General features: G+C 40.7%; 1 protein-coding gene and 3 long non-coding RNA genes across 7 annotated transcripts; 2 read left to right on the forward strand and 2 right to left on the reverse strand.

Moving 5' to 3' along the window:
• Positions 1-11,280: 11,280 nt before the first annotated feature.
• LOC142361642 (uncharacterized) lies at positions 11,281-15,709 on the reverse strand. The gene is made up of 3 exons (XR_012764282.1): positions 14,402-15,709; positions 12,669-12,727; positions 11,281-11,331 (listed from the first exon to the last, which is right to left on the reverse strand). It is a non-coding gene; the product is annotated as an uncharacterized LOC142361642 (long non-coding RNA).
• A 464-nt stretch (positions 15,710-16,173) lies between these two features.
• RBM26 (RNA binding motif protein 26) lies at positions 16,174-73,746 on the reverse strand. Of its 3 annotated transcripts, none has more exons than XM_075423474.1 (22): positions 73,588-73,746; positions 60,348-60,466; positions 59,685-59,821; positions 58,701-58,789; positions 57,901-58,112; positions 55,771-56,031; positions 52,945-53,184; positions 51,343-51,483; positions 50,825-50,965; positions 49,693-49,804; positions 48,729-48,888; positions 47,179-47,343; positions 42,930-43,061; positions 41,838-41,909; positions 38,543-38,671; positions 36,274-36,348; positions 35,466-35,636; positions 29,118-29,222; positions 26,289-26,498; positions 24,085-24,171; positions 20,709-20,822; positions 16,174-17,593 (listed from the first exon to the last, which is right to left on the reverse strand). In XM_075423474.1, exons 1-22 carry the CDS (start codon positions 73,656-73,658, stop codon positions 17,504-17,506), a joined length of 3,033 nt encoding a protein of 1,010 aa, XP_075279589.1. In that variant the 5' UTR covers positions 73,659-73,746; the 3' UTR covers positions 16,174-17,503. The 3 variants fall into 3 exon arrangements, with proteins under 3 accessions (XP_075279589.1, XP_075279580.1, XP_075279599.1); XM_075423465.1 differs by having other exon boundaries at positions 51,316-51,483; XM_075423484.1 differs by lacking the exon at positions 38,543-38,671 and having other exon boundaries at positions 51,316-51,483.
• Positions 73,747-95,318: 21,572 nt separating this feature from the next.
• On the forward strand, positions 95,319-98,926 carry LOC142362934 (uncharacterized). The gene is made up of 3 exons (XR_012765392.1): positions 95,319-95,474; positions 95,942-96,119; positions 98,680-98,926. It is a non-coding gene; the product is annotated as an uncharacterized LOC142362934 (long non-coding RNA).
• Positions 98,927-99,138: 212 nt separating this feature from the next.
• On the forward strand, positions 99,139-99,778 carry LOC142362959 (uncharacterized). 2 transcript variants are annotated; one of them, XR_012765404.1, is made up of 3 exons: positions 99,139-99,256; positions 99,382-99,448; positions 99,721-99,778. It is a non-coding gene; the product is annotated as an uncharacterized LOC142362959 (long non-coding RNA). The 2 variants fall into 2 exon arrangements; XR_012765409.1 differs by having other exon boundaries at positions 99,718-99,772.
• Positions 99,779-136,599: the final 36,821 nt, after the last annotated feature.

The raw sequence follows: 136,599 nt of genomic DNA on the forward strand, positions 1-136,599 counted from the left end.
TAAAACATTTGAATATTTTTTATTATTAATATTACCAGCTAAGAATGCTGTAGGTGCCACTACGGTAGTAAAATTATCTAGCAGAATTTCAGAGCAATGAATATTCTGCCATTTCAATACAGTATATATCCTATAAATAGCACTCTAATGCATATGAAATTACAAATACTGTTCTGTTGTCGAAACCCTATGGCTTGTGCTATAGAGGAGGTCAGGCAAGATGATCATAATGGTCCCATTTGGCCTTACGATCTATGAATTTCCAAGAGTTATAGATATAGTTTAAGTGCACCCTCAGCATGAGTTACCTTATTATTTAGCAGAAAGGGGGAAAAAGTAACCTTGTTCATGCTTATGCTGTAATACAGTAGGTCAACACACATTTTACCCATAGGGTAAATAAGTTTTCTTTTTTGTATAAGAAGAGCAGGCAGTTTAACATATCTCTTCCTTTGCATATACCCACGGACGATGGAGATGTGTACATGTAACCTGCTAATCTTTCTGTGAGTCCTTATTCTTTCGTGTTTAGCTACAGTCAAGAGCAAAGCTCATGGGAAGGGGGTCAGCTTTGTATAATAGAATATATAGGGAGAGATGGAGCGGTTGTCTCTCTTACATGCTGATGAAGTTACTTGCAATCTAAAGCAAAACAAAAAGCAAGTTAATGGAAGTTTGTTTATTCTAACATCCAACCTAAAAGACTGAGCTAAGGAGAAACCTTTATTTACCCAAGCAGACCTGGGAAAATGAGAAAATCCCCATGAATCACACAAAGGTACTTACAGAAGCAGGGGAGATTGTTTTTAATCAAACATCAATAGATATCTAGTTGAAGGATAAATGGAAAGTGTACGTTTTATTAGAGCTGAGGGAATATGGCAAAACATTTTCCATTAATACTTGTTCAAAATTTTAAACACTTTTCTTGCCCTCACTCTGTTGTGTTTCCCTGACTTGCCTGGCAAAACATTTTATGGATAAGGATATTGTAGAATACAGAACTCGAAGGAATTTTGCAATGTAGTTTCTGAAATTACAAGTCAGGTGTTCACATTTACTTTGGAGACAGATAAATTACTGAAGAAAGTTTAAAACCTGATTTCCCTTTTCAGTAACTGCCATTGAAGTTCTACTACCACAAATATTTTGACTGCAAAACTTACACCAAGAGATGATATTTTGTTTTGTGGCTGTTTCAGTTGTTCTCTTCCATCCTCCTTTTCTTTCACCACTTCAAATAAATCAATTAAAACACATAACTAAGCTCATAGAGAGGCAAAGGAAGTAAAACAAGGGATGAGGATTTGTTTTTAATCAATGAAAATGTTCCAAGATTGAACATTGAAATTTCCACATTCCAGTATCATTACATTAGAATCTAAGCAAGAAATCCATGTCTTGTTTTCTTGCTAAAACCTAAGAAAAAGCAGAGGACAGAATCTTATCCATAAACATAGATCTTCCGAAGACCAGTATGGTGCATGAGCCTAAACATTTAATTCTGTTATACCAGCCTTAACATATCTATAAGATTTCCAGATCAAATCATTGCATGGTAAGAAGAGATAACAGTTTATCAATAGATATTAAGCCCACTGTTGAAGAACATTATAACTAAGCAAATTTTTATTGCTCTCTTTATACGAAGAAAATGGGTTTTGAAAAAGGTAACTGTTCTCACGAATAGAAAAATCTTCATCTGCCTCCTTGATCACAAAGACGTCTCAGCTATCGGGATGTATTCTGCAAGTGGGAGAAGCTGGGAGTGAATATTACATTCATTATGGAACATCGTGTTGAAGGTTACTCAGAGTATTCTAAAAGATGCAACAATATTCTGGAAATCCGCAAGCCACCTTTTTGATCTGGACCAAAAGCTGCTGTTTCAGATTTTCACAATCAAACCTGTTGGCGATGTAGTTGCAGTTTGTCAAGTATAGAATTGGGTTTTTTTAGCTAACTCGTTTCTTGAGTTTCCATTGCTTGCCCATTTGATGCTGTGGTTCTGACATGCTAATGAATAGTCTCTTCCAAACACATCTGTATCCCTCTTGTCCAAATACTTTATTTTGCAAATATGATTTTGCGGTTTTAATGTAATGCATTGGTAAACTTGAGAAAGAGGGAAGGGAAGGACAGGAGGACAACTTTGGAAAGCTATTAATGAGAAAGGAGATAAAGTAGTATGATGTGAAGGAAGGATGTGAAAAAGGAAACTGATAGTATTCTAGTGATCACAAGCAAAAAAAATATAGAGGGTATAGAGTACAGCATGAGTTATTTCTCCAGCTGCATTTTTAATGACAGCAGAATTCAGTAGTAAAAATGCAGAAAAGAGCAAAATTTAACAGAAAAATAAAGGACAGTGATCTCCAACATGGTAGTATCTTAAATAGCTGCGGTTAAATAAATCAGACTTTGTCTGTCAAAGCCCTTGAACAGTTCAGTCTGTTAAGCCTAGTAAAATGAAGGTGGCGACGACGCAACAGCTCTTCATGAACGTATGAAGGAAGTAAGCATCATGAACAGACAAAAGCTGTTTAAAACAAAGGATAGCTAACCATAGTTAACCTGGATGTAAATCAGTTTAGGCTACAAATTATATAGTTCTTAATAAAAAAAAATACACTTTAAAAAGAAAAACAACCTTACCAGAGAAACCGATTAAAATATCCTGCGGTTTTACAATAGGTCTTGATCAGTTTATGAAAGGGGTTAAGCAACATTACTACTACTGTTATGGGTGAACTGCACTTGACATGAAGGTTACTTCAGGGCCTCTTCCCCCTTCACCTAACAGTATGAAATAAAATTAAAAAGCATTTTAAGCAAAATGTTTTCAGTTTTATTTTTAAACAATATTTCAGTCATATCTGCTGACAAATGATTTTCTTCATTTGAAAACAATTATTTTGATATTTTATTACTGCCAGAAAAATACCAATTATTTGTATATGTCTAAATACCAGTTTTTCTTATCAGGTTGTTTTTCGAAGCTTTCAATGGTCTTCATAGATTTGTATCAACTCTGTCCATGTTATCATTCACCTTCTTAAATGATCATAGTTATGGGCATTCAGAGTATAACCAACTTCGATAACAAAGGTATGGATGATTTGGATATGTAGATGATTTTTTTTTTTTGCATTTTTATATAGATAACTGTTTGGCTGAACCTCCTCTCCCCTCACAAAACAGCAACATGACATTCAACTATTTTAATTGGTGACCTTTCAGTATACGTTATAAGAAGTGATGTGTAAATTATACAGATAAGAGAAGGTGATCTGAAACAAAAGTATGGCATCAGTTGTAAGCACATTTGGAAAGCTAAGGAAAAACCCTGAATTTCTAAAAAATCACACTAATTTGAACAATACAATCCAAGGGCTTTCAGTGGCAGTTCAAAAATGGGTCTTAATTTCAAACGAATACAGCACCTCCATAATAGGCTGCCACAAAGTACCCAGAAATAAGAATGTGTTTTTATTTACTGTTCCCTTTCGAGAAGAAAATCTTAGTCTTCGTTTTGAAGTAATATATCTTCCTCCTATATATAATCAAAAGCAAAGACATTTTCCGGGTTTATAGGAGGACAAGATAAAATTGCAAAATGCAAAGGGATATACCAGTAATAGACTGCAAAATCAATTTAAGAAGTGCAACTGCTGTTGTCTTTCCCAGGTTTTTAATTATGTGTTTGTTTGCCATGGTGGCCTAATTTAGTCAAGTAGATGAGCCAACATTAAAAGCTGGTAGGAGAGGTAAGTAATCCCCAGGGTGGGCTGCTTGTGTAGAGAGTTTAAAAGCTACACGTACAGAAGCAGAAGCCAAGGCAAATTTGAGAAGGGGGTCCACATGATAAACCGTGAAAAGCCAGCAAATCAAATTTTTCACAATTAGTTGAACAACAACTGTGACAGGTTCAGCGCTTAGCATTTTCATTTGTGTGCTCAAATTTGGTTATCCGTCCTCTTTTATGCAAATGTGATGTGACAGGAGAAGCTGGGAGCACTCAAGCAGGCCGATCACTCACAACAGGAGCTAGGTCTGTACAGCTGAGAGGCCTGGATTAAATGGACTGAGTGCTGATGGATAAATGGCATAAGCCAGGCTGAAAGCCTCATGAAGTGATTTAGAACTTCCCCAAGACGATGCCCAGAACATAAATTGTACTTTATCCTCAAATGTAAAAATAGAGTGGAGAAAAACATCAGCTTCTGCTAGTAAATAACCATGTTTATAATCTCACTAAATCCAACACGCTTGTTGCCTACTGGAATACGAAAGTTGGGAAAACTACCTCTAATAATTGCTTATGCACCACCATGTACCTATACAAACTCGCTGTGGTGGTTTTGTGCCTGCGTGGGAGACGCAGAAAGCTGATGAGGCAATTAAAGCATTCATTCTACTTCGACAGATTTCGAGTGTGGCTGATGAAATACATGTACAGACACAGAAAAAACATCCACAATGTATATGCAAGTAACTTAGCAACAAAAATTACCTGGTCAGAGAATCTTCTCCTGCTGCAGAAAGTATAATACTTAAGGTGATGTATTGTGCTAGAAAGCATGCTTACACACAAAGGGTTAAAGGAGGAGTTATCTGCGTACAGCTCCCCCTTGGCCAGTTTATAGGAAACTGCAAATCTATAGGTAGGCTTGCCAGAAAAGTATCATAGCTTGCCCCTTTGATTACACCATCGCTTTATTGCTAGGTTAATTTTTAAGACTGCTAAATAATACTTAGTGGATATTTCAAGAGACCTCCAAACCTTTCTAGTGATGGCAAAGTCTGAATATAGTGGCCTATGTGTATTTCAACATTAAGATTTTTATTCACTTTCTTTAATAAAGTTTTTTCTAACTCTATACCTCACAAGACCACCACGCATTTTACACTACTCAATTAAATCCTAGTGACATTTATCGCTAGAGAGGATGAATTCCTTGCAGAACAGCGTTGTCAATTGTCACTGCCTTTCCAAATAACAGATCTTCCCTAAGGCCCCTCCGTCTACCAGTGGAACCAGATCCCATAATCTGCTGCTGTTGGACAAAGCTTGGCATTTAAAGATACTGCACAACTCAGACAACGTCTGAATTAGTAAAACAAACAGGTCCAGCATATATCATAGGCACTGGAACTTTATAGTCAGTGCTATTAAATTGCTAGGCTGCAGAGACCTGGATCAGCTATCCCAAGCCAGAGACCATTCCCACCAGAGAATGTGGATGTGGTTGTCCTGTTTTGAAGCCCAACAGCATGCATCAGAGTTGTTCCATGCCAGCTGGCCTCAGCATCAAAGAACAGTCCCAGCCATGTTTACTAGCTTTTGATGTAGACGAAGAGGCTGAGTACCAACATTCAGATAGAGAGCAAGACACTGAAATAACCTAGGTCTCCCGTGAGTTCTGCTAAAAGCAAAAGTTACAAAGACGTGCTGAAATGTGATAGTGCCAGAGAGTAAACCACAGCATGACTGCACGACATCATGGCATTCCATGGCATTTGGAAGACACTGCAGTTTACCACCTCGCAAAACCTGCAGGTGAGGCACCACAGGGAGGAACAGCTGGTGTTGCAAGAACATCGATGGGCTTTTCTCACCATTCATTGGATTGCTGGGGTAGAAGTGCAAGTTGCAAGCAACGACTGGTCCTTTGTCCCATAAACATTTGGTATAAAATTCAGAAGGGCCTGAGATATCCACATCATTTAAAATTTCTCTTTGAAAACAAAATTACAGAATTCATGCTGAGGGTTCATAACACATTATTCCTACAACCATTAAATGATACTAAACAGTGGCTGGGGAGAAGACTGCTCACGTTTTGTTTGGACATTTGGAAGGAAACAAACTGTTGATTTCTTCAAAAGGCAATGCATATTTTTGCAAGTAATAGTATATATGGTATTTGGGAACCTTTTAGAGAACTGCATATGCACTACTGTCACCTTTGAGAACTCTTTATACTGAGCAGTGGATCCACAGAGATAAAAGCAGAAAATTACTTTTCATTGTGATTTTGGGAGTCCAACAAAGATGTAAGACTACAGTCTACCTTTCCTTTCATATTAATGTTTTCACTTTTTGATTACCTGATTTTAAAAGAGCAGTCATCAAAGCATACACAACATTTCTCAGATTAGACTCTACCTTGTATGGCTCCTAACACTTAAAATGATCAGATCAGTTCCCAGTCTGTTCAGAGAAAGCAGAAGACAGGACCGTTGATTCTTTGGAGAGCTGGAGAGATATCTGAAAGGAGTCGGGCACTGAAATGCTTTGCACTGCAAAACATCCACTTCTAAACATTCAGTTGACACAAGCTCCTGTTAATGTAACCATAAGAGTTCAGACCCATACCTTCCAGCTTATTCTGCAGTCATGATGACCAAGAAGATCTCCTGTCTCTCCTATACCACAACCATAGCTCATCATCATTCATTTTCCCATCTGAAATTACGATCTGCCCATTAAGTTGCTCACGTAACTGCTTCCTGACTTGTTCACTAAGGCAACAGAGTTAATCAGTTTAAGTAACAGGAAAGATCTATTACTTGACTTAAGCTAACCTACCTAACTTGGATAAACAGGTTTGAACACACCAACACTGTTTGACTGGAAAAGGACAGTAGTCTTTCAAAACAGCAACTGACTGATGACACAACATACTCCATAGGGATTCAGAATACTAAACACTGAATGCTGTGATCCCTAAGCCATCCAGAAGGAATCATTAAAGTGAGAATTCTCTAAATGGTTAGGTGCCTTGGCTGCTACTTCAAAGTTCCAGATGGAAGCCTCTGTGAAACCACAAGGCAGAGAACTGGTATTTCCTTGCCCTATTCTTTGGATCTAGCAGTATTTCCCAAATTTTTTATAGCAAGTCTGCTCCTGCAACAAAGCAAGCTACCCACAAGTGTGGCAGACAGGGGATGGACTGCAGGAAAGGAAACATGTACATAACCAATTGTTTGGCCAAGAACTTCAAACCTCAGCTTCCTCCTGCCTCAGTACCCCCTTCTATCAATTTAATATTGGTAGTTTATTTCACAAACACCCAACAAACTTCAACAAAACCAGCCTTGATGCTGTTTAACCTAAAAACAAGTTCCATAGTGTGTGGTACATCCCCATACTTACTCGGCTTTCTTCCCACCTGCTTGGTTTCCTGCCTGGCTCAGGTCCCTCAGTGCCGTCAGAATTGTCTGTGTTCCCTTCCAGTGGTTTAGCTTGTCTACACAGATCCATTAGAGGCAACTATCTCCTCCTGCTGCAGCCCAGCCTCAGGGTTGCTTCACCCAGCTGGCAAACCTGAGTTTTCATAGGAAGTGAAAGTGCAGGGTCTGCGGCCCCGCTGCACGGTGGTGACCTGGAGGAGGAAGCATCTCTGAAGTAGCTTGCTGCTACTGCGTTAGCACTGCGCTGACACAAGTCACACAGCCTTCGACACAAAACTGCTATACTCACAATAAGCTAAACTAAGATCCAAAAAGTCTGGCAAAGTTCTTCCAGGGCTTCTCACACCTCCTGTGGAGGTGATCTTTGACTCGGCTGAGACTGCTTTCCCTCCTACCCCATTAGAACCACCAAGGGATACGCCAAAAGGAGCTCCCACAACAAAGTCCTTGTTTGTAATGCTATTAAGACTACCTTTTTACTGACTTCCAAACGGGTACAGAGGGTCAGCTCAAATGCAGGTCCGTGCCACTTTCAGCTTAGCAGGTCACTGCTGAACCACAGCATGCCTTGTGTGTCTGAGGAGTGTGTGCAAGTGCCATGCTTCTGTTCTCAGTTGCTCTTCTGATCTTGTGGGATATGGAAATGCTTCAGCTTCCACATTCTGCTAAATGCTTTGTTAAATGTTTTGTCTTGGCTCCAGTAAATCAGAGGAAAAGAAAGACCAAGAGTTGAAGCCAAACACACATAACTGGGAACAGCACAGTGGTGCTGGTGATTCCACTGGAAGAAGCTTGTGTTGAACCAGAAAAGTGGGATGAAGAGCTCTACTGATCCAAGCTCCTCACTCCTGCCCAGCATCGCCCACCACTAACATCTTTTCAGCCACCTGGTGAAGTAGATTAGGACGGTAATTCAGTTGGACTACTCCATTTTTAAAAGCATAACCCAGCTCCTCAATTACTACTTTATCACACAGATACCTGCTGTGTCAAGCACAACGGATGGGCAGGAGTGACCAGCCAGGGTCGTCCTGAATGCTGATGTGGAACAAGACTATCCACGAGAACATTTCCCACACCTTCATCCTCGCCAGGAAAGAGTTACTGCTGCTTTATCTCGAAAATGAGTTCTCGAAAAACACTATAAAGTTCAGTGGTGGGTAGAAATTATTTCACAAAAAGATTTAAAAGCTAAAAGATAGCTCAGCATTTGTTAATTCAGGGTGACTCCAGAGAGTAATTCATAAGCTTCTAAATTAATATTTTTAAGAAGGTCATAAAATGTGAACTTTAGTAACTGCTACAGCCAATCAAGCTGCCATCAATCCTGCCTTGGATTACTAAAACAGTAGTAATTACCTACTCAAATTACTGTAAAAGTTTAACGAAAGCTTATCTACAGATAGTATCGCAGCATGATATACTGCCATTTAAAAATTGCAGTGTAGTGAGTGTTACTTGTTAATCTTTTTATCATTTCAGGTTCCAGTTTCTATAAATTATTTTCCTAACACAAAGCTATTTCTTCAGTGTTTTCCTGGCAAGCTGTCTTAAAAAAATTCAACATACAGTAAATTTGCAGAGAAGGGCCAGTACAAGAGCAAACACATCAGTATTTTCAGTACAGGAAGCACTACAGTAAATGAGGATGGATAAGAAAGAGCACTTACTTTAAACTCACTTGAAAAGGATGTTTACAGATAGTTCAACACAGAAACAGAAGACACTAATATATTTTAAATTATTTTTAATATTAAAGTTATAAAAACATTAATTTAGTGAAGACATACAAATAATACTGTGGGAAGTTCACCAATAAAAAATTGCAAATACAGACAAAGATAACAAGGTCTAATGGTGACTTGCGTTCCTCAATTTTTCACTATGTATCAACAGAAAAAAAGTGCTTAGTTTCATGCTGTTATCCTGCCGATATCTTTACATACATTCTTGTAGAAAAAATATTCTGTGACTCAGGTCTGGCAGTAAGCCTGCTGACCAGCACTTCGCGCGTTAACCATCTCTCAGCTTCTTCCACCAGAAAGGCTACTGATACTGCTCTTTGCTCTTTAATCTCACATTTTTCAGTAACAGAATAGTCCCACACATAAATCTGGCTACATAACAAGAACACTTACACAATGTACAGGATGTTGCTTCTGGGAGCAAAGAAATCCAGACCCTCAAACCAGAAAATGCCTTTTTCTGATCCCAATAGGAAGTTTTGCAAACTAACTGACCAAATTTTACCACAGACAAAATACCCAACAGCAGTAGCTTGTAGGACTCCCAGTATTCAGATCCCTGAATACTGGAAACAAATATTCACCAATTATTGACTTTGTATTTTAAAAGTAGACAGTTGGTTTTTTTTTTGTTTTTGTTTTTAAAGATACTGAATGAGTACTCCTGGATAGAGCAGCAACAGAAGTTTTCTATTCTCTCAGTAGAAAGATTAACCCATTTCAAAAGTTTCTAAGCAGTTATGGTTCCATATCCAGGCCCATTCAGTCACTGAAATAAGGCATGGAAGCAAAATTTTCAGGTATGAGCAGATAACATTTCCCTTCACTGCAAGAATTTCTTTGAAAGCCAGTCAAGATTTTAATTACTCAGCTATAGGAAGTCCACCTTTGTGAACATCTGTACTGCACAATTCTACACTGCAGCAAAGTTTTCTAAACCTGCTCACTTGCTGCTTACTAGGTATTTCTCTTTTTGTGTTCTTGATAAAACTTGCAGTTCTACTTAACCTTACACAACTTTGTCTTATACATGAAGGATGGTACAGACAATGGGGGAGTTTTGAAAACAGCAGCAATGAGAAAGGTTAAGATTGTAGAACCTTGCAAATAAATAAATAGTACCCTATCACTCTTCTCTGTTTTCTAAGATAAAACATTAGCATGGAAAACGTAGATGGAAAAATGGCATTAAAAATTGTATCAAAATACATATGAAGATAATATGTCAATTTTATTTGCTACCAAACTGGTAGAAATAGAACATGGGGGATATATCACCTTACAAATAAGGGGAATATATCATCTTAAACATTACATAATATCTCTCTGAGGGCACCAGTGGGTAAATATTAATCATCTATCAGATCTGAATGCAAGCAGATAACTGTGATTATAAAAAAACAAGAATTTTTTCAACGTTAATTTCTCTTCTCACAATCACTTCTGGTAAGCAAGGTTTCCATCTTTAAGTAAACTCAAAGATACTGGCTTCTTGGAAGCTTTCCAGCACTTTACAATGTGTATCCACAGGTGACAATCCAGCTGCCATCTTGCAAGAAAACAGAAGAGCGTATAATAATCTCCACACAGCCAACTTTGTGAGTTAGAGGGAGCGGAACAGAATTTGTGATGACTCAGCACTTTCTGATATTGCGCTAATGACCGAGAGGAAAAAGAAGATAACACAGAACGAGTCACGTGTGCCTCCTGTGCGTTGTTGCGTGCACGGATGTTGCACATTCAGAGCTCCAAGTGTAGAGACTCACAGGCTACCAGCAGCTTCCCGATGCACTGGGGCAAGAGAGTGACACGCAGTACATTGGACCTAGGAGGATTAGCAAGTGTTCCACACCCAGGCTGAAAACTTGTTTTGTGTAGTTACACTGCACCAGTTGGTGAAGATGCAGTAGTAATTCTTTGACATATTTAATGTAAGCCTGCCATGAAGCAAAGATGGCTACAGTGGAGAAATTTCTTCGCACCATGTAGGCTGGCAATTTCTTTTGTTGTTTATACAAAAATGTAGTATCATCTGCCTTTTCTGCGCCCCCCCCTTTCCATCAGCTTTCCATTCACTGCGTATCTCCTATTCCAGAGCATAAACACATGCTTAAAAGATTAATTTTTATAAAAAGCTTTGACAATGCAATGTAGTTACCTGAAGTTCTCTGTAACTTCAACTGTAACCTATCAAAAACTAATCCAACTCCCAGAGCAGAAAAGGAGATGGATATATGCCTCTTGAAACACAGAAATGTTCTCCTGTTTTATTCAGATTACACATCCGGAGTCACGTTTTATCATTGGTACCTAAATCCAAAGAGACATACTTTCTTTCAGTTCACACAAACAAAATTTCTGCTGACATGGTAGAGATGTATACAGGTTCCTGTAAGAAATGCAAATATTAGTATGAGAACTGAAACAGGAAAAATATCACAGAAGTGTTGAAATGGAAGCAAACTGCTTCCAGTCACTGTGGTTCACTTGTGTAGCCATAGTGCCCTCTAGCATTCGAAAGAGAAAATACAGGGCTCTACCTCAAAGGAAAAAAAAATCCACAAAATCAGAAATGCTTTTTTTTTTTTTTTTTTTTTTTTTTTTTTTTAAGTGAAGGAAAGTTTGCAAATGTGAGGAAGAATATCTTCATGTTAAAAACAAGGCACTTTAATGGAAAGGACAATTCTCTCAGCTTTGATGCAGCAGAGTCCTGCAGAGTTGGGAAGCTCTGTAAAATGAGAGTTCTTGTACCCTAAAGGCATTTCTGTGCTTCTGTGGATCTCACCTACACTGTACACGCATTAGCAACATGCCCATGATTTTGGCAAAAGGATATAGGTTTTTACATGCATAGAACAACACACTTTTTTGTGAAGTCTTTGTTTTCTCTAGAAGGACGAAACATTTTGGCTCAAACTTCTTTATTGCATAAAATTCCACGCAACTTGAAGAATAAATTATGACCTTTAAAAACAAAGAAATTTTCCTCATTCCCTAGAGAGCAAATTATTGTATAGAGAGAAGAGTTAGTATGCCTTAGAGCTGAGAAATTTTTCTGTCTAGCTGCAGATCATTAGGAAAACATTTTTGAGAAGTTAGTGTTTCTTTTTTCCTTTGCACTTAAAAGAACACTAAGCCTAAGAAGCAGCACTCATTCTTTAGCAACTGGGAAATGGTCACCTACACTGTTCAAATTCTGAGGCCTGTAAATAGTATTTCTGATTTTAAATAATCTCCATAGCTTGTCAGGAGGAACTGTAACCACCAGTTTGCTCCCCCTCCCCCATCCCCTCTTAAAGAAGAGTATATGCTAGACGATACAAAAAGATCTGATTTTTTAAAGAAAATATTTAACCATCAAATTACTATCAAAAAAATCCATGTGAAACTGCAACACAAGAGGTTAAAATAGCGTAAAAAAGAAAAAGACAATTTTACCCTCTCTGCATCCAAAAGGTCCAAATGAAAAAAAAAAGTCTACTGCAGATGTTTACCAGAAAAATGAATTCTGAAGAGCACATGCCTCAGAATTTTTTTCTCCCAGTGGCTGACGGGGAAATACTAAAATCGAGCTTCTCAACTAGCACAGACAGATTTGCTGAATATGGTATTCCAGTCTTTGCCAGAGAAAGGTGAGAAACTGAGTTAGTCTGTGGTGCTAACAAAGCAGGAAGGATCTTGGAATTCAAGAATTCAAATTGCAACATGAAAATTATTATAAAATACCACAGGGTCAGATGAGATGATTTTCAAAGACATCAACTGGTCCCAGGATTACAACCTTACTGTAAGAAAAAAAGAAAAATTAATCTCCACTCTCAAGGACAAAGTACCAACATTCAGATAAACTTTATCACTAACAAATATCGAAGGTTTCTACAAATCAGAAATTTCTCTTATTTTCCTAATGGGTCATTATGTAGTATGTTCTTGAAATCCCTCTCATCAGTGTCGCAATTAGATCTAAAGAGAATTCAAATAAAAGGCTGAAATCACTGAAGTCTGTTTTTGTTGCAAATATTTTTGATGTCTACAGAATTAAAACACAGTTCAGAATACAACATGCAGAGACATATTAAAAAATGAAAATAATTATTCTACAAAACTACTGTATTTTTGCAACTGTGGTACAAGCACACTAGTGCATTTATACAGGTCTACATGAGTCCACGAAAACTAAGAGTTCATTTTCACCAAGGATCAGTTTACAGCTGTATTGGCTCAACTAAAAAGGATTTATTTTTTTTTTAATCTTGATCAAGAACTTCTACTTTGACTTAACAGGTTCATTTGAAAGATATCAAGTGCTATAACATTAGTACAGTAAAAACCAGCTCCACTCGGAATAGGATGACAAAGAACAATAAAAATTGTTCACATTTTCACACTTTATTACTTTTTTTCCCCACAAACCCCTCAAATTTCTGCTATTTATTCTAATCTTGTAAATTGTAACTTAATTTGCTAATTGTAATAAAAGGTAAGTGACATAGGATTAAATCTAATTATATTTTCTTTAGTTGGAACATTAAAACAATGTTGAACTAGAGTAAATGAGGCATTTCATTGAAGGTCTATGCCTCTACACTATTTTGTGTATTGGTACAATAGAAGTGTATGACTGGTGGAAGACAAAAAAAAAAAAAAATATCCCATCCCCACCTATTTTTGGTGAGACCTACTAGTTCAGGGATTAGTTAACAAAATAGGGGGGGATATCTAAAATCATCTCCTTGAGTCAAAACCAAATCCTTGTGCATATTTTTGTGCTCTTTTATGTTAATGAAATAATTGACAATTACAAATTATCCATCCCACTTAAAAAAATCCTCAAATAAATGTACAGTTATTAAAAGTTACCCAAGGGCCGTCAAGAATAGTAAGCTTAGATGGCTTGGGGACCTCTTCAGAGTAGATGGTCAACAACAAAATCAGATGTTTTAAATTAGGTACAATCATGCTACACTGTTCTCAGATACCGAAGTTACCTGGATAATATTTTTTTTACTCCTTTTCTAGTCAAGGAACAGAGACTGCTTTTTAGAGTATGGTTTAGAACAGAAACCTATTTTAAGTGTCTGAAGTTATACGAATACTTTTCAACGGGTGCTTTTTCTAAGAAACAGACCTGCTTAGACTTAGTTGTAAAATAAGTCCTGTATGTTTGTGTTTCACTAATAAATAACTTGTATTTTTCCTATGGGTTTTCTGTTTAAGTAAATTTTAAGAGAAGAAAAAATACAATTAGCACTGGCCTTAAGTAAGGCTTTGAAGAGGTATTCTTGTTACTTCACAGTTTTGTAGACTGTAATAATAGTCTGAATTACCGACTCCCATTACTTATAATTTTTTGTAGTTCAACCAAATGTCATTTACTACAATGTTGTCATTGAACTGCATGTCAGATCGTGTCTTATTCAAGCCCCTTAGCATCTAGCCGGAAGAAAATAAATGTTTACCTTTTTTGACATAAACTTTGACAAGCTGTCTGGGGAAAACCAAGGCAATCCCGCTCTCGGTGTTTCAGACTAGGAAAATCCATTTGCAGAACTGTTAAAAAAAATACAATGATTTAGCTAATCACAGTGGAGGCACACTTGGGAATGAGTTCAGAAGGATGAACTAAGTAAAGAAGGGAACGAAAGTCAGCAGGATGCTTGGTTTGTTGATTCAGACAAGGAAGGATGCTGCTCCAGGTGACAACAGATTTCATCGAAGGTGATCCTAATAAGGATCTGACTGAACTGACAAGAGTTGGCTAAGGTAGTAGCAAAAAACGGGAGAACAGAGCTAGACAAGGAATACAAGGACAGGGCAAGACAAAAAGAAATGAAATAGAGAAAGTCATTTGACAATGACAGAACTAAGTGTAGAATCCATTTTGACTGCAACCGGGGGGCTGTTCTCTTACACTAAATGGCACACAATCATAGATTAGTTTCAACTGAAACAAACATTTGGGTTTGCTTCTTAAAGCGAGAGTGAACCAAGCCATTCTGACCCAGGTGGTTTTCAATAGTTCAGAGTGTCACAAGGTAACAGCAGGGGACAAACCAGATGCCAGTAAGAATTTTCCCCAACACCTTTCATTGACAGAAGTTTGGGGGAGAAAGGTGGTAAAAAGAATTTTAAAAGATTTCTTCCCCCTACAGGTAGACCATGGTGCAAACAATTACCAAGAAGTGAAACTTGCATGGATGCATTACCAGGCTGAATTCAAAACAAGCAGGCAAACTCGCAATAGCAATTTCGAAACTACATGATACAGCAATTTCAGATGATTCCTAACAATCATCCACGTAAAGAACACACTAGTAGTTGTCATCATCTTGTGTTGGTTGACTGCAGTGAAGAGGCAGGACTGAGCACCAGACAAAATATGTCACACAACCACCTCAAGGCAGCATCCACAGTCCTTCCTTGTGCTGTACCTGTTCTGTAAGACAACACACAAAAAAATTCCACCTCCTAGACTGCCAATCCATGACGCTTCAGATGTACTGAATTATTAAAATAGAAAAGTAGGAAAGCTTGTATTTAATTAAGTGAACTAGAAACAGCTCATTCAGAGCACTGGATAAAAAGGTTTTTAAAATATTTTATTTTGCCTGAAATTCAGTGTAAAAGGAAATCAATTTCCCAAATAGAATTCCTTAGGGCAAGATTTAAACTTACTGTAACAAGCATGGCAGTCAATTGTGAAATTTCAATGTGAAACTAAGACTACACAAAAAATTTAAGTGCGTATTTTTGCAACAAGATATGCATACACGCAGGGACATAGAAAAAAAAAAAAAAATGAAGACAAACAACAAAAAACCCCAAAACAGGATCCAGGTCAAAAAACCCTCAAATAGCTGAGAAACACAGAACAAAAATACTACAGCTGGAGCTCCTCTCTCTGGGATACAACTACTTTCCCCCATTCCTATTTTGGAATTTAAAAAGAAAGGCAAGGACATGACTTATAGCAGTTCTCCCCCACCTCCTGTCGTCATCGTCCCCCTGACAAAAGCACAGACTAAAGAAAATATACTAAGTAATATCCCCTGCATCTATCTGATATAGGAGATAGTGGTTTTATGCTGCACTTATTAATGAGTTGATGGAGTAAAAAAGAAAAGCCAGAAAAACTTCACAACTCTAATACTTAATAAATTGATTTTCTTTTGAAAACAGACCAGCAGAGTGCCACTAAATAGAAATAAAAACAAGTCTTTCTGGTCAGAGAGGTCCTTTACTGCAAAAGACTAGGCAGCTCCCCTTCCTAAGAAGGGGAACAACTTTAGACCTTACATAACAGAATGCTCCATTAGAAAGAGCCAATTAAGTAATTCTGTGGAGTGGAAATTCTACTAACGTTTCATTTATGTACCTTTTTAAACGATGAATATACACTATAGTGTGAACTTGGTATCTGCTGAGTATTACTTCTGAAATGCAAAAATGTAATCATAGAAACACAGGAATAAAAAAGATCCATTAGTGTGCATAGTCAAAAGTTTTTACAATAATACCTACCAAATATTCCACTTCACCTCATGTATTTTTCTAAATTACATTTCACTACTCATATATTTCTGTGGGATCAAATTTTCTTCTACAGTTGCACAGTGAAGGGATACAGAATAAATTCCTTATTGTTGGAATATTTTCTAGGTACCGTTTGACTTAAACTAGTTTAACATTCAGAAGACATTCAAAAGGTTTTATGCAACAGATTACACCTGTGTGTTCACGTAAATGCAACTTCATTAAGATTTTTTAAATATTCAATACTATTGTAGTATAAGTGGTAGTGATTACAGCTCCTTTTGTGAATATGGGGGTGGGGTTGCCATTTGGAATGGTCTTTTTTCTTTTCTCTTTTTTTTCTTTTTTTTTTTTTTTTCACTGTGAAGGACCATTGCCTCAGCTTTTTTGGTTATTGCTTTTTTTTTCTTTTCTTTTTTTTTTTTTTTGAAGACCATTCCATTTCTTTATTTTTTAACATCTTAAAGTCGTAAGGACTTATATGCAAAGCAGTCATACACTTTATCATTAAAACCCATAGGTAAAATACGTACACAAATCCAACAAAAGGCTAGTACATAGTAAAGCCTAAGCATACTACTATGCAATATTATGAATACATAACTTTAGAGACTTCGGTTTAGTACTGTTATCTATTCATTTCTGAAAACATTCACAAAGATTTTAAATGCAAATTTTCATTCCGTATCTGGAATAGAACAAAAATCATCTATGTTATAACAACTTTTGGTCGTTTGTGTTTGACCAATTCAGTAAATTACAAAGAACCCAAAGAATTCTGTAACTTTCTGTAGAACTATGTAATAAAAACATTGCATATGTTCCTAGTATGATGTCTTTAGCAATCATTTACTGAAATGTAACTCAAACATCAATCTCTCAAAACGTGTAACTGACCAGCTGCTTTTTAGTCTATATCTGAATCCAACTTCATCACAAAACCCCTTTCAATACAAAGATGCAGAAGTACATTAGGTAATACTAATGCAACACAGGTGCAGTTCTAGCATTGTCATTGATCAGTTGAATCATCTTCTCCACGAACGAGATTCATTTTCTTCCTCCTCTTCATCATCATCTTGAAGCAGCGAGTCATCCACCAAAGATTCTTCCTGAAACTTCAAGAGAAAAATGCGATACTGTTAAGTCTGAAAATGCTCAAAGATCGAAAAGCAAAATACAAATCTCTGATACCTGTGATTTAATAAAGAACAAATATATTTTTTAACAGGTAGACGGTTATACTTTCAAAAAGTATACTGTATGTATACGTATTATATACATATATCAATAAATAGCAAATGAAACATGTTTTTTTTCTTTTTTTGTGGACTTCAAAATGACCAGGACTTATGCACCTCATACTTCAATAGCTCCTCTGATTCTTCAGCGTATCATTCATGCCCACACTGCAATTTCCCATGAAACTTAAGATGCTACAACTGACAACTAACGCTAGCTTAATCGAGATTAAAACCGATACAAAGATTTAAAAGATTGGGGCGGGAAGGCAGGTATTTACAGAAATTTAGACAAAATATATTAATGCATTTTCAATCGCTTTCAGTAACCACATAGTAACTCGACAGACTTCACAAAACCCTGAACATTTCAGGTCCACAGTTACAGGCTTCAGAGAGGCAAAGTTCAAAAAAGAAAGACAAACAGAGAGTTGTTTAAATTTTTGTCTACATATACACACAGAGTTGTATATATAAACTATCCCGTCTCAGAACTTTTTTGACGATTGTACCTATCACAGCAATTTCTGCACTAGCTAAAGAAAGGGCTAAAACACAAGGATGTCCTTCCCCCACTATGTCTCCCAGCTGTTAGATAACAGTTACAGTCTTCCTTGCTTATTCTTCTTGTCCCAGTAACTGCAGTTTTTGTTACAGAATTGCCAAATTCAACAGGAGGCATCAAGGTTGATTTATGAAGTTAAGGAGCCTCCTGGAGAGATGTGAGGCTCCAGACTGAAGAAAGCCTAGAACTAAGACTTCTCTCTGTCCAGTAAGCTGTTTTACAAGAGGGAGAAACTACTATCTTCATTACTTTTGCCTACAGAAAGTTCATTTTAAAAAGCAGATCTGTCAACAGCTGCCCTGTCTGTCAGTGCGTACTTGGGTACGCTAAGCCAGACTAAAACACAGAAGCTTTCTGAGGACTTAGCCTCTTCCCCTGATGTCTACATACCCGGCAGGCTAAAACACAACAGTGCTGTCAAAAAGCAGCAGTCCTCAGCAGTGCACAATGCAGAACTCTTAAGGTGCGCAGGGCTAGGTGGCAATAGGGATGATCAAAAAGCCTGGAACAACTTCCGTATAGTGCAACAACTATAGGGACTCTCTGGCCTGGACAGAAAGTAACTGAGGAGAAGTACAACAGGAGTCCATATATATTGAGTGTCTCAGAGAAAGCGAACAGAGAATGATGGTTTTCTTTTTGATGTAAGAGCAGGAGAACATGAACGTTAAACATGCAGGTGGCAGGTCCCGTATAAAGATACTTATTCTTGGTAGACGTAGTGGAATAGTAGTAGCATTCCCTCTTGCAGGACATTATGGACGCTATACAGATTCCAAAGAAACAAGACAAATTCATAAAATAAACACCTATCAAGGGCTTCCAACTACAAAGACACCACATGTCTGACTCAACAGGTCCCTAAACTGCAAACCACTGATGATTAAATGCTTATCTTTTCTTACACGTCTTAAGACTCTTCCTAGGCATCTGTTGTTGACTCAGAGCCAACTCTTTTGTTAGGCACCCAGGTGTAAAATGTAAGGTATCTAGGAAGATTAGGTGCTTTTGTAATGAAGTGGCTACTCACCAGAGATTTTCTATAGCATCCAAGTCCAAAAGACCTACCTCATATTTTCAAAAATGGACTAGGAGCCCTGTTTCATTATGAAGAATGCCACTCTGCTGAAAAGATCTAGCTGCCTTTTTTCTTTTTTTCTAAAAACTTCAAGGTACTTAGTTTCACTCAAGTTTTCAGCCAGCCATCCCTTTGTAGCACAGTATTCCTTGGCTGAACTAAAATCATAGTTTATACATGGCAAAAGGAAGGAAAACTTTTTCACGTGTTTACAATAGCTGCTATACAATGAAGTAAAATAAGCAGCATGATGAACTGGAGGCATGGAGAAACTCCAGATATTTTGCATGTATAAAGAACGTATGACTGAAATTCAGACCACTGAATGTTACTATGTACAGTATCTTTTATGCAATTGGTTGAACTTCAGTGCTTGAACATGAAGTTCTTGAACTCATCCACCTGGGACCTGGGGATCATAATCTTACACTTCAAATACTAACTTAACCAAATGCTAGAAGCAATACAAAGCTCAGAAAAGGAATGAAAGGCATTTGAATGCAAAGTTTCCCAAGGATTATTGAATAGAAACCCCTCATGCAAAGAAACCTGGAGAAGGCTAGGAATACTAATTCACTGGTATCATAGGAAAAAGATACAGACAAAATCCTGTCACCAAATAAGTCAAGGTGTACTTCTACTTCAGCTATTCTGTGGCAATTATGTATATACAGGTTAACTGACAGTGAATGAATTAGAAAAAAGATTGCGTGACTTCCTCCCCAAATGGCTTTTATTTTTCAGCATGCACAAACATCAGTATTTTCAGTGTAATGAGTTAAACGCATCCAGAAATGTTGCCCCACTATTCCTACATTAACCAGTTCAGGTTATTTGGACAAGGCTTTAGTATCTTTCATGCATCATGATGATGACTAACACTCAGCAGGGGTACTTCAGATGTCTAAATGAAGTTAGTAAATGCTCTCAATGATTCCTTCATCTGTATCCTCCAAGCCACCTCTTTCTATGAAGGAAAAATAGATTCTGAAATTTGATCCTCCAAGAAATTAGTGGCTAAAGTAGATGGTAGAAAACCCCATGGTTTGGACAAAATCCTCAATCTCTCTTACGCAAGCTCAAACCCATCCCTTCCATTTTCTAGATAAATCCTCCAAGTTTTCTGTTGTATAAGAAATGAAACATTTCTGCAAGGAAAAGGATCTGGACTTTCAACAGCTCAGAACACAAGAAATGTATTTATAGATAAATCCACTTTCTGATATCAAAACATGAGGTAGATTCAAAAATAGAAGTATGAATCAGAATATCATTTTCTTCTGAAAAAGCTACACTATTTCAACTTAAAAATCAAAAATGAAAGAAAAAAAAAGAAAAAGCAAGCTTACTTCTTCTTCATCAGGTTCAGCTTCTTCTGTTTCAACAGCTGACATACTAGCAACAGGCTTGTTCCATGCCAACTTCAACTCCTGTCCTTTAAAACGAGATCCATGAATTGCAGCCTACAACAAGTTTAAATGTTTTAGTTATATATTTCTTTGTCAGGAAAAACTAACTTCAGTAATACTTAAATGCCAGAAAGAAACCAACAGTCTGCTTTTTTAAAAGAAAATCTAAGTTGTAATATGTTCATACTGAACTACTGTTAACAGGTTAAAACACAACAACATCATTCACTGCACATGGAATTCACACATCCTTTCAGGAAAGTGATCAAAATATATTCAGAACAAAATAAGCTTTGAAAACCATAAAGCATTTGGTGATGTGGGTAACATGCTGAACCAACACCTTCCTGGTTTTCAGCATTATCTTCATGGGTTCTTCACCTTTCAAAGATGGACACAAAACTGTTAACGTATAGCTTACTGGAAGAAGCAAGACATTCCACATACAAATAATTCAATATATTTTAAAAAAAAAACCCTCAAACAACTAAAAAAGTCCCTTTGTGATTACAACTTAATCTACTGGAAAACGTTCCACTTCCTGTAAAGCTGTTGTAATTGAAATGTAAAATTTTTTAACTTATGGGATATTCATGCCTTTCTAAGTACCAGCTGCATTAAGTGGCTGCTTTGGAAATAGTATGTTCAAATTAAAGTAACATGAATGAGCATAAATCAGCGTTAGCAACATTCCGAAATAACCGTCATGGTCACAAAAGATTTATAGTACAATCTGAAAGCACAGCATAATGTGAAATGTAGAAACAATTACATGTTCAATGACATCTGAACATGAATTGTGTGATATTAAAGTCCCCAGGTATAAATTTTAAATCTGTACATATAAATTTATGATAAATTTAAAAGATTCTATGCTTATTAAAATGCAGCTCAGGAGCTTTTGGTTCATGGTCTCATCACAATGTCACACAACTAGAATTTTTAAAAGTACTTATCCGTGACATTTAGGTCCAGAAACAACTTGTAATCTTTGGAAGAAATTACTACTACATAAAAATGCAACATTTTACAATAGGGAATCCTCCTCTTCCTTCCAGGCTAGAACACATACGGTCATAAAGCTTAGGCCTATTTTCATTTCAGAAGGTAAAATATTAGCTGCATTTACATCGCAATTGGCCTCAACAGAGGTTTTTACTGATTACCTTCTACAGCTTTTCCAATTGCCAGTCTTAAAGTCTGCTTTGGTGGCAAACAGAAATACCAGTGGAAATATATAAAAATATCTTAAGGAAAATACACATTTTACTATATTTGATCAAACACAGTTTTAATAAACTTTTAATTTAAAAATCAAGGCTCAATTAGACACAAAGTCATTTGACAATTAAAAGTTTTAACACTAACTAGAATGTGGACATCTCACACATTGATCATGAATTCTGACTCAACTAAAATATCCTCACTTTCCAAAGCGTATTCCAAACCTCACGTTGAAAACTCCATCTATTCTATTCAAGAGTGATTGAGGAAAAACATCCTGCTCTTCAAATGCAGTGAAATAAATCATAAATAGAACAAAAAAAAAAAAGGGGGGGGGGGCCGGGGGGAGTACATAATGTCGACTTCAACCTTTCCACCAAACATACCTTCCTTCTGCCCCTGCCCACATTTTTCTCCATTCTCTGCACTGCCTTTTTTTCCAGGTGCTTCCTATCTCTACACTTCTGTGTTTGGTCCCAAAATACTACCACTACCTGCTTTTTGGGTACAGAAATTTAGCCAAGGCTGAAATGATTCTCCATGCCAATTTTTAGGCAAAACAAGCTGTAACAGTAAAAACTTTATTTTGCTGATAAACAAGTATCTGTAGTAAGATACTGTCAAGATCCTTGTGACTCATACTCCACCTGGGAGAAGTAAAGACTTTATCTGGACAGTCCATAAAAAACAGATTATTGTTCTAGGTGACCCATTTTTATTTTCAGGGAAGCAGAAGTTCCTCTCAATACTCAGAATATTTCTCACATAAATGACAACGGCAAAGAATATGAAGCCGCAAAAACTACCCAATGTCAGGAAGCACCAAACCTAAAATTCCAATCTTAATTCAGCCCACTTGTGAGTATACTAATTATGACAGGTTTTATCTGCAAGTAGGTATTTCTAATTCTCCACAGAACTTTTGTTCGTTGGTGAACTGTGTTCCTTCAATATGGTACTGTTTTTCCCCATCAGTCAGTACACACTATGTACCATTAATTACACTTCCTTTTTTACAGAATAATTACAATCTCTGCACAGTTAGTGCTCCTCATTGCTATATTTAAGAGTTTCACAAACAAAATTTATGTTTCTCTAAAACATCTCTGGCACATGCATCAAATCGTTTCGCAGAATATGTAACCATAATGACACTGTAAGTGTTCAAAACTATTGTCATTGGCTTAATTTGCACTGTAAATATCATTATTTTGTCACTCATGTCTTTGGTGTCTCAAGATAAAGCACACAAAATGAGAAGAGTCTGGCCAGGTATGAAAACTGTGTTGAAGTAAGCTCCACAAGATTAACCACGTGCAAAAATAGCAACTTTGTGCAAAATACAAATAAAAAATTTACATCTTTCCATACAACCATACCGTCAATATGAAACCATTCTTTCTGGAGTCCCTATTATTTTCAGGATATTCATTTCCAACAGTGATGCAAGGATTTTAAAGAAAACAAAATCATTTGCAGAACAACTATGGTCATTACTTTGTGCAGGTTCACATACCGCCTACACCACTGACTGAATGAGGCAGGAGTCCCGCTAAGCTAAACATATAAAGTCCCAACGATCCATATGTAAGGATGCTGAATCACAACATAACTCAACTCCAGATTTTAGTCTCTAAAAGTTACTTCTGTAATTCTCTAAATTTCTAAGAAATATGCTAAAAAAAAAAAAAAAACCACCCACAAACAAACAAGGACCCCACCACATCAGAGGCTCACTCTGTGGAATGTCAGTGAAATTTCAGGTGGACTGTAAGGGTAGGAAGTCTTCATGTGAAAACAACTGGCAACTAAATAAACATAAATCAAGACATCCAACTATCAATTCCCAGGTGTTTATCTCAATTTCTCTTTTATATCCTGTATCTGAGTTTGCTATAAACATCTTCATTTCCTAAGGATTTCAGTAATATGCTGTTCTGACAGATTTGTTTAATCTAGAATTAAACTTTCGTGTCACACTTCTTTTAAAATGCTTTTAAATAATTAGCAGTATTAAATTTAACCAAATATAGAAATATAATGTAACTAGAAAGCAGCTGAATGTTGCAGAGTGTTTTCAACAAATACTCACAGCTTCAGCTTCTGCTCTTGTCTTAAAGGTAATCACTGCATGGAGAGAAGAGTCATCTATCTGGCAATCTTCAATTTCACCATATTGCTTTTAATAAATAATAGAAAAAAAGCTTAGTGAAATAGTTCTCCACCTCTAAAAATGCTGTCCTAAATCAAATGCACTCAAAAATCTTGCAAAATTAGAACAGTGTACCTTTCACAGCCTTAACGGCAATCAGAGTACTTGTCTTTGAAAGGAATACAGTTACTTTTACTTGCATTTCTAAAGCACAAAAGGGCTGTAATTTCTGGATTTCTTGACTGTAAACATACAGATATGAAGTAAAATTATGACAGAAAAAGAGCTTCTTCTGCTTCAATATTTCTCTCTTGATCAGAAAGAAGGGATCTTGAGATGATTCCATTAGTCTATTACGAAACTCTTCCACAAAAAGATTTATTAGACACAGGGACAGTAGAAAAAATTTCGGAACTAAATTTCATTTCAGCATCTTAAGAACCTGACCCATCTATTCCTGTAATGGTCTTTATGGTATTGCTACCGTTAATGCTACCATCACTGTAAGCTGCAATGCCCAACATATCTGCACAGGTGTAGTGCACTGCTGATGTGCACAGAGTTGTGATGTTGTATCACAGAAACACAGCTCAGTGCACTTCCACGGAATTTGGAGCAAGTTTAAAAACAGCAAATGCACAACCCACAAAATGAAATAATTAACTTTTTTCCTCAGTGTTATACTACTAACACTACAAATAGAATTATACTTGTTGATGCTACTAAGTTTTTTTGTTAGTATTTTAGTTTGTTAAAGATAGTAAGTTTAATTCCCCCTGCAATAAAACCAAATTATAAGAAAATATTAAGTTCTGAGCAAATTCATGACCATAAACTGACACCACACAGCAAGTTTTTAACAGTGGCAGATTCTGTCTTCATTTTGACATTCTTTGCAGTCAGTAAGAGAAGTACATAATAAAACAAAAAAATATGAAAGGTGATCAGCAAAATTTACTTTAGCAATATTCCTAAGGTAGACTAAATCACAATATCATTCTGTAGATTAAGACTTTTCTTATACTCATCGTTGCAACTGGACTCAGAAATGTCCTATGGTTGACCAAATGGATTGTACTGCTTCATTTTGAAGTTTTTTGTTCTTAATTTTACACCAAAAATTTGTGAAGTCATTGCTCAAATGTTCAGTCGATCATCTGTCTCTGTAGAAAATCCTTTTGTTCTGCTTAAATGCACACACACACATATATATATACAGGTATGTATAAATGTTCAGTCTGTCATTCATCTCTATAGAAAGTAGTTTTGTTCCCTTAATGGGTTACATTGGTTCCCTTTTTGTTCCCCCATATTGGTACAATGCGGTGTACTTAAGGGGAACAAAATATATCCATACATTTATGTATGTGTATATATACAGCTCCTGGAAACATAACACCTTAAAAACCCTAGTATAATAGTGGCACTTTTTTTTGGTGTGGTTTTTTTTTTAATATATATATATTTCTGCTGGTTTTTTACTTTATTCTATTTGCACATAAAAATTTGCATAAAATTATGTCAATTTATCATATTTTAGACTAAAACCAGAGAAACAACTACTATAGAAAAAGCTCTGACTTCAAGCTTACAGAGATGAACAGTCAAAAACCTCTGGCTGCCCTGCCAAGATCTGCATATAATCGCACCATTCTCATCTTGATTCTTAAATTCAGAAAATTGGGCAAAAGCACTGAAAATTTTCAGTTAAAGTTTACATTAAGTGCTTGTTAAGACAATTCAATAAACAGACTGCAAGTATTGGAAGTTTTGCACTGCATCAGTCTTTGCTCTCACCATACCTTCAGTTATTTTACCTTTCTATGCCTAAAAATTTGTAACAATTTTACACGTAACCTGAACAAATAAACATTATAAGGCATTACTTTATATTCCCAATTTCTTTTCAAGAAAAAAAAAGCCTTGTAAATGCTATGGGGTTACAGTCATAACTAGTTGAATCAATGGTCTAATTTCTCTTTGTTTCACCTTTTTCTGATACATCCTCTTTTTCCATTAACAAGTATATCATGTTAAAGATTCATTCCTAAATGGTATTTCCAGATGAACTGAACCAAGAGAAAACAAGTCATTCAACAGAAGAATGTCATCCAAAGAACAGAAGAAGGGAAATTGCCACATACCGCAAAATGAGGAAGAAGATCTTCTCTATCACTTTCTGTAAATGCAGAGATTTCTAATGCCCTAGGTCGATGATCCACAACTGCATGCACAGGAACTCCTCTGCCTCTACCCCGGCCTCGTATTCCTCTACCTCTGCTACGTGATGCACCCCGACCTCTTGCATGAACCCCTCTACCACGAACTGAAGAAAGAATCCCTCGTTTGGCAGCCTAAGATGTTTATACATAACATATGGTTGTATTAAAAATCATAATCTAAATATTTAGACAAAATTAACAAACATATTCTCATGTTACCTAAAAACACATCCCCAGACAAGCCGCAGAAAGAGTAGCTTACAGGTCTTAAAATGACAAAAGGTGAACATGTTAAGAACATTAAAAAACGAATACTGTTAATTATTAACAGATCGAAAATAGGATGGAAACAGGAAAAAAGAACCAAGTATTAAGAACAGACATCAAAAGAGCCTGTAGCTGTGAGGATAATTCCTCATAGGACAAAGTAACTGGAGTACAATATTTGAAATTCCATCAACAGATTTTCTTGACATGGTGACTAACTACTTAATTTCTCTCTTTGTCTCCTAATTTGTCTCTGAAAGTCCACTAGGACTTTCATTCTGACCAGAATTAATCACAGAATCATAGAATCGTTCAGGTTGGAGGAGACCTTCAAGATCACTGAGTCCAACCATAACCAACCATTAATCCAGCACAATAGCTTTTGGCCACAGCTGTGAGGTATGAAACAGAGGCTCGAAGGAGCACCGCCAAGGACAAAGTATTTGCTAAAAATATGGCTCTAAGTACTCACTAATTTCCATTCCCACTATACCTATGTATCCCTTCTAAAGAACTGGCATGTGCTCTCGAAGAAAAGTCAGAAGGTCAATGCCGAAGGCCAATGCCAGTGTCTCTGACAGCCATTCAAAAAATAATTCACGAAAGTTGTTTTAAGTTTCATGAAAGCACTTTCAAGGATGTAATTTCAACATTTATAACAAGAAAAAAAAAAATCTTTTCAAACCCATATAGATCTGATGTAGGAATCAAATGTTAAATCACCTTAACAATGTTTATAACATATCCTACAGTGTTTACAACTCAAGCACTGATAGCAATATTTTAATGCATACCAGTGATATCAGCCATAAGATCAATGTTATGGCTTTATTCATAACATTATTCAGATAAGTTTGTAATATTATACAGTTCACTTTTTTATATTTTGTAAAGAGAATCCTGCGGGGGGTGGGGTGTATTTATAGATTGTTTTTTTGTAAAAAAAAATAAAATTTAAATAGTAAAATGAGTAATACAGGAATTTAAAGATTATGCTGACTCAAAAATCAGGCTGTATACTGTCTGGGTTTTCTACAGTAAAATGAGGGCCACTTGAAACAGAAGAGCAGATTATGAGCCACAGAAGCAACACGAATATTGTGGGAGTTAAAGTCACAAAGTCAATGTGTGAATAAAAGTTTTTCTAACGAATTTGTAAGAACACTGAAGAATCAAACAAACACTAAGGGGAAAAAAAACCATATCGCTCTTGCAGGTTATACAAGGGATACATTTCTGGTTGTTCCTTGAAATATACAGATGTGTTTTACTAATAACCCTGTTGTTCTCCATCTACTTTGAGCAGTATTTGCTAAAGGCCTCAGAATATTCATTTTACTAGCAGAAATTATTTTCCTGAAAGAGCTACAATTTTTTTTCCAACTCGAAATACAGACTCAACGAGAGATGGAGAAGGATTAACAGACTCAACTACAGTGTAACTTCATCTTGAATGAGCACCTACTTTTTAATTGCGATTTTACACATCATTCAATTCACCTATTTTCGAAAACGTATGATTTATAAATAAGCTTTCAGTACACCTATGAAATATTTTTCACCATCAGAATATACATTAACATAAGCTTTTAATGTCATCTCCATTCAACTGGCTCAGCTTATTAATAAACCTATTTCCACAATTACCAAAGCTGCATAACAACTGAGTTGTAAAGGTTTTAATGCAACTTAGCCATACGTATATGCATTGTGTTCATATGTAATTATAAATAAGACATGATCAAACTTCATTAAGACAAGAGGGATTTAAGCGACACAGCAGCCTGCTTAACAGTAAAGAGAGATAAGATTATCATGCAATTAAGTAGATATTATACAGTCATATAGGCAAGACAGTGCAATATAACAGAGTAATACCCACAGCATTCAGAATTCCTAAAAGACGACACAGATATGAAGAAGCTTGCAGAGTTTTCTGATTTTTTTTAAAAGCAAGTACTTTAAGAAAAAGCATGTTTCTATACATTGAACAATTCTTGAAACATTGTATTTGCTTTTGGCAAGTCCGCCTTCTCTTGAAACCAATGCTGTAATAATATTACTTTTGGCACTTCAACCTTTTGGTTAATCTCATTAAGAGGATGCTAACACTTAAGAACAAAAGATCAGTGATTTTTAACTCTTCTGTATCAAACACACCACCACCTACAGGCAACAACTTAAAACCACTCCACGCTCTTAAGGAAGTGCTACTACCACGAATCTATAAAATATCATGTCATCTAAATAGTTACAGAATTTAAACAGATTAGCAATCAAAATTAAAGACAATGCTATTTCTCTACCTCAGTGGAATTCAGAAACTGATTTTTTTAAATATTATTGTTACATGTCTCTATCTACATGAAACTTAATATTATATTCTGGAAAAAAATATCTTACGATACAATACTCAAGCTAATAAAACATATACGAAACTATATGATTAAAAGTTAATTGCTACGAAAGAAGAGACAAACATACTTCCAGCTGTAGCTCTGTATATTTTCGTCTTAATTCAGTAACTTCCTCCCCAGCTTGCATCTTCTTGTATAAATCCAGTTCAGTATCTAGTAACTCTTTCTGCATCTAAGAAATTGTTATGGTAAATTATTAGTTCCACAGTTCACATTCTCGACTGAGGAAACAACTTTCTGACAAAACTCACAAATCTATTTCTACGTTTCCATCAGCAGGCTATTTCAAAAATACACAGTGACTTAAGAATTGGCCAGCACGGGCCTCCAGGTAAGGCAGAAGTCTGCCACAGCACCTCTATCTGGAAAACAAGTTCCTAGAAACTCTAAGGGAATGTGAATACTAGAAGCTGTAGTGAAATTTTAAACATAACCAAATTGTGGCTTATTCAGATCACAGCTGTAACTTTGTAGGTATACTGCTTACTACTTTAGATTTCCACCTTCAAAATCAAACCAAGCACAAGCTTAGGAGCCTTCCTGGAAAGATAAAACTTCAATGTGTGGTAGTATGTTTCTGAGCTTTTAGATTACCACATAAAGTCAAAGCCAATAGATTTTTTTCTAAACTAGAAATACATAAAATAGAAAATGCAAAACTATATGGTAGTGATGATGAGATAAAAAGGGATTCTACGAAAAAAATGCTGTACAATTACAAATGAATACAAAAATCTATAACCAGTAATGAGAAAAAGCATCTAAGTTTATCACAATTCCATAATGCAAAAAGCACAAACGGTAGTTCTGTTAAGACTACAGTAGAAAAAGCAAAGGTTGGGCTCTGATGCACCCAGAGTTGCCTTGAAGCACACAGTACCTTAAAAAAGTTATTAGAAAGTTCAAAAATATATATGAAACTGAAAGATGTCTCTGAACCCACGTTTAGGTATGTTCACTGCAACCACTCAGGTGCAGGTGCGGGTACAGATGCAGGAAAGGGCTTGAAGTGACCATGAAAATTTTATTTGAAGTTCTGTTCAAAACTGCAAGTCTTCTTTTCTTTTTTAAAAAAAAAAAAAATGGAAAAAGCAGCAGCCAAATGTTCCAGTGACATCACAGATGAAGGATAAAATTATAGATGACTGTGAAACAGTTCTACATTTACACCCGTTGATTCAAAACCACAGCATGTAATGTATTCAAAGGCTGGTTGTCAAGAGATGAAGGTTTTGCAGTTGTGACAGTTGGAAACCAAGTATTACCACTGAACGATAAGGAAGGGGTTTTTTTGTTTCTTTGTTTTTTCCTGGAAGCTTTAAAAGAAAAAAAGCTGGATTATTCAATCGGCAACTTCAACCTGAACCCCTTTCAGCCCCATTTTCTGAATATCTACAGCAACCACAGAAAAAAATTCATTATCTCCTATATAATGGCTTATAAAGTTTTCAAAATTTGAAACAGTATTTTTTCCTCAAATCCCACTGTGATGCAACACATCAATGACATGGCAAAACAACCACTTCCGAAGTTTAATAATGACCAGCAGTTACGACTCACGAAGTAGCCAGTGACATGGGTGTCGTAAAGAAAGTCTCTACACTTTCAAGGTTTATTTCTAGCACTCTTAACGAAGACATCCCTTTTATAGAGCTGTGCCAGGTCTCAAGAAGAAAGTACCTCCTTCAAGACATACCAAGAAGCAGCAAGGGTTTCTACACTTGGGGGAAGACTATTTTGTAATCTCCATGAACTGGAACAAGAAAAAAACAGGTAAAGGTAACGGCACAGCCACATGGGCCTCATCCACCTGATGCTTCAAGCTTGCAGGGTCTTCCGAACTGTCCAGGTTTTAAATGCTAAGAAAATGCAAGAGAACGTAACGCAAAGTCTTTCAGAAAATTGACAAAGTTGTACATTTTCACTGAAGGCTCTGTTAATTCCTCACTTTCACAAAGGTCAGATGGCACTGGATTGTTTTGTCTCTTTCAAATGTTAACAAAACAATGCTCACAGATGAAGCACAATCTCCTTGAGAAGAAAACTATCAATAAATCAACTTCTTTACAGTTTGGATATTTTGTCCATTATGAAATGGGGTAGCTTAAAATGTTTCTTCACTCTCCATAACACAAAACAAATGGAAAACTTGCTCAAAAATTTCATTAAAACTGTAATTCTAATTAGTGTATTGCCTCATTTTACTAAGTAAAAACAACAATCACACAATAAAGTCGTGGACCAGGTTGCCAAGCAAAGGGTGATGTGGGCAGAAGAGATCTCGAGATCACCAAACTGGGTTGAAGCAGGTGACCACCTCAAATATGAACACACCAATCCACACAAATGAGGGCGGGCCTACAGAACAGGATCGGGGGGAAGATCTCACTTCTTTTCTGAGAAACCAGTGCCTCTGAAGAGCCTGTATACGAATACACACAACGTGAAACAAAGAGGAGGAATTAGATGCCTGTGCGCAGTTACAGGGCTACAATCTCACCAAGACTATGCGAACATCGTAGGAAAATTCACACGGCTGGAGTGCTGCAGTGGACGGAATAGTCTGTTACGGAATGACAAGCCAGGACGGTGAGAAGTGGTGGTTGCCCTCTATGTGACTGTGCAGTATGACTGTATGGAGCTCTACCTGGGTATGGGTGACAAGCTGATGAGCCAGGATTAAGATGGCAGACAAATGTGAGTGACACTGCAGAGGGTGTGTACTACACACTGCCTGAGCAGGTAAAAGAAGTAGATGAGGCCTTCTTCCGACAATTGGAAGAAGCCTCCTGTTTGAAGACCCTGGGCCTGGATACCTGCAGGAAAGGCAGGATGATTTTCAAGAATCACATCCTCCACGTCCCAGAGCATGCACAAAATAAAGCAAAAGTGGCAGGAGGCCTACTTGGATGAACAAGGAGCTCCTAACAAAACTTAAATGCAAAACCAAAGTGTATGAGAGATGGAAGCAGTATCAGATCACAGAAGGAATGCAGAGAACCGGCCTGAACGTGCAGGCACTGGTTCAGAAAGTCAAAGCCCACCTGGAGCTGAATCTGGCAAGGGTGGGGGGAGCTGTGAGGAACAAGAAGAAACACTTCTGCAGGCCTATGAGCAGCAAAAGGAACACTATGCTGTGAAAAAGATGGGATGACTGCTGAATGTGAAAAGGGACCTGGGAACAAATGACACAGAAACAGCTGAGGTAATCAATCAATACCTCCTACTCCTCTGTCTTTACTGGAAAGACTTGCCTTCAGCAATCCCAGATCCTGAGACCAGAGGAAAAGCCTGGAAGAAAGACGACTTACCTTTGTTGGAAGAGAATCAAGTTAGGAAACATTTAAACGAACTAAACATACACAAACACCTGTGACCCAATAGGATGCAACAATAAGTACTGAGGGAGCTCACTGATGTCATTGCAAAGCTAATTTCAACTGTCTTTGAAAGGTCATGGCATTTGGGGGTGGTTCCTTGGGACTGAGAAAAAAGCCAGTGTCACTACAATCTTCAAGATGGGCAAGGACATCTGGGGAGCAACATGCTGGTCAGCCTCACCACAATCCCTGGGAGAATGAAGGATCAAATAATCTTGGAAACCATTTCCAACCATATCAAGAAAAAGTAGGTGACTGGGAAAAAGGAATGAGAAATCATGCTTGACCTCAATAGCTGTCTACAATGAGATGACTCGCTTGGTGGACAAGAGCAGAGTAGAAGCTGTTTATCTTGACTTCAGTAAGGCTTTCAATACTGTTGTCCACAACATTCTCACAGCCAAAAGGATAACGTGCTAACAGATAGGTAGACAGTGAGATTGACTGAAAACTGGCTGAACTGCTGGGTTCAAAGGGTTCTGATCAGTGGCAAAAAGTCCAGCTGGAGACCAGTCACTAGTGGTGTACCCCAGCAATCAATACTGTTAAACACCTTCATTAATGACCTGGATGGTAAGACAAGAGTGCACCCTTGGCAAGTTCATGGACAATACAAAATTCGGTGGCATGGCTGCTACAACAGCTGGTTGCGTCTCCATTCAGCTACACCAGCTGTTGTGTTTCCACTCAGAAGGATCTTGACACTCTGGAGAAATGGGGCAGGAGGAACCTCCTGCATTTCAACAAAGGGAAACGCCAAGTCTTGCAACTGGGGAAGAACAACCTCATCCACCAGTACAGACTGGGGGCTGCCCAGACGAAGACAAACTGGTAGCAGAGAAGTTGAACATGAGCCAACCATGTGTCCTTGTGGCAAAGCAGGCCAACAGCCTCCTGGGCTGCATTAGGAAGAGCACCAGCAGCAGGTCAAGGGAGGTGATCCTTCTCTACTCTGCAGTGGTGATCCTTCTCTACTCTGCACTCTACGGAGTGCTGTGTCCAGTTCCAGCCTCTCCAGCATAAGGGAGACATACTGGAGAGAGTCAAGCGAAAGGCCACGAAGATAATTAAGGGACTGGAGCATCTACTACTCTGAGCAGAGGAGCTGGGATTGCTTGAGTTCATGACGAGGTGGCGGCGGGGGGGACAAAGCTTATCCATGTGTATAAATACCCAGTGTGGATGAGTCAGGAAGACATCTAGACTCTTCTTAGTGGTGCCTGGTGATGAAACAAGACGATCCCCAGAGATTCCTTCCAATCTCAAGCATTTTGAGCAATTTTGTGTTACTGGACTATTTTCTTGTCTGCTCTAAACTCTCTGGACCAGTCTCACAGTAAAATAACTGTCATGGGTTAAAATGCTGCATTCACATTTCCTAGTCAAGAATATACCGGGTTTTCACGATACAACTTGTGTCTTCATTTCTATGGGTCTGGATTCTTTTCCTTGCATGTGACGAAATCCACAACCAACCGTTATTCTTGGATCAAAACTATTACAAATTATTCTGCCTGTTCAAATTTATGAAGCGTTCTACACCACCAGCAGAAAAGTATTTCTCAAAAACCTCAGGCTTTAACAATCAAATGCAGCTTTGACAGTATTTGTAGTTCAAATGGGTAGGTAACTTCCTTCAGACCTCTCAGAAACATTTTCTAACCAAACAACATCCACTCTCTTTCAAAAATATTTAAAAAATCTCATCTCTCATCTACAAAAAAAAAAAAGGATTTTAATCGTATTATAGCAGTGTCTGAATTCCGGGATTATCCCCTCTAAAACACAATGAAGTATTCCACTGCAACTGAAGTTGTTTTAAGAGGTATAAACTGACTTCCAGAAACTATAATCTATATCCATTTTCAGGATAAAAATATGCTCGACTTCTTCCTGACTGACAAACGACATAAGAAGTTACAGTGAGTACATACAGGTCATTTCAGTATTTCTTTTTGGTATTTCTTTTCAAAACTGTACACTTTAAATTTACATTGCAGTTACTTTTAATGCCTGTATTTCTATGTAAAATAAAGCAGTAGAAATGCTGTTTCAAACTGAAAACTAATGACCCACTTAAAATAAATCTGGGTTGTAATGTTACACCAGCTTTTTAAAACAGAATCCCAAACATTAAAAGAGAAGACTAAGCATTCCGAAGATTTAAGAACTGAATGAAAAGACCAGGGCTTTTTGTCTTCTACTGCAAAATATACTGTAGAAAAATCTGCTCTTTTATTAGTATGCACTTCTCACTTGATAAAGCAAAAATGTTTATAATGTATTTAAAAGAACACATTCATTTCTCAAAATGTTATTTCTCACAGTCTTAATTCTTGTGACCTGTTTAAGAGAAAATACTTCTATAAAAAGCAAAACACTGCATTTTAAAAAAGGTAATATAACTGCATGTTGAAGCAGTTGGGAAATTGGTTATAGCCATACACTAACAAGAATGATAGCAGAGAAGGGAAACTCCTCTCACAGGTACAACCCAAACACGGGTAGCTAGATCAAAGGAAAACTGACCAGTATAATCTTCAATCTAAAAAGCCTGATGTTTTGAAAAATTTCAGTGACATAAAAAACCCAGAAAATTATGTACCAGTACAGTAGTCAACCAGTTTCATGAAGGAGTTTGTTTCGTGTATTAAACCTGACCAGAAGATACGTTTTGCATAATTATAATCCTTTTGCATAAGAAATACTATTTTCATAATGTCTGTTGAAAATTTAAGAAAGGAATAGACCATACACAAAAGATCAAATAAGACAAAAGAAACAATCATAAGATTTATGGGGTTTTTTTTTGATTTTCCAGATGATAACAGTGAATAAACCCTTTCAACAACAGTATGGTTTTAAAATCAACTATGTTCATTGCAAAAGGGGGGCAAACCCAATATCACTTCAAAGACTACTTTAAAATTAAACCAGCATGGTTCTAAATTGTGCTGATGTGGCTGCAGATTTTTATTCTGCTGACATAAGTATGTGAATGCATCTTATTAAAAAGCTGACCAAAACTTGAGTACCTGAGTTTTAGTTTTCATGCTCTTTAAAGGAGTCCCTCCTCCTGGTGATACACCTTTTAATTCATCCTTTAACTTGGTAATGCTATTAGTCAAAATTTCCAGTGTTTTCATGATTTCTGCTTTATCTTCTGACTTCATGGCTTTGTTCTTCTCCAGCTTTGAAATCAGCATCTGTGCAGTTAAAAAAAAAAAAAATTTTTTTTACTTAGCAACTACTATTACAGATCTGTTTTCCAGTACTCTTACAACTACTGGAAAAACAGAATATTGCATTTCTTTTGCTGTGATTTTCACACTCAATACATACGGCTTTTAACAGCTTCTATTAAATTGAAGTCTTTGAATCTCCAATTAATTCATTTGCTAATGAACTTCAGATATCTCCATTTCGTTTGGACAGATTTTCTCTACACACTTAAAGTATTTCAAAATTTTTATTCAACTTAAATGACATTTTCGTCTTTTTCTGCTCCTAAGCCTGAGTGCAGTCATGCATACTTTTCTTCATCAATCTCTCCTGCCCTTGTCAAGTAGAACTCTCAAGGTTTGGCTTCTCTCAAAAAACATACGTACGTTGCATCCAAATTAGACAATTTTAACTAAAAGCTCGTAGTTTTTTCAGTGAACTAACAAGACCAGTTAGATTAAAACCCTAGACTTAAAATAATACGATACTACCATTCTAAGAGAATAGCTTATTTTATAGCTCAGTTTTGTGGCTCATGCTTACAAATTCTGAAATATTTTAGAGAAGTGAACTGAGATTTTAAAACTGAACTGCTGACTTTCTTTAATGCTAACAGTTTACCTTTTGTGTTTCAATGTGCTTCTCTAAGATTTCTTGCTTCTTCTTTCTTACATCTTGTTGAAGTCGTAATGCTTCCTAGAAGCATAAAAAAAAAAATCACAGAAAGATTCTAGATTTTGAAAAGTAATGCAAGCACATACTATACCTGACAACTATACAGTAGTAACTTACGATAACAGGGAAAAAATTAGTAACAGACACTCCAGGTACTACTAGGCAATATTTCAATTTATGTTTTGGAAAACAATGCATTTCAAAACTAGTGAAGGATCTAATGATCCTTCTTAATTAGATCTGTGCTGGGAAGACTTCATTATTACTTACGTACAAAGCAACCCCTTACACAACTCCACTGAAAGCTGAAAGGCAATATAACACACTACCGCAAGAGGTACAACATACAAGAGTTTAAATGTGCAAGGACCGTATCTTGAAAGCAACTGTAAATCAAGTCCCTCAATTAAAACACATTCTCCAGTATAATTACAAGCAAAAAGAAAATACATTCTATTTTCTAAAATTAAAATGTTACCCAAAGAAAACCATCTCTTTTGCATCTGACTACCATAATTTGGAATTGACAAGTACTACCACTCAATCTGCTAAAAACAGAATCATGACATTGCAATGGTCAAATCATAATGAACTGAAAGCGATAAATTTGTGACACACTGCACTCGGAAGGAGAAGCAGGAGATGCCACAGCTGCTGTGATCGGCTCCTACTAAAACTGCTTGCGAGAAAGCAATTACCTCTTGCTCTCAGATAAAGAATGCAGAAGTCTTAGATAGTAAGATACTTGCAGAATACAATTAAGAGCTTTGATACTATCATATTTAATGATATAAAAGAGGAGAGGCAGAAGATGATTTTGCACCTCTAGAACACCAATCAACTGGGATCAGACTGCGACTGGACTACCTCATATAAAGAGTGTAAATGTAGAACAGCCATAAAAAAGAAATAGCAATAAGGCTTCTGTATGTCTTCCCAAATACCGACAAATTCTGCTGCTTGAAATGTTAGTTTTGCACTATAGTGTGCAATCATTTTTCTGATGGGAAAGGGAAGATAAGACAAATGGATGAATGCTAAGAAAAACTAGGGAGAGAGAGGGAAAGAAGGGAGTGAGTCCCCCAAAATCATGTTCTTCCACAAGTACTAGTATATTTTAATAGAAATCTCTGAAGAGAGGAAAGAGCACAAGAGCACATGAAAACAGAGTCAATCACTTTGCACATCTTCAGTGTCTTCTCTCAAAAAAGCTCCTACAGCTGTTGGGGTAAGTCAATAATTACGAGCTTTTTGCCATTTCACAGGCACTTAGCGCCTTAACTTGAAAGGTTAAGGATCTAATTCTGAAAAACATGTTTTAGGGGACAAATCTGAAATGAAATCCCAAAATTAGAAGTCTGGACCAATGCTGCAACTGATGTGCAGCTACAAACCGCTATTTCAAATTATATCACGCTTTGGTTACAGAAGATTACCAATGGCCTAAAATCTTTGTTTAATGATTATACTGCTTTCAATATTTATGTTTGAATCTAACTTAGTATTGAACTCTTGATTTGTGATTTGAAACACTGTCCTACATTTTGTGTTTCTAAATGATAAGAATAAACCTGAAAGGCGAGCTTTACTGGGCTCTTTTGAATATTCTAAGCAAGCTAAACTATAACTAAGTGACCTATTCACAGCCAAATGCATTTTTGTTGCATTTCCTCTCTAAAATAAAAAAATAAAAAAAAAAGAGAGAAAAGCTAGTACTATGCAAAAAATAAAAATGTATGCAGTAGAACTATAATTTAGAAACAATAAAATGCAGAGTCATGCAGTTCTCAGTTCTCTCCAGTGAAGAAACAATTCTGGTCAAAAATACAAAACACACTGAGAATAAAGGCAAATTTAATGAGAATAAAGGCCAGTCCAAACAGATTTAAGAGAGAAGAATAGAGACTACACTCTACTCCCTTCTCTCTCACAGTAGACAATTCATGCCTCAACATGGAGGTTCTGCTTCCAGGAAAAGGTGTTTCACATTTTGAACCACTAGAGAGTTTTAAACCTGCTTACACAGCCTGAACATACACTGAAAAAAATAACAAAACAATGTTGAACTTTCTTGTTCTTTGAAAAGAAACCATTGTAGTGAATTTAGTCTTATAATGAGTTTCATCTATGCTGTTGAGATGAACATACATAGTGCGCTATCTCTAGTGGTCACAAGTTCCCAGGTTCATTTTATAAAGAAGCATATTTAATTTACCTGTTTTTTCTTCTGTGCTTCATTAGAGTCTAGCACGGAAGTGGAAACAACAGGCAAAGATTTCTGTGCTGCCTTCAAAGCAGCAGGGTTGTACACAGTTTTTGTCAAGCCAGTAGAAGTAGATAAAACCTATAGAAGGAAATCATTTTATTTTTTTGCCAGTGAATTTCATTTTTAAAAAATAAACCCACATGAGTGCTTAAAAATATATAAGCATCTTTTCTTTTGTCTGTTTTGATGATATGGAATATAAAAATTTGGTGTAACAGTTCCATTTGGAGTTGCTGAAGTTAAACAATTTTTGAAGAGGTAGCATCACATCAGATATTTAAGAAATATAAACATCAGACTATAAATCCTTTCCATTGAGATTTCACATGTACTTCCAAGTTTCAAATACAAAATTTTATGTATTTGAGCATAATTACGGAAATAGAAGACTGAGATTTCCCCAAGAATAACTAATATTTTTCTTTTTTGAAGTTTAAAATCTAATTTTTCATGGCTGCATGAATTTTCCAAGCAAAAATTCAACATAATTTTAGAGATTAAGGCCCAAAGTTCCTCTTCATATGAAGTTTGTGCCAAGTAGAGCTTGCACAATCAACAAGAACTAACTCAAGTGCAGGGAAGTCTTCAACATCATACAGCAGAGACTCCTATGTCTCTCTGTTCTCTTTCTCACATTTTGAATGAGGTATGAAAATTTCTCTGACTTACTGATAACACAGTTGTCTGCTTTACGACCTCTCTAAAGTATACTATGTACATCTCCACAATAACTGAAGATTTGGACTATTCTATTTTCTTATCATGTTCCTTGAAGGACATTTTGGCCATGCTAGTATTGAAAAATCCATGTCTAAGTGCTGGAGATAATATAGGTATGACCTTGTCTGCCTTGTTAGCAAATCACAGCAATTATGCAATTGGTATCATTTCCAGGAGTTTAAAAATACTTTTTGTATATATGGAAAACTAAAAGATGCATGCAGAGACTACTGGTCACCATGCATTCCACAAAATAAGACACAATGTCCAGCAGCGGGAGAAAAAGAAAAAAAAAAAAAGACAGCCAAGAACATTAGAAAGACAGAAAAGATCAAGAGATCAGAAGAATTTACAACAGGAACGCTTCATATAAAAGCTTTTTGCTTCATTGTGCTATTTGCACTACTTCTTCCCACAGTCAAGTATTTTCTAGAGTAGGCAGTGCAGAGAGGAAAACAAACAAAAAAACCAACACAACAAACCCTACGACAAAAAATAATCAAGTCATGTTACAGGGTATTAAAAAAGGTGACATAAAATGCTCTAAGCAGGCCATTAAAAAGGAGATGAAGGACATTTTGTAAAACTTATTAAGGCACACTAATGTATGCACATCCCAATCATCTAGTTCCTATTACAAAGTAGCTTTAGGGCAGGCTATGACACAAATAGAGGACCAAGTCAAGACAAAAATATTGACACACTCCTTTGCCATGAAGTCAATTTGGGGCAAGAGCAAACCATGCTTTCTCATCTCTCTTAATATAAGGAGAGATGCCACAGTAGATGCACTGGCATTAACTAATACAGAAGAGCAAGAAGCAACACATTAATGTCTTCTAAATCTCTTAATATTACTCAAGAGAAGGAATGGTGTGAATCTCTTCACAAGTTCATAAACTGCAAGTCCCTCTACAGATCTGAAAAGGCCTCGTGATGACTGTTTCATCTCCTTTTCCTCCTGCTCTTCAGGAAGCATAGCTACCTACTTTCTTACTGGAAAGTTCTTCTCAAACCCTGCACTGTCTTAAGCAAAAAAAATCTACGACATGACATCTATGCTTTTCGACAGCTGTCAATCATTCAATTTCTAATAGTTACAGAGCGTTATCACTGCAAAGTACGCAAGGTATTTCCTTGTAAAGGGAGAGTAGTAGGTAAAAATAGGTCAAACCAAGTTCAGAACCCTACTAAACAATGCCAAAGGAAGCTGCTGCTTCACAACCAGTCCATTGAACAGCCCAGCAGCTAATCAAAATCAGTCTGTACTATAAGACAACACAGTGAAAAACCATTTTAGCATGAATTTACTCTTGGTAGAAAAGTGTTTCAGGATAACTCAACTCCTATGAAATGAGAAAAAAAAAAAAGTATTTCCACTCAAACTTACACAGACTTCCCATTTCAAAAGTATATAGTATGTATGCAAAATGTAGTTCAGGAATACACAGTAAGATACTTATCTGCAATGAATTTAGGGCAACAAAAATGCAACTGATCAAAGCAACAACAAAATATAGGCAAGAAGTCAACATCAGTGCATTTAGGTGGACTGCTCGACGTGGAACGAGTCAGAGAGACACTCTCTACAATTAAAACTCAACATTAAGTATTGTTACCTTTGTGTGCTAAGTCTGGTATAGTATCATTGGAGTGAATTTTACTCGTTAGATTCCACCATGTGCATTACTAGACATATTGTCAGGGTGGGGGGGGTGAAATGCAGTGGATGCTTCATTCATTTCAGGTCAAGCCAATTCCCAATAGAAGAGATGCACACCCAGGCAGCGGAAACTTGTTACCAGCCAAAACTTGTCATCTTTCTACCAAAAGTCTTCTCAAATGAACGTCATAAACACCAGGGAAACCCGTCCCCTAAGATGCTAAACAGATCTGGAAACATGCATCACAAACTTTGCTACTAAACGCATCAACAACTCTGTATTCTGAAAATTGCAACCACTGGGCAAAATACGTAACTCATAACCACCATGTAGACGCACCTTTCCCACCTTACCTCTCCTTGTCCCTTCTACACTGATTAACTTCCACTTTTATCTTTCCACAAGTACTGCGAATTGTAAGACCAAATAAGAGGGTAAATGTCTACACCATCACCTCTGAAGGGACACAAAAGCCCAAAAGCGTTCTTATAGAAAGTCTTTCTATACATTCATATGTAGCATCAAAAATTGTTCAGTTTTAAAATTTATTTCTGTATTCTTATAACAGCTCAGGATCCTGAAACTTACCTACTTATTTTCATGACTGAATAAATGGAACCTACTACATTAAAACAAAAACCACAGAATAGCGGCTTCTGTCCTAGCATGTTTTAGTCTTTGTATAATCATTTAGACATCTGCTGAGTTTTGATATATTATACTTCATAAAACCAACCTTTAACAAATAACTTTATTCATAGTTAAGAAACAAACTTAATATTGACACAAGGGGTATTAAAATAAAATTAATTCTACTGAGATTGAATGTGACAGGAAGAGACTATGAGACATTGTCTTACCTTTTCAGTTGTTGGAGTAGCTGGCTTTGACACAAACCCCAGTCTATCCTTCACAGATAATTTAGTCACATTCTAAGAAAACAAAACAATATCATAGTTGAAACATACATTCTTGTATCAATATTTTACCGTTTCTTGTGTAATTCCAAATGTTAGGAATTTAGGAAAAACATATAGAACTAATAAAACCACAGACTTCTGACCAATAATACAAGAAAAATCATATTAAATCAGCTGATAGAATGAATTTTAGATATTTGATTTTACAGCTAATCTATGTCTATAAATAGACTGCATAAGGCAAAGATAAAGCCAAATTTGGAATCAAAGATTATACACTACATTTTTTTTGCAAGAAGTCCATGACATGCTAGCTGGCACAGGATTATCTACACAGGTCCTTTTAAATTCACTTCAGTTTTTGTGTTTTATAATTTGGCATTTGCAGGCATCAATTGCAGAAAGTTGTTGTTTCAACTGAAACTACAAATGTTTTGTGAAGTGTGGTGGTCTTCCTTTCCAGAAATGAAAATAAGTAGTGGCACAATGCTAATAATGACATACTTCTAACAATAAAAATTTAAAGGCTATTTCTAATGGGAGTAACATGCCAGATTCTGTCATTATTCATATTTGTACTGTGGTTACATTCTTCCTTGTACTAAGGGTGACATACAAATACTGGAAACACTTTCAGATGCTGACCATTCTGTCTCTAATTGTTTTAGCTGTTTAACAGATTAATATTAAAAAAATGACAGCTTTTAGTTCTTTGGATAGAAATCAACTTTATTTTGAAATTTGGAAACTGCAATTTAACACAACATTACTGAAATATTTTCAAAGTATTTTGTTTTTTTCTAAACTAAGTAAAAAGCTATGATACTAAAAGTTAAGTACCACACTTGGGTAAGAAAGCCAAATATCACTGTACTGAAGAAAACTTCAATACCAAAACACCACTCACAATCAAATAGAATGCACTTACAAGCAGTGAAAGTGTATCTGCACTATACAAATATATTCATCCACTATGGAACCTGTTATTGAAAGAAAAACATGCAAACTGATTTTTTGGACTGTTATACATACCGGAGTGACTTCTGTATTGGCACTCTGTGCTTCTGCAGGTTCAATATTACTTGCAGGTACCGGACCTAATCGCTCCTTGACTGATTGCTTCACTACCGGTAAACTAGGTTGCTGAACCAGGGGTTGTATTACCTGCAACACCGCCCCACCCCCAGAAAAGCACATCATAATATTAACAACAAAAGGCTGCTACATATGTAGTTCAATAAATACACATTGAAACTGCTGCAATGGTGTTTAGATTTACGCTTCTTCCTTTCTATCATTCAATAGCTTTTACACCCAATGACAAAAATAAACACTTCATGAGATTTAGGATATTATAGTCACTATTTGTGTAGTGCATACAGCAATAACACTTATTTCACACTTGCAACTCACAGCAGTGATCAAATAACTCTGGTGTGTTTCCATTAATCAAGCCTACTCAGACTATCTTAATTTCCACACGTTAGAATCGAACAAAAAGTAATACACAGTCTTCTGATTCCTTTCACAAATCTTTCATTATCAACTGCTTAGTTACAGAAAGGCAGAACATAAACTTCTATCATAAAGACTCTCGCTTTTTACCGCGATATGTCACTTTTCACCTCCTATGTGTTTAACTTGGACAAAATAGAAAGAAGGACATAGAGACACGCAGTCCCGGGACTGAGCAAAAAGAAAACAAAGAAGCTAATCTTTGAACCTATTACAGATATGCCCTGGCAGCTAACACCTTCCTCCTTTGATGAAAACATTAAACACTTCAGACCAAAAAAATATGTTTCCAAGCAAGCATCCTGTCATATTTACGACCCTCAGGAGGCCACCTAACCCATTCCTCCACTCCAGGGCAAAGTCAGCTATGCCTTAAGCCATTACTGACAGTGTCTATCCATCTAGTTCTCACAGATTTCCAATGAAAGAGGCCCTATCACCTCTCTAGGCAAAATTGTTTCACTACCCTTTAGCATTAGAAAAAGGTTTCTTAATATCCAACCTAAGTCTCCTGTGTTGCCTTTTAAGCCCAGTACTTCATGTTTTCTCCACCACAGATGTGGAGAGTACATTATTTCTGCTTCCTGGCAGAAACCTTTTATTTGATGACTTATTATGGTTGACTCCCACTGTATTTACTAAGTACTTCCACTCACTTCAGAATTGCCACAGTAAGAATCTTCCAAAGTAATCTTGCTGAGGAAACAACAATGGTCAAGAAATTGTGCAAAACCAGACACTACTGAAGGGACAACTTCAAGGACAATTGATTTTACACTGAAAAAAATTCAAAAGCCTGTCTTTAGTGCCTGACAGAGAAAAAAAATCTGTCCAGAAATATTATAAATACAGGTGTACTAATACAACAGAAATCTTGACAAAAATTCAATACTTGTACTATGTGAAGTCCCGTAAGAAAAGAGTTTCTGTACTGCTTGTAGATATGATACCAAATATTAATTTTAATGAAAAGGGAAGCAAATATTCACGCTCCTGAAAGGCTTATGAATTAAAAATACCCGTTTACTGACTCAACAGTTTTATAATTGTTATACTTTAGGGTAGACGAAGATGAAAGCACTGCACTTGAAATTTTAATTTCCTGCTTAACTTTTTCTTGCCACTGTGTGCCCTCTGTCACCCATAACAGACTTCAAATTGTAGTTTCTTGACATATGATGAAAGGCTGTCCTTAGTGAAGCGAGAACCCTTCACACCATTACCTGATACCAAGGGGAATTCATTCCCAGTCCGTCAAGGCTAACTTCCCAAAGCTGGTGTGCTGGAAAGCCAGTAACATCACTAAAAACCATACGACTATGTAAAATTGATGTTTTGCAAAATAACAGCTATACATATCAGATATTTGTCTGGAAATACACAGTTAATACTCCAAGCTGGATAGCATAATCAGCAAACAAGCTGATGTCAGTAACTATTCAAGCAATCCTTCTCAAGAGAGGAAACAATTGTATGAATGGAAATTACATACTCCACTGCCCTCTTCTGGCTGATCAGGTGTAAATCAAGTTTAGAAAATAAAAACCATTTTGAGTAGCACTAGTTCAGATCAAGCATCAAGAAGATTCATAAATTTGAATCCAAACTCAAATCTACAGGATGGTAACTGGGGATATAGTGAGATAGGTGTCATTAAAACTGCATTTTTGTAGACAAAAAGTGGGGCATTTGTTACAAAGGAAAGAGAGAAAGGAAACTGCTACCTAAAATGTCCTACAGCAGGATTGCTACAGAAAACTGGGTCATTGATTCTGAACAATGATGAAATACGTAGAATCATAGAATGGTTTGGGTTGGAAGGGACCTTAAAGATCATCTGGTTCCAACTCCCCTGCCATGAGCAAGGACATCTTCCACTAGACCAGGTTGCTCAGAGCTCCATCCAGCCTGGCCTTGAACACTTCCAGGGAGGGGGCATTCACAGCTTCTCTGGGCAACCTGTTCCAGTGTTTCATCACCCTCACAGTGAAGAATTTCTTCCTAATATCTAATCTAAATCTGCCCTCTTTTAGCTTAGAGCCATTCCCCCTTGTCCTATCCCTACACACCCTTGCGAAAAGTCCCTCTCCATCCTTCCTGTAGGCCCCCTTCAGGTACTGGAAAGGCTGCTATAAGGTCACCCTGAAGCCTTCTCTTCTCCAGGCTGAACAGCCTCAACTCTCTTAGCCTGTGCTTGTAGGAGAGGTACTTCAGCCCTCTGATCATCTTCGTGGCCCTCCTCTGGACCTGCTCCAACACATCCATGTCCTTCTTATGTTGGGGGCTCCAGAGCTGGACGCAGTACTCCAGGTGGGGCCTCAGGAGAGCAAAGTAAAGGGGCAGAATCACCTCCCTCGACCTGCTGGCCACGCTTCTCTTGATGCAGCCCAAGATACACAATCCAGATAGTGAAGGAATTCAAAACTTAGAGCAGCAAATGAAAGAATCCTCTCATTTGTTCATTATATAAGTGTGTACAAACACACAAACATTTCCTCTACAGAGTCTGCCTCCTATTTTCTCCGTGTAGAATGTGTCATTCCACACTGACAGCAAATCCAATAAAGCAGGATATGCAAGTGTTTAGACAGACTTGCTACACCAGGAGCTAACTGACAAGACTCTCTATCCAATAACCTACATAACTTGCGAGAATCCAAACTTCTCCTTAAGTCTGAGTAGAACCACTACGCCTGCTACCAGATCTGACTTGGCTTGCCACAGATTACAAATTTAAGGTCCTCAACAGTAATTGCTCTTACACGTTCTTAAAATGTTGCCAATACTACTATGCACATGATGACTACCAATTGGTGCTCCACTGTCCAATTCAATCAAAAAATGTAGAAGCATTCAGTTGGAAGGGACCTACAGTGGTCTAGTCCAACTGCCTGATCCCTTCAGGACTAACCAGAAGTTGAAACATGCTACTAAGGGCATTGTCCAAATATCTCTTAAACAAGCCATGGGGCATCGACCACCTCTCTAGGAAGCCTGTTCCAGTGTCTGACCACCCTCTCAGTAAAGAAATACGTCCTAATGTCCAGTCCAAGCCTCCTCTGACACAGCTTTGAACCGTTCCCACACGTCCTGTCACTGGATACCAGGGAGAAGAGATCAGCACCTCCCTCTCCACTTAAAAACTGTCAAACGTCCCTGACTCATCTCCACAAAAATAGTCTCTCTAATGCAGCTCTCACACTGTTTTTCGCATGTCCTCTCTCTCTCTACATACATATGTGTGTATATCTGTATATACATATAGGTACCTTAGTGTAAAATAAATTCTACTACTACTTTCTATAGCAGTATGCACGTTCAACAGGAAAGGAAAGAGATGGGAAAAACAGCACCTTTTGGAAGAAAACTGAGAGTATACTCCAAGAAAATAAATATAACTCTGCTCTTTCTTATACTCAGCAAAAGAAAAAAAAAAAAGCCTATACTAGTTAAAGCAAAATAGATGTTATTCAGCAGAGACCAGCGTCAAATCTTGCTTCACATGAGATGACAACACAGTGGAATTCTCTGAAAGTAACAGAAGGGCTTTCTTTAAATACCTTCCATCTTATCTTGCTAATCCACTCTTGAACCTTGTATCTGAGGTCAAAGAATGTACAATTAAAGAGTAACTTTTGGAAAAGAAATACATGAAGTATACGTTATTTCAACAGTAATTAGCTTACTCTATATAAACTTTGAAAAAAATGTTTAAAAGATTATATTTTACATAACATCCTAGATAGAACAGACTTAGATCCTCTACCTTCTGTGTGGTAGTTGGGATTTGCGGTGCACTGCCTTCTCGATGCCAATAAACTTTAATAAAGCGATTATTTAATACTGCTTCTGTACTCGATATCGCTTTCTTTGCTTCCTCATGTGTGGCAAACTGAATAAGGGCACCTTCTGGATCACCTTGATATGCCACCTAAGAGTTAAAACAGAAGAAAAAAAACTTACTGCATGTAGGATTTTAATGTGTAACTATTATCACAAAATCACTGGTTTCAAGGCTCAGCAGCTTACAATTTAAACCCAATACGGGTCAGCAGATAAATACTTCCTGTTCATGATTCTGTTTGAAAAGCCTGGTGTCAAGAAGCAACCTTGAGATTAAGCTGATATACTTCAAGAATAGTTAAAAAACCCCAAACAAACTGAAGTAAAATACCTAAACAGTCAAACAGTACTTCTAACTGCAAATACAAAGAGCTGTTTGAAAGACAAGAGGAAGCATCACTGAAGTAACGAAAAATGCTACAAAAAATACAGAGGGTAGTTAATAAATGTCCTGTCTAGTGTCAGAGATAGACAACGAAGTCCATTCTGGTTTTCTTCCTTTGAGCATTAACGTATTATTTTAGACACCTTCAAACGACCAAATTACACCTTTTGGAAGAAGAGCATGGCTTGCAGTACCCTATCTGCATATGTGTGTCTCTGTCTATACATATTCACAATTTTACTTGCCTTACTGAATCATACTGCCTGCTAATACATCCATGTTCTTAGGTAAACTATGGCAAGGTTGTAGAAAGCGAGATTTAAATTCCCTCAGTGTTCAGACAGGCCCAGGAGGTTTATTCTGTACCGTACCAGCACACACAAAAACATTCCATTACACCTCTTCGTTCAAACTCTCAGTGCAAACAAGAAAGCGTACATAAAAACACTAGCTAGCACCTGAAACCTGTTGTTGATAATGAAACATGATGAAAGATCAGACTGAGTAGCTTCGAGACTGGATGCAGACATTACACATAGAGCCTCCCATACATAACATCAACCTAAGTGAAGCCTTAGTTCTTTGCATCTCTTTTGTATCTTTCTCTAATTGTTTGCTTATTTCTGTGTATAAATGTGGGTCACTCAGATACACTATGAAGTAATTACAAGGGATAAACCACCACTACTGTGGGACTATAAAGCAACTATATCACAGGGACTGCTTTCTGTATGAGAAACACAGGTTTTTTGTATTTACAATTTATTTCACAAAATAAAGAGGATTTATGACAACAGATCCAAACTCAAGAAAAGCGGTGAAGGAAAACCACTTCCAGTCAATTTTCAGTGTTTTAAACCATGTATCTTGTCTTACCTGTGAAGAAAACATTTGTTCAAAATCTAAAATAAGACTAGAACATCTCATTTCTGCTTCCATTAAAAACGATGAGATCATGTTTAAGAAACAAGTCAGGAAAATAATGAGAACAGTTTCAGGGAAGCAGTTAAAAAAAAATTGACATTCTCCTTTTAGTAACTACCTCTATCGTTAAGACAAAGCACACTGCCTTCTCTTTGTTGACTTACCTGCAAGTTGACTAAGTTTCCAAACTTACTGAAGTGCTCATTAAGTTTGCTGATATTGTTAAGTTCTGGGGGAACTTTCCTCAATTCAAGTTTTGTATTTTCGTTTCCGAACTGCACCTTCTTCGGGAAACCTGGACTATTTGTTCTGTTAAAATTTTGCCTGCAATGAATAAAAATCAAGGCAGAAATCCATAGCAAGCTAGCAAACACAATGTTAAATTGTATATGCTTGTATAGGAGCATGTATTAACAAGATACAGAGAGACCTGCAGACTTAAAAAAAAAAAGTAATTTTAGAAAAGCATGGACGAGTACGGCACACAGGACCATATATCTGCAGTTTTCCCCACCAATACTCTCAGCATACCACAGCGCATAGATCTCCAAGATAATTCACAATAATTTGCTTGTGTCATTAAGTCCTGACTTCCACATTGCTCCTCTCCAAAAATTATTTCTCAGCTATTCCACAGAATCTCCCCACTAACATTTCAAATAACTATTCCTTCAAGGTTCTCCTCAGTCCCAGCAGTCTCTCAAAATCTCTTCCAACCTTTCGTCACCCCAGGTATATCTGGACATTAAGCACTGCACCGTGTATTATCTGTCAGTAACACACCTGGCAATTCAATCCAAAATAGCAGTAATACAATTGACACTTTAAAACTGAAACCAGTCATCCCTAACAACCATCACATTGTAGCTTCTCTGATTCTTAGATCATTCCAGCTCTCAGGGAGTTGATTTTGGTATCATCCAAAGCAACTTCAGCTATCTCCATACTGCCTTTGAGAGAAGACAGTCAAATACAGATCACACTATAGTGTGATTTATTTTAGTATAGTCACCTTATCCACAGTTTAATTTCTTGCAATTTACATAAATTTATTTATGTTTCAGATTACAGAAAAGTCATCCGTGGAATTCCAACTACTAAGTCAACCTTGTGTTGATGATCACTCACTTGTCAAACCAAGTCTTCTTTGCAGGAACTCCACCATCCCCTGCACCAATTGTTCTTTTCCTGGATTCAGCATCTACCACTATTCTCATACTGCTTTTATTAGGAGGTTTTTCTGTAAACAGACAAAAAGATTTTACAGTATTTTTTGTATTTTCTGTGTATTTGATTGTAAAAAGGTATTCTGCTCACACTGAATTTGCACTGAAAAGCACAACTGTTTATTTTAAATGACTATGAACCTTGTTCAAATTGGACGAAATCTCGGCCACAGACTTTCCTTAACTATCAACAGATGCTGTGACAGATCAAAATAGCTAATAGCTTTCATTTTGTCACAGTAACATCCTATCTAAGCAAAACAAGAGGTGTGACAGAAGGCATATGCCTGAAGATGACTGCACTCACTGATTCACAATGTCCCATACAATACTCCGAGCCTCACATCATTTCTGCTAACCACTCCATTCTACTATTAAGTGGCACACACAAAAATGCTCATGATAGGAAATGTACAGTAGTCCAGACCACTAACACCTAAGAGCAAGATTTAGGGATGGGGTGGGAAAGCAGTGGCTCTTGCCGAAGAACAGAAATCATACTGGGGGACTCCTCACTGAATATACACTAACAGAAACATATCAAGATTAAATATAAATACATCCAAATATAAACAAACCCACATTAGAAAAAAAACTGAGTTTATCCCTCTTCCTTTCTCATTCTGTATGTTGCTGCTTCTTCTCAGAGACATCGAACTATGAGGTTAAGATTACTCATGCATAACTGTCTGCTACCAGATAAAAACGACTCCCTCCTCTCCACAGCAAAAATCATCCTAAGAGTCTGTCACAGATACATCAACATTTTTCTCTATAAAAGATGTGCAAAGTGACCAGTTATTACAGCCAAGTGTAAACTGTGCAATACTCTAGCAAGAGATTTCAATTTACCTGTAAAAATGCGCACACAAAGCAACTGTGAGTATAATTCCCTATTCAATCAAACGTCTCTTAATTCCAGAAGATTTTAAAAAATACAATGTTTTCCAGTATTACATTATCTGAAAACTGCCTCAACCTGCACTAATGTAAGAAAACCAGCTAAACTAAGTAAGTATAACTTGAGAGCATACCTCTGGGTGGTAGATCCATATCACCTGATGTGAGTCCTATCAAATTTGGTCTTTGGGCATGTACTCTATGTCTATACATAGGTCTTGAAGTATTTGTTATACTTGGAGCTTCTGGATTATAGCCATCTGTGTCGTACGTTTCTGGTAACAAAGAAATTGTCTAATTAAAATAAATTGCAGTTAAAATCCCTAAGGTTTCAAATACACTATTTCATTTAATTACAAGACACAGTTACAATGGAAGAACTGTAAAACAACTATGCTAAAAAACTCCCATGCCAAGTTTTCTGCTGAAACAGAGTCAAAATATTATTCCATAGTCAAAATTCACATTTTACATGAAAATTTTACTTCTGCCCTGACGTTAAAAAAAAAAAGTGTTAAGTTACTGTCACAGTCTAAAGGATGCAAACTTACTCTTCTGAACTATGAAATTACAATCTTTAAAAAGCACATTATAATATGAATCAATGTTATTCTATTTAGCAAACCTTGTGGGCAAAGCCTCAGTACTACACCTGCTGTAAAAAGAGAGGGTGGAGCAGGAGGCGGCTGGTGATGAATACCCGTTGTTACAACAGTAGGAACTGAGCTAGTTGCTGAGTTTGGGGGAGCATCCATGCCAGCAGGCTGCAATGGGGGAAGTGGAGGGGGTGGTCCTGTCAAAAACAAAATAAACGCTGTGTTCACTTATTATCCACTAGACTTATCTTACACTCAACTCATAAGCAAATTGATTTGAAATGTTTTTGACGCTACTTAAAAAAAGGGAGTGAGAGGGCATGCATACAGACATGATGCTGTACCATTCATTCATATGAAACCATCCCCACCAGCAAATGACTCAGAACTTAGAATACAGAGAAAAGCATTTGCATAGTTTAATATCTCTCCAAACACCTTCTTTCTATAAGCAAAATTTGTTAACCCAGTATTTATCTTCACCAACAGAAGATCTTTAAGGCTCTATAAAACCCCCTCAAAGAAAGAAATATTAATTTTTAGTAGTGTATAACAAAATTATTCTATGATGACAATAACTAACTTGATTAAAATTACTTTTCCAAACACCCAAGAAGAAACCTTACAAATGGTGGAAAGTCAAAGGGATTTCTCTTGAAATTGAGGGGATTTTTTGGCTGGTTGGTTGGTTTGACTTTTTTCACAACAGGTAACGTGTCACTTTCACAGCTGAGCAGTCAAGCCTGACCTACTTAACCATTAGCAAAAACAGGTTTTGGAAAAATATACCAAGTCACATATTTGGACTTTCCACACAGATCTGAAAATAGCATGTGAGGTAGAACGGATCTCACCCCAACAATACAGTTAGACTCTATACTAAGTCAAATAAATAAAATCACTTCTTACTTAAATATACTATCAGCCAGAAAACAGTTTAAGAAACTTTCAAGCAATATCAAATATCAATTATTCTCAAATAATTTTACTAAGTGACATCTAAGTTAATTAAAAGAGAGAGAAAGGAAAAATCGTAACAAAACTAACATAACAGTTTTTAAACCACACAAGGGAATGGAACACTAAACTGCTATTTTATAAATGAGAGCCAGGCACACAAGTCTTCATGTAATTTTTAGTGCTTGAGCCAAAGTACTTTCCAAAGAAAGAGTAAACAAGCTGGCGAATTTTCTTGCGAAGTTATTTTACAAGTTTAGTTTCAAAATTAATCGCAAATTACATTTTCAGGTGTAAAAGTGATGTGGTCATGAATTCTCTTTAATTTTAGTATTACAACTGAAATGCCAAATATCTGTTGTTTCCAGGATTTTCCCTTCTTCTCTAACAGCAGCGAGTTCCTGACAACTTCTATAAAATTAAGGAACTGAGTTTTGCCATGTCATACTTTTGCTTAAGCACAGTTAAAGTATTTTTCCACCTTCAGGATTCACATTTAAGGTGGTAATTCTACAACACTCAACTTTGCAACAATTACCACAAAACCCAACCATTCTGGGGTAAGCTAGGCATAGTAGAGCATAGTACAACTTTCTAAAACATAGTTGGCATTCTTACAGCAGCGTTCTTTGAACTGCACACAACCCAAGCAATATCCAGGCTTTTCTAATAAGAAATGGGTTTTCATCTTTTTTAATTACCTGTTACAGGTGGAAGGCTAGGTGGTAAGGGGCCTGGTGGTGGTACTGGAGGTCTAAGGTTAACAGGAGGAGGACTCAGAATTGGTGGAGGGGGAGGAAGTCCAGGAGGAGGTGGTCCTTCGACAACAGGGGGTTGTGCTGGAAAAGGCAGAATGCCAGGAAGATTCACATCTTCTACCACTACAGGATCGCTTCCATGATCAAAAGGGCACATATCTCCTCTCATACAGAAACCCTTTTCTGAAACACACGTTAGAAAAAAAAAAAGAATTGTTGTTAGTACTCAACAGCTGCAGTGTGGTTCAGAGTAGATAGGAGACAAGTGTTGAATGCAGCAGTTTGTAAATTAAGAGCTTCACATATCAGCAGAAATTTATACTAGAAAATGAAATTGGCTGTTTATTTTAACAGTCAGAACACAGGAAGATTGCAGCAACATTCTAGCAGAATAAATATACGAGTTAGGTTTTTCTTTAAGAATTAATCTGCACTGAACTGTAACAAACTGTGAAAGCAAAGAACGAAACCTAGGTGTTATCACATTAACAAACCCACATTGCTTCCAGGTAAAAAGTGCAGATACCAGGACTGAGAAACCCCTATTAAAGTTGGAAGTTAATATTATAAAATTCCAATATGAGAAAATTCACTCCAATACTTTTTTCTCTTTTACAATTATTTCAGGAAGAATTAGAATATTTTGCCACAGTTGAATGTGATTATGTAAGAGAAAAAAAAAATTTTATTTACATGTATGTATGTATACATATATACATACATATGTAAATATAAATATACACATATAAAAATGAATATGCATTCATTTCTTTTCTTTCACACGGAAGTAAAACAGTGGAGTGGGTACACAGGAGGGCCACGAACGTGCTCAGAGGGCTGGAGCACCTCTCCTCTGAGGACAGGCTGAGTGAGTTGGGACTGTTCAGCCTGCAGAAGAGAAGGCTGCAGGAAGACCTTATAGCAGCCGTCCAGTAACTGATGGGGACTTAAAACAAAGATGGGAACAACCTTTTTAGTAGCACCTGAAGCAATAGGAGAAGGGGTAATGGTTTTAAACTAAAAGAGGGTAGATTCAGACTAGAAATAAGGAAGAAATTTTTTATGATGAGGTTGGTGAAACATTGGCACGGCTTGCCCAGAGAGGTGGTAGGTGCCCCATCCCTGGAAACATTCAAGGTCAGGTTGGATGGGGCTCTGAGCAGCCTGATGTAGTTGAAGATGTCCCTGCTCATTGCAGTGGGGTTGGACTACATAACGTTTCAAGGTCCCTTCCAACCCAAACCATCCTATCATTTTATGATTATCTGTTTAGCAACACAAAAAACCAAACACAATACAATACAATATGTGGTAAAAGTTCAAAACATCTTCTGGTAAATAAGAAGAAAGCAGAATGTCCACGTCCTCAAAACATGATGCTAGAAAGCAGTCTGTGTCATGTCATCTTCAGGAAGAGTTATAGAACACATAAATTGAAATGTTAAGGGAAAAAAAAAGTTCTGCAGAGGGTCAAGTAGAAAATGTGACAGTGCAGATATGAAGAGCAGTATGTTGGAACACCAGCTAGCTACTGAAAAGAGAGATGAGCTTATAAATTTAGAAGACACCGACAGCCATGAGAAAAGCAAATGGAGGAGACATTTACTGAGAGATTTTAGTAGTAGTCAGAAACATAGGGAAAACAAAAAAACCAGTAAAGATTTGAGGACAACTATATCCTAGTTTTCCACCACATTACCATTCACTTCATACTCAGAAACTGGAAATAATAAGCCACTATAGAAGACAGACTGTTGAAGGTACAAAATCCCAGAGTCATGCCTGGAGACGGTATTTCAAAAGTATACTGGCCTGTTGTTCCTTTCTAAAAGACCTGTAGAGCCGGGAGACCATGACACAACATTCTCCAGCTCAGCTTGCATTAGAGGAAAACTTCAAAACAAAACTACACTTTCACAACTCTACTTGCTCCACAGTATTGCTGTGACGTACACTGGCCATGCTATCCTTTACAAGTACAACTCTGCCAACACTTGAAAGCTCAGCCTCCCATTTTCTTTACTTCAAAAAAAAAAAAAAAAAAAAAAAAAAAAAAAAAAAAAAAAAAAAATCTATTCCAATCAAAAGTTCTAAATGTAAACTGGCCTAGATCTTAAACTTCTCATTGTGGTAAAAAACAACTAAAAAAACCTCAGAAATAACTTTACGGGGAAATTTAAACTCTTCTCAGCTAACAGGCTGACTGGCTGAATTTAGCTAAGTCAGCCTCTCGTGTGTATTTTGGCACAAGACATGCAAAAATGCTAGCTTAAGACACAGATAAGCACAAAAAAACCACCAAATTTTAAGAAACACATGGGAAAAATGGGTTAACATGAGCCTGAGAAGTTGCAGCTCTACACCTTTCTAGTTAAAAATTATGTCTTTGGCAAGACAGAACAAAAAATTATGAGGTCAGTAAGGTGCTAATCATGGTCAATACTGTCAGATACAGTACTTGGCTTGAACATGACATAAGACAGGAAGTCTATGTGAGACTGTACTTCTTTCCATAATTTTAAAAACAAAGTACACTATGTTTCACCTATATAAAATAATCCTATAGCAAGTAAAATACTATACAAACACTAACAGAGCTGTCTAAAAGCTAAGCGATTAAAAAGTAGGATCAAATTCACATTCAAGAGTTGTGTAACACAAAAAGCACAGTATTAAGGGAGATCACGAAAAGAACGGAAAATTACCTTAGTCTTTTCAGAAAGGGGCCAATCATACCTGCAGGAAGCAACTAAAAAAATACAGACTTACCATCATAATCTCTACAGCGTTTCTTCGGCAGCGGAGGTCTTCCATAGGAGTTGTGGTCCAGCTGCTCTTCATGGAACTCCGACCAGCTTTCAGTAGTGTTATTTCCATGATGAGCAGGAGCAATAACAGTAATAGTGCTGCTCAGTGTAGGGACAGGGTAGTGGCCGGATGAAATATTTGTCACAGAAGAAACTGGAGTATAATTGTTTTCTAATGGATCTGTTCTATCCATATCATATTTTGGCTTTCCCAAATCCCTTTCTGTAAAAACAAACAAATCAAACCAAAAAAAATACAGTTATATTGTACGATTCCTTCTGCACGTTTTCACCAGCAACAGCCACTAACCTATGTAAGTATCTTTATTCCACAACTATTCAAATCAAAATATAAAAATGATAATTGAAATGTTCTGCAGGTTGCCCAGAGTGCCTGCAGAGTCACCACCCTTGCAGTTATTTATAACCGAGCTGGACAGGGTCCTGAGTAACTTGCTCCAGTTTATCTGCTCTCAGAAAGGGTGTTGGACTAGATGACCTTCAGAGGTGTCTTCCAATCTCAACTGTTCTGTGACTCTACATTCCAAATGTTTTATCAGAAAAACAGTAATCTTAAAAGTACATAGTTAGCTACTGGGCTATTTTAATAATGGCTGTACCGTCAATAAAGCACAAACTCTATTTAACTTCAAGCAGAGTACATCTTCTGTAGTGATGTGTTTATTCTCAGAACTTCAAATGAAAGATTATTCTGAATAAAAGGAAGCAATGGGCAAGAAACAGGTAGCCAACACCTGAAAATACTGGAAAAATTACACATCTTTAATGTTTCAAGACACTATTCTCGTTGCATCTTCATGTTGTTTATCCTAATTTTATCTGCATTCAAATGCATATATTTAACCACATGCGGAGCTTTGTCATGACTGGAGAAATAACAGTACCTGACAGGTGTGGAACACTCTTGGCCAGACACAGCAGTAACATGACCTTTTATTCTGCATACATACAAACTATTCTCTTAATTTTCTAGTATTACTATCAAATAAATGGTACGCATCCAGATTAAGACAGAAGAGTTCTGTCATGAGACAAATTGACAGACTCAAACAATCCCACGTTAAAGGAACATTAATAAAATGTCTTAAAGATGGCAGGTAAGCGTGGGTAAAACAGGCTTTTCTTAATGTGTTTTGAAAAGGAAAACAAAGCTTTCACTCTAGGACACCGTCTGTAAGATATTACCATTCCAGTCTACATAAAACAATCCTTAAGATTTAATCACATTGTAATCTTTTTGTTAAACTGCTGCATGCTATTTAACTCGCTTGTTCGTAAGTTGTTCAGAAAATATCTGCTCGCACATTTTCAGGAACTCTGCACTCCTACTTTTAAGGCTGAGTTAGCAAGGCCCATGCTATAGAAAGAAAAATAATACACAGGAGACTTAAGTCAGACTATTTTTACCTCTACATTGTTTAAGACAGAATAAAGAAATTATAAAACTACTCTCAATGCTCTTTTTCAATTTATCAGTAACAACTTTTGAGGGAAAAAGCACTGTTTTCAGCTGAATAAACAGCTTTGTTTTTAAAGTTTAATTCAAAGAACTGCTGTACTGAAGCCTTAAGTCCTACAGATACGTGTGCGAATGCAAATATTTACTGTAATAATTTCAGCCCCTCCCTATGACACCAAGGAGAGTAACAAGACAAAAACAACAGAGCTGTACTGTTCAGCCTGACAAGTCATTTGCTGCCAAAGAGGTAATTTCTGCCAGTTCTACCTCTATAGATGGATATTAATTTCTGTATCTTCCCAAACCAGACTCAGCGTTTCCTAAAACTTAATGAAACGCAATTAACTCATATTTTTCTGCCTCTCTCACAACATTGTTTAGAAGTGGCCAACACAATCAAAGGCATTAAAGAAGAACAGGGGAAAGAGGGGAAAAATAAGCACTGAAAACAAAAACATACAAGCCTCATTTCCATAGAAAAAACAGCTAAATTTGAACAAAGAAGCTAGAACAATAGAGGAAATTTTGGTACATCTTGAACGTAGTGTTTAAGTTTAGTGTCTAAATTTTGTAGGCAACATTCACCGTATTTTAGAGACCAACTGTTGGTACCTCTGCTTCGTGTTCTGCTCCGGCTTCTGCTCCGGTCTCGATCCCGGTCCCGCAATCTCTCTTTGCTCCAACTTCTGCTTCGACTCCTGCTGTAGCTCCGACTCCTCCCTCTTCTTCTGTTGTATCGATCTCTATAGGAGTCTCTTCTGGGAGGATTTCGGTCATAATCTCTCTTCCGAGAACGTTCATCTTTTTTCCTTTCATCACGGCTTCTAAATATGTAGTTTTGTACGTTAATTACAAGAACTACGAATCCATCATTTAAAACCTTAACTACCATTAAAAATCCAAGAAATGGCAATGGAAAATTAGAGAAAAGTTACAAATGGAATGGCCCTTCCTTTCTTCTTAAAAGACTTCTAAAATTCTTTTATTTGGTTTATGCATTTTAATTTTACCATCCACCACATTTTAAAATGTGTGTAAAATACTGTTTCTGCCCAACAGTGCACCTTCCACTGGCTGGAAACACCAAAAGGGTAACAGGTACTGAAGAGAAAACTTCTAAATTAAAATTACCACAATTCATTCTCAATAATAAACAAAGTAATTGCAATACAAACCACAACTATAACATAAAAATGAATTATAATACTCCAAAGTGATAACTGTGCACAACTTACTAGATAGTTTACACTGTCACTTACATACTCACAATTCAACAACACATACATAAAAGTCCTATTTTTAGGCTTATTAGGTGACCATACAGAAAGGAAATATTTAATTTAATAACACTATAAAAATCCAAAACCATCCGATTACTGATATAATACAAGAGGTTAAGCAATATTTATTACCTGGTATCTCTGTAGCGAGAACTTGACTGAGGAGGGCTGTGGTTTAATCTTCTAGAGAACTTTTTCTCTCGCTCTTCCTCTTTAACTATCTGAATTTAAAGTATATACATTAGATCCAAACGTGAGTACACTATAAATAGAGACTTTTGCACAACCAAATAAAAACAAAAAAATCAAAATGCTGAGCAAAGTCAGCAGTAACATTGAAATTAAACAACATTTTTGCATCTAATGCAATTAAGACAATCTTCGTAACATAGTAGATTTCTATTTCTAGGAACACTCCAAGCACAGGGTGGGATAAAATAAAGCAGAACAAGCAATCCTTCTTGTGCTGCACCGAAAATACAACTGCTTTTGCTACAGGTGGACAAAAATCCATACCGAGGTGGACTGACAGATCTGGGAAGACATGAATATTCAACAACTGACACAATAAGGTCTTTTCTTCATCAGCAGGTTAGCTGGTTCAGATCGCAGTTAAACACTTTCATGCAGCTAAACCTAGGCTGCTGTTGAAAAGGACAAACCTACTCCTCTCTTCCAGCTCAAAGAAGAACATAAACACTTGTGTGGGAACGAGGATGTTATCTGCATCAAGCAGCTGGAGGAATGAGGACTGCCATTTGGAATGGCAGCCTGGATTTATGCTGAAATAAAGAGCAGCATAACTACAATAGCAACCCCGAGCAAAGAACTAATGTAGGTGGCACTGCAACTCCTACACTATTCAGTAACTTTATTTACATTTGCCTAGTCAGAACCATTTTGGTTTACCATTGAAGCGCCCACTTACGTTTTGAAAAACTGTGCAGCAGTACTCAACCTACTAGGCACAAATCTTCTGACATATTTTAATGCTGTACTATAAGTTTGGGGACTATTATTAACAAACAAACAAGCACAATGAAGTTGAACTACAGAAGCAAACTACAGGAATAATGAGGAAAAAAGACATAAATTTAAAATAACATCAATGCCTACCTCTTCTTTTTTTGTCTCCTTTTCTTGATGCTGAAAAAATTCTACTTTCAGGCTTCCTGATGATGGCTGTTCTGGTGGAGGTAGATAGCTTTTTGTATTCACAGCATCAAAGAGTTTTTCCACAAATATCTGAGTTTCTAAAAGTAAAGAGTGTACAAAATATCCATTATTCAAAACTTCAGTTAACATTTGCTTTAAAAATACTTAAAAAAAAAACATTCACCAAGAAGTTAAAACAATGAAGAGTATTATTTTTAAATACTCGGCTGCTAATTTTGTATCTAAAAAGGAAATTTACAGAGTCAAGAAACATGTTAATAATGACAATGTTTTACAAAGGTTTTCAATCATTGAATTATTTAATGTATCTTAATAAAACATCTGGAAGAATATATACAGAGCTCCGATACTTCTAATTCTGGCAATAACTCTTAACATCTGTAATTCTCCTCCAGTAATATCAACAGACACAAAACATATACCTAATATATGCATAGTGCTATGTATCTGTTTTTTAAAACAAATTACTTCATGAAAACTGAATTACACTCTTCAAAGTAACAAAGCTAGTAAAGACATAAACACACAATTATATGGTCATGTGAATAAATTAAACACAACAGACTTTTCACTCAAGCTTAATTGTTATGACAAAGAGCATACCTTTCTGAAGAAATACATCCAACTGATCAACACACAATGCCTTCAGTTCCTTTTCACTTTTATCCTTCTTTACCAAAGCCAGAACATACTTAGCTAGGGCAGATGGATCTGCATCACATCTGCAAACAGATTAATAAAAAAAACAAAACCAGAAGCAATTAAATTACAGAAGTTAATGTCTGAAAATGGTATGACCAATACATATAAAGGACCAAAACCTTTCCTACCACAGTAACTGAAAAACACTCAGGGGTATTTTTTAAGACAGAGTTCAGATATGTAAGATCGCTAAGCATCACCTTTCTTTTCCAGAGAAGGAATTGTCTAGAATATTCCAAACAATATTCCACAAGAGCACCTCATAGCAAACTAGAAAGAACTATTTAGAATGAAACAGCTTCAACTGCCTACTAGTCTTAAACTCAATTACAAATACAACAAATATTTCCATAATTCCCCAATGATAAAATCAGTAATTCTGAGTCTAATGCTAAGTGACTGTTAATGGGGAAAGTCAGTCTACCTAATTACAAAAGAATACAGTGATACAACAGAAGTGATCTGTGCTATAAAAAAATTCAGACTCTCACAGAGTCTCTTTCTCTTAAATATGTTTTTAAAGAATCTTAATGCTACGTACATATGAACACCATAAAAAGCAGATTAATTGAAAAATCTTAATTTCAAAAGCCTAAGAAAAAGTGTTCATACAGTACTCTCACAGAAATATCCCTAAAAGGTACGCAGACAATGAAGTGAAACTTAGGGGATCACTACGAGCTTTAGACATCTAAATTCAATCCAAATTTAAGTATGGAGCACTTCAGTGTAGAAGCTGATGGTCTTGCGCACATCAAAAAAGAACTTAGAACAGAGTACGTTGTACATCCACATTAAGCAGAAAATTATTTAATGTAACTAATGTAATTTTATTATAAAGTTCTACGAATAGTAATCCTTAATGAACTTTGTAGTGGTATTAGAGTAAAACCTGCCAAAGCAAGCGAGAATACTGCAGAAAAACATTTCACACTTCATAATTCAAAACCAGTAACTAATGAAATGGTTAGACACTGGTTTATGAGACAGAACAGCAGCATTTTCTTAAACTATTTAATCCTATTAGTTAGCACAAACCAAAGGAAGATATCAGACTCCACAAAACCAGGCCGGATTTAACACACACACACACATTGGTTATGTGACACAGACAGCTAGCTTGTTTGGGTGGTGATCAAAGTTACTACTTGTGTTTTAAAGAACAGAGGGAAAAAAATTGCACTGACGCATCCTAACCACACATTCTCTCTAGCGAAAACAACTGAGAAGTAAAATTAAACTGCGGTCAGGGAGTCACACTCAATATGAAATGTTGATTTGCACTCATTTGCACTCAAATATGCACTCAACACACAAATACTGTTCCAGCACAGAAGTCCACTAGTCACAATGGTAGAATAAAACTGCAGTTCCCAATCTCTTTCACGTTAAAACAAGTAACATTTCAATGTTGAAGGTTAATTATAAATCTGAATGCTGATAACTCAAATTACAGGTATTTTAGACACCCGACAGAAGAAACCAAATCCGTCACCATATCACTCTACCCAATTCCTCCCTCCAAAGATGATATCTCCTGCGCAGCAAGCAACACCTTCTGTGCAAACATATCCACTAAATAAAGGGAGCAGATCTGTCCGCATCCATCCTAAGGAGATCCTCTGGATAGCCTGGGCCCAGCAGAGTGCTCTGAAGTTAAAGGTCAAAGCTTCAAACACAACTCGGCATCCTCGGGAAAGCAGGCAATAGCAGAAATTCATGCTGTAAAAGCAACTCGAGCTGCTAGGGGACATACTACAGTATTCTGTATGTCTGCATTATTCATAGATACAGGAGATGTGAGTTCACAATCAGCCTACACTCCAGAAGCTCCCACACACACTAAACCAACAAAATGCAAATATATGCTTTTAATCAAAAAACGTACTGTAGACCAATTGAAAAATCTTCAGAAATTATTTCCTTCAACTATCACATCTGGTTTGCCCCCATGCAGATTTCATAATTCTTTGTCCAGAAGAAAATGCTGTCCAAGCACCAATTCATCTCGGAAGCAGGCACGTAAATAACCTCCGACAGCAAGCGCGGTAGGACTGCACAGTCTGTCCAACGCTGGTAGCACCTGAGCACATCACCCCAATGGCCAGTGCTGAACAGAGTGTTCGACACAGGCTGCAGTGAGGGTTCTCGCCCAGCACAGCCCCCAGAGGGCCCTAACGCCAGCGTTTCATAACTTCTCAATGCTTGAATTTGCAAATTTTACTGTTCCTTAATGCAACTTCAATGTCACTACAGAAGATTTTCAGTCCTCTCCCAGTTTCAAGCCGAATCATGCCTTGCAAAACTGGTGTGCTATTTTCACATTACCTAGCCACAGTCATAACAGAAAAACAACTGGGGGGGGGGCACATTTTTCACATTATAATTCTCAATTATTTTCTTCTCCTTTCCATTCTCCACAAAACTCAGATGAAACATTTCAAGCTGAACTGTTTTACTTCAATTTCCACAAATTTGCTTCTCATCTGATAATACGAACAGACAGCTGTCACTGTTCAAAATCTGCTACAACTGATTTAAATGATGACACACGCATTCAAAATTATTCAGTGAAAAAAGCAAAAAAAGTCAGTCTACAAGGTAAAAACCCACGGCTGTTAGCTACTGCAACATACTTCAAATCTCCAGCTCCTACAGTAGTGACTACACAACAACCTCATATTCAGTTTCAAATAATTCCTCTATCAGGAGCATGGAAAATCTTGTCTAGAAAGCCACCTAGATTCCAAAAGGTGCAACCAGCCAACCAAACAAACCCCAAAGCCAAACAAACAAACAAACTTGTATAAAAATAACAAACAATTAGGGTGTGTCCCCGACTATTTCGGGCATCTTAGCAATACTGTCTACCCCAGAATGACTTCAAAATTTCTATCCATCAACCCAACTCCCAGATACTCCCAAGAAAATATCCTCAGTAAAAATGTATATAAATGTACTTTTAATCTCCAAACCACAGAATCACCTTCTCCTGTGGCACTGTCTTAGCATTTATCACTCTGTATGCAATACAATGCAAAACAATCACACTGAACTCTATCATTATTATTATTCAGTCAGTGTAGAAATTCCCCAGTAGACAACAGGAAGAATTTACATGCTTTCAGGTTAAAACTCTGTATTTATTTTGGCTATTCAAAAATACAATTTTTTAAGAAATACTACCAGACAAATTACTCCAAATTGATGCTAATTAAGCAATAATAAATACAACTCATTTTGTGGTAGTGAGATGGAGAAAATGTTATTTTGTAAATTGACAATATGATTTTATGTGATTTCTTTTCTCTTTTTAAAATTAAACCGCAAATGATCTTTACACAGCTGAAGGCTGACTTCCTTTTTAAAGTACTGACTTGAAACAGAAGTCTCCTCTTCTATCTCTGTTGTTCAAAGTTTGAAAAAAACCCACAACTGATCTGCTTTCTCCACATTACTGTAAAGACGATACTTGTTTCTGTAGCTAATATTTTAGAGAGATTTAACAAGGTTACAGTCTGATCCTTTGCTGCTTTTCAGACTATTACAAAATGCTTTGCCTTTTTTTCTTCTCCCCCCTCCTCCCCCCCCCAAGATGATGCTAAAATAGAATTGCTAGCAACCTGAAGTGGTGGAAGAGAGAAATAACTGGCCTCATGAAGTAAAAACGAAATTTAAACTTTACAAAACCATAAATACAGGAGGCCTGCCTGAAAATTTCTGTTCTTTATAGCTATTAGAGTTCTGGATATTATCGTTCATGGTTTTGTCTGGAGGAGAGCTGCTTTTTATAAAGCAATTCCTTTCTACTTTTTCATTCAGATTGAATTCCGAAATGTTGTGTAGAATACTCCCCACCCTTCCATTTGGTCAAAATCTGCTGGTTTTGATTGCAGAGGCCTCGAGTTTTTCTGATAAACAAGTCCTTATGTTCTCTAGTCTGACAGTATTTTCTTATCAGAAATAAGGGTCCTCTCTTATAGGAGCCTTTCTGTGTGAATAATCTGCAACCTGCTTGCTGTATCTTTGCTGTGCATATATGGATTTTTCACCCATTTTCAGCTAGCTTTACCAGTTTTTATAAACCTCTGCCTCATATTTTATGCTCTTGCAGTTGACAACGTTTTATTAAATGATGTCACTGTAAAGAAAACATGAAAGACACCTATGCTGACAGCAGCAAAATATACTGTATATACAAGGACTTATACAGTATATATCATGCTATATTCTTGCAGATTATAAGACTAATAGAGCAAGATCCTTAACTGACAAGTCAGAAAAAGCAGAACAAAAACAGAAAATCATCATTTCAAACAGTCTAAGTCGCATTCAAAACAAATTTATATTTAAATTCTAGTGTTCACGGAATTATACGCATTTTCAATTGTTAGATACAGGTTTGAATCCTCAGCTTAACTTGAATAAGGTGTGGCACATCACAGAATTGAGCATAAAGTGAATTTGTGCATTAAAAGCGTATCAGAAATTTAGACATAACTTCGTTCTTACACTAAAATTTCGTTACCACGAAAATGTTCACATGCATTTAAACATGTAAACCAGCATTTCTCAACTTTGAATCCCGTATCTACATCCCCTTAACTTTTGTAGGTGTGTGTTGCAAGCAGTAATAAGTATCAGTAATCACATAAATCCTCCTGTTTTCTCTTTCATGTTTTCTTTAACAAACAAAAAACAATTGGCACAAGTAATCTGAATTCACTTCCACTGCAGCAAGTACTTCCCAGTTCCTGCTACAACTAAACACCACGGCATGTTGTCTTACAGCCGCTTTCTGAATATATGACCCTAACTAGTAATGCCAAATGTTTTTACCTCTAGTAATGCTTTTTTCAGAGTCTGTACTCTATCAGTCACAAAATATGCAGTGTCTACTGCTCTATATTAAACAAGGGAGACTGCTCTCATAATCCTGCTTTAATAAACAGTATTTAATACACAGGAACAGATGGAAGAACTCTCTTGCTAGAGCTCTACATGTTCTTCAGGGACTGATATGGATACCTCCAACTGCTAACCACTAGAGAAAAGCTTCAAAAACCAAAGTAACACCCAATCAAATATTCTGTTCAACTGCAGAAGCAAAAGTTCACAACTGCAACAGACCTCATAGAAAAGCTCAAAATCCCTCTTTCTGATCTCATCTGGTTTGGCAGTTATTATTCGAAAGTACCATTTCATATAAAGAAAATAAAGCAGAAGAGGAAAGCTGAAGTTGTTACTGTAAATTTAAGCCATAAATGTTTTGTGGTTTGTTTTTTTTAAATAATGAATAATTGAGAAGGGGAAAATAATTTGGCTGCAGAGGACCCACTTCTCTGTAAAGTCTTTTTTTTTTTTTTTAATTGAATACTTTGTAATTCATCAAACATCACTCAATCTATCTGTTTCCAATACTCAATTTACATATTTTAAAATATAAAATACTAACTGTTCTGAGAACCCACTTTGATTTTTATAATCACCATACAACTACAGGCATCAGCCTTAACTTACTAATTCATTGGACATGGAATACATAATAAAGTTGTCGGCAAAAAAATGTTATCAGTGTAGCTGTACATACAAAATCCCGTATTAACAAGAGAGCTTATACTGACTTAGAAATACTCTGCCAAAATAGCTAGAAGTAATTCAACAAGGCAGATAAGCCACACCAGCAAAATACCTTTGTACGTAAATATTGCATAAGAACCATTTTAAAAGATACTGAATCAAAGAATACAGTAAATATCTCTCAAGCCTTAAGAAAGAATAGACACAAACTTTTAATACAGTATGCTGTGGACATATTTGGCCAGGTTAGTGCCTATGAATGTGTTTAAGCATCAGTACAGAAATACTTAAAATGAAAGACAATGCTGTTTATTTGAGTATATTTAATATAAAAGGTATCAAAAGCGAAGGCAGATCTGAAAGTCTCTGTTCGACTAAGTATTCCACTATCACCTAAGAACACTGGGCATGTCTCCCCAGCAGGGCCGTGAACTCTCTACCACACAAATATCAGATCTAAGGCCACTAGGACTTCTGTTACAATACTCATACCAACAGCAAAAAAACCCAACCAACCACCTGATGGTTAAACCAAGGAGGAAAAAATCCAAGGAACTGAAAAATGGCAAGCAGACTCAAGAACAATAGTTGTGAAGTTGATAAGAATATATCTGAAAAATTCACATAAAGAACTTGTTAATATTGCCTATCCTACTCCAGTCTGATCTCCTTGAATAATGTTTTCCAACACAACAGAGCACAGAATGAGTAAAGATACATATTCTAGGTATACTACATATATAATAAGCTGAAGCCTTTTACAGTATTAATTAATTAGCTTGAGGAAAGGTCTGAAATACCTAAATCTAGATATTTTCCTCTCAGAAAAACCCACAACTCCAGTGCTATGAAGTTCTTCATGCTGCAATTCATCATTTAAGGCAGTCACCAATACGTGAAGTAGCCACTTTGAAATGGAGACTTAAAAAAGTAATAATTGCTGGTTACTTTTTAAAAAAGTAGTACCTACAGTATTAATGCAGATCTGGTACTATGGTGCTGCAGTAAACACTACAGAAACCAATTTAACAAGAGGATAATCCTTTATTTTGCTAAAAATCTCACTGGCATGGCAAAACAAACCGCTGCTTAAATATTACACTTATTAGACAACCATCCAACCATTACATAGAAAATAAATTCGATTTTTTAAGCTTTTTGGCAATACAACTTAATTCACTTTTCTACATGCCTTTTCCATCAAAAGAAACCTAGTATTCCAAAGTCTACCACCTGGTGAAAGTGTTTGGCAAATGTATGCAAATTCCTAAAGGGAGATGTACATAACTAGTGTTTAACGATAGGGTATGTAACCTTCTCACTGTCTGGGGCGGGGAGGGGGGAAAATTCCCATGCTGAAGCTGTCAAACTGTAATCTGACAGTTTTCACAAACTGAACTGGGTTACTCACTTTGGGGAAAACGTGTACTTGGGGGAGGGAGAGAAGTGAGGACAGAAAAGCAACTGCCATTAAGTTTTTTTGTAACCAAAACACTGCTTGTTCATTTCAGATACATTTCATTGCCTTTATTTCAAGCTAATGCCAAGACCTTCAATCTAGACTCTATTTCGGACAGAACTAGTGCAGATACACTACTTCTTTAAAATGGTAAAAGAAACTACATGAGGGGGCTTTTTTTCTTCATTTTTTACAATGAATGTACAGACCAAAAAGATGCTGCAAGTCCTGAAACTAGTTCCTTGACAAACGTAAACTACCATAACGTAGTGAAACCGCAAATGCATGTCTGAAGTCCCCCAGGCAGTGAATGGTCTCTCTGTAAAGGAAATAACATGCAGGTGCATGCTATTTGTCATACTCTGGTCCTGAGAATTTACAACTTAAACTTCAGAGTCCTCATTTTGTTGCCTAAAGACTAATATTTATACTTCTCTAGAACACCGCTCAGTTCTTGACATTAACCAAGGTGGACACAGTTACGTCTAAAGGCTGAGAGACATGCTTCGTATTTGCAGGGCTGAGTGTGTGCAGAAAAATGTACGCTGCATATCAGGCAGAGCAGCTAGTATAATTTAGGCAGCTGTACCTTTCTGTTGTGTCGCTACTAAAAAAGATCTATAAAAAGCTACAGTGTTCAGTAAGATCCAACTTTCACCTTGAGACACTACTGTGTATGAGAAGGATCACTCTCGTAATGTTCACTTTAACAGTAGCTGAAATAAGAGAAATAAATTGAGGAATGCAACAGCCTCCAATGCTGTTACATAAGTTACAAATGCCATTACAATAGTACAGTACCCAGATCCGACAAGTTCATACAGCTGCAACCAGTAACTGGCAGCTTAAAATGCCACCTCTAGATTCAAGAGAGCTCTCAAGGGGCAGAACAGCTGTCAGCTTGCTGGCTGTCCAACACACATTCAAAGCAGAAAGCAGAAATCGTTACAGTGCCCGTATGACTTGCGCTGCAGCCAAGGGGTTCCATTTCACTGCTGACTGTCAGTTCAAGAACAAGAAAGGTTTCCTGTAACAGGAATAATTTTCTCCTCTTTATTTTCTGCTTTCATCTACACCTTAAAATACAAATATCTTAATTCCATCACAGTATTTTGACACAGAAGCTTAGCAGTATCAGCACTCTAAGTTCGGAACCTCCATTTCTCAAATACAGCAGCTCTCCGTGAGTCAGGTGAACAAATATCAAGTTTCATAACAGATGTAGAAGAGTAACTTTACTAGTTTTAAGAGAGGAGCATACCAATGACATGTATTTGTGCTTAATGTAAAGTGTTAACAGAGTAAGTGACATGAAGAGAACTATCTATTGCTTTTGAACTTCTTAGGAAGTTTCACGGGAAACGAGAGTGAAACCTCCTGGTGGGCCGATGAGCGTTACTGGTAGGATAGTGTGCCACATAGATGTGGAAAGGAATGCCGAAATTTTCAGTTTAATTTATTTACATTCTTTCAGTATCTCAGCTTATTAGCATAATCCTTCCACCACTGTTAAACCTTTTTTATTCTCTACCTTTAAGTAACTGGGTGAAGATAACTAACCATTAACTCAGTAACAATTAAGCAAAGCTCCCAACAGCTAAAAATTATGATGCAATTTAACAAAGAAAGCTTGGAAATCACGACAAACAAAAACAGAACAGTGAAGGCATAACTGAACCCCAAAACACACTGTTTGCCCTAAAATATTCCAATGACAAATATATTCAAAATATTCTTTAAACAATTTGGATTTTATTCCCTCTGACATAAGCAGTTACAATACCATGATCACTTACAGAATTAGCAGATGCATAAAACCCTTCCATGTTAATGTTGTATGCCTAAATACCGCATAAATATTGTTTTAGTATTTTTTGTCTTCCTTGCAAGTCTGATATAGTACATGAACAAACAAACCTTCATAAAAACATAAATACAGCAGACTGGAAAAAATTAGATATGGGAGCCTTAATCAAGCTGTAAGTAAAATTCAGCAGGCCAGTGGAAGATTTTAATTAAATTTAATTGACACAAAGTAATTAAAATAAAGAAAATTTTCCACTGTAAAGAATTAGGGCAAGGGGGAGAACATTACAATGTCTTAAAGGCAAAATAGTGAGTGCAGTATTAGTACAAAAGAGCTATTTATTTCACAGGTAGAGATTTAAACAAATTCAAGAAAAAAAAAAATAGAAAAAGACATCCCTGCCTGGAACTTTGCCAAGCCAGATCCTGATTTTCCAGCAAGGATTATATGCACAATTTATATAGGATCTAGAACGGACTTGCAGAAAAGAAACCCATCATACTAGATATGGCTCAGTGAAGACCTTCTTAGCACAGAAATCAGAAGTGACAGATGTAAGGTTATATTCAAAGTTTAACTCCATTTTCAAACACTTGATAGAAGCCATGCCATGGACAAGAAGTGTAAAACACCAGAAACCAAGCATAATGCTGTCTGCAAGCAATGAAGATGACTGTTGGCAAATGTCTTTTTCACAGAGCTGGCTGGAGTTGAACATACAAGATAGTTGCAGTCAAATACAGAGCAGCCACAGCACAAAAAAAAAAATTGTCTTGCCATTTTGTTTACACTAGTATTACACTCACATAGATGTATTTGTAATCGTTCTGTATGCATACCTGGTAACTCTGTACACCAAACCGAGCTACTCAAAGAGTTATTTCCAGCACCACGAAAGTAGCCTCTATTTGAGGAACTGTAAAAAGTTACTGGAGAACTACCACCCCTCAAGCAGAGCTGGACTGTGCAAATGCTCCAGCACGGCACCATTTGCAGTTTCTGCCTCACTGCAACGTGACCAAACTCATATAAGGAGTGTTTGTATGAAGGATCACCAAGGCTTTGCCAAAGGCATTCAAGCAGTCCAAACCAAACAAACAAAAAGACCCAGCAACCCACCACAAACAAACAAAAAATTCCAAAACTTAAATCCTGTATCATCCCTTTCCTCCAAATGTTCTTGTCTATGAACAATATTTCCCAGAGGCACCACGTGAAAGCAAGCCAACCACCAAATCATGTCCAGTCCATACAACAATATAACATGCTCGTTTCATTCCTCTAAGAAGTTAGCATTCTTGCTAATGCTTTAAAACAGTTTAAAAATAAAACTTGATGATAAAATGAAACAACCTTTATGGATACTGCTATCTTCCAGTTGTGCTTCTGAAACATCATGTTTCACATGTGTTATGGCCTTTGGAACAAGCTATACATCCTGATTAAAAACTGCTAGCTACTTGGAAATGGGCAACTTGGAAAGTAAAGCATGTTCTAACTACTCAGCTCTAGATACCTAGCATAAATATAGACCTATGCACATGTGTATAAAATTTATTTACTTATCTTCTTAAACACACTTCTCCCCTTAAAACTACTGAGACAACACCTCCCTAACAGTTTAATACAGTGATGTCTTCCTTAGTCTAGCTTCCCATCTTGCAGCTAAAGTTTTCTGAAAGAGCCACAAGATAAAAAGTTGGCACATTATTTTATTAAAAGGAAAAGCCAAGTAAAAAATTATCTTCAGGTTATGGTAACACCTCCAGACGACCAGCACATAGGGCCTCATTGTACCAGTACTGCACCAACAGCAGGTACTTCTTTAGAAGTAACTGCACGCTAAAATTTTCATACAGCCATAAGCTGTGTCTGTAGGCACACATTTCGGATAGCTGACATCAGAAGCAGCTCCAAGAGTATTTGACTGCTAGGAAATGAAAATACTTCTACAATAATTCCAATATTTATTGGAATAATGCAGTTACATATGACTCTGCACAAAACTGAATGACAGTTGAATTTAACGGTTCCTGCTGGTTTGTTTTCTCCCAATGCTGGAAATTCAGAGAACTCAACATCCTCCAGGTCACCAACCCACAACATAGTTTTCCAGCACGAGAACCACACTCAAACAGCTCATACACTACATTTAACTTAAGAGAAACATGTTGGTCCTTTTAGTGCTAAAAAGAAGAAAATTGCACTGATCCCAAAAGCTGAAAACCCCAATTTTACCCTTTAACTGCTGACTACACTAGCAGACATCACTGCAACCCGAGTTTGTCACCAGGATAAGAAGTTACTACTACACATCACTAATGAATGGAGCTTGAGGGGGGGAGACAGAGAAACTATACCGACCTCCAGTTAAACAGTATCTGGCAAACTTTCGATACTTTTTATCTCGTGAATAGGAAACTTACAGTATTCTCTAGTGAAGTTAAACTTCAGCTCCTGACCCGTAATACCCAAGAGCAGAAAAACAGTATAAATGAAATTTGGATGCAGATCTGCAAAAGAGCCTAATGTATTTACTCAATAAAGGGATTCTGAAGTCAACTGAAGCCCTCCTGTAAATGCCACTAGCAGACTTCAAGTTTCAGATTTCACAGAATTTAAAAATGCTCCTTGTAAACTGTTTGAAGCTAACGCACCAATCTCCAGCTGCTGACTGAGGGGTGTGCATGATTTATCATTTCGAATTACCAACATATATTTCAGAAATAACAAGATATCCCAAAACTAAGTATCCCCTGTTCCAAGCCTCTTGACGAGCACACTTTAAATACACCTGTCAAGCTGCTGATTGCCATTAACAGAGTATTCACGCAACAAAGTATCCAGAGACTAAGAAGCAGCATTCTGCACCAGAGGACTAGCTGGATCTATTACCACAGAACACAATGTGCTCTGTTATTCTAGTATTACCTTACATAGACCCAAAACGAAGATTAGTTCACCTTTCCAAAACTACACCTTTACAAGAAGATGCATGTTTTGAAAAAAACAAACAAACAAAAAATATATATATATATTCTACCACAGTCTTGAGGTTCAAATTTCTCATTTGCTGCAGGCCTAAACCAAAGTCCACTGAAATTAAGTTCAAGACCCATCCTATTTCAGTGACTTGGATAAGCGCCCATGGAAAAAAACACCACACCAGACACCACCCCCACCCCCCCAAAACACAAGTGAAGCTCTCTTTAAAATGTCCCAGCGTTTTATAACTTGTTCAAGTTATTTCAGCATAAGCCATACAAACTACACACATGCACACATATACTTAACTAATGGCTATGGAAGCCGTAACGCTGACTTCCCCCCTCCCCCCCCATTCGATAGCATCAGAGTAAAACCAACAGCGGCCAAACACCTCAGAAAAGTTGATAGCAGAATGAATTTACAAGTTCTGGTTTTATTGATTCAAATCAAGCTCCAGCAATTTAATTCAGACATGTTAAAATGGTGTTTCAGAATGACAAGTCAAGTGCATGCCTTGATCTAAAATGTCTACAGACACCGTAGTCCAGAAGACGAAACCTTTAAAACCAAGTTCGCGCCTCAGTTCTACTAAAATATCATTCAGAGAAGGAAGACATGGACTATTTACAGAAAAGCCCCAATTAGTCACACGAATGCTACGCTTAAGAGACCAAGCAGGTATTCGCAAATAGGCAAATTATTCTCTGGGGCTCCTACTCCCAAGTGCTCTACTGATGCAATTTTTATTCGGGGGGAGGGGTGGGCATGGAAACAAGAGAGCATCAAATATTCAGAACGACTGAGGAAGAGGAGGAGTGCGACAAGCCTACGGAGAAACGCTACCGGGAAGATCCCAGGATCCCGGAGAACGTCCCGCCGGGGCACCTGAGCTCTCCCGGGGAAGGTCACCGGGCAGGGTGGCCGGCTGTGGTTCTCAACCTGGGGCCGGAGCGGGGACCGGCGGGCCGCACAGGCGGGCTCCTTCCCTCCCGCTCACCCGGCTCTACAAAGGGAGAGGCGAACGCGGTAGCCGGGGCGGGGGAAGCTGCCGCATCCCACGGAGAGAGACACGGTCCTCGGCCGGTCCTGCCCCCCAGCACGGCCGGGGGAACGGGGAGGGGGGACGCAGCCCCGCAGACGAGGGCCGGGGGGGAGGAGGAGGAGGAGGGCGCTGGGAGGGCCCCTCCGGGGTGCCCGCCCGGGCCTCTCCTGCAGCGCGCTTCGCGCCCCGGAGGCTCCCCGTCTCTTCCAAGGGAGGGTTTATTTCGGAGGAGGGGGCGTGGGGGGAAGGGTTAGCGGCTACTCACATGGGCTCCAAGGTTTTGCTGAGCCAGGATTTCAGCGCCTCGAAGTTTTCTATGATCATTTTCACCACCATCCAGAGCGGCCCGGGCCCCCCGCCTCCCCGCCGGCAGCGGCACCAACGACGGCGGCGGGGTCCGCGCCGCCCCGCCGGCCCGCACCCCGGCTCCCGCCGCGCCTCTCCCCGCCCGCCGAGCCCGCCGCCGCCTCCCGGTTCGGCAGAGGCCGCCTGGCAGGGGCCGGAGGCCCAGCGCCGCGGAGGGGGCGGAACCAGCCGAGCGGCGGCTGCTCCCCGCGGGCCCCGCTCTCACCGCTCCTCGGCCGGGGGAGCGCGGTCCGGCCGCTACGCAGTTCCCCCTCCCGCCTCGGCGCGGCCGACAGGACGGGCCCGGCAAGCGGCGGACACCGAGCGCGGCTCCGAAGCGCGGCGGCCCCTACCCCCCTCCCTCCACCGTAGCCGCAGAGACGGACGAAGAGAGCGAGCGAGCAGGTAAGATGGCGGCGCCCCGCGGCCGCGAGAACAAGGAGTCTCGCGAGGGCGGGCGGCGCGCGGGGGCTGCCGGGAGGCGGGGTCGGGCCCGGTGTGGTGCGGCCTCGGCGGCCGTGGGACGGGGCACGGCGCTTCCCGCCCGCTCCCTGGCGGGCCCGGCCTCCCGGGGAGGGGACAGCCGTCCGCCGGCCTCCCGGGGAGCCGGGGCAGCGCTGTGATAAGGAGACGCGCAGAAAGGGAGGTGCAGCGAGTGCTTCCCTCCTCCCCTCCCCCCGCGCCCCCCCGGCGCGAACTCCCGCCAACGTTTGCGGCTGACAGGAAAAAATAAAAAAATAAAAAATAAGTGTTTGGGGTTTTCTTTTTGTTAAAAAGTGGAGTGAAAACTTTCACTGAAAACGCGCGAGCTGGCAGCGGAGTCCCGCGTCTTCCTTGCGTGGGGCGGGCCTGGGCGCTGCGGTGGGCCCGCGGGTGCCGAGCCCGGCCTGCCCGTTGCGGTTCCACGGTCGGTTTAGGCCCCGCGAGGTGAACCCGATAGAGGAGCCGAGCCCGCGCGGCTCCTGGGTCACCCACAGAGGGAACGGTGGCCGGGGTGCGTGGGCTGGGCCCCCCGAAAACCAGTGCCTACCAGTGCGGGGCCTTCCCCTGAAAAGTTAACGCGCGTCGTTGCTTTCGCCGGTGCCCTGGATTGACTGAGCGCTGAAAGAAAACGTCCGTGGTGAATCTACCTCAGTCAGCTCTGTGGGCTTCCAAAAGACCAGTGTCTCGCCTGAGATCCAGCGTGAGGCGTGTTGCACAGTCGATGAACAAGGGCAAGTATTTCAAAGAAATCGTTCTCTCTGCCTTTCTCGAGGCAGGGTGGATAACTCTTGAGCTCCCTGCCCGATTTTCTCGGATAGAGAGGAACTCAAGTTGCGTCAGGGGAGGTTTAGACTGGATATCAGGAAAAATGTCTTTACTGAAAGAGTGGTCAGGCATTAGAACAGGCTGCCCAGGGAAGGGGTGGAGTCACCACCCCTGGAGGTGTTCAAAAAACGTGTAGATGTGGCACTTCAGGACGTGGTTTAGCAGGCATGGTGGTGTTGGGTTGGTGGTTGGACCTGATGATCTTAGAGGTCTTTTCCAACCTTAATGATTCTATGATTCAGGTAATCAGGTTAGATTAGAGAGTTGGGATAACAGCAGAAGAAGCCCTAGAGAGCTGGGGTGAAGGCAAAAAGACATGTTTGGATATAAGATGGGATGCTTGCTTGTTCTTCCGGCATGGGAACGCCTTCAAGATCCATCCCCAGTTTCATCCTCCCATGGGAACCCACTGCAGACTGCTAGTACTTCACTTCTGTTTGAGAAAGCTCAACTTTACTTTGCTGCGTCTGTAACAGAGCAAGGGTCATTGGCATTTATTACCCTCATTTATGATTTTCCATGCCACTGAGAAGCACTTGACCTCAGCAGAGAGACTGCCAAGAAATCCTGTCTCTGAGACAGCTAAATAAGAGCTGGAGGAGGCTAAGGCTGCCTGCACATGTCTATTTGTGGCTTGATTATCATCCTTGAAAGTCTATGGAAAACTGGAGAGTGTAGCAAGCCAACCAAATAAACTGCCAGCTTTAGGTGACCCTGCTTCGGCAGGAGGGTTGGACTAGATGACCCACAGAGGTCCCTTCCAACCCCTACTATTCTGTGATTCTGTGATTCAGTGAGGACTTCCCAATTACGAGATCTACTTTGGTTCCCTTGCATAGTGGAGAGTGAACAGCACGTCCAGTCAGCAGACAGAAAATCACCAGAGCCTGAAATTCTGTGGAGACTGTTCTGTAGACGTCTAAAAAGCCATTGCCTCACAGTCACCAGCTTGCAAGTTAACTCCCCCTGAACACGTAAAAAGGGTCACTAAGCTTGGGATTCTGATGGGTCTTTGAAGGGACAGGCACATAGAAATTAGGCATTGTGATAAGAATCTAAATTTGGTTTTGGATCTGACCCTTAATCCTTTGCAAAAGCCAGTGCCTAGTGGAAATAATTCAGGCAAGCGCTGTGTCGGTCCACTTCGCTCTCATCTTTGTAACTACCTTTGATCCTTGAATATACAACGGCCAGCAAGAAAACACAGCCTCTTAGGCTTCCCCACGTAAGATGTGTGGATATAATCATGGTAGCCACTTCTCTGTGTTTGACATTTCATTTTCTAAACTGCTTTCCAGCCATTCAGAAGCACAGTGCTGTAAGTAAATGAAATTTGTGATCGGCAAAAGGATTTCATAAGTACATTTTGTGCACTGGATAAGACTTGTCTGCATATGGTAATTTTTGAACATTACTGTGTTGATAAAAAGTACGCTGTTATGACCCTTCTGTGGCAATATTCAGAGTAACTATAATTAATAAATAAATAAAGAAATAAAAGCTGCTGCCATTCCCAGTTCTAGGGTTTGCAGACTTGAAATCTTAAGGCCTTATGAAGATTTGGATCCGTGCCTTCAATGTTCTGTAGCGTCTTTCAGGCAATTTTCAACTACTTATTAGATCTGAGGAAAGAATTTCCTCTGAAATATAAAGTGGCTTCTATACATTAGCTAGTTTCTATTTATGACACAGTATCTTTAGGTTCTTAATAACAATTTTAAAAACACAAAATAAGGAATAGTCTTTACTTAAATCAAATTTTACTCACATGTGAAATCAGTATTTTAACTGAAAGCAATCCCGAAGATCACGTTTCATTTAATGCAGCATAATAGAGAATATGTGCAAAGGGTCAAAAGTAATTATTAACTTCTACAATGTCATATTTCCGTGAGAGAAATAAGTTTCTATTTCTCCTGTAGCTGTTCAATGTAAAATTCATGAACTGTCCAAGGGAAAATAAAACATACCCTAAATTTCACCCCACCTGTATAATTAAAGGTCTGAAGAATATAACAAGGAAAAGAATAAATCTATGAAAAGATAGAAAAGAAGCAAAACAAGAATTTAACACGCTTTCCTTAGGTTTCAAAAATTTAACACCTTCATTTAAAAAATCAGTTCCTGTTCTGCATCATGTATATGGATACCATTCTATGGATACCAAAAAGATTTAACAGGAACTAAGTGATAGAAACTAAAAAATACAAAAATTGACATATATATTCTGTGGATTAATATAAAAAGTGCATTTTAACATCCAAAGTAGTACAACTCTAATTCCCTTATGCATCAGAATTACAGATTCCTAAAGCCCTTTTGGCTTATAAAAACTTTGTTAAGTTCTTCAGACTAGTATAGATGTTTTCATACATAATAAGTCCTGAAGTTCATAGGTTTGGTGTGCACTTAGTTTGCAGTAGTCTTATCTAACTCAATTTAGTGACCTTTGACGGCTAAAAATAATGGGCTGTATTTATTCACATTTTTATTGTTTTACCTTGCTGCCAGCCAAGACAGAGATATCAATCCTTCGTGAGATTTCTGAGATTTTATTTCTGCTGACTCCTCTACAAAGCCATTGGACTTGTGCTCATAAACAATCTTTGTCAATGTGTAAAGCTGCAATTTTTAAGTGTTCTATATTTTTATTTGAAAGCTGACATTTTCTTAAATGCCCATAGATCTCTTTTTAACTCAGATTTGTCCCTTTAATATTTTAATACAAGAAGTAGTTGTACAAGAGAATGACTTTTGGGTACATCCATCTTTTTTGGCAAACCTATCCTACCTTCATCAGTCAGTGTTTATGTCATACAGAAAAAAGGTGAATTATTCTCTTTTACTTGTTTGTGTGTTTGGGTTTTTTTGTTGTTCTTTTAAGTTAGTTTAATTTTTTTCAATCTGCCAGACTGGTCTATGGCATTATGAACTTCTTCAATCTATCCTTCTAACGCTTCATCTTTTCATTTAGGAAGATGCGATTGCATTTGCAATCGGACTTAAGCATTCATCTCTGGCTGTAGGTTTCCCACTGGTGTTACATGTGATTCTGGTTTTGCACAACGGATGTAATCCACCAGTGCCAGACTTGGGGCCCCTCGTGTCTCCCAGAAAAAGCATTACAGGCCTCAGATGTATCTAAGCGGATGATCTGAAGATCAAGGGGTTCCACATCCTTGCAGCGTACCACGGCTCCTGCATCAGAGCACAGGCTAAAACAGCAGAGCTGATGAAACTGTATAGCATCAGGATGGCTTGATGGAACAAAACCATTTTTGTATGTTTTTCAGACTTTTAGTTTGCACTTTCATTGAGTTTTGGGTTTTGCTATTAGTTGCTGTTTAGAAATGTATAGATGTACATCTGTAGATGTGCGACCTTTGCTCTGTGTGAAGAGACAAATGATATTCCTCCTGATACTGTTTGTCTGCTTTGTACTGAGTTTCATCTCAGGAGGCATCTATATGAGTTTTGAGGATAATGTCACAGAATGGATCCAGACCTAAAGACTTGTCCTGCCGACCTTCACAAATAGCAAAAGTCTATCAATTCCTGAGCACATGAAAGCTGAGGCACTTCTGCATTTCCACAGAAATACACCTACTAGGGTTTTAACAGAGCAGCAGGTCAGCTTCTTGTTACTGTCACTTGACTGTACCTCAAAAAGATCAATGTTTATGTGATATTGAGTTCTTTAACGACCGGCTGTGCCACCTGGACACTTACAAGTCTGTAGGGTCAGATTGGATCCACCCAGAGTGCTGAGGGAGCTGGCAGAGGAGCTCGCCAAGCCACTCTCCATCATCTATCAGCAGTCCTGGCTAACCGAGGAGGTCCCAGATGACTGGAGGATTGCCAGTATAACACCCAGCTACAAGAAGGTCCGGAAGGAGGATCCCAGGAACTACAGGTCTGTCAGCCTGACCTCAGTGCCAGGCAAGATTATGGAGTGATTCATGTGAAGGACAACAAGGAGATCAGGCCCAGCCAGCATGGGTGCTGCTTGACCAACCTGATCTCCTTCTATGACCAGATGACCTGCCTAGTGGATGGGGGAAAGGCTGTGGATGTTGTCTACCTGGACTTTAGGAAGGCCTTTGACACTGTTCCCCACAGCATCCTCCTGGAGAAACTAGCTGCCCATGGTTTGGATGGGTGTACTCATTGCTGGATAAAGAACTGGCCGAATGGCCGAGTGCAGAGAGTGGTGGTGAATGGAGTTAAAGCCAGCTGGTGGCCAGTCATGAGCAGTGTTCCCCAGGGCTCAGTTTTGGGGCCAGTCTTTTTTAATGTCTTTATCAATGATCTGGATGAAGGGATTGAGTGCTCCCTCAGTAAGTTTGCAGACGACACCAAGTTGGGTGGGAGTGTCAATCTACTCGAGGGTAGGAAGGCTCTGCAGAGGAATCTGGACAGGCTGGATCAATGGGACAAGGCCAATTGTGTAAGTTTGAATAAGGCTAAGTGCTGGTTCCTGCACTTTGGTCACAACAACCCCATGCAATGCTACAGGCTTGGGGAGGAGTGGCTGGAAAGCTGCCTGGTGGAAAAGGACCTTGGGGTGTTGGTCGACAGTCAGCTGAACATGAGCCAGCAGTGTGCCCAGGTGGCCAAGAAGGCCAGCGGCATCCTGGCTTGTATCAGGAATAGTGTGGCCAGCAGGAGCAGGGAGGTGATTGTGCCCCTGTACTCGGCACTGGTGAGGCCGCACCTCAAGTACTGTGTTCAGTTTTGGGCCCCTCACTACAAGAAGGACATTGAGTTGCTGGACCATGTCCAGAGAAGAGCAACGAGGCTGGTGAATGGTCTAGAGAACAAGTCTTATGAGGACTGGCTGATGAAGCTGGGATTGTTTAGTCTAGAGAGGCAGGTGTTGGTCTCTTCTCCCAAGCAACTAGCGATAGGACGAGAGGAAATGTCCTTAAGTTGCGTCAGGGTAGGTTTAGATTGGATATTAGCACAAATTTCTTTACTGAAAGAGTGGTCAGGCATTGGAACAGGCTGCCCAGGCAAGTGGTGGAGTCACCGTCCCTGGAGGTGTTTAAAAAACATGTAGGTATAGCACTTCGGGACATGGTTTAGCAGGCATGGTGGTGTTGGGTTGACAGTTGGACTTGATGATCTTAGAGGTCTTTTCCAACTGTAATGATTCTATGATTTGTTTTGTTTACTGTTGACTCCTACATAATGAATTGAATCAAACTGAGCCATTGACAGTTAAAAACGGGGGCCTGTAAAAGCTTTCAGAGCAGATGCTCTTTAAAATGAATGCCTTCCTCTAATCTTGAAACCACAAAAATTTAATCATGAAATATGCTGTGGACATTAAGCAGCTTTCCATGACCGTGGTCTTTCTGTGTAACAGACCTAGGCTATTGCATTGTGTCTCTTTTCCTGCTTTCTGTTGCTGCAGGAAGAAGATCGATGATAGAGCTGGAGAAAAAGGCTTTACGTGGCCGTGCTTGAGCAGGTGGTTTGGACCGGTGACCTCCTGAGGTCCCTTTCAACCTCAACCATGCCACGATTCTATGAAAGGTTTTTGGCAGAGTATCTCAAAGCCACAGGTGTTTGAAGTATTTGTAACTGGTGAATGTAGCATTTAGCCTGAGATTGCACGCCATAGAATTGAGCATTGCTCTTTTTGAACTGACGTAACAGTTGTTTAACAGGTTTTCTTGAAAGTCAAGGTCAGAAGTAGTTGTTACAATCAAACCAGAAACACTGTGGGTTTTATTATTGCTTAAATACATAGACATTACCAGTAGTGGATATTAACAACATATATCACATTTCTGAACTCACACTGTGCTAAGTCTATATCATGTCTCTCTAAATGGCCTTGTGTTTTAAAAAATAAAATGGGTCAGTTTTGTAATACAGGATGCTCATGTTGTGGAACCTCATTAGCTTGTGCTAATGCGGGGACAGCTTGTTGTGTCCTTGCTCATTAGCTTGTACTAACGCTGTGACAGGATTGCTCCACTTTGCCAATGGCAGCAAAATTAAGCTTAGCCCCTGCTTGTGCCTGTGGGAAGGATGACTGGGAAAGGGCCCAGGGTGTAATTAATGCCTCCTCTTCTCCCCAAAATGTGGTGGAGCAGGAAAGGAAAGACATAGCTCACGACTCTGCCCCTATGACACCAACCAGCAGAGCTTCATGTTCCAGAAGTCTTCTTAGTGTGGTCAGGAAGTACCGGCTGTCGTTCTGGTCTGCGCGAGCGAACGATTACGGGGCAGAGCCACACCTGGGTTTGTGCCTGTGCTTAGATGAGCAGCTGCCCACGTTCCCCAGCTCCCTCAGGCAAACTGCTGTGACGGAGCCAGCGGCAAGGGCCCCGTGCCTTGCAGGAATGTGGTGGCTCCATGAGCCTGGTCGAGGCTGGAGGCAGCGGTGACGCTGCAGTCTGAGCTTTCATGTCATGAAGCACATGCTCTGTGCGTGGGATTTACTGCTAGTGAAGAGAGGCTGGCTTCCTAGTAATTAAGTAGGTCCATCCCAAATGTTAATTCCAAACTCCTGCCGCTTGCTCACCCCTCACCTTCCCCTCCAGCGGGATGGGGAGGAGAAAATGGACAAAAGGGGAAACTCGTGGGTTGAGATAAAGACAATTTAATAAGACAAGAAAGTTAATACTACTACTACTACTAATGATAATAACAAATATGCAAAATAAACTATACAATACAATTTTATAAAAATTATGATGCAATTTAACAAAGAAAGCTTGGAAATCACGACAAACAAAAACAGAACAGTGAAGGCATAACTGAACCCCAAAACACACTGTTTGCCCTAAAATATTCCAATGACAAATATATTCAAAATATTCTTTAAACAATTTGGATTTTATTCCCTCTGACATAAGCAGTTACAATACCATGATCACTTACAGAATTAGCAGATGCATAAAACCCTTCCATGTTAATGTTGTATGCCTAAATACCGCATAAATATTGTTTTAGTATTTTTTGTCTTCCTTGCAAGTCTGATATAGTACATGAACAAACAAACCTTCATAAAAACATAAATACAGCAGACTGGAAAAAATTAGATATGGGAGCCTTAATCAAGCTGTAAGTAAAATTCAGCAGGCCAGTGGAAGATTTTAATTAAATTTAATTGACACAAAGTAATTAAAATAAAGAAAATTTTCCACTGTAAAGAATTAGGGCAAGGGGGAGAACATTACAATGTCTTAAAGGCAAAATAGTGAGTGCAGTATTAGTACAAAAGAGCTATTTATTTCACAGGTAGAGATTTAAACAAATTCAAGAAAAAAAAAAATAGAAAAAGACATCCCTGCCTGGAACTTTGCCAAGCCAGATCCTGATTTTCCAGCAAGGATTATATGCACAATTTATATAGGATCTAGAACGGACTTGCAGAAAAGAAACCCATCATACTAGATATGGCTCAGTGAAGACCTTCTTAGCACAGAAATCAGAAGTGACAGATGTAAGGTTATATTCAAAGTTTAACTCCATTTTCAAACACTTGATAGAAGCCATGCCATGGACAAGAAGTGTAAAACACCAGAAACCAAGCATAATGCTGTCTGCAAGCAATGAAGATGACTGTTGGCAAATGTCTTTTTCACAGAGCTGGCTGGAGTTGAACATACAAGATAGTTGCAGTCAAATACAGAGCAGCCACAGCACAAAAAAAAAAATTGTCTTGCCATTTTGTTTACACTAGTATTACACTCACATAGATGTATTTGTAATCGTTCTGTATGCATACCTGGTAACTCTGTACACCAAACCGAGCTACTCAAAGAGTTATTTCCAGCACCACGAAAGTAGCCTCTATTTGAGGAACTGTAAAAAGTTACTGGAGAACTACCACCCCTCAAGCAGAGCTGGACTGTGCAAATGCTCCAGCACGGCACCATTTGCAGTTTCTGCCTCACTGCAACGTGACCAAACTCATATAAGGAGTGTTTGTATGAAGGATCACCAAGGCTTTGCCAAAGGCATTCAAGCAGTCCAAACCAAACAAACAAAAAGACCCAGCAACCCACCACAAACAAACAAAAAATTCCAAAACTTAAATCCTGTATCATCCCTTTCCTCCAAATGTTCTTGTCTATGAACAATATTTCCCAGAGGCACCACGTGAAAGCAAGCCAACCACCAAATCATGTCCAGTCCATACAACAATATAACATGCTCGTTTCATTCCTCTAAGAAGTTAGCATTCTTGCTAATGCTTTAAAACAGTTTAAAAATAAAACTTGATGATAAAATGAAACAACCTTTATGGATACTGCTATCTTCCAGTTGTGCTTCTGAAACATCATGTTTCACATGTGTTATGGCCTTTGGAACAAGCTATACATCCTGATTAAAAACTGCTAGCTACTTGGAAATGGGCAACTTGGAAAGTAAAGCATGTTCTAACTACTCAGCTCTAGATACCTAGCATAAATATAGACCTATGCACATGTGTATAAAATTTATTTACTTATCTTCTTAAACACACTTCTCCCCTTAAAACTACTGAGACAACACCTCCCTAACAGTTTAATACAGTGATGTCTTCCTTAGTCTAGCTTCCCATCTTGCAGCTAAAGTTTTCTGAAAGAGCCACAAGATAAAAAGTTGGCACATTATTTTATTAAAAGGAAAAGCCAAGTAAAAAATTATCTTCAGGTTATGGTAACACCTCCAGACGACCAGCACATAGGGCCTCATTGTACCAGTACTGCACCAACAGCAGGTACTTCTTTAGAAGTAACTGCACGCTAAAATTTTCATACAGCCATAAGCTGTGTCTGTAGGCACACATTTCGGATAGCTGACATCAGAAGCAGCTCCAAGAGTATTTGACTGCTAGGAAATGAAAATACTTCTACAATAATTCCAATATTTATTGGAATAATGCAGTTACATATGACTCTGCACAAAACTGAATGACAGTTGAATTTAACGGTTCCTGCTGGTTTGTTTTCTCCCAATGCTGGAAATTCAGAGAACTCAACATCCTCCAGGTCACCAACCCACAACATAGTTTTCCAGCACGAGAACCACACTCAAACAGCTCATACACTACATTTAACTTAAGAGAAACATGTTGGTCCTTTTAGTGCTAAAAAGAAGAAAATTGCACTGATCCCAAAAGCTGAAAACCCCAATTTTACCCTTTAACTGCTGACTACACTAGCAGACATCACTGCAACCCGAGTTTGTCACCAGGATAAGAAGTTACTACTACACATCACTAATGAATGGAGCTTGAGGGGGGGAGACAGAGAAACTATACCGACCTCCAGTTAAACAGTATCTGGCAAACTTTCGATACTTTTTATCTCGTGAATAGGAAACTTACAGTATTCTCTAGTGAAGTTAAACTTCAGCTCCTGACCCGTAATACCCAAGAGCAGAAAAACAGTATAAATGAAATTTGGATGCAGATCTGCAAAAGAGCCTAATGTATTTACTCAATAAAGGGATTCTGAAGTCAACTGAAGCCCTCCTGTAAATGCCACTAGCAGACTTCAAGTTTCAGATTTCACAGAATTTAAAAATGCTCCTTGTAAACTGTTTGAAGCTAACGCACCAATCTCCAGCTGCTGACTGAGGGGTGTGCATGATTTATCATTTCGAATTACCAACATATATTTCAGAAATAACAAGATATCCCAAAACTAAGTATCCCCTGTTCCAAGCCTCTTGACGAGCACACTTTAAATACACCTGTCAAGCTGCTGATTGCCATTAACAGAGTATTCACGCAACAAAGTATCCAGAGACTAAGAAGCAGCATTCTGCACCAGAGGACTAGCTGGATCTATTACCACAGAACACAATGTGCTCTGTTATTCTAGTATTACCTTACATAGACCCAAAACGAAGATTAGTTCACCTTTCCAAAACTACACCTTTACAAGAAGATGCATGTTTTGAAAAAAACAAACAAACAAAAAATATATATATATATTCTACCACAGTCTTGAGGTTCAAATTTCTCATTTGCTGCAGGCCTAAACCAAAGTCCACTGAAATTAAGTTCAAGACCCATCCTATTTCAGTGACTTGGATAAGCGCCCATGGAAAAAAACACCACACCAGACACCACCCCCACCCCCCCAAAACACAAGTGAAGCTCTCTTTAAAATGTCCCAGCGTTTTATAACTTGTTCAAGTTATTTCAGCATAAGCCATACAAACTACACACATGCACACATATACTTAACTAATGGCTATGGAAGCCGTAACGCTGACTTCCCCCCTCCCCCCCCCATTCGATAGCATCAGAGTAAAACCAACAGCGGCCAAACACCTCAGAAAAGTTGATAGCAGAATGAATTTACAAGTTCTGGTTTTATTGATTCAAATCAAGCTCCAGCAATTTAATTCAGACATGTTAAAATGGTGTTTCAGAATGACAAGTCAAGTGCATGCCTTGATCTAAAATGTCTACAGACACCGTAGTCCAGAAGACGAAACCTTTAAAACCAAGTTCGCGCCTCAGTTCTACTAAAATATCATTCAGAGAAGGAAGACATGGACTATTTACAGAAAAGCCCCAATTAGTCACACGAATGCTACGCTTAAGAGACCAAGCAGGTATTCGCAAATAGGCAAATTATTCTCTGGGGCTCCTACTCCCAAGTGCTCTACTGATGCAATTTTTATTCGGGGGGAGGGGTGGGCATGGAAACAAGAGAGCATCAAATATTCAGAACGACTGAGGAAGAGGAGGAGTGCGACAAGCCTACGGAGAAACGCTACCGGGAAGATCCCAGGATCCCGGAGAACGTCCCGCCGGGGCACCTGAGCTCTCCCGGGGAAGGTCACCGGGCAGGGTGGCCGGCTGTGGTTCTCAACCTGGGGCCGGAGCGGGGACCGGCGGGCCGCACAGGCGGGCTCCTTCCCTCCCGCTCACCCGGCTCTACAAAGGGAGAGGCGAACGCGGTAGCCGGGGCGGGGGAAGCTGCCGCATCCCACGGAGAGAGACACGGTCCTCGGCCGGTCCTGCCCCCCAGCACGGCCGGGGGAACGGGGAGGGGGGACGCAGCCCCGCAGACGAGGGCCGGGGGGGAGGAGGAGGAGGAGGGCGCTGGGAGGGCCCCTCCGGGGTGCCCGCCCGGGCCTCTCCTGCAGCGCGCTTCGCGCCCCGGAGGCTCCCCGTCTCTTCCAAGGGAGGGTTTATTTCGGAGGAGGGGGCGTGGGGGGAAGGGTTAGCGGCTACTCACATGGGCTCCAAGGTTTTGCTGAGCCAGGATTTCAGCGCCTCGAAGTTTTCTATGATCATTTTCACCACCATCCAGAGCGGCCCGGGCCCCCCGCCTCCCCGCCGGCAGCGGCACCAACGACGGCGGCGGGGTCCGCGCCGCCCCGCCGGCCCGCACCCCGGCTCCCGCCGCGCCTCTCCCCGCCCGCCGAGCCCGCCGCCGCCTCCCGGTTCGGCAGAGGCCGCCTGGCAGGGGCCGGAGGCCCAGCGCCGCGGAGGGGGCGGAACCAGCCGAGCGGCGGCTGCTCCCCGCGGGCCCCGCTCTCACCGCTCCTCGGCCGGGGGAGCGCGGTCCGGCCGCTACGCAGTTCCCCCTCCCGCCTCGGCGCGGCCGACAGGACGGGCCCGGCAAGCGGCGGACACCGAGCGCGGCTCCGAAGCGCGGCGGCCCCTACCCCCCTCCCTCCACCGTAGCCGCAGAGACGGACGAAGAGAGCGAGCGAGCAGGTAAGATGGCGGCGCCCCGCGGCCGCGAGAACAAGGAGTCTCGCGAGGGCGGGCGGCGCGCGGGGGCTGCCGGGAGGCGGGGTCGGGCCCGGTGTGGTGCGGCCTCGGCGGCCGTGGGACGGGGCACGGCGCTTCCCGCCCGCTCCCTGGCGGGCCCGGCCTCCCGGGGAGGGGACAGCCGTCCGCCGGCCTCCCGGGGAGCCGGGGCAGCGCTGTGATAAGGAGACGCGCAGAAAGGGAGGTGCAGCGAGTGCTTCCCTCCTCCCCTCCCCCCGCGCCCCCCCGGCGCGAACTCCCGCCAACGTTTGCGGCTGACAGGAAAAAATAAAAAAATAAAAAATAAGTGTTTGGGGTTTTCTTTTTGTTAAAAAGTGGAGTGAAAACTTTCACTGAAAACGCGCGAGCTGGCAGCGGAGTCCCGCGTCTTCCTTGCGTGGGGCGGGCCTGGGCGCTGCGGTGGGCCCGCGGGTGCCGAGCCCGGCCTGCCCGTTGCGGTTCCACGGTCGGTTTAGGCCCCGCGAGGTGAACCCGATAGAGGAGCCGAGCCCGCGCGGCTCCTGGGTCACCCACAGAGGGAACGGTGGCCGGGGTGCGTGGGCTGGGCCCCCCGAAAACCAGTGCCTACCAGTGCGGGGCCTTCCCCTGAAAAGTTAACGCGCGTCGTTGCTTTCGCCGGTGCCCTGGATTGACTGAGCGCTGAAAGAAAACGTCCGTGGTGAATCTACCTCAGTCAGCTCTGTGGGCTTCCAAAAGACCAGTGTCTCGCCTGAGATCCAGCGTGAGGCGTGTTGCACAGTCGATGAACAAGGGCAAGTATTTCAAAGAAATCGTTCTCTCTGCCTTTCTCGAGGCAGGGTGGATAACTCTTGAGCTCCCTGCCCGATTTTCTCGGATAGAGAGGAACTCAAGTTGCGTCAGGGGAGGTTTAGACTGGATATCAGGAAAAATGTCTTTACTGAAAGAGTGGTCAGGCATTAGAACAGGCTGCCCAGGGAAGGGGTGGAGTCACCACCCCTGGAGGTGTTCAAAAAACGTGTAGATGTGGCACTTCAGGACGTGGTTTAGCAGGCATGGTGGTGTTGGGTTGGTGGTTGGACCTGATGATCTTAGAGGTCTTTTCCAACCTTAATGATTCTATGATTCAGGTAATCAGGTTAGATTAGAGAGTTGGGATAACAGCAGAAGAAGCCCTAGAGAGCTGGGGTGAAGGCAAAAAGACATGTTTGGATATAAGATGGGATGCTTGCTTGTTCTTCCGGCATGGGAACGCCTTCAAGATCCATCCCCAGTTTCATCCTCCCATGGGAACCCACTGCAGACTGCTAGTACTTCACTTCTGTTTGAGAAAGCTCAACTTTACTTTGCTGCGTCTGTAACAGAGCAAGGGTCATTGGCATTTATTACCCTCATTTATGATTTTCCATGCCACTGAGAAGCACTTGACCTCAGCAGAGAGACTGCCAAGAAATCCTGTCTCTGAGACAGCTAAATAAGAGCTGGAGGAGGCTAAGGCTGCCTGCACATGTCTATTTGTGGCTTGATTATCATCCTTGAAAGTCTATGGAAAACTGGAGAGTGTAGCAAGCCAACCAAATAAACTGCCAGCTTTAGGTGACCCTGCTTCGGCAGGAGGGTTGGACTAGATGACCCACAGAGGTCCCTTCCAACCCCTACTATTCTGTGATTCTGTGATTCAGTGAGGACTTCCCAATTACGAGATCTACTTTGGTTCCCTTGCATAGTGGAGAGTGAACAGCACGTCCAGTCAGCAGACAGAAAATCACCAGAGCCTGAAATTCTGTGGAGACTGTTCTGTAGACGTCTAAAAAGCCATTGCCTCACAGTCACCAGCTTGCAAGTTAACTCCCCCTGAACACGTAAAAAGGGTCACTAAGCTTGGGATTCTGATGGGTCTTTGAAGGGACAGGCACATAGAAATTAGGCATTGTGATAAGAATCTAAATTTGGTTTTGGATCTGACCCTTAATCCTTTGCAAAAGCCAGTGCCTAGTGGAAATAATTCAGGCAAGCGCTGTGTCGGTCCACTTCGCTCTCATCTTTGTAACTACCTTTGATCCTTGAATATACAACGGCCAGCAAGAAAACACAGCCTCTTAGGCTTCCCCACGTAAGATGTGTGGATATAATCATGGTAGCCACTTCTCTGTGTTTGACATTTCATTTTCTAAACTGCTTTCCAGCCATTCAGAAGCACAGTGCTGTAAGTAAATGAAATTTGTGATCGGCAAAAGGATTTCATAAGTACATTTTGTGCACTGGATAAGACTTGTCTGCATATGGTAATTTTTGAACATTACTGTGTTGATAAAAAGTACGCTGTTATGACCCTTCTGTGGCAATATTCAGAGTAACTATAATTAATAAATAAATAAAGAAATAAAAGCTGCTGCCATTCCCAGTTCTAGGGTTTGCAGACTTGAAATCTTAAGGCCTTATGAAGATTTGGATCCGTGCCTTCAATGTTCTGTAGCGTCTTTCAGGCAATTTTCAACTACTTATTAGATCTGAGGAAAGAATTTCCTCTGAAATATAAAGTGGCTTCTATACATTAGCTAGTTTCTATTTATGACACAGTATCTTTAGGTTCTTAATAACAATTTTAAAAACACAAAATAAGGAATAGTCTTTACTTAAATCAAATTTTACTCACATGTGAAATCAGTATTTTAACTGAAAGCAATCCCGAAGATCACGTTTCATTTAATGCAGCATAATAGAGAATATGTGCAAAGGGTCAAAAGTAATTATTAACTTCTACAATGTCATATTTCCGTGAGAGAAATAAGTTTCTATTTCTCCTGTAGCTGTTCAATGTAAAATTCATGAACTGTCCAAGGGAAAATAAAACATACCCTAAATTTCACCCCACCTGTATAATTAAAGGTCTGAAGAATATAACAAGGAAAAGAATAAATCTATGAAAAGATAGAAAAGAAGCAAAACAAGAATTTAACACGCTTTCCTTAGGTTTCAAAAATTTAACACCTTCATTTAAAAAATCAGTTCCTGTTCTGCATCATGTATATGGATACCATTCTATGGATACCAAAAAGATTTAACAGGAACTAAGTGATAGAAACTAAAAAATACAAAAATTGACATATATATTCTGTGGATTAATATAAAAAGTGCATTTTAACATCCAAAGTAGTACAACTCTAATTCCCTTATGCATCAGAATTACAGATTCCTAAAGCCCTTTTGGCTTATAAAAACTTTGTTAAGTTCTTCAGACTAGTATAGATGTTTTCATACATAATAAGTCCTGAAGTTCATAGGTTTGGTGTGCACTTAGTTTGCAGTAGTCTTATCTAACTCAATTTAGTGACCTTTGACGGCTAAAAATAATGGGCTGTATTTATTCACATTTTTATTGTTTTACCTTGCTGCCAGCCAAGACAGAGATATCAATCCTTCGTGAGATTTCTGAGATTTTATTTCTGCTGACTCCTCTACAAAGCCATTGGACTTGTGCTCATAAACAATCTTTGTCAATGTGTAAAGCTGCAATTTTTAAGTGTTCTATATTTTTATTTGAAAGCTGACATTTTCTTAAATGCCCATAGATCTCTTTTTAACTCAGATTTGTCCCTTTAATATTTTAATACAAGAAGTAGTTGTACAAGAGAATGACTTTTGGGTACATCCATCTTTTTTGGCAAACCTATCCTACCTTCATCAGTCAGTGTTTATGTCATACAGAAAAAAGGTGAATTATTCTCTTTTACTTGTTTGTGTGTTTGGGTTTTTTTGTTGTTCTTTTAAGTTAGTTTAATTTTTTTCAATCTGCCAGACTGGTCTATGGCATTATGAACTTCTTCAATCTATCCTTCTAACGCTTCATCTTTTCATTTAGGAAGATGCGATTGCATTTGCAATCGGACTTAAGCATTCATCTCTGGCTGTAGGTTTCCCACTGGTGTTACATGTGATTCTGGTTTTGCACAACGGATGTAATCCACCAGTGCCAGACTTGGGGCCCCTCGTGTCTCCCAGAAAAAGCATTACAGGCCTCAGATGTATCTAAGCGGATGATCTGAAGATCAAGGGGTTCCACATCCTTGCAGCGTACCACGGCTCCTGCATCAGAGCACAGGCTAAAACAGCAGAGCTGATGAAACTGTATAGCATCAGGATGGCTTGATGGAACAAAACCATTTTTGTATGTTTTTCAGACTTTTAGTTTGCACTTTCATTGAGTTTTGGGTTTTGCTATTAGTTGCTGTTTAGAAATGTATAGATGTACATCTGTAGATGTGCGACCTTTGCTCTGTGTGAAGAGACAAATGATATTCCTCCTGATACTGTTTGTCTGCTTTGTACTGAGTTTCATCTCAGGAGGCATCTATATGAGTTTTGAGGATAATGTCACAGAATGGATCCAGACCTAAAGACTTGTCCTGCCGACCTTCACAAATAGCAAAAGTCTATCAATTCCTGAGCACATGAAAGCTGAGGCACTTCTGCATTTCCACAGAAATACACCTACTAGGGTTTTAACAGAGCAGCAGGTCAGCTTCTTGTTACTGTCACTTGACTGTACCTCAAAAAGATCAATGTTTATGTGATATTGAGTTCTTTAACGACCGGCTGTGCCACCTGGACACTTACAAGTCTGTAGGGTCAGATTGGATCCACCCAGAGTGCTGAGGGAGCTGGCAGAGGAGCTCGCCAAGCCACTCTCCATCATCTATCAGCAGTCCTGGCTAACCGAGGAGGTCCCAGATGACTGGAGGATTGCCAGTATAACACCCAGCTACAAGAAGGTCCGGAAGGAGGATCCCAGGAACTACAGGTCTGTCAGCCTGACCTCAGTGCCAGGCAAGATTATGGAGTGATTCATGTGAAGGACAACAAGGAGATCAGGCCCAGCCAGCATGGGTGCTGCTTGACCAACCTGATCTCCTTCTATGACCAGATGACCTGCCTAGTGGATGGGGGAAAGGCTGTGGATGTTGTCTACCTGGACTTTAGGAAGGCCTTTGACACTGTTCCCCACAGCATCCTCCTGGAGAAACTAGCTGCCCATGGTTTGGATGGGTGTACTCATTGCTGGATAAAGAACTGGCCGAATGGCCGAGTGCAGAGAGTGGTGGTGAATGGAGTTAAAGCCAGCTGGTGGCCAGTCATGAGCAGTGTTCCCCAGGGCTCAGTTTTGGGGCCAGTCTTTTTTAATGTCTTTATCAATGATCTGGATGAAGGGATTGAGTGCTCCCTCAGTAAGTTTGCAGACGACACCAAGTTGGGTGGGAGTGTCAATCTACTCGAGGGTAGGAAGGCTCTGCAGAGGAATCTGGACAGGCTGGATCAATGGGACAAGGCCAATTGTGTAAGTTTGAATAAGGCTAAGTGCTGGTTCCTGCACTTTGGTCACAACAACCCCATGCAATGCTACAGGCTTGGGGAGGAGTGGCTGGAAAGCTGCCTGGTGGAAAAGGACCTTGGGGTGTTGGTCGACAGTCAGCTGAACATGAGCCAGCAGTGTGCCCAGGTGGCCAAGAAGGCCAGCGGCATCCTGGCTTGTATCAGGAATAGTGTGGCCAGCAGGAGCAGGGAGGTGATTGTGCCCCTGTACTCGGCACTGGTGAGGCCGCACCTCAAGTACTGTGTTCAGTTTTGGGCCCCTCACTACAAGAAGGACATTGAGTTGCTGGACCATGTCCAGAGAAGAGCAACGAGGCTGGTGAATGGTCTAGAGAACAAGTCTTATGAGGACTGGCTGATGAAGCTGGGATTGTTTAGTCTAGAGAGGCAGGTGTTGGTCTCTTCTCCCAAGCAACTAGCGATAGGACGAGAGGAAATGTCCTTAAGTTGCGTCAGGGTAGGTTTAGATTGGATATTAGCACAAATTTCTTTACTGAAAGAGTGGTCAGGCATTGGAACAGGCTGCCCAGGCAAGTGGTGGAGTCACCGTCCCTGGAGGTGTTTAAAAAACATGTAGGTATAGCACTTCGGGACATGGTTTAGCAGGCATGGTGGTGTTGGGTTGACAGTTGGACTTGATGATCTTAGAGGTCTTTTCCAACTGTAATGATTCTATGATTTGTTTTGTTTACTGTTGACTCCTACATAATGAATTGAATCAAACTGAGCCATTGACAGTTAAAAACGGGGGCCTGTAAAAGCTTTCAGAGCAGATGCTCTTTAAAATGAATGCCTTCCTCTAATCTTGAAACCACAAAAATTTAATCATGAAATATGCTGTGGACATTAAGCAGCTTTCCATGACCGTGGTCTTTCTGTGTAACAGACCTAGGCTATTGCATTGTGTCTCTTTTCCTGCTTTCTGTTGCTGCAGGAAGAAGATCGATGATAGAGCTGGAGAAAAAGGCTTTACGTGGCCGTGCTTGAGCAGGTGGTTTGGACCGGTGACCTCCTGAGGTCCCTTTCAACCTCAACCATGCCACGATTCTATGAAAGGTTTTTGGCAGAGTATCTCAAAGCCACAGGTGTTTGAAGTATTTGTAACTGGTGAATGTAGCATTTAGCCTGAGATTGCACGCCATAGAATTGAGCATTGCTCTTTTTGAACTGACGTAACAGTTGTTTAACAGGTTTTCTTGAAAGTCAAGGTCAGAAGTAGTTGTTACAATCAAACCAGAAACACTGTGGGTTTTATTATTGCTTAAATACATAGACATTACCAGTAGTGGATATTAACAACATATATCACATTTCTGAACTCACACTGTGCTAAGTCTATATCATGTCTCTCTAAATGGCCTTGTGTTTTAAAAAATAAAATGGGTCAGTTTTGTAATACAGGATGCTCATGTTGTGGAACCTCATTAGCTTGTGCTAATGCGGGGACAGCTTGTTGTGTCCTTGCTCATTAGCTTGTACTAACGCTGTGACAGGATTGCTCCACTTTGCCAATGGCAGCAAAATTAAGCTTAGCCCCTGCTTGTGCCTGTGGGAAGGATGACTGGGAAAGGGCCCAGGGTGTAATTAATGCCTCCTCTTCTCCCCAAAATGTGGTGGAGCAGGAAAGGAAAGACATAGCTCACGACTCTGCCCCTATGACACCAACCAGCAGAGCTTCATGTTCCAGAAGTCTTCTTAGTGTGGTCAGGAAGTACCGGCTGTCGTTCTGGTCTGCGCGAGCGAACGATTACGGGGCAGAGCCACACCTGGGTTTGTGCCTGTGCTTAGATGAGCAGCTGCCCACGTTCCCCAGCTCCCTCAGGCAAACTGCTGTGACGGAGCCAGCGGCAAGGGCCCCGTGCCTTGCAGGAATGTGGTGGCTCCATGAGCCTGGTCGAGGCTGGAGGCAGCGGTGACGCTGCAGTCTGAGCTTTCATGTCATGAAGCACATGCTCTGTGCGTGGGATTTACTGCTAGTGAAGAGAGGCTGGCTTCCTAGTAATTAAGTAGGTCCATCCCAAATGTTAATTCCAAACTCCTGCCGCTTGCTCACCCCTCACCTTCCCCTCCAGCGGGATGGGGAGGAGAAAATGGACAAAAGGGGAAACTCGTGGGTTGAGATAAAGACAATTTAATAAGACAAGAAAGTTAATACTACTACTACTACTAATGATAATAACAAATATGCAAAATAAACTATACAATACAATTTTTCTTACCACCCAACGACAGATCCAAAGCCAGTCACCAAGCAGAGATCATGGACCCCCCCTGGATTTTCTCAAACTTCACGAAGTTCCTGAAAAAGGCCGAACTCCCGGAAAAGTTCAAACTCCCAGCAAACCGAGAAGCTGGATGCTCCCTGCCCCCTGGCCAACCTCATTCATAAACTGAGCATGACATTTATGTTACAGAACATTTCCACTGGCCAGCTTGGCTGTCTGTCTGACTGTGCTCTCTGCCAGCTCCTGCACACCTGCTCTTTAGCTGAATGTGAGAAACTGGAAAAAATCCTTGATTTACAGCAACAACTGAAAGCATCAGTGTTATCAGCATTCTTCTCCTACTAAATCCAAAACATAGAAGGTACTGGGAAGAAAATTAACTCTACCCTAGCCGAAACCAGGACACCCAGCAAAGATGGCTTCATACTACAGATGTAAGAGCTCCGTGTTGAACAAATTATAAACACTGTCAAAGAAATTTATAGGATATCTTCTGTCATATTTGAGGTGAAAGTTGTATTGTTTACACTATCTATTCTTCACAATACAGTATACAGAATCACGTAAGGTGAAGGTGCGAAGCCTTAGTCGCATGAGTTCCTCCTACAGAAATATACAAATAAATCTCTCCTGAGAGGATGAGGTTATCTGTTTTTTATTTGTTATTGTTCGGTTTTGGGGGAGTTATTTGGTTTACAGTTAGATAATTAAAAAGGATCTGATTTTAGCATTAAAAAGGTTATTTAAATCTTCTTTGTGCACAATGTATTAGATAAACTATTATTTTAAAGTTTTCTGGTTGCCCACTACAGAGATCAGGATTTCTATAACTGATTTGGTGATTAAAAATGACTGTGCCGTTGTCCATTGTGCGAGGCATTTTTATATTTTTCAACTGTCAGATCTTGAAAAAAACTTACAGGAAGTTTGAAAATAAAATTTTTTTTTAACCATTTTAATTTCCATTTGAAGAAACTTTTACTTTTTCAGGAAGCTGAAACAGTACGTACGGTGCTTCACGGTTTGGTTCTCTCTGTTGTGCACAGGCCTCAGCGCTGCTGTCGGCACGGTCAGGATTTGCTTGGGTCAATGCTGCTGCAGGGCCAGGAGAGGGAGCACAGACATTGTTTCTCCTTGGTCATGCTGTAGAGTCATCTTGGATTATTTCACAGAGCAGTAGCACTAAATCAGTTTTTCGAGAAGGTATTGTAGAATACTTTTTTCCTGCTTCTGTTTTTAACGAGATTTTTTAATAAGATTTAATTAAGAGAAAATTAAGAACTGGATATTTTCATCAATTCTTATCAAGCAAAAAAAATCTGTAATTTTATGAATGGCTGATACAGTATTTTAACATTTTTAACACCTTTTAAAGAGTATGTTTACATTTTCTTCTGCAGCCACTGAGGAGGGTGAAGTTTATCAGAATCCAAATATACTAGAAAAGCTTGATTCACTTCAGTCTAATACTAGAAAGTATCTTTAGGCATGTTATTATATTTGTATTCTAACTTCAGATCATATATTTACCCAGTAGTTTTCAGATATATTTGTATTAAAAACATTATTTTAAAGACACAAAGGATACATAAATTCTCTGCAAGTTTTTTAATAGCAATTGTTAGAACTTCTCATATCTTACCTCTCTCATAATTTCTTATATTTCTCAGTTGTTATAATTTCTGGTGGATGAAAAGTTGGACATGAGCCAACAATGCGCGCTTGCAGCCCCGAAGGCCAACCATATCCTGGGCTGCATCAAGAGGAGCATGGCCAGCAGGTCGAGGGAGGTGATGCTGCCACTCTACTCTGCTCTGACAAGGGGAAACGGCTTTAAACTAAAAGCAGGTAGATTTAGATTAGATATAAGAAAGAATTTTTTTTTATGATGAGGGTGGTGAGGCACGGGAACAGGTTGCCCAGAGAAGTTGTAGATGATCCATACCTAGAAGTGTTCAGGCCCAGGTTGGATGGAGCTCTGAGCAACCTGGTCTAGTGGAAGGCATCCCTGCCCACGGCAGGGGGATTGGAACTACATGATCTTTAAGGTCCCTTCCAACCCAAACCATTCTACTATTCTATGACTCTGTGAACTGCTTGTGGGTGGTTAGATTATTAATGATGTTTATTTGTATTTGAAATTAATCAATCCTGTTGACTAGATTTGAACTTCTGGTCCCATACACATTAACTCAGGAAAGCTCCACAAATAGAATTATTTTGTTTGACATTGAAATAAGATAGGGAGAATATTACTTATACTGTATTCTGGATATGCTACTGAATGTATTATAGTTTGAGCACATATTCCTGTGCTGACACTGCAGGATGGTCACGTTCACAAATCTGAAAGTTTATACCTTGGCATAGCTCTGTTGCAGCCAACAGAACTGCAGCCTACAGGAGTCTTTTCATTTGGCGTATGCATTACTAGGATAGCCCTACTGCCATAGTGATTCAATGTGGTTGAAAATTCCCAAATTTTACAATTAAGCAATTATCAAAAAAGAAGAAATAGGGAAAAAAAAAAAAAAGAAAGAAAACCAAACAGAAACAAAGCACATAGAACCCTACCGGAGGGGAAAGGATTTGTAAATGCCTGTTAAGAATTGTAAGAGTCAAGGTGTGCCCTGTAACCAAAGAACGTTTGTGCTAGCCACTGTGTAGATGGAGAATAACTTGTTAAATCTCAGTAAGATGGAGGGTTTTCTGATGGACAGAAGTGGGCATTTTGAGACTGCTGTGCTCACCATACAGTCCTTTGGTAGATGACTCCCACCAATAGCAGTCCTCATTTGAGAAGTACTGGATAAACAGCTGAGCTCTCGGGCAGTAATTCTCCTGTAATTTGTCACTGGAGAGAAAACATACCAGACAGAAAGCCACAAACCTTATCAAATTTGAAATGTAACGGAACATGGCAGTGCATATTCTGGCAGCCGGCACAGAAGTCATTGTCATCAAAGGATTGTCATCAATGGACACACAGCATCGCAGAAGCGCAGTGGGTTGCAACAGACCAAGCCCTGGTCCTTCCCTCTTTGCACAGCATCAGCCAATGCCTTAGACTAAGGACACCAACTGCAGCAGTCTGTGGCTATCTGTAGACTAGCAGATCCTATTCCAGAGGTCATTTCTCTCTGCAGATTGTCAGTGGCACAGGTCCAGGCAGCACGGAGTCTCACAGTGATGGCCATGACTAACAGTTCAGCTTCTTATACACAAAGGGTTGTAGTGAGTGGGACTCCACCTGGCTGGCAACCAGTCACCAGCGGTGTTCCTCAGGGCTCAATTCTAGGACCAGTTCTGTTCAATATTTTTATCAATGATGTGGCTGCAGGAGTTGAACGCACCCCTAGTAAGTTTCCTGATGATGCTAAACTGGGAGGTGCTGTTGACTCTCTCCAGGAACAAGAGGCCTTGCAGAGGGATCTGGATAGATTGGAGTATTGGGCAATCATCAATGGCATGAAATTTACCAAGAACAAATGCCGGATTCTGCACCGGGGACAGAGTAATGCTGGACACAAGTATAAATTGGGGGAGAGGTGGCTGGAGAGCAGCCCTGCAGAAAGGGATCTGGGGGTGCTGGTCAGTATGAGCCAGCAGTGTGCCCTGGCAGCCAAGAGGGCAAATGGCATCCTGGGATGTATCAAACACAGCATAACCAGTGGTCAAAAGAGGTGATCATCCCACTGTAGTGTTGGTGCGGCCTCACCCTTGAGTACTGGCTGCAGTTCTGGGCCCCACAATTTAAAAAGGATGTTGAGGTACTTGAATGCATCCAGAGGAGGGCAACAAAGCTGGTGAAGGGGCTGGAACGCATGTCCTACAGAGAGCTGCTAAGGGCTCTGGGATTGTCTGGATTGGGGAAAAGGGGGCTGAGGGACGACTGGAGCGGTCGTCGCAGAGGGGTGGTCGATGCCCCGAGCCTGTCAGTGTTTAAGAGGTGTTTGGATAATGCCCTTAATAACATGCTTTAGCTTTTGGTCAGCCATGAAGTGGTGAGGCAGTTGGACTAGGTGATGGTTGTAGGTCCCTTCCAGCTGAAATATTCTATTCTATTCTAATCTAACCCAGAAATTACAGTCTTTCCACCTGAAGAACAACATAAAATATTAGTAATAGAGAACCGATGCTATATTTTTAAGTGATGGGCAGATTAAATTATCCTTCCTTCATTAATTTCTGTGTATTAATTTCCACACAATATCTTCCTGACAAATCATAAAAAAGACACATTTTACCAGCTCTGTGTTCATGCACTTTCAGTTAGAGGTTTCGGCAGTACTTACCTAAGACATTTATGGGGATGGAGCTCAGCTATAGGTTCTTCTGGAACTATGAATTGCTCAGTGATTAACTTCGCTTTTTCCATTTTCTGTTTCGTGTTTTGTTCCTTCTGAAGAGGAGATCACCTCACTGGCTGCAGCCTGGTCAGCCGCTGCACTTGTGGCATCAACAAGCACAGCAGCAACAGGAGTCAAGGCTGCCCCCTTCTGCTACAGTTCGTAGGAACAATTTGTGATGGACCCATCCTAGCTGTCCTTTGGCAAGGCTTCCAAATAAACTGCAAGGCAGTATGAAAAACAGTTTTTACAAGGTGGCTTTAATTGCTTTTAAACAGCACTTCTCTGTATCAGGCTACCATAACCAGTGATGTCACGAAGAGCCCCTCAAGTCTCAGTACCCATTGGTTGCTCCTGTGGCAACCTCCTCTGCCCCTGCCCCACGCACGGGTCGCCAGGAGGAGCGCAGGGAGCCCGCGTCACCCGGCTGCCCCCCGGCCAGCTGCTGCCGAAGGAGCTCGGTGGCGGCGATGCTGTGAGCGTGCCCCCCGCCTCCCCTCTGCCCCCGGGCGCTGCTCCCGCCCGGCATCGGCCGCATCGCTGCTCACTTCTGCTCTCCTCCCGCTCTCCTCCCCTGCCCGGGCTACGGCCCCGCACGCCAGCAGCCTGCAGAGCGCGGTCACGGCCCGGGCACAGGTGAGGGCCGCTCGCGGGGCAGTCTCGGCCGTCCCCACCTCTCGCCCGTGGCCCGGGGCCGATGCAGCTCTTGGGGGCCCCTTCTGCTGCGGGGCTGCTGGCTGAGCGCAGCGTGTTCCTCGCAGGCTGGTGCAGAGCAGCGGCCACCTCCCGTCCCCTCTGGCAGCGACGGCGGACGCGGCCACGCGGCTGGTGAGTCTGGAGAAGCCGGGGACAGGACGGCCCCGCTCCCCTGCGCTGGCAGCCGGGCACTGGGGCTGCGCTGGGGCTGCTGCTGCCCTTCCCGCAGGGCACGGCCATCCCCGTGGCTCTGCGGCAGGAGAGAGCTGAGCCCCTGTCCCCTCGCCCCCAAACCATCGCTCTCCCGTGCGCTCGGCAGTGGGGGGACAGCGCTGAGAGGGTCCGCGAGCGCTCGCCTGGCGCTTCTCCTCCACGGCTCCTTGCTCTCTTTCCCCCGGCAGCAGGCGGGACCCGCAGGAGGAGGAGGGGGCTGCCCTGGCCATTTGCCCGGCGAGGGACCTGGGCTGCTGCAGAGGTGCCCGGGCCATCGGGCTCTGGTGCCAGGGGGGCTCTCTTTGGCCGGCCCCTGGCAGCTCTCTGCAGCCAGGACGGAACGCTGCCCCAGCCCACCCAGGTAAGCAAGCCTGGCCAGGGGGTCCCCATCCCTATGGCTCCTCCAGGGAGTTGGTGTTCCCAGCAGAGGAACCCTGGGTGGGGCTCGGGGACAAAGCCCACTCCTCCCAAATTCACACACCTCCAGACACCCCTCCATCCCATCCCAGTGAAAGCGGAGCCGGTCACACTTGCTGCTGCCTCTGAGGAAGGGTCACCTGTCCCTGGTCCTGTCTCCAGCCCAGCAACTCTCCTCCTGTGTCCCCGCAGGACCTGCTGGCTCTCCTGCATAAGCACGGGCCGTCCACGGAGGGGATCTTCGGGCTGGCGGCTGGCGAGTGAGCCTCCCGGGAGCTCAGGGAGGCCCTCGACAGTGGAGCGCAGGTCCACCTCGAGAGCCAACCCGTGCACCTGCTGGCCATCATCTTCAAGGTGAGCCCTGCTGACCCGGAGCCCCGCAGCTCCCGGCTCTGTCGGGGCTGATGGGCACCTGCCAGAGCAGGAGCACAAACCCAGCCGCCTGCTCATGAGCCAGAGTGCCGGCCACGCTGCCTGTGCTCCCGGACACAGCACCCAGAGCCTCACCTGGAGCCCTTGGCTTTGCAGGACTTCCTCCGCAAGATCCCCTCCAAGCTCCTCGATGCAGAGCTCTGCGAGGAGTGGATGAGTGCCCTGCAGAAGACCAGCAGGCAGGAGAGGCTGGCAGCACTGAAGGAGTAAGCGTGGCGAGCAGCCTGCCTGCTCCGCGGGGACTGGCAGAGGCCGGGGACTTGCCTGCAAAGCGACGGCCTGCCTGAGCAAGCCGTGGTTTCTGTCAGCCACCTCTTGCTGCTGTGGGGTCGGGTTTTGGGGGAAAGTGGCACAGAAAAGGATTTGTCTCCTTGGAGCTCTTCCCGCAGGCATTTGGGGTTGCTTCGCCAAGGGACTCTTGCCAGCAGGGCGGGCGGGGAGGGAGGTGTCCGTATCTCAGCCAGGGCAGTCCCTCTGCTGTAGACCAGGTGTGGCCAGGGAGCCTTCCCTCGGGTGGGCTTGGGTGACTTCAGCCTGCGAGACAGGTGTTGATGGCATCTACCTTACTGACCTTGTGTTCCTGTTCCCTCAGGGTGGCCAGGAAGTTGCCCGAGCCCAACCTCCTCCTGCTTCAGGACTTGCTCCTCCTGCTTCAGAACATCATCAGCAACACGGGCACCAGCAGGATGACTGCCCCAAACCTGGCCATCTGCCTGGGGCCGAACCTGCTCAGCCCGCCCGAGGAGCACACGCTGCCCCTGGATGTCCTCCTGCAGGTGACGGGGAAGGTACGCGCTATTTACCAGCCGGCCAGAGCCTTCCGGGCCCAGCCCAGCTTTGCTGCTCAGAGGCACCCGGCTGCCTCCTCTCCTCAGCAAACGCTCGTGGATGGGACAAGCTGCTGGGAAGAGCAGCCCCACAGCTGCAGCTTTCTGTGCAGCAGCGAGGGTCAGGAGTGGGAAAGGCTGTCTGAGCCGTTTTCAGCCAGCGGGCTGGAAACCAATGGTTTGCTGTGTGCAGGTGGCATGGCTGGTGGAGTTCCTCATCGAAAACCACAGGGAACTCTTTGAGGAGGAGGTGGCTGGGCTTGCCGAGGCACCACCAGCATCAGGAGCAGAAGCAGAAACATCAGAGGTATGTCAGGGCCACAAACAGCGTGACAACAAAAGCCTCCCCGCTCAGAAGGTGGGACTGCTGCCGCAGGGACAAGCCAGGTCATCCACCAGCCTGCAGCTCTGCAAAGATGCAGAGTAAGGCTGGTGCAGGGTGGCCGTCACACTTTGTGTGGTGATCCGGCCAGAACTGGCTCATCTGGGCTGAGCAAACCCATCCAAGGGATCTGCCTTTGGGAGCTAAGGCAGCAATGGGGCAGGGAGGTCCTTGCCACCTCTGAACTTCCATATTTCCATTGCAGGTGCCTCCAGTCCCTTCAGAAAGCCAAAATCTGAAGAGCTCCTCTGAGGAGAGAAGGTAAAATGAGCTAGCTTTGATTCAGAGGACAACTGATCCATGTTTGTCATGGCTTTACCTGTCTAACAATACTATTGAATGAAAAGGTTGCCAGGTTCTTTGCAGGAAGAGGAAAACCAAGCCAACAGAAAGAGACAAGCAAGCTGCGAAGAGGAGAGTGAGGGCCAACCAAGTAAAAAAAAGGCAAAAGCTGGACACTCTAAGGACTGGGCAACTGAGAAAACCCAGGCAGGGCAACAAGAACAAGAGGCCCAGGTGTGTAACAGACTCTGCTGTCCGTCTTTCCAATTCTAACGCTGCTCTAAGGATAGGAAATATTCCCGTGGTGCACAGAGATGGCCCCAGAGAGGCAGCAGGCTCCTGCCTGTGGCAGACCGTGTAGGTCAGGAGAAAAATAGCACTCCAGCTTTGGCAAATCAAACCCAGTAGAACCCGCTGGTCGAAAGAGTTGATCATCCCGCTGTATCCAGCGTTGGCGCGGCCTCCCCTTGGGTACTGTGTGCAGTTCTGGGCCCCACAGAAGTGTGAAGGCACTTGAGTGGGTCCTGAGGAAGGCAACAAAGAGGGTGAGGGGGCTGGAAGGCATGTCCTGTGAGGGGCAGCTAAGGACTTTGGGCTGGTCTAATTTGGAGAAAAGGAGGCTGACAGGTGACCTCATTGCTCTCCATGGCTTCCTGAGGAGGGGAAATGTAGAGGGAGGTGCTGACCTCTTCTCCCTGGTAACCTGTGACAGGGCAAAGCGGACCGGTTCAAAGCTGTGTCAGGGGACACTCAGACTATATACTGCAAACCACTTCTTTACTGAGAAGGTGGTCAAACACTGGAACAGGCTTCCTCTCTAGGAATGGTCGATGTCCCATGCCTGTCAGCGTTTAAGAGACACTTGGACAATGCCCTTACTAATAGGCTTTAACTGTGGGTCAGCCCTGAAACTGACCCACGGTGGCTCTCGATGCAGGTTGTAGGCCACTTCCAAAGGAAATAGCCTCTCCTCCCCTCTCCTCTCCGCTTCCTTCTCACTGGATTCGCCAACAGAGGCTATCACTGCCACACTAGAACACAGCGAGGCAGTACCTCCAACAATACATAGGTATTCGTATTCTCATCCACGCTGGAGAAAGCAATGATCAAAGCAATTACAGGAGGTGGGAGTTTCTCGTGAAGGCAGTACAGCTGTGCTCAGGGGAGGCTAGAATTAGCTCAATTAGCATCGATCCAACAGGATCCTTCCTGAGATGAGTACCCCTAACAGTCTGGACATGTTGCCTGAGCAATCCATTGTGGTGACTACACTGGAGAAGAACTCAAGAGAGTTCTTGAACCTTCTCAAAGGGAAACAACAAACTGTCCAGATTCATTAATATAGTTTCTTTAACTGAAAGAAATAAGGAAGTATGATACCAGTTGCCACAAGATGTCACAAAATCACCAATTCTTTCTCTCCTGCAGACCTCTTTGGTGCCACTGGTTCACAGTAGCAGTGGAGCAATGTGTCAGTCCTTTTCTGGGAAGGAAGCAAAGCAACATTTCTGACTTGTTTTTCTCACTTTTAGTGCCACTACAAATGTATCACATGTCCTCTCTCTAGATCTCCTTTAATTTAATTTCATTTCATTTCTTTTCATTTCATTATAATTCACTCTGAAGGCAACATTTCAAGGGGAATGTTCCTTGGTGAAGGATGCTGTAGTCACATTTATTTATTTATCACCTTTATTTGTGTGGACGATTCTGTATTTTCATTCTGGATTGACAGCAATGTGAGAAGAACATCTAGCCTAGGTCTGACTGGTAATTTTGTCTTGGCAGAGCGAGTCCTTCCCTACGAGTTCAAACACAGCCCTTCAGCCATGTTAGAGCGCTCGCTCTGCCTCCCTGCGGCTGCTGCTGAAGTATCAAGAAGGATTTAGTTGTGTGGTCAGTTTTTGGTGTTCGAATGTCTCTTGACATTAAGGAAATCTTTTGCATGTTATTAAAGCTTCACCATTTTCAGTAAGAAACTGTTTCTGTGATTTGTACGCACTTGTTGATTTCTGTTGCAATTCTTTTCTCTCCTTTACTCATCTTCAGATCTATCCGCCATTCTTCTTGCAGCTGTATCCAGGCCTGGCCATTTAAGCATAGACTTCGACAGTTGAGCCAAGAGCCCTTGTGCTCTCCGAACCCTCCCTGAACTAGTGCCATGATTAGTATGATAATACCAATCCCTAACACCCAGCCCTCAGGAATCCTGCAGAGGAGTGCTAGCAATGGGCACTGGATTTCGCAGCAAAGCACAAGCTGCTTATTCTCCTCTCACCCTGGTCTCTAATTCCTGTGGGTATTTTGCCCGCGTCTTTTTCAAGGCATGTTGAAGAGATTGCTGATCAGATGTCTCATACTGGACCCGAGCTGCATTTCTTCAGGAGGCTTCGCTTTGCCTTTTCAACAGGATGTAAATACGCAGTCTGTAGGCAGCTGAGACACTTTCTCCCAAAAGCTTAGAAACATTTTAATGTTAATGACTTACTCTACTGACAAGTATTGCTAGAGATGACCCAGGATATCTTGTGTACACCCCTGCAATAGCAGTCAGCGTGTAGCCTGACTCTCTTTGAATACTCCTTTCTCGTTTGACACACATCACTTTGGAGCTGCAGATCAGGCAGCTTGTGACCCAGCAAGCTGGAAGAAGCGGTGCTGCTGGGTTTATGCCCACTCTCCTCACCAAGAATGATGGATGCCCACTGCATTAGGTGACGCTCTGCAGACACCCCTTTTCCCAGGCTCTCAGGCAACTGCAACCGGTTTGTTCCAAACCCCGATGTGCCATCACCACCAAGAGCGTAACATTCACTAAAAAGGCTACTGTCACTGCACTTTTACTGTCACCTGGTAACACATGCTGTAAAAGGCACGTACTCGTTTGCAAAAATTCCCTGCATGCACGTAGGCAGTAAAATGGACTGCATTTATTTGAAGACATTTTTATATACAGGAACGAAGCACCTTTAAAAAATTCACATAAAGTCCAGACAAGTATTGGCCTCCTATTAGAATACAGCTACATATCTTACACGACTGTTAAGGTCAGGAAGGGAAAATGCAGACAGGCAGTGACAGGAGCATTGAATTACTCCACTGCATTTTTATTTACAACTACTCATTCTTGGCAGAGAGATGCTGAACCAACTTGCTCCGTACAAGAAGGGAGCACCCACTGCTGCCCTTTGGTCAGTGCAAGCACTTGTAAGGGGCACACAGCAGAACGCCCTTTCTTGTAACTCTTGCTCAGCCACGACCAGCTTGCAGCTTCCGTTAGGTGAATAACTCCAGATCAGCTGCATCCAACATTCCTTTCTTGCTACTTCTCCTGGAGTTCAGCTCTCTCTGGACTGATGCAGACACACCCCCTTCTCTCAGGCATAGCTGGAGTTTTGAAACCATTTTTTCCAAAAGCTCCAAATGCTTAAATAGCTTCTATTGCTTTGATACTTGAGCCCTGTGTGATGTCTAACGGGGCAGAGTTCCTTTCAGAAGGGAAAATACAATTGCCAGCCAGAACAGGGGAAAGAAATTGCACGGCTGATCTGCAGGTCTTGCAATGATTGTGCAGGAGCCAGCAGAGCATGGAAATTCTGATGCAACTCTCCTAGCTGGCATCTGAAGTGTTTCAGGAGTGATGCCATCTTTTCTTCGTGGGCAAAGGCTCACTAATACCCTCAGCAATCACTGCCCTGAGTAATTACACTTCTAACTGCTGGGAGCTCTGCACCATGGCAAAACCAAGGGGGTTTAGAAAAAATATCCCTAAATCTTTGTTTTAAAAAAAACAAAAATCCCTATGCACTCAAAAGGGAAAAACATCAGATGTCAAGACCTTAATGTGGTCTTTCTCACCATTTCCCTGCCATTCATTTACCTGCCCCTGTGGTTAACTGAGAACTGCAGATCAGCATTTGGTCTGCAGTTACTAACCAGAGTCGACGGTGCTATTGTACACACAGCTGTCTGCTTGCTGGTGCTTTCTGCAGACTTAGAGTCTCGGCTAAAACACTGCAACACAAAGTTGGGCCCCATTCTCTTTTCTGTAGCACAGATGTCCCAATGTATATTGACATCAAAATAGAGGATTATTTAAATGCTGTTATGAAATGATTGCAGGCATCCCAGCCGTCTGCAAACAAAGCTGCCTCAAGTCTGAGCACTGACAAAGTGATTTGTCTGTAATAGGACTGAATGACCGATTTGTGCCTATTCCCCTTGGCTTGATGGAAATACATTGTACAGACTGTCTGCAGTTCTTAGATTTCTTAATGTATTCTTCTTTCTAAAATTTCTTGATATTTCTTTACAGAAATAAAGTGTCAAGTGTGTATCTGGCCAGCCTCAGTATTTGGATGAGTCCCTTCCTTTCCATTCCCTTGAAAAGGAAAGAACTGAGTATGTTACTACTTCTATTGATCTGGGAAAGAAAATCACCACTTTTTGTCCAGAAGGCCACTGGTCAATATTTCTATTATCTTGCTGTGCCTTTAGCATCATAGAATCATAGAATGGTAAAGGTTGGAAGGGACCTTAAAGATCATCTGGTTCCAACCCCCCTGCCATGAGCAGGGACATCTTCACAGAATCACAGAATGGTAGGGGTTGGAAGGGACCTCTGTAGGTCATCCAGTCCAACCCCCCTGCTGAAGCAGGGTCACCTACAGTAGGCTGTAGAGGACCTTGTCCAGGGGGACCTTGAGTATCTCCAGAGAAGGAGACTCCACAGCCTCCCTGGGCAGCCTGTTCCAGTGCTCCGTCACCCTCAGAGTGAAGAAATTCTTCCTCATGTTCAGACAGAACTTCCTGTGCTTCCGTTTGTGCCCATTGCCCCTTGTCCTGTCGCTGGGCACTACTGAAAAGAGCTTGGCCACATCCTCCTGACACCCACCCTTCAGATATTTGTAAGCATTTATTAGGTCCCCTCACAGCCTTCTCTTCTTCAGGCTGAACAAGCCCAGCTCCCTCAGCCTCTCCTCGTAGGAGAGATGTTCCAGTCCCCTCACCATCCTTGTAGCCCTCCGCTGGACTCTCTCCAGTAGCTCTTCATCTTTCTTGAAGTGAGGAGCCCAGAACTGAATGCAGTACTCCAGATGGGGCCTCACCAGGGCAGTGTAGAGGGGAAGGAGAACCTCCCTCGACCTGCTGGCCACACTCCTCCTAATGCACCCCAGAATGCCATTGGCCTTCTTGGCAGCCAGGGCACACTGCTGGCTCATGGTTAACCTGTCGTCCACCAGGACACCCAGGTCCCTCTCCGCAGAGCTGCTCTCCAGCAGGTCCACCCCAAGCCTGTACTGATGCATGGAGTTGTTCCTCCCCATGTGCAGGACCCTGCATTTGCCTTTGTTGAACCTCATGAGGTTCCTCTCTGCCCAACTTTCCAGCCTGTCCAGGTCACGCTGAATGGCAGCACAGCCTTCCGGCGTATCTACCACTCCTCCCAGTTTGGTGTCATCAGCAAACTTGCTGATGGTACATTCCAACTCTTCATCCAGGTCGTTGATGAAGAAGTTAAACAAGGCTGGGCCCAGTACTGACCCCTGGGGGACACCACTAGTTACAGGCCTTCAACTAGACTCAGCGCCGCTGATGACAACCCTCTGAGTTCTGCCATTCAGCCATTTCTGAATCCACCTCACCGACCACTCATCCAGCCCACACTTCCTGAGCTTCCCTAGGAGGATGTTATGGGAGACCGTGTTGAAAGCCTTCCTGAAGTCTAGGTAGACAACATCCATGGCTCTCCCCTCGTCCACCCAGCCAGTCATGCCATTGTAGAAAGCTATCAGATTGGCCAGGCATGATTTCCCCTTGGTGAACCCATGCTGACTACTCCTGATAACCTTCTTTTCCTCCACTTGCTTGTTGATGACCTCCAGGATAAGCTGCTCCATCACCTTTCCTGGGATGGAGGTGAGGCTGACCGGCCTGTAGTTCCCTGGATCCTCCTTCTTGCCCTTTTTTCTTGCCTGGTCTTCCACTAGACCAGGTTGCACAAAGCCCCATCCAACCTGGCCTTGAACATTTCCAGGGAGGGGGCAGATACAGCTTCTCTGGGTAACCTGTTCCAGTGTTTCACCACCCTCATGGTGAAGAATTTCGTCCTAATATCTCATCTAAATCTGCCCTCTTTTAGCTTAGAGCTGTCCCCCCTTGTCCTACCATTACACACCCTTGTGAAGAGTCCCTCTCCATCCTTCCTGTCGGCCCCTTCAGGTACTGGAAGGCTGCTATAAGGTCACCATTGTGCAGGTTTTTGCTATAAATATAAGAAACTTGTTAGGTTTTTTCCTCTAGGAAAATAGGAATGAAGATGCACACACAGATGATGACCATCACATTTTATACAGTTCAATAAAGCACTCTGACCTGGTCTGATCGGCAATGATTATTTTTGCATCTAACTTCCGATTATTCTAGCAAAATGCCCTTTTTTCCCTTCCTTTCCCCATGTTGCAGCGCCGGCCTATCGTGTATTTCAGTCATGTGGTGTGACAGAACCACCCCTCTTCCAGCACCCCTCCTCTTTTCCCACTAGAGGGCTCCCCCAAAATACTCATGGGAGATCCACTGGCAGAGACTCTTCTGCTCCAGGTAGACATTTACAGTAATACTTTGAGCATGGTAATGGCTAGCCTGCAAAGAAATGAAATGAAATTAAGTGAAGGTAAATGACATGAAATTAAATTAAATCTCTGTCGGGTTTTGCAATAAGAACTGGATATCGGTATTTGATTGTTTTTAAAATATAGTCATATATTTGCTGGGGGATTAACTAAAAGAAAAACTATGCGCGTTCCCAGGAGTGAAGCTGGCAGAAGTTTGGATATATAAATCTTGCAAATGTAAAAATAAACACAATTTGTGCACAGGAATTTGACATCTTCGTTATCACCCATGGTAATACATCTATAAAACTGTTGGCTGAAGAAACCTTGACTGTGTTACAAATCTGAAACTAAAAACTTGCACTGGTGCCCAGTAAAATGTTGTTCAACTAAAAATAGAAATTACTGTCATCAGCAAAGCGTATCCATGAGGGAATGATATTTCCTATAAATATACTAAGATACATGTGGATTAGTTTAATCTAATGAAGAAGATGTGAACAAACCAAAGCACAGAGCTTTGAATAGAGGAAGTAGGATGCATAGAAAATGTTCAAGGGAAACTTCTCTGCTAGTTAAAATCCTTAATATTATGCCTTGTTTAAAAAACAACAACAAAGTTTCTTGTTCGTTGAGCAACTACTACATTAAAACTTGTAATATACTATCCTCAAAGAAGTCAATTTTGGGAAGAATTTCAACAGGAACAGGATTTTTTTTTATACTTATCTTACATTTTCAAATATCAGCCTGTGGTTTCAGGTATCTAAATTTCAATTTTCTGTCTGAGAGACCTGAAAAGGGGCAGATTTTCAGAGGGTGATTGCTTAGTATTTTCTGATTGTATCGTTTTGTCAAAACCAGGCACATTTATAATTCAGGTGAATCTCCCAAAAACTCAATCAGAATAATTGGTGACATTTTAAAATTTAGGCCATGGAGTTAGAGACATGAAAGCTTTTTATAAAGAAGAATTTATTTGCCTGCTATAGCCCTGTTTATGTTTCCATGTTTTTCTGTAATCAGAAAATGTTGGCTAGAACTCAGTTGGATATTCAGAGAATTTTAGCAAAACTCACTCATAAAAATAATATCAGAAGTTTTAAAAATATTGATGAGGATAACAGTATAAATACTGGTAATAATGCATTTTACAGTCACAGGTTACAAGAGGACTTCTACAAAAATAAATCCTTTAAATTTATTTGCCACAAAAACATAGACACAAGACAGAGAAAGGGAGCTCTTTCAGCTCCAGAATTTGACTCCTATCAACATTTATTAGAAGCTTGTTGGTTTAAAACCCAGTGCTCCTAACTGTTTATTCAAAGAGGGTGGGGGGTGAGGAAAGCTGGCGGATAGATGCTGTGTCAGATCATGAGGCAAGAGGAAGACCCATCTTCGCTGACTGAGGAGTTCTCAGCTGTGCCATGCAAGGAAAATACCAGCTCGCTCTGAAGCCCAGCCAGTTTTAAATGGGTTAAATTAGTTCACGTACGGCCCCATGAAAGTCAGCTTGTATTCGGAGGCAGTGGACAGACTTAGCTGAGTGCACAAAATAACTTTGGAAGAGATAATCCAATTGTTCTTTGGCAAAAGTTATAAAGCTAACTAAACTGTAACTTAAATGTAGTTAATCTCCTCCCCCTACCCAACCATTTTAATAAGTGAAATTAAAGTTGTGGCATTTTAGGATTAAACACGCTACAAAAAACTGCAGACATTTTCTACTGATTTTCTCACGGGTATAGCCCAAGATTATATTGGGCTGTATATAACCCAAAATATATGTAGCCAAAATAATCCAATATATGTTGGATAATTGTCCTTCTAAAGGATAATGAGCAGGAAGAGAAGATAAAGGACTTTCATATAGCTAGACAATAAAAAAGTTGTTGGCCAGATAGACTGTCTGCACTTGGCCTTTTCTCACTGTCGTTTTTGCATTTTCTAGCTGGTATAGGTCATAACTCTGTTATTTATTGATGCTCAGATGCGTGTTTGGCTTTGTACAAATACATGGGAAGTGGCCACATTCCTCCTCAAACGTTGTCCAAAACATCAGCTACTTATAACACTTTGAGCCATACACAAAGCAGTAAACTACAAGGCTATACTGGGAAAAAAAAATATAAAATCTATTTTAAGAAGGGAGTTGAATGGGGAGGGAGGGTTATTTGGTTTATAAGAAGTTACAAGCAATTAAAAAAAAAATCTGTAGCACTACCTATAATAAAAGTACCAGTATGCATCTCCTGGTGCTCAACAAACAATATAATCAAGTACATCAGTAAATTATCATAGGGATAATACTGTTGATTTTTCCCTTGAAAACTCCATTCAGGTTATATGTGTGAGAAAGTTCAGCAGTTTTCAATCCATTTCAATATGTGGATCTCCTACACAGGAGAAAAATATCCCAGAGTTAAGCTTCTTAGGAGCACCCTTGCTGTTCTTGGTTATTTTTTTACAAATACTCCACAAATCCCATGGTGTGTCAATACCACTCTGATTTCTAGACTTTCCAAAACTATGTGTTTAGCTTAATTTTAGCCATGTTTTTTCATGCCTTGTTAGTGTTCTGTGCTTTGGGAGCTCTGGCTTATTTTTCATGTATATTCATTATACGAAGATACTTTATGTTGCTTTTCTTCTGTCACTTTGCATGTTAGTGCCCTGTTCTTTGTGATTCAAGCAACATCATCTTTGCTCATACTAATTCAAAGCAAGAATGTGATGCTGCATTTGAAAGTGTAGGTGTTCCTTATATATCTCTTGCTTCTACACGGTGTATTTTGTCTTCAAACATTCGCAGCCCAAGGCACATGTGTGATTGAGCCCTGGGAATGCATATTTCCTTCTGAAGTTTATTTACATTGCTAATTCACAACAGGGTGCAAAGTGAAGATTTCTGAGCACAGAAATAAGGACTGATTAGCATTCTCTTATTTTCAGCATCTCACCCATAGACATGTACATTTTGTTTCCGTAATTACTGCAAACTGTAGACTTTGTACATACTGACAGACTAATTTTGTACTAGACTATTACAGAAAACTCTGACTTAGAGACTGGTTTGCATCTATTTTTCTAACCTATTATAAGGAAAATACCTCCTTAATAACAAAATTGGTAAAAAATCGTATCTGCTGAAATAACATATTTGTTGGTATATACAATACAGCTTAAATGAAAAATATTGGACGAAAAAATTTGACTCCCATGACTTCGCAGAAATTAAGCGGGTGCGTAACTTCAAGAATACAAGTAGTCCTACTACATAGAATCACAGAATCACAGAATAGTAGGGGTTGGAAGGGACCTCTGTGGGTCATCTAGTCCAACCCCCCCGCCGAAGCAGGGTCACCTACAGCAGGCTGCACAGGACCTTGTCCAGGCGGGTCTTGAATATCTCCAGAGAAGGAGACTCCACAACCTCCCTGGGCAGCCTGTTCCAGTGCTCCGTCACCCTCAGAGAGAAGAAGTTCCTCCTCATGTTCAGACGGAACTTCCTGTGCCTCAGTTTGTGCCCATTACCCCTTGTCCTGTCACTGGGCACCACTGAAAAGAGCTTGGCCCCATCCTCCTGACACCCACCCTTCAGATATTTGTAGGCATTTATAAGGTCCCCTCGCAGCCTTCTCTTCTTCAGGCTGAACAAGCCCAGTTCCCTCAACCTCTCCTCGTAGTGGAGATGCTCCAGTCCCCTCACCATCCTTGTAGCCCTCCGCTGGACTCTCTCCAGTAGCTCTTCATCCTTCTTGAACTGGGGAGCCCAGAACTGGACACAGTACTCCAGATGAGGCCTCACCAGGGTAGTGTAGAGGGGAAGGAGAACCTCCCTTGTCCTGCTGGCCACACTCTTCTTGATGCACCCCAGGATCCCATTGGCCTTCTTGGCAGCCAGGGCACACTGCTGGCTCATAGTTAACCTGTCGTCCACCAGGACACCCAGGTCCCTCTCCGCAGAGCTGCTCTCCAGCAGGTCCACCCCAAGCCTGTACTGGTGCATGAGGTTGTTCCTCCCCATGTGCAGGACCCTGCACTTGCCCTTGTTGAACCTCATCAGGTTCCTCTCTGCCCAGCTCTCCAGCCTATCCAGGTCACGCTGAATGGCAGCACAGCCTTCCGGTGTATCTACCACACCTCCCAGTTTGGTGTCGTCAGCAAACTTGCTGAGGGTACATTCTAACTCTTCATCCAGGTCGTTGATGAAGAAGTTAAACAAGACTGGGCCCAGTACTGACCCCTGAGGGACACCACTTGTCACCAGCCTCCAACTAGACTCAGCGCCCCTGATGACAACCCTCTGAGTTCTGCCATTCAGCCAGTTCTCTATCCACTTCACCGACCACTCATCCAGCCCACACTTCCTCAGCTTCCCCAGGAGGATATCATGGGAGACTGTGTCGAAAGCCTTGCTGAAGTCAAGGTAGATAACATCCACAGCTCTCCCTTCATCTACCCAGCCAGTCATGTCATCATAGAAAGCTATCAGATTGGTCAGGCATGATTTCCCCTTGGTGAATCCATGCTGACTACTCCTGATAACCTTCTTTTCTTCCACTTGCTTGATGATGGCCTCCAGGATAAGCTGCTCCATCACCTTTCCCGGGATGGAGGTGAGGCTGACCGGCCTGTAGTTCCCTGGGTCCTCCTTCTTGCCCTTTTTGAAGATTGGAGTGACATTGGCCTTTCTCCAGTCCTCGGGCACCTCTCCAGTCATCCAGGACCTCTCAAAGATGATGGAGAGTGGCTCAGCAATGACATCCGCCAGCTCCCTCAGCACTCGTGGGTGCATTCCGTCGGGGCCCATGGATTTGTGGACATCCAGATCGCTTAAGCGATCCCTCACACAGTCCTCCTCGACCAAGGGAAAGTCGTCCTCTCTGTAGGCTTCTTCTCTTACCTCCGGGGCCTGGGATTCCTGAGGGCCAGTCTTAGCACTGAAGACTGAAGCAAAGAAGGCATTCAGTAGCTCTGCCTTCTCCGCATCCTCCGTCACCAGGACACCCGCCTCATTCAGCAGCGGCCCCACGTTGTCCCTAGCCTTCCTTTTGCTGCTGATGTAGTTGAAGAAGCCCTTCTTGTTGTTTTTGACATCCCTTGCCAGCTTCAATTCCAGGTGAGCCTTGGCCTTCCTCGTCGCATCCCTGCATGCTCTCACTACGTTTCTGTACTCTTCCCAAGTGGCCTGTCCCTCTTTCCACATGCCATGCACCTTTCTCTTCTGCCTGATCTCCGCTAGAAGCTCCTTGTTTAACCATGCAGGTCTCCTGCCTCCTTTGCTAAATTTCTTTCTCAGGGGGATGCATTGCTCCTGTGCATGGAAGAAGTGTTGTTTAAAAAGCGACCAGCACTCATGGACCCCCCTGCCTTCGAGAGCCCTGGCCCACGGGATTCCTCCCAGTAGCTCCTTGAAGAGGGCAAAGTCAGCCCTCCTGAGGTCCAGGGTTTTGATCCTGCTTATCGCCCTGCTTCCTCCATGCAGGATCCTGAACTCGACCATTTCATGGTCACTGCAGCCGAGTCTACCTCCAACCTTCACGTCCTCCACCAGTCCCTCCTTGTTTGTTAATACAAGGTCCAGCAGAGCGCCTTTCCTTGTTGGTTCCTCCACCACTTGCATCAGAAAGTTATCATCGATGCTCTGTAGGAACCTCCTGGATTGCGCCTGCCTAGCTGTATGGTCTTCCCAGCTGATGTCAGGGTGGTTGAAGTCCCCCATGAGAACCAGAGCCTGTGACTGTGAGGCTGCTTGCAGCTGCCCGTAGAAGGCTTCATCAACCTCCTCCTCCTGGTCAGGTGGCCTGTAGTATACACCCACCGTAATGTCACCTGTGTGAGCCTGTCCCTTAATTCTAACCCACAAGCTTTCAACTCCTTCTTCACTTGCCCCCAGGCCAAGCTCAATGCATTCCAATTGCTCCCTCACATATAGAGCAACTCCCCCACCTCTCCTTGTTGACCTGTCTTTCCTAAAGAGTCTGTAGCCATCTATGACAGCATGCCAGTCATGCGAGTTGTCCCACCACGTTTCTGTGATGGCGACCAAGTCGTAGCCATCCTGCTGTATAATGGCTTCCAGCTCCTCCTGTTTATTGGCCATACTACGTGCATTGGTGTAAACACACTTGAGCTGGGCTGTCAATCTCACCCCTGGCCTTGGCACTCCAAGCCTAGGCTCATCCCTAGTGAGCTGGGCAATATCCCCTTCCCCCTTCGAACCTAGTTTAAAGCCCTCTCAATGAGCCCCGCCAGCTCGTGGCCAAGAATTCTTTTCCCCCTTTGTGATAGCTGAGCTCCACTTGTTGCCAGCAGGCCCGGTGCTGTGTATACCTCCCCATGATCAAAAAAGCCAAAATTTGACCGATGGCACCAGTCCCTGAGCCACCTGTTAACCAGGTGAGTTTTCCTGCCCCTTTCAGTGCTGTCCCCTGCCACTGATGGGATGGAGGAAAACACCACCTGCGCCCCTGATCCCTCAACCAGTCGCCCTAGTGCCCTGAAGTCCCTTTTGATGGCCTTGGGACTTCTTTCTGCTACCTCGTCCCCGCCAACCTGCATTACCAAGAGGGGGTAGTAATCAGAAGGCCGCACCAGACCAGGGAGTTTCTTCGCAACATCCCTAACCCGGGCCCCAGGGAGGCAGCAGACTTCCCTGTGGGATGGGTCCGGTCGGCAGATCGGGCCCTCTGTTCCCCTCAGAAGGGAATCGCCTACTACATGTCTCAGATTTAGCTAGTTTGAATACCTGTATTGCTTTAAACACTAGTTACATAGACAGCCCTACTGCCAACGGGAACTGAGAACCCTCAGCACCTTTCAGCACATGCTGAGCTCTCCCTTTGGCTAGGATGCTACTTGGACTCACATGTGTTCGTCTCTAGAATGAGAGTGTATTTCATCCTGGATTAGGTTGCAAGGGATAGGAGTTGTTTGCTTGGATCCATTCTTTTTATAATTAAGAAAAGGAACAGAAAGATAAAGCTAGGAAAGAATTGTTTTAAAACATAAGTGTAAACATAAACATCCCCCCCTGCGAAGTCTTTAACAACTGAGTAGACAAAAGTGTATCTTAGCTACCCGTCCAAATAACGTTGCTTTCCTTTTTCACTTTGTGTAAATGCTCTCCTTCAAAAGGCAAATCATTCTATTATTTTGGCCTTCAGTTTTGAAAACACTTCTATATGTTCTTAAACTTCAGATATCTCAATACAAATAGCATAAAACGTACTGTTCCCATGTAAATTTTACACTTGGGAAAACATATGCAGGATAAGTCTTGATGAAGAATTAGCTGAAAGAATATTTGAGCTGTATTTTACAAATTTCCCTCCTATCTGCTTCGCTCAACAGCCAGCTTTATTATATGTCACATCTTCCTATATATTATGTCATAGATCCATCATGGAAAGAGAATGCTGTTCATAGTTATCTTTTTTATTATTATTACTTGGCAACATTAACGCTATCACTGTCGCAAGGCCTTTGTTGGAACATCTGCCATACGCAGGAGCCTTTCTGCACTGACATGCTTTAGTTATTTGCCTGCAGACCACTGCCGAAGAGTCATATTTTCTTTGCAGGAACTGTATTTATCACTCAGCAAAATTAATTGCCGTTATGTTTCCAGAATTATTCTTTCAAATATTGACACTTGACCATGAGTGGCCTAGGACAGATCTTGCTAGCCTAGGTTTACTTTTTGTCATGCTGGTACTGTTATAACAACCCACTGAGGATTCAAAGACTTCTCTTCCACCATTACATTTTTCTTACAACTATAGTAGGTTAAATAACTGTATCTGCATTAGACATTCACAGAAAAAACTGTCAGGATTTACAGCAAATATTATATGCCTAGTCTTCTCTTGTCTTTATTCATGATTTTTACTGAATTCAGTCCAGTGTTTAATTTGTACTATCTCTAGATATGGAACTCTTCAACTTCTCTTTCCACTAAATTAAACCAGTCAGTACTTTTGTGGATATATGCAGAACAATCACCTATCTGAATGGCAAAAATGAAAATAAATAGTATTAAAATGTGCTCTCATAAAAGCCACCTATCTTTTTCATTAAAAGCCTGATGGGCAAAACTGATATTCATGTCCTTAGTTATTGAAAGCAGACATTGTTCAAATATGGAAGCAATTACTCACATTCAGTTGCTTATGCCTCCCCTGCAAAATACACGCTATGATAAAACAGAAAGTGACTGTTGATCAGGACACTATCCCTTCAAGTCCTATGACTATTTGGGAGATGAGGGATGTTTAGAAACATGGATTCCAGTCCTGATTTACACGGAAAAGCTCACTAGACAGTAAGCTGGAGCACCTAGCCAGATAATATTTTTAATGGCTATGAGTAATAAAATCATACTGGATTCTTTCCTGTTTCCTTTTTTTGAAATAAAACAGTATTTTGATAATGACTGTGATTGTTACTTATCATTTCCATTACAATGTTCTAATAACGTTTTCAATTTTGGTTTTTTGAAGTTGCCCAAATAAAAAAAATGAAGAAAATTGATGTTGTGGGTGTACAAGAATGTGTAACCATTCTATGCACCTACTTGTAATGTCTCTCTACCTTGTCAGGTGTTAATCCTTTTGCAATTATGGTACTGATGTCACACAAGCATTTCGAATATCACAGGGTTTCAAGCAGAGTTTGGAATCTCAAAATCAATGTGCAGCCCTTTGCACAGCCTGAATGTGAAGACTTCTAGATGAAAAAGTGAGATTCAAGATTTCAGTAATTCTTATATACATGAAATATCCTCATTAGTCTGATCGACTACGGTGTAGTCTATAAGGAAATTTTTTGGTATAAACATTAAACATTTATATGCTTAGGGAAAAATAGTCTCCAGTTCAGTTCTGCTTACTTCACTAGCACAATACAAGGATGCATTTTACCCTGCGTGTCACCTCAGGGGGAAAAAAAGAAGAAAGAAAAAGACCAAAAGCTTCTCTGAAGAACAGAGAAAAAAATGCACTAAATATTTTCCAGCTCCTTGTTCTATCTGTGTTTGCACAGCTGATGTATTGAGGCAACTCCACTGGAGACGTAAGTACAATAGGCAGCCACGCTCATAATTGTACCAGATGCTTAAAAGCTTCTCCTCAAATTCCTGCTTAGATTTTTCTTCTTCTTTGTCTGAGGGATCCTCAGGCTTGCTGTTCTTTCAGCAGAGAGCAGTGCCTTTTTACTTACTTACGGAGGAAACTGATGCCTTAATCTTAGCTTTCGTTGCCATTTGGCTGCTATCATTTACAGTATTTTAGAATTGAAGAATATAGTTTCAGAATCTCATATGTAGATAATTCCCTCTTTAAACTGATACCAGCAGAAGCAGACAGCTCTGACAAAACACACTTTTTTTTAATAGCAAATCAGGAGGAATGGGAGCTCCTTTTATGAATTTTTGTGTTCTTCCTCCAAATGGGAGATAAGAAAACTTTTAAATTAGATTTTAAAATGAAACGATTGAACTCAGTTTGAGTCAACTTTCAGATTATATTTGTCAGTTATGGGAGAACTAGATATGTCCTCATTGCCAATTCCTGTGGCACACCGTACCATGGTAGACTCAAATATAGGTAGACTGCTGTTTTCTTCCTCAGAGTTTCTAAATACTAAAATAAGCAATCTTAAAACAATCTGAGGTCTGAAAGAGTGTTGTTTTCTTAAAATATGTGATTAGAATCTGATCCAACTTTTTAGTGCCAATTAAATCTAGGAATTTTCCTGTCCCTAAGTTTCCTTTCCTACAGCCCTGATGGCAGTTCTCTCTGACTGGTCCTTCTGTCCTCACATGACACGGCCCCCATCAGTACATCTCACACCACCCCCTCGTGCTGGTCCTTGACCGAAGATAATCGAGGAACTAGGGATATATTTCTGCTTACCAGCGAAACAGAGCAATTCACAAAGGTAACTTCATATGAGTTGTCTCTGGAAAGTTCATGACGTTTTGTCTTTCAAACCAAATAACTACATGTTTATTTTTGCTAGAAAGCTTAAACGGGCATGAAGAGACGCAAATACTTGGCTGACTGATCTTTCTTCCTTTTTATATAGCTGCAGTCTCACCATGGACATCATTAATTTTTAACTTCTAAACCAGCACTGTGATCTACTTTCCCTCTCCTTTCTTGATTTATGATGTTGTGAACGGCTCCAAGCTTCAACTGCTGTGTGACAGAGATCAGAAAAAATCACAAACCCATGGAAAATACGGTGAGGAGTGACTCCCAAGAACTATGTATACCAGTGTTTTCCACCATTGTTATTTATTTCCACCAGAAGCAATCACACTGACGTCAGTGGATTACTCAGAGTAAGATATTGTTTAATGCGAGCAAGAGGATGGCAGTTTGGCTGCCTAAAACGTACAGGACAAGGAACAGGACTGAATCTCCAAAGTATTGCATACCAGTCTACATCTAACTTTCAAAGGTTAATGTGTAACCCCATATCTAAGAAAGCAAAAGGGTGAAAAGCTGGAAAGAACATCCTAGTCTAGTAGGAAAGATATAATGGACGGTCTTTTCTCACTGATTATTAGTAAAGAAACAAAGTGGCTTAGGTTAGTCTTTTCCAAATGGGAGCAGTAAAAGAGTAAAATAAAAAAACCCAAGAGGCCTTGTTTTTAGAAATCCTGAGCACCTAGTAGTGCTTACCAGCCATGCCTGTGCTAGCAATTTAAAAAGACTGTGGAGGATCCTCAGGCACTGTAATTTAATGCTTCATATCATTAAAATACAAGTGCGATCCCTTGGAGAAGTCTGGGCTTTGCCCAGCTTTCTATCAGTTCCCAGGCACCGTGTGGGTAATAGCATGGGTAAGAGACCGTTCCCAGCAGGTGATCTGGGCCGGGCCACCCCATCATGGAGAGCCCAGTTGCATAGGTACGGAGGTGGGGACTGCTCCATGCCAACTGCCTTTAGTGCCAGAGAACAGTCCTTGGTACGTTTGTTTTCTTAATATAGACCAGTCAGCTGATGTGGAAATTTCCAGATGCCTGACAACTCAGAAAGTCTGATTGCTTAAGTTGAATGTATGGATTTAGGGCCTAATTATAGACCTATTTTTAAAAAGATGTTGGCCTGAGTAGCTGAACAAGTACAGGGCAAAGAGTTCTTCCTTAATGTCGGAGGAAACTTGATGGCTAGGAGACATGCCAGCTGCCAGCTGGATCGCTCCTGAGCACTGTATTGGCTTTCCGCTCCTCTGGCTGCTCAGTAAGTGCCCAGAAATGCTCCTTCCATTGCCCATTTGTACATAATTTATGCACACGGAAAGACTTAGGGTATCACCAGCAAACAGTTGTGACAAAAATAGCAATACGAATGACTTATCCAAAATTATTAAACTAAATTATTAGCATACCTAAAAGACGGTAGAACTCTTCAGTAGTTGTGATATTCTGACAATTTTATCTTCCACTAAACCATTTTTTCAGTAGTCATGTTAAAGAGAGTATGTCCCAGACTACTCATGAACTGTTACAAAACTAGAGAGATTTCCCTCGCTACTTGCACATTTTTCAGTTCCAAGAATCTAATTTTATCATTTATTTGAGATTCCAAATTTTTCATCAAAACCCAAGACTATTTTACAGAATGTCATGATGTTTTTTTTTTTTCAGATAAAATCAATATATTTAATAGTATTTTTCATGTTTTTCTTGAGTAGCTGACAAATGCAAAATACTTGATCCCGAAGGGCTGCCTTTACTCTAAATCTCTTATTGCTGTTCCATTCTCATTTCCTTTGATTTTGGGACAATGTAATAAAGATGGCATTAATGGTAGAGATGCCACGATAATCTTGTGATTTCATCTTCTCATGCTTTCTCATGATTTGGTACGTGTTAATGTTAATTTGTTCCACTGAGGTATTTCCAGACTACTAAATCTAGCTTGTAAAGTCTTTTTGTATGCATTTAATAGTTAATCAAGAGATTTACCAGTATCTGTTATCTTGCTGTTCCCAAGCAATCTAATTTCCTCTTCAGTTTCTTTTAAAGATGATTTCTCCCAGAAATAACTTCTTCTAGAAGTTGTTTGCTCTTAAGGTAATTAAGAAGCGCACTCAAACCTCCCCTCAATTGTTCTATAACTGTATTATTCCCCTCTACACTGCCCTGGTGAGGCCTCATCTGGAGTACTGTGTCCAGTTCTGGGCTCCCCAGTTCAAGAAGGATGAAGAGCTACTGGAGAGAGTCCAGCGGAGGGCTACAAGGATGGTGAGGGGACTGGAGCATCTCCACTACGAGGAGAGGTTGAGGGAACTGGGCTTGTTCAGCCTGAAGAAGAGAAGGCTGCGAGGGGACCTTATAAATGCCTACAAATATCTGAAGGGTGGGTGTCAGGAGGATGGGGCCAAGCTCTTTTCAGTGGTGCCCAGTGACAGGACAAGGGGCAATGGGCACAAACTGAGGCACAGGAAGTTCCGTCTGAACATGAGGAGGAACTTCTTCCCTCTGAGGGTGACAGAGCACTGGAACAGGCTGCCCAGGGAGGTTGTGGAGTCTCCTTCTCTGGAGATATTCAAGACCCGCCTGGACAAGATCCTGTGCAGCCTACTGTAGGTGACCCTGCTTCGGCAGGGGGGTTGGACTAGATGACCCACAGAGGTCCCTTCCAACCCCTACTATTCTGTGATTCTGTGATTCTGTGATTCTGTATTCTTTGAAACAAAATTATGCCCATTTTTATTCTTCATCAGAACTTCTTATCCAGTTCAGTGCTGATATCTTCCCATATTCCTTTTGGCCTACTCCACCTCCTTCAGAGAGCTGCATATGCAGTGCTTTTACCACCAGCTCTTCACTGGCTTCTTCAGTACCAGACCTAGCAGGTCTGAAAAAGAGAAGACCCAAGAGAAAGATGACAGCAGTCTACATAAGTAGGGTGGACAGCGTGAATAGAGATCAACTGCTCACTGCCTTTTTGAGAAAAATAACTAAGTGGTATCAAATAAAGGTGGTGTGTGAAAGATACAAAAACAGAAAAGGTAATACTTCTTCACGCAGTGTAGCAGTCTTGGCCATCTGGCACCGGAATACTAAAATGTCACAAGAGTTCAAAAAGCAATGAAAAAAATTATTGAAGAAAAGCCTAGTGGGAACTGTTAGATACAAAGATGGTGCATACTGTTTGTAAGCCACAGGCTGCTGGGAGCTGGGCAAATATTCTGGGATGCATCACTATATGCTTTTCTTGTTCTTACCCTCTCCTCTGTGCATCCACTGTTGGAAGCTTTTGGGAGTCAGATTCTGAGGGAGTGGGACATTCTGTACGACCTCGAGGCCAAGGCTGTCCTTGGCCTCCTGTCTGCCTTATCACATTTTCCAGAGATTTTGTTTCTGAAGACATGCGATCTTTGAGGCTCATCAGTTCTCAGTTGTTCTTTTCCAGTCTTTATCAAAACTCTGTTCAGATCATTCCTGTTGTCATACTATCTGATGGCCTCCTTGTTTGCACCAAGACCAGCCACACCATTCACATGGTTTTAAAATCCACAAGCCTGTTTTGTTAATATTATCTGATATCCCTAACTTTATTTGGATTTCTCCAAAACACTGTATTTTACAAGTAACGCAGCTATTTTTTTCCATTCTTTACTGTGCTAAGTTTTTGTTTTCACGGCCTTTCAGTGCTTTACAGCTTCACAATCAACTTCCCTTATTAGTATTCTGACAGACAACAGTTAAGTGACCACCAGCTGGCATCATAATTTTTCAAAACATGAACTTATCATTTTGCATATGTAAAACATATCTATAAATTCTATATCCCTGATACAGAAAAGAAGTCAATATGAGTAATGCAAGCTAAAGATGTTCCTGATACATGAAATGGTTGAAAAGTAGAGGCTGTTAGACTAGTGTAATTACCATCCATAGCTTTTACTTTTCATTAACAGTTGACTGGAATCTGGTAAGATTCCAGGAAGGAGTATTATAGGACCAAATTTTATTATTCAACAAATCCCAGGAAAAAAGTGTTTTTTTGCACCGGAGCAAGTTAACGGCTAGGCGAGAGAATGTGACAGCTCAAGTCCAGGACATTCTCAGTATTTGTGATATCTTGCTATGTCACCTCTAAAGTTTACCATTTATTTGATTTATAAATTATGTGTGGAAGTAGTGTTGTGATTTTCATGATAGTCCAAGAATAGAAATGAGGCAAGACCTGTGGGGGAGAGACTTTCATTTACCAGATAACAGCTAGAACTGGGAAAAAAGGCAAGCTCCAAGGCATAAAAGTCTTTTTTTCAAGATATTATTTCTCCCTATATACCTTTCCTCCTTTATGTAACATCTGCATAATTTAAAATGATTCATTATTCGCCTGGGAATTTTTTGTAATAGCAGATTATTAATGGAAATAGTTATGGATCTATACAGTATTTTACTCATCTGCTGGGCCTCTGTTGATAGCCTGTTGCTGTTTCATCTACTAATCTTTTGTTTCTGTGACAGTTTAAGCCAGTCTGTCCATTTTTAATCTTTGAGGACTTAAAAAAAAAAAGAAAAAGGTATGTCAGAATGATAACTTTATGAATTAAAAAAATGAATTGCTACTGTGAGCTCCTTCTTCATTTCATAAAAGGAAGAGAATTAGACAGAAAAGTTGCAAAAGGTTGGTTCAGTTGCCTCAACTTTCAGTTGCCATTTCCAAGGCCCTCAGGTTTCTCAGATAGATGCCATGTGACAACCTCAAAAACCTGAGGTACCCCTAGGTTCCGCCAGCCCTATTAGGATGCCTTGAGTATCCTAGGGCATTTCAGATGACTGTCACCTAGAGTCTCAAATGACAGAAAAAGCAGGGGGTTTTTGGTTCGTTGGTTGGTTTTTCAATCTATTATTTCCAGTTGGTAAGTTCTGTAGTACAACTACAGTGTGAAGGGAGACAAAGAAAGGAAGAAATTGCAGTAATCCAGCCTTACTTTCCCATGAATTGGGGCCAGTCTAATGACTGTCACAAGTTAATAGCGTCTTATGGCTATGGGTTTTTTTAAGTTCCAGTGGTCTGTGTTCTGATTCATGGGATATCTACTCTATTCCAGAAAACAGTTATTAAAATAAAAAGTAAAAAAAAGTTTTGGAGTGATATAGCAGCTTGATGACACCTGAGAATTTATTTCAGAGGGATTTACAAATCCTATTTTTATAGCAGCTTCATGCCTTTGGGCATATCAAAACACGGACATGCAAAGTGTCCAGCCCTTACAGTTCAAAGATGTTTATTCTAGCCTTGCTTATTTTAACCTGAGGAAGTTCTACTACTGTGGTACTAACTGTTGTTGAAAAAGGCACTACTATCTTATTCTAGGCTCATTTAAAAAGAAATGATGGTGATTCACTGAATGAATTATTCATACTTGGCTGAAGTGACCACATGTTATTGTACAAAGACACAGGAAAATATAAAATTGTATTTGTTCTTTAGTTTTGGACACAATGGTAATTTAAAAAAAAATCAAATACTATTGTGTACTTTGGCACAAGATCTTTAGCATTTGTGCCTCCCTCTGATACAAGGTGATGCAAGAACTTCCATCCAGCTGCCGTGCAGACAAGGACACTGCTTCAGGGGAATGCCAGACAATGTAGTAGCTCTTCTGTAGCAGCCAGGGAAAACATACTTTCCCTCACTGTTAGCTGCTAAGTAACCTTGGTTTTATCCTCTTTCCTTTTTCAGTACCCAGTTCTGCTCTCGTTGAGGTGAATGAGAGTTTTGCAGGAAATTTGCTTTTGTTCCATAGAAATTTATGGGAAGGAAACGGTCCTACAGGAAGAGTTCGTTCCTGTGCCTTTCTGAATGTCCAAAGCAAGGTTCCCAGCAACAGCATTTCCACTACATTTACCTGCAATTCAGAAAGAACCTTAAACTCTCATTGCTGTCAACTATGTATATGTGTATTTAGCTGTCTAAACATCAAGACAGACATTTAGGATCCTCCTATGGCCTTAGAAGACTAACTGTATGTGCTTTCATAAAACCCCACAAAACTTCTATGTCTTTTTGTATCCACTGCCACCCCCTTGATGAAACACCTGGTGCTCAGGTGCTGTGCATCAGATGCCTCTTCCGTTTTGCTCTCATAAAGGGAAACCGGACAGTTTGTATCCTTGTCTGCGTGTTACCATGAGAGAAAATTAGATTGCACCTTGCGCTGTGAAGCAAAAAGCGGAGAAAGTTGTGGCAGATTTTACATTCTACAAGCGATACTGAGTCATGGAGGGATTATTCAAAAATCACAAGCAACCGTTATACTCTCTTTAGCTTGCTTTGTTTTGTGAAAGCAGCACAGAACAGTTGTGGTTCTGCATCTTTTCTTGGTTATTGTCAACATAAATCAACCCCAGATTTGGAGGCAAGTATTCCAAATCTTGAACTCTGCATGACATTCAATTCAAAGTCAACATTTAGCAGTTTATTTTTCTGAAGAAGCAAGTTTGAGCACTTGTCTATGAATATTCCAGCTGTGGTGTACATACTGCACATATTTAAGACATAATCTAGTTAGCAATGTCTGTTGGGATTCTGCTTGTGTCCTGAATATTGTCAGACTTCTGTGCTGAAGTCACAAAGAATGAAAGAAGCCTAGTCACCACTTGGTGGGTTTTTTCCTATTCATGCTGTTGGGAAGTAAGCCTGTCACTTAGTACTGGGGCTGTCGATAGACTCTGACTCACTGACATTTTGGCCCTACTCATTTGTATTTGCACAGAAAGAGCTTTGGTGTTTTTTTTCTAGTGTAGGTATTCAATCTAACCTTTCAGATTTAAGAGCACTTGTAGCATGGCTGTGAGACAATGATCACATAAACCAATTCTAATGGGATTTACAAACACAGGCACTAAATATAATTACTCGTCTTTAGTGGCTACAGCACTAATAGTGAAATGAATTAGCAACTTAATCTATTGCGTATATTAATTTGCCAGCTACATTTGGACAAAAGTAGTACAAGAGAGTGTGGTATACTATACTCTATACTAAAAGATAAAGGATACAGGCACTGATTTCCTGAATACTGACTGATTCACTATTACTCTCTCTGACATATGAATCACTACATTTTCCAGTAATAAATGTCAGGTATAATGTTTAGAAACAGCAGAGTAACAGCTTACAGCAAAGATCCATACTGCTTTTGCGTTTGCTAAATCTGAACTTTGTGTCCATTATCTCTACCCTGGTGATAAGCAGCCTTCTCAGAATTAGTAGAAGCTAATTCTGTGACATATCCCTAGACTCCCATTACAAAAATATCTCTCTCCGATTTAAGCAGTACCTTTGTTTCTCCGATTCACAAAAAAGCCTGAAAAGCCGTCTTTTTTTCCTCTCTCAGCTCTGTTCTTATGGGCATCTGGTTCAGATGGAGTTAAGGTTCTTCTAGTTCATTCAAACATCTGGTGCTATAAATATTCATGCCTTGGCAGGATTCCAAGTTTTTTGTGTCCATCGGCTTATTTTTCTAAAAAATATATGAGGGGAGCTTTGCTCCATCTGAGTGCTTGCTCAGAGTTATGACTGTATCTCCAAAAACTGCTGAAAGAGGAAGAAAATTGAGGTTGTAAAAAAGCAGTATAGCTATCCTGAGTCAGACAAAAATAACCCACAGACATTTAGACCAGAATCCTCTCTCTGACACCAATCAACAACACACGGCACATTCAACAGTGCTAGCATGATTACACATCGAGTTCCTCAGCGCTTCATTAAGCCTTGCCGAAAGTAAGCAGAGCAGCCCTCTTACAGCCAACAGAGAGACTGGAGTAAATGCGGACTCCAGTTTAAACACATTCTCCATCCTTGGAGATACCCAAAATTTGACTGGGCAAGGCCCGAGTAACATGACCTAACCGGCCTCCTCTAAGCAGAGACTTGGACTAGCTGACCTCCGCATCGCCCTCCCAACCTACATGATTCTGTGACTCTGACTGTTGTATCTAGCATCCATGAATCCACTGCTAATCCCTCGACAGGAGAAGAACAAATCCTTCTTACACTTATCTGGGATCTTTTCGGTTATGCAATCAGAACATCAGAACACACATTCTATAATTTTTTGAAGGCACACAGGGTATAGGTAGATGCCCACACACGAGCTAGATGCCCAAGCCCTCATTACTGTCAGCAGAAATCAAATCAATAGAGTCAACAGTTGCACTAAATTTTAAGAATCTAGGTTGCTCACGTTCTCCACAAACTCGTTACTAATTTGCTGCATTTAAATTACAGCTGAGGTCACCCCTGCTAATTTGGTGTACTACAAACTTGTGCAGTTTATGTGGGTCACACATGTTTTATGCAGAACTGGGAATTTACTGCTAGTCTAATTAAAGTCTTGACAGTCTAATCAAAGAATTATTATTAGTCTGGGAACAATGATACTAACAATTATAATTCAAATTATCCAAACATTACAGCTCATCCCAATAACGACATAGCGAAAACCAAAATATCCAAACTTTATAGTAACTGTCCCTTTCTCTGGTATTATGCTCCACTGTCACCCAGGTGACACAGAGATCATGTCCTCAGGTTGATGGCTTCTGTCTAGGGGGAAGGGTGTCACGGAGAGTCATCCATGGAAGATGTGTGAAGCTGGCGGCGTTCCTCCTCTTTTCTGGAAATATGATGTTGTTGTTGATGGTTTCCTGCTCCTTAATCACGGGTCTGCTTAGTGTCATTATCATGTACTTGCTAATGCAGTCCACTTGCTCTTTATTCATTGGTTCACAATTCCATATTACATCCAAATTTACTATGTATGGTAAGTTTTACATATATCAGATACCTGTTCTGTGCTGGTTTTGTTACCCCTAAATTGTTTTATCCAGTTCCCAAGGTTGCATTCCTTTGGCAGCCAGTAACTGACTACTGCCGAGTTGTTTACAACCCAGGGGCCTCTGTTATCCCCCTGTGTCTGCACTTTCAAGGCTTCAGTTATCATCCTGTGCCTGTACTTCTCTACACTGCATTTTTAATCTAACATCATAGATAGATCACTAGAGAAAGAAAAACTGTGTGTTGTATCTACTGCTTATAAAAATGTCTATTACAATCAGCCTTCCACCATTCAGCTGTACAAAGATAAGCAAAGGCTGAAACAAATCAGGTAGCAGTGACCTGGTTATCAGACAGCTGCTGTTACAGCTACACAAACTAAACCCAACCTCCAGGCAGGTCAAGACGAGTCCAGACGAGTCCCGATGCCCTAAAGCCTGCGTTGTCAGCTTAACACAGAGCCTGCAGCCTGCTACTCATAACGGTAGCACTGTAAGCACCGGGCCTTAAGGCCGAAGAGTCTGGAGAGCTGTTCAGCTCACCCTGTACCAGTTCCCGCCATCTGAAGAGCCCAGTCCTGCCTGTGGTGTCCTGAATGTGTTTCGAATCATTGCGATGCACTCCCTGATCTTCAAGGAGAGTGGATTATTAACGTTTTCTTTACCTATTTCCTGTAGTGCTAATATCAAATAACGTTTCTAGAAGTCATCCTGAAAAGCATATGCCTGGCAAAACTGTTTTGAAATGCAAATACCGTGGTTTTATCTACACGTGCTTTACCTCTGTCAGAGCTCATACACCAGAACAATCAGTACATTACACACTTGGAACCATCTCTTCTACCACTCATAACTCTGATGTCCGAATGACCCCAACAAATACCACGCTTCCTTCATGACCGGGACATTAATCTCAGAGCAGGATAATCGAGACCAGCATGTCCTTCCAAGTGGACATTTGTGTGCTGAGTTCAACAACATTCTGTGTTGCTTGTTGACACCCGAGTTGCAGTCATATTCCCGTACCTGCTATATGTATATTCACTTTTTCTGGGATTCCTGCACAAGAAACAGATCTTCATCTCCAGTTGTAGATATCAGAAAAAAAAACCCACTATGGGTCCCGTTCTGGGCAATTCCAGCAATTCTGGGCTTCATTTCTGTTAAAACTTGGTATGGTATCTCATTCTGTGGAAACTTGTGATGGGGTAGCAAAGGCTAGGAAATTTGATATCATGCATGCCTGAGTCCGTCCTTCAAATGGAGTTGGGATATGGTCAATGGAAACAAGGCCTAGGAAAACAATCCTAGATCCATAAGTACAGGGAGCAAAGGACTGTTTCTTAGTTCCAGTCAAACTCCCTCAGAGTATCAGCCAGCATCTTAAAAAATATGGTTTTTCACAACTGTTGGTTTCTAAGTTTGCAAAGGTTCTTGCAAACCATTCTTCACCTGTTTCCCCTCTTGTCTGGTACCTTCTCTTCTTCCTGAGATTTAACACTGCCTGCAGGTTTTACAGAGGCTCCCATTTTCAGTTCCCACCACCTTGCTGCTTATTATATTTGTCAGTGCAAACAGCTTAACTGCAGTATTGTCAGCACACGATTTCACACTTCTGGAAGCTCTCACTGCACAGTATTTCACACGATAGAGAAATAAGATCACTTTATTCTTACTTAGTGTAATTATCAAGTTATATACCTATGGCTGGAACATGCCATGGTCCTGATCCTCAGTCACTCATTCTCCTTTTTGAGATGGGCACCTGGGTATTTTTCTGTTATGGCTACATTGCAGAACTAGCATGGTGGTTGATGCCCACAAGGTTCTCACCTCCAAGAGAATATGGCTGGCATGTGCACACAGTTCCAGAAGTACAGGTGACCAGTGTCCTATGCCTAGAATTAACCTCTTGAACATCCTTTCTGTCTTTCATCTTCTCCCCCTTATTCTGTGATGAGCAAAATTAGTCCTCAAGTGGCCTTTTCCTCAACTTTCCAGTCAGAAAGGGCTAATAGATGACATATTCTAAAAAAAAAAACCAAAAACCAACAACAACAAAAAATGAGCTCCAACACTGAGATTAAATACCTTCTGCTATTTTTCTGAGAAATGTTCCCTTATTAAAGATACACTCTGCACACCCCACGGGCCACCTGCCAGCTTCCTCATCTTGTGTACTTCCTTTTTATATCTGAATTCCTTCAGCAGCTCTTTGCTCATCCAAGCAGGACTCCTGCTGCCTTTGATCTCCTACTTGTTGGAATGGACCTTTCCTCATCAACCAGCTCTCCTGGACCCCTCTTCTTTCCATAGTCATATCCCATGGGATTCTTCTAAGCAGATCTCTAAAGAGGTTGAAGTCCGCTCCCCTGACATGTAGGCTTGTGGTCCTGCTTTTCGCCCTGCTCCCTCCCTTTGGTATCCTCCTGGATCCTGTGACTCCAGTGGTCACACGGCCACTGCAGCCAAGGCTGCCTCCAACTTCCATATCTCTGACCAGTTCTTCCTTGTCTGTATGTAAGTATCAAGTCCAGGAGAGCACCTTTCCTTGTTGGGTCCTCGAGGCTGAGAGAGCTGGGATTGTTCTGGATGGAGGAGCGAAGGCTCAGGGAGATCCCATCCATGTGTATAAATACCTGAAGGGAGGGAATGAAGAAAAGGCAGCCAGACACTTTTCAGTGGTGCCCAGTGACAGGACCAAAGGCATTTATCTTCGAATGAGATGAACTGCATCGTGTAAGTGCCTGGTTTTTCTCCACTCACTATAAAAAAATCCAGGTATCTAGATCTGACGCAGACAACTGTAAGAGAGCCATCTAAATTTAGGTAAGCTAGCTGGTCTTTAGAGGAATAAATCTGGGCAACACAGCTGAAAAATATTTCAAGATAAGCATTACTCCTTTCGTTCAGCTGAACTCACATGATCACGTGCAGGATCAAACCCTTACTGAACTGCCCTGCTTAGAGCACTTCTGTACATTCCCAGCAGCATTTAAGACACTCCAGCATAGCACTGTCTTTTTTGCCTCAAAACTGACATGAATGCTGAAATATGCCTGAAGCTACGTCCACGCACCACACAAATGAACAAAAGCCAGCTTCAATGGAAATTGCCATCATAGATTATTTCTCAAAATTCATTTTCACTTTCTGCCACTGCAGCCCTAGGTCGGCTCAGCCGCTGATGGATACTTCCACTCAGTTTCAAAGAACTAGGCATTTTTTCCAGAAAGCCAGGTGCTCTTGAAAACAAGACTATGGAAAAGACTTGAGCAATTTTAATTACAGTTGTGACTACGTGTTTGCATATTACTAGTTCCTGAGGTGTGTCTGGATAAAATTTGGGCGACTGCCTCTACTTAGCTGAAATAGTACAGTGCATTCGGACAGGGGGATACATGTTTCTTGACAGTTAACATGTTAGTCCAGTGAAAAAGAATGTTTTTCTCCATGTTTAACAAGCTACTTGTTGAGGTAAGCTGTCATATTCAGACGGCTTTGACGGCCATCTAAGCTCATGTGTCTAACTAATAGGTAAAAACTATGCATGTCAGAAACCCTCTAAAAGTCATCTGCAGGGCTCTGCAAGATCCAGAATGCTTACTCAACAGGAAACTCAAGGCACGGGGCCTTAAACAGAATTCAGGCTGAGCTAGCGTTGCAGCTGGTTAGGTCTGGTTGATGACATGGTGGTTAATGGCATGGTAATGCTCTATCTTTGTTTACATTCTGACTTATGTTCAAAGGAGACTAAGCTAGCATTACAAGGAGCCACCGCAACAGCCCAGCACTGTGTGGTTTTTAATGCAGCTGTATTACAAACACAGAATAAAAGGGTGGTTCCTAATCCAAGAGGTTTACAATTTCTGCAGAGCTTTACTTTATGTAGAAGAAAAACAGTCTGGGCACAAACCCTGCTCAAGAGCTGTACATATGGGAAACATATATAATGATGAACAGACTGAAAGTTATTTAGAACAAAATCATTATCAGTACTGTGCAGGCCAGTGTGTCAGAGGACATCTAATTTGCATGATCAGCATCATCTTGATACTGAATCATTTTCACTTTACAGCTTTTTCGAACAGATTTTTTATATTGTGTTGTAAGTGTTAGGAGAAGTGCCAACACATTAGACTTACTGACCTGTCAGTAACTTACCAGGAATTTATACTCACCTCCCCCTGCTCCTGTTGGACAGGGACCATTCATTGCAGTTCATATTTTAAAGCAATATTGGCACTACAAAAGCATGGAGTTACTTGTATATCTATTACCTGGGTTTTCCTCTTCTAGTTGTGTAACAAAATGATTTTCAGATAACATCCAGGCCTTTACTGTCTAGATTTTTGGCACGCTTATTCTCACATAACTTCATTCAAGGTGGTACAAAACAGAAACAATATTCACACCACTCACAGAAGACTTACAATCTTTTTTTTTAAAAAAAGGTTGCTTTCAGATTAATGGCTGAGCAAATATTTGAGTGAACTATTTCCCAAGGAATACACGCTACGACTATTTCCTACTTAAACATACCTTGTTGAGAGCACAAAAATACAAGTATTGCCAAGATCAGAGTGGACATGTCTTGTCCAAATAGCACTTTATAATAACAATGGATTTCTTCTTCCAGCATCCATCTGTACTGACTCTGAATGCAGAAAGCATATTGTCATCTGTATTTTCTACCTTTTCCTTCATTTTCCCAACAGATCTCTAGGGTTTGGGGATTTTTTTGTTGTTGTTTTCTAACTGGAGGTTTTTTCTCACATATTTCCCACAGTCCTTCCTAATTTGCTGTATATTTACATTCTTTGTATTTCTGCTTTACTGTCATCAGTTTTATCGACTTTGCCTGAGTTCTGCACATTCCATTCAACCCCATTTGTTAAATGGAAACTTCAAAGCCATATGGGGATTTTTTTTTGTAAACATTGTTTATTTCCATAACAGCACACGATGGGTACCACCAAGGCTACGTTTTTAACATCAGATCTTTATCTGAAAAAACACCAAAAAACTATACTGTATACATTCTTAAAAATTGTAATTAATCCATGTGTTTGATTTTTGGGTTTTTTGTTGGTTTTTTTTTCCCAAGTAGAGTCCACCACTGGTGGACAGATAATTAAATTATTATATGTTAGGTTATGTATATTTGTGTAAGTTGTAAGGGAGACAACAGAGACATAGGTATCTGACCATGCTACCGATTTAGACAAAGTACAGCTATGCACAGCTATGACGAGCTTCTCAGAACGTACCTGCACTAGTTGAGAACTGTCTCCGTGACTAACAGGAAATAGCTGTGGCAGTACAGAGCTCCGTGCAGACTGCACAAATCCATCCTAGACCAAGGCAAGTATCTGAGATGTTTCCCACCCTGAGCTCTCTGCTGCAGTAACGGCATTTAAAGCTGGTTCAGATATATCCATACGGTATTTGGACGTATCCAAGGACCAGATTTGCAAGACTATACACGTGTACATGCACACTGAACAAAGATGACGACAATGTAATTAGATACATTAATTTCTTTACATTTAGAAAAATCTATTTATTTCCCACCGACATCTGTACTAGAGGTTTGAAAACCAATGCTCAAGATGCAAAATAAAGCTACAAAAACTGATTTTTTTTTGTTCTGTTTTTGGATAGAAAAGTACAGCTTTTATTCTAGATTATTTATATGTTACAGCAAGCAAAACAGGAAAGTAAGCATAGTATTTATTTCAAATAGTACAAAACTGTAGAATAATATGCAGTATTGGTTTTATGTGTATTTATCAAGATAAAATTAACCTAGTTCTGAAATCTACCTATTATGTAAATTCCACCAGAAACCTTAAAAATTTGAATAGCCTTATACAGGTGATGAAGCGTAAGATTAAATATAGTGCTTCCTTATTTGCTGGCTATCGATTGAATAATGAATGAAAAACAAGTTTAAAACTGCTAACAGTCTTGCACTGCTTGGCTTTGTGCAATTGCGTTCAGACTTGTCTGAATTCAGTTCAAATCCTTCAAGCAAACTTTTCGCAGAACTGAGCTTCCAACAGTTATTACTAACAAGAGGGTTCTTTTCTTGGCTCATTTTCATGGTGGAGCAAATTTTAAACTGTTGTAAACTTGCTGACTAACGGCAATTAAGTTTCTTCTTTCCCAAAACAAATCTGAAGCAATACTTTCTTTTAAATGCAATTTTGGCACTATTTTGTTTACATGCTATTTCGCACACTGTTCATGTTTCCTTAAACACAGATCTTTTACAATAAACAATTTACTGCACGATCCAGAAAAGTGATAACCTTTACTGTTACTGTAGGCCTTTAAGGTTTAAGAAGGTCAAACTGAAAAAGTAAATCTTAAAACTAGAATTAAAGTGTTTTAGACATGATTTGTTCATCTAACTAAAAAAGTCCTAACAGTTCTGAAATACACATTTCTCACATTCAATATATATTTCATGCAAGAAAGTACAAGAGAGACATGGATATACTGGAGACAGCCCAACAAAGGGTCCCCAAGGTGACAGACTGGACCATCTCTCCTACAGGGACAGGCTGTGAGAGCTGTTTATCCCAGCAAGGAGAAGGCTCGGGGGGATCTCATCGATGTATACAGTTACCTGAAGGAAGACTGCAAAGAGGACGGAGCCAAGGTTTTTTCAGTAGTGCCCAGTGACAGGACTACAGAAAATGGGAACAAACTGAAACACAGGAGTTTCCCTCTGAACATCACAAAACACTTTCTTTTTTTTACTGACTGAGTGCTGGCACAGGTTGCCCAGAGAGCCTGTGCAGTCTCCATCCTTGGAGATACTCAAAAGCAGGGGGGTTGGACCAGATGAGCTCCAGAAGTCTCTTCCAACCTCAACCATGCTGTAATTCTGCGGTTCTGTGATTTAAAGGTGCCCTTTTAAAGGTGCATGCCGATTACTTTGCATTATAGGTTAATATTATGCCATAGTCAAAACCTCTGGAAATAGACAGTTAAATTAAAATATACAGATAAGACTATTTTGAAAATACAAAGATCTGACAGAAATTCATGACCTTCCTTTTTTAGTCTTCTACCAGTAAAATGATATCTTCCTATCTAGTTACACAGCCTTAAAAAAAAGTTACAACATTCCAGAAAGAATAAGAACTGAAAGATGGACATATTTTACGCCTAAATTGGTGACATCATCTGTTTTGAGGATAAGTCCCGTAAGTACAATGATACTATTCCTGAAGAAAAAGAAGCTGGGTCTTTGTATATCCCACAAGTCGTATTTGTCCCAAAGTCTGAAAGTCCCTCCCCACACACACCTCTACTACTCCTACACACCTCTACTACTCCTACTGAATCTACCCTCCCTTGTCTCTACCGACTCTTTTCCCAAACTCGACAGAGTAGGTTCTGATTTCCCTGTATGAGCCATTCTGGTTCTTGCCTGCTGTCCTTTCTTCCCTCAAAAGAAGCGATTTGCACAAGTTCAAAACTGAAAGTTACATCTTAATAAATGCTTCTCAATTGTATTCCAGCGTTTACAGATTGAAATGCTGTTTGGCAGCTATTAACTAGTGCCCCAGCTGCAGTTTCTAGGAGAGTGTATTCCACAGAGCTGAGACACAAAAACACACTTTTAAAAACCATGGCCGTCAGGTGACATTTTCAAAATTTCGTATCAACACCCCTTTTCTGATTTGTACACCACTTTTCAGGAAACGTCTTCCTGGGCTGAGATGTCACATGCAACACTTTAGAAACAGTTTACTTTGGGGAAATTTGTTTCTAACAATATAGAAGACACTAGAAGTTAAACCTCTTAATTACATGAATAGTCCAAATTCCATTTCCCATGAATTCTGCTAATACAATTAAGAGATTTTCCTTCTATTTGGTAACACAAGCACAGTGCAGTACTCTGTACAAACTATTCTTAAACTCAGTATGACCTTCACTAATAACTGTTCCTTTTAAGACAGAATAATTAAACAGAGAAACTCTCACTATGTATAGAGGTAAAGAGGAAAAAGGAGGAAATCCTGTTAGGCAAATAATAACATTAATCCATTTCTAACCTACATTTCTGTGCCAACTTTATTTCCTAACTGCTAGGGCTCTTGATGTGCCATAGAGTTCAAATACATCAAACAATAGAGTAGGCCTGAACTTCCCAAACTTGTTTTATTTGGGTAACTTTAGTAATCGGTCCGTTAGCCAGATACGGGCTGCAAGCAGGGCTCAGGCACACGCAGAAAGCCTCACGCTTCCACCTCCTCTGCCCTGTATATCTCCACTCCCACTCCTGTCTAGAAACAAAACTCCAGGCTCGCTCTCCACTTCTCTGCCCTCATACGTACACGTACTGGGACTTCACTCCCTGAAGTCCCCACCCAGCTTATCAGCAATGACTGCCTGCACAAAAATGCTTGCCCTGCTGCGCAGGTCAGCCCACACATAAGCAAGCAGCTTGGATAAAGGCGATGAACTGGGCTGCTGTGTGCAAGCCACTGGTGATGATAGTAAAAAGCTGCTTGCGTGAGAGCATTTACCTTGCAGATCTGTTATACTCCACTACACGTACAAACATACCTCTCCACTGCAGCTAGGATCTGTATCTATAGCTATTTCAAAATTGTTTCGTACTACAGCTACATCTCTGACCGTCTGGGAACTTAGAAATGAGTCACCCTCATCTGATATGCCACTACGGGTGAAGGTTTTTTTACTGTTTTTACCCCAGGAGGTCATAAACATATGAACATTTAGTTTTGGCAGGAAGAGAGGGGAAGCAAATCACAACATTTTCTAGTCAGGGAATGGTGCTTTGCCTTCAAATGAACAGAGGGCAAATGGGCTCACTAGTCAATTTAGGTAGAAGCGTATTCAAAACCATTCTCCAGGTGCCCAAGATGTTTTCTGTGCCATACCCTCCTTCTTCTCGTTCCACGGAGCTAAATATCTACGCAAAGCATGGGTTTGGGACAGAACAGCCTCACAGAACAGTACTGCAGAGAAGAGAGCAGGGAAAGGGCTGAGGTCACTGGCCGAGCGCCGCGCACGCCACCGGGGAAGAGGCCGAGGATGGCTGCCAGCACGGCCAGCGGCCCAGCCCAGCACAACATGCAGGCCTGCAGCAGGGCCAGGGCCCCCAGCAGCCCTCGGGCCTAGTGGATTGACGGGAGCCAGCAAGCCCCCGTCCCTTCAGCAGCAGCAGAGAAGATGGCGATGCCCGCAGGCGGGAGGCCGCAGCCCAGACCACGTGCTCAGCAGCCCCGAGGGAAACACGGGACGAG

The sequence above is a fragment of the Opisthocomus hoazin genome, chromosome 1 (assembly GCF_030867145.1).
Source record: "Opisthocomus hoazin isolate bOpiHoa1 chromosome 1, bOpiHoa1.hap1, whole genome shotgun sequence".
NCBI classification, from domain to species: Eukaryota; Metazoa; Chordata; class Aves; order Opisthocomiformes; family Opisthocomidae; genus Opisthocomus; species Opisthocomus hoazin.

Coding starts and splice junctions, on each gene's coding strand:
- RBM26 (XM_075423465.1), bottom strand. CDS start 73,658: ATGGTGGTGAAAATGATCATAGAAAACTTCGAGGCGCTGAAATCCTGG. Junction 47,344..48,728: donor GAAACTTAGTCAACTTGCAG/GTAAGTCAACAA, acceptor TTTAACTCTTAG/GTGGCATATCAAGGTGATCC. Junction 17,594..20,708: donor CTGAACCTGATGAAGAAGAA/GTAAGCTTGCTT, acceptor TTTCTCTTGAAG/TTTCAGGAAGAATCTTTGGT.